Source organism: Petromyzon marinus, chromosome 55 (assembly GCF_048934315.1).
Source record: "Petromyzon marinus isolate PM22_M1 ecotype Great Lakes invasive population chromosome 55, UKy_Petmar_22M1.pri1.0, whole genome shotgun sequence".
NCBI lineage: Eukaryota > Metazoa > Chordata > Hyperoartia > Petromyzontiformes > Petromyzontidae > Petromyzon > Petromyzon marinus.
The window spans coordinates 2836956-2981134 of record NC_133721.1 but is presented as its reverse complement, the minus strand read 5'-3'; the positions used below and the strand labels follow the sequence as shown (position 1 = coordinate 2981134).

The following is a 144179-nucleotide window of genomic DNA, read 5'->3' as shown; positions in this document are numbered from 1 at the left end:
CCATGCTCGGAACGGAGGAGGGGGGAGAAACAGCCACGATGTGCTGCTCTGTCCTGTGTTGCATTACAACCATGCCATAAACTAGACTACTATACATTGTAATGTTATACCTTCCAATCTAAACTACATTGTATAATACCGTATACACAGCCCAATGTAAGCTCTAACATTATGCATTATATTGATATGTCTCCAAATAAACTTTTTCCTACATTCCACAACTATACACCGTAATATACACTACCATAGACAAACCCACCCTTGAATTACACAATGCGTTACTTTAGACTACCCTATACTTTAGACTGTAAAATATTAGACTTGTAATATTACACTATGTATTATTCTACCAACCCTACTGTATACCACACAGCTGTATATTCACTATAAAATTACAATACTATATATTGCCTTATGAATTATGTTAAACATTACAATGTTATACTATTTATTATTATATAACATGCTATAAACCAGGGGTGTCCAAACTACGGCCCGCGGGCCAACTGCGGCCCGCCATCCATTTTTAATGGGCCCGTATCAAAGTTTAAAAATATAATGGACTATGGCCCACTGTATTGCATTTCTTAATTTAAACACTAGATGGCGCTATTGTCTTGAACAAGGCAGCGTCTCCACAAAGCAAGCAATCGAAGAAAACATTTGCTCAGGGTCACCAGAAATGCCGGAACCGAAGAGACGCAAGATTGCAAGCGAGTGCAGAAAATTTCAGACTCGGTGGAAAAATGAATGTTTTTTCATAGAAACCAAGGGGAAGTGTGTTTGTTTGATTTGTAATGAGAGTGTTGCCGTGATGAAAGAGTACAATGTACGACGGCATTATGAAACGAAACATCAGACCTTCACGTCCTACACTGGCGCCGAGCGGAGAGAGAAGGTAAAGCAAATGGCAAGCTAGCCTGCTAACGCAGCAGCAGGGTTTTTTTTTCCGTGCTAACAAAGCTCAAGAAAATGCAACAATAGCCAGCAATGAAGTAGCTCAACTCATTGCCCTACACGGGAAACCTTTCTCAGACGGTGACTTCATCAAACAGTGCCTCACTAAAGTCGTGGGAATGTGCCTGGAGAAAATGCAGGATTTTAACGATGTTAGTATGTCCAGAAATAAGGTTGTGCGGCAAATTGAAGACTTGTCGGCTAACTTAAAACAGCAAGTGTCAGATAAAGCTTGTGCTTTCGATTTTTACTCGATTGCATGTGATGAGAGCACAGATGCCACGGACACTGCACGGCTGTTAATTTTTTTGCGGGGAGTTGATGAGAATTTTTGCATTACGGAGGAACTGCTTGATCTTCGGAGTCTAAAGGGGACAACAACTGGGAAGGATATGTTTTGAAGCTGTGTCAGATTCAATTAACCAGGCTGGACTTAAATGGGACAAGCTGTGTGGAATTACAATGGATGGGGCTCCAGCAATGACAGGCGAGCGCAAAGGAATGGCTTCTATGGTGAGTGCCAAGGTGCAGGAGAGCGGAGGTGAGACTGTTAAAATGCACTGTATCATCTACCAAGAAGCCCTCTGTGCCAAGATAATCCAGCTTGGCGATGTGATGAACACAGTTGTGAAAAATGTCAAAAAATTATGGCCCGAGGGCTTTACCACAGAGAATTGCAAGCGTTCCTCTCTGATGTCGATGCTGAATACGGGGACCTACTCTACCATTCCCAAGTGCGCTGGCTCAGTCGCGGCTCCGTGCTGCAGTGGTTTTATTCCCTGAGATCAAATATCGACAAGTTTTTGAAAGAAAAGGGCAGACCTCTCCATGAGATCAGTGACCCTTTATGGTTGGCAGGCCTGGCTTTTTTAGTTGATCTCACGAGACTACAAGGCAAAGAGCAGCTGGTACCACAGCTGTATGTGCACATGAAAGCATTCCGTGCGAAGCTCCGTCTCTTCGAGTCACAACTGCGCAACTTCAATGTAGCGCACTTCCCCACGCTGACCGAAATCAATGCGCATTTCCAAATGCCAAGCTCTCTGCAAAAATGGGAGAATATGTGTCTGTGATCACATTTCTCATGACAGAATTCAGTCAGCGCTTCCAAGATTTTTCTGTCATTGAGAAGGAAATCACACTGTTTGCGGCTCCATTTTCAATGGATGCAAAAGAAGTGGAGGAGAGTCTGCAATTAGAACTGATCGAAATTCAGTGTGATGATTCTCTGAAGAATCAGCATCAGCTTCTCTCCCTACCTGACTTCTACCGGAGTTTGGAAAAGGCCAAGTTTCCTCCGACGAGGCGCCATGCAAAACGAATGATGAGTCTGTTCGGCTCAACATACATAAGTGAGCAGACATTCTCTCTGTTAACGCTGAACAAAAGCAGGCTGAGAACCAGAACGACCGACAGCCATCTCCGTGACGTCCTTCGCATCTCAACCACCAAACTTACTCCTGACCTGCCAGCTATCTTTCAGACCAAAGTGCAGCATCACTGCTCCCACTGAGCATAACATTATTCCCATTACAGGTGAGTTAAAAATATACACACCGTTTTCATTTGTTAATAAGCCCAATTACTTCATAAATTCAGTCAATTAAAGTTGATGACAATTGTTTTAACAAACGTTAGTTGATGTGTTAACAAGCCCAATAATTTATTTGTGTAATAAGGTTGAAATATCCACATCCCCTATTTGTCTTCTTGTCTCTCCCTTCATATGGACAATGAAGGGGGATCAGCACCCTAAGAACCAATCTGAGGCTGTCACTGAGAGAATTACCTGCCAACCTTTTTGTAAAAAATAAAATTAATATCTACTAATGAAGAGCTATGATGGAGGCTTTTTTTCTTCAAACATGTTCAATAATCAAACGTAATTTACCTGCATTTGATTGATTTTGACAATATTAGTGCATGAGAAGTGAGGCAGTATACCTCACGTCTAGTGAGTGGCCCAATCCTTCGTATATTTTTCTGTATGTGGCCCTCGGGAAAAAAAGTTTGGACACCCCTGCTATAAACCATACCATTGACCGTCGTGTGAAAGGTATTAAGAGGCAGTGGCAGCGAATGGACTGCGATCTGAAAGTCACCATAAAATACAATCAATTAAGTACCAAAATGGTTTATAACGTCTTTCCAATGGTTACTAAGCCAGAATCCATCTTCTCGGTTGAAATTGTTTCTGTGTTTGTATATGTGGATGGCCTCATGAACGAATCTCTCATGGTAGCCGGATGGCTTGCAGAGAACGTCCGTCTTGGAGAAGTCAATGTCATGTGAGCCCACTGAATTATAAGTGATCTGCCACGGCTGAGGTGCTCGTCCTACCGTGTTTCAAGTCTGCTTTATGTTCACGGATGCGGTCCCAGATATGTCGTTTGGTTTCTCCAATGTAACTGCTACCACAGAGGCAACTTAGTTTGTAGACGCCCGGGTACTGTATGTCTGGAACCACATCTTTTACAGACGGAACCAGATCACGGATTTTATGTACTGTGTTGAATCGGACCTGGATCTTGTGTTTATTCAGGATTTTGGAGATATTTTTTGTGACCCCCGCAATGTAGGGTAAGGTGATGGTTTTGAATGGCTCCTCAAGAGGATCCTTCTTCATGGCTGGAGTGATGCCTTTGCGGATTGTGTAGTCGGAGTAACCATTAGCCTTGAGAGCTTGGTGTACGTGCTTAAGTTCACTGGCAATGTGTTCCTGGTCGGAAATGCATTGGGCTCTATGGTATAGAGTCTTGATGAGGGAGTTCTTCTGGCATGAATGGTGGTGGGAATCCGGTTTTAAGTAAGCATTCGTATGCGTAGCTTTCCTGTCAACAGAGTGGCTCATTGAACCATCAGGTCTCCTTTTAATTAGGACATCCAAAAAGGGTAGCTTGCCATCTTTTTCGACCTCCATGGTGAATCTGATGGCTGGGTGTATGGAATTGATGTGGTCGAGGAATTGGTTTGTGTTATGGTCGAAACGTCGTGAGAATTTTTATTGTTTTATATATTTTATTATTTTGTTGTTTCCCTTCAACGTGACTTTACCGAAAGAACTAAGCATATGAATTACTGCAGTCACGAAAGCTTTGAATCAAAATTTCATTGGAAAGACGTTATAAACAATTTCAGTTTTTAATTGATTGTATTTTATGGTGACATTCAGACTGCAGTCCATTCGCTGGCACTGCCTCTTCACACGACGGTCAATGGTATGGTTTATAGCATGTTATATAATAAATAGTATAACATTGTAATGTTTAACATAATTCATAAGGCAATATATAGTATCGTAATTGTATTGTGAATATACAGCAGTGTGGTATACAGTAGGGTTGGTAGAATAATACATAGTGTAATATTACAAGTCTAACATTTTACAGTCTAAAGTATAGGGTAGTGTAAAGTAACGCATTGTGTAATTCAAGGGTGGGTTTGTCTATGGTAGTGTATATTACGGTGTATAGTAATGTAATGTAGGAAAAAGTTAGGTGAAGACATATCAATATAATGCATAATGTTAGAGCTTAAATTGGGCTGCGTATACGATATTATACAATGTAGTTTATATTGGAAGGTATAACGGTACAATGTATAGTAGTCTAGTTTATGGCATGGTTGTAACGCAACACAGGACAGAGCAGCACATCGTGGCTGTTTCTCCCCCCTCCTCCGTTCCGAGCATGGATGGACTCGTCCGTCTGAACGAGGCTCGTCGCTCTCCGTGGTGCTAACGTTGGAAAGGAAAAAACCGCCACCCATTTTTTCGCCATAGGGCATTGTAATGTATAATGACTTATTGTTAGTAGCTCAGCTGATTGGAGAGTATATAGAGTTTATTGATAACATTGATGTAGTTTATATTTTAGTTTTATTAATTCGTTTACTATATGGTATTCATTATATAGTGTAGTGTATACTCAGTTACTTTATGTTTATAGCTCAACGTATTGAAGAACATATTGAGTACATTTATTATATTGATGTTGTTTATACTTAGTTTTTTTCACATCGGTTAATTGTATAATAGTTGGGTAGTTGCAGTCCTTTAGCGTCCATATACTAAATGCCTCTGTTGAGATGGAAACTTTGACTTAACATAGCTATTTCCGTGACCAGTCGCATGCTAATCGCTCACATTAACATCATGCTAATCTCCCAGTTACATGCTAATTTCTGACTTTAACACCCTGCTGATCCAACACTTTAACACAGCTATTTCAATGCTAAATTATCCTGTTTGATATGTAAACTCCTTTGTCAAGGCGCTTTACCTCTCCCACCTAGCTTAAAAGACGCTGTGAATCTTAGCAGCAGTTATTGAAGCGCTGTCATCCTAGAGTTCTGTTCCTTCACCTGAAGAAGGCTACTTGTGTTGTGGCCGAAACGTCGTGAGAATTTAATTTTTTATTATGTTTTATTTTTATTATTTTATTTCCATTCTACGTGACTTTACCAAAAGAACCAAGAAGTTGCATAGAGTTGTTGCATGCTTGGGCTCCAGATGCCGAAATTACCTTTTACAAAACGGCTACCAGTCTCATCAGATCTCAGAAGCTAAGCTTGCAGCGCCCAGCCCTGATGGTAACCCGGGGATACAAATTAATGTGGAGAAACAAATGTTCGCTTGTGAGGACCAAGACTACGCCTGTCCTCCCAAGGACAGGCCTCACTGATTCCGAAGACTTTTATTTTCAGGAGGGTCCTGCCGAGTATTTTTGCAGTAGGGAGGCGATGTTGTGCTGTGCAGTGCCGGAGAGTAAGCTCATGCAGCCGGTCCACCCTGTCCTCTCTCCTCCCGTCGGGACAGGACGGTCGCAATAGCGATCAGAAACACCTTGTACGTCACAACACCACCAGTCAATTTCTCAATCCGGAGGTCAGCTCAAATCTGTATTGTGGGCGTTCCCTTGTACTCTACTGTGTACGTGGGGCTCTGGATCCAATCCCCTGATCACCATTGCATTCACTTAAATAATAATAAATTCTCCTGGCCACCCATAGAAAATAAGAGTGCACAATTATACGTGTGATTCATCACAGGCGAGCTCACACCGGCTACACTTACAGCTTAGGGCCTCGCATTAAGAGAGGGGGGGGTCTCTAAATACGAAACAAGAAATGGACACGATGTTTCGAGTTTTAACATAATTGTTTAAAAAAATTAAGATCGGTGAGAAAAAAAGACTCTCCAAAGCAGTTATTTTCATTCTGCTGACAAAAATATACAGGCATTCATAGAAGGGGCCTCTTAAGCTTAACAATGGCATAGGGCCCCAGCAATGCCATCATCCGGCTCTGCTGCCGAGTGTCATCCCAATGAAGTAATTTCCAGGTAACTTTAGCATTGGGATGCTTGGCCAATACCCAGTTACATTGTGATTGTGTGTTTTCTAGCTATGTGAGCAAACTGGATAACCCATAGAGAACAAAGGGGAGAACATAGAAAACTCCGCAAAGTGCCAGTCGGATAATTAACCAAGGCCCTTCTTGTTGCCAGGGTCAAAGATCACCGCTGCACCACCCTGCCACCTGAAACGATAATAGTTCGCTTAGAATTTTTTCGTTATTTTAGTGTGCACATTTACACGCGATAATCACATCTCAAGCATTTGAAAAGGGCACCCTCAGTGGCAACTGTTCTCTGTGTGACACACGGTTATTCAGCACCTAACCTGTAAGCAGGTCAAGTGCTGTTTGCTGCGAGCAATCCCAATTGAGTGAGTCGCAGTGAAGTTTATTTTTACATGCCAATTTTCGCCTGTGATGCTGACACACGATGGCCATACTTTATTTTAAATGTCTTGGGATCGTTTTTATTTTTTTACGTTGAATTTTAGTGAGTAAATCACGAGCCCGTTACAGTGCGCCACGGGACTGCACGTCATTCGAGTGGTGCATTCACAATGCAACCGGACCATTTATTAGTAGGGGCTGACGCGAAGGGGGGAGTGAGGCCCGCGCCCCCCCATAAACTGGGGGGGGGGGAGAGGGGGGCATTGTGACAGGCGTAGAAGAGTTGTAGTTGTAATCTGCTCCACGTTTGTCTTGATAAAGGAGCCCTGTGCAACCTGCTCGGTGTGTGACGTGCGTGCTCCTTGGTGTGACGTGTGTGCCGCTCGGTGTGTGATGTGTGTGGGTGTAGGAGAGGCCCCTTACCCTGGCGCATGGCAGTCGATGACAAGTTCTACCGCTTGATCTGCGATGGCTACTGCATGCAGCCACCCCCCTGCTGTCCACCGCAAGTGTAAGCCGCCCCCCCCATACCTTCCACACCAGGTTTTATCCACTGCTGGACTGATGCGTTTCTATTGTGGATGCAGGTGGCTGACGGAGGAGAGTGCGAAGTGTTTGTTCTGGGATATTCTTTGATTTTAATTGTAGTGATTCAATTAATTGATTGAACAATTGCTTAAGGGTGAATTACGTGATGTGTTATTGGCAGTGAGTTGTGCTGGCTGGTTCAGTCTCGTTGACAAGGCCATTATGAACCCTCTTAGTCTGGAATGTCCTACTTCCAGCCGTACGTGCTGTTGCGACCCACAGACTCCTCACATACAATGAGGGAAAAAAGTATTGGATCCCCTGCTGATTTTGTACGTTTGCCCACTGACAAAGAAATGATCAGTCTATAATTTTAATGGTAGGTTTTTTGAACAGTGAGAGACAGAATAACAACAAAAAAATCCAGAAAAACGCATGTCAAAAATGTTATTAAATTGATTTGCATTTTAATGAGGGAAATAAGTATTTGACCCCCTCTCAATCAGAAAGATTTCTGGCTCCCAGATGTCTTTGATACAGGTAACGAGCTGAGATTAGGAGCACACTCTTAAAGGGAGTGCTCCTAATCTCAATTGTTTTCTTGGTGACTATGGTCCCAGCTGCCTTGAGATCATTGACAAGATCCTCCCGTGTAGTTCTGGGCTGATTCCTCACCGTTCTCATGATCATTGCAACTCCACGAGGTGAGATCTTGCATGGAGCCCCAGGCCAAGGGAGATTGACAGTTCTTTTGTGTTTCTTCCATTTGCGAATAATCGCACCAACTGTTGTCACCTTCTCACCAAGCTGCTTGGCAATGGTCTTGTAGCCCATTCCAGCCTTGTGTAGGTCTACAATCTTGTCCGACATCCTTGGAGAGCTCTTTGGTCTTGGCCATGGTGGAGAGTTTGGAATCTGATTGATTGATTGCTTCTGTGGACAGGTGTCTTTTATACAGGTAACAAGCTGAGATTAGGAGCACTCCCTTCAAGAGTGTGCTCCTAACCTCGGCTCGTTACCTGTATAAAAGACACCTGGGAGCCAGAAATCTTTCTGATTGAGAGGGGGTCAAATACTTATTTCCCTCATTAAAATGCTAATCAATTTATAACATTTTTGACATGCATTTTTTTGGATTTTTTGTTGTTGTTATTCTGTCTGTCACTGTTCAAATAAACCTACCATTAAAAATATAAACTCATAATTTCTTTGTCAGTGGGCAAACGTACAAAATCAGCAGGGGATCAAATACTTTTTCCCTGCCAATGAACATCTGCATGATTCAGAGGACAATTGGGTGAAAGTGTTGTGGTCAGATGAGACCAAAATGGAGCTCTATGGCATCAACTCAACTCGCTGTGTTTGGAGGAGGAGGAATGCTGCCTATGACCCCAAGAACACAATTCCCACCGTCAAGCATGGAGGTGGAAACATTATGCTTTGGGGGTGTTTTTCTGCTAAGGGGACAGGACAACTTCACCGCATCAAAGGGACGATGGACGGGGCCATGTACCATCAAATCTTGGGTGACAACCTCCTTCCCTCAGCCAGGGCATTGAAAATGGGTCGTGGATGGGTATTCCAGCATGACAATAACCAAAAACACACGGCCAAGGCAACAAAGGAGTGGCTCAAGAAGAAACACATTAAGGTCCTGGAGTGGCCTAGCCAGTCTCCAGACCTTAATCCCATAGAAAATCTGTGGAGGGAGCTGAAGGTTCGCGTTGCCAAACGTCAGCCTCGAAACCTTAATGACTTGGAGAAGATCTGCAAAGAGGAGTGGGACAAAATCCCTCCTGAGATGTGTGCAAACCTGGTGGCCAACTACAAGAAACGTCTGACCTCTGTGATTGCCAACAAGGGTTTTGCCACCAAGTACTAAGTCATGTTTTGCAGAGGGGTCAAATACTTATTTCCCTGATTAAAATGCAACTCAATTTATAACATTTTTGACATGCGTTTTTCTGGATTTTGTTGTTATTCTGTCTCTCACTGTTCAAATAAACCTACCATTAAAATGATAGACTGATCATTTCTTTGTCAGTGGGCAAACGTACAAAATCAGCAGGGGATCAAATACTTTTTCCCTCATTGTAGAGACCCACAGACTGCTTCTCTCTCTACAAGATAAACATGACCAGTGTTTCTGCACTACGTATGGAGATGCAGTGGCATTTAGACGCCGCTGTGTGAATCTATACTGTAGATATTTTATGCCTTCACGACCCTCTCCCTACTCACCCCCCCCTCACCCCCCTCGCCACCTGACCCCCTTCATCCCCCTCTGTGACGTCATTAACATCATCGGCACTCATTCAACCATTCTGAGAACGAACGCGCACTGGAAGAGGTGAAAGCACAGTCCGAGCTTGTGCGCGATTCGCCTTCCTCGCACCCTCACCGCACCCTCCCCTCGCCCCACAGCCGCAAGGTGATGCACCACTGCTGGAGCCACCCGCCGTTAGAGCGCCCCACGTTTGAGGCGATCCTCGCAGAGCTGAGACCGGCCTCCAACGATGACAAGATCGACAAAGGCGAAGAGGTCGGCTGGGAGCCGTCGTCCGTTCCGTCCGAGTACAGCTCACTCGCTTGCTAGAATCACCCTCGCTACCTTGTCCACTCTAGGGGTGAATAGTTTATTTTATTATTTCAAAGATTACCGTGCTACATTTGTTTATTCAGGGAAGTCTCACTCTTTTGCAGGAGGGTCCTGTCCAGCTTTCACAGAAGGGGGCGATGTTGCCACGGTGTGTAATCCCTGTTTAAGTAATTTGCAAGTAAAATCTCACTGTTAGAATTGGTTGTTCTTTTTTGAAAGCTAGGAACCCTGAGAAAACGCGTGCACAACAGGGGAAGAACATGCAAAGTCCACAAACTCTCACATACACGCCAAGACTAAGATCCCCCCATGTAACAGACTGTTGGGTAAGTGCCGTTATGATCACTTATGCAGGCCAGCACAGCATATGGGGTTTGTCTCTGCCAGTGCTGATGTTTTCACAATGCACCAAGTACTCATTTGGGGCCGAGGGTAGGTCCAGGAATGGTTCAGATAATTGCCACTGGTGTTGGCCATGAGCAGGAATTATACCAGGATTTATGGCTTCATAGTACACCTCGCTAACCCGCTGCACTAACGCTCCCCGTAAACATCGGTAACATAAACAAACAACAGCTCGTACAAATACAAGAACAAATACAAGAACCCCCCCCCCCCATAAGGTACATCGTGTTGTTTTGATTTCACGACTCGGCGCAACTCGCGAATACTCAAAGTGAGATGCTCGTGGTTAGTAAACAGGTGTCCAGTAGTCAATCCGTGTTTACTAAAATCTCGTGGTTGGTAAATTCGTGGTTGGCAATGGATTCCTGTACATGTATGCCTCTATTTACGAAAGGAATGCGTTCTTCTGAAAACACACGCAAAACAAAATATCGTAAATCGGAATGGCCTTTCCCATTAATTGAATACGAAAAACTTGCGATGTGTTTCAGACAGTCATTTCTGCTATGCTCCTAAACCCAAAATATACACCAATATTTCACAATACAAAAAATAATTAAGAACAAATATTATAACGGTTGAATAACAATCAATTTAAGACAAAAATAATTAACATCTTCAAGGAACTCACCAAAAGATCTGCATGTTGGAGTGACTGGAGAGGTGACGAGGCGTTACTTTTGCACTATGGGGATACCGTGACACTGTCGTGGATGGATGACAGCTTCTTGCTTGATGATCTCATGGCGCGTGCCATGTGATATATTGTTTCCGCTGAAATTCTATTTCGTAAGTCGAAAAGTATCCTTAATTTGTCAATTTCGTTTTCACTAAATTTCGTGAATGGAACATTCGCAAATCAAAACACAAAGATTTGCTGTACAACCAATATAGAATGTTGGGCCAAGTGCTGTCGTCAAGCACCTAATACAGAAAATAAAAAACACGTGCATTCATGCACAACCACGTACAAATACATGTGACCATTATAAGCACATGCTTTCAACAGAAATTACAAATGTTATATATTGTGCTTTAATGATTACATTTTATATTAGTGTGTCTTAATATTACACAGTAAATATCTTCAAGGACCACTCTTACAGTCCCATCATCACCACCATCATCACCAAATGTATCATTATCATCATCCCAACCATCTGTATAATCAATCACCATCTGTATCATCACCACCAAAGCAAAGACCCCCTTATAGCCCGAATAGACTGTTGGGGCAAGTGCTGTTAGCGAGTACCTGTGAAGGCCAGCATGGCACAAGAGGGGTGGGTGGCCAACACCACGCCCGGCCGCCTTTGTCTCCCCAGTAGTGATGTTTACACCACACCAGGTACTCATTTGAGGCTGAGTCGACCTAGGGGAGGCCCATGACCGGTTCAGAGAGTCGTTACCTGCGTTGGGCATGAGCGAGAATTTAACTCGGGTCGCCGGGTTCATAGCGCAGCGTGCTAAACGCTACACTACCGCTACCCACCACCTGTATCACCATCATCTTCCAGAGTTAATACATTTCATGTCAATAGCTGGAAATGCTTGTATTTGTAATAAAAAAAATGCATAAGTAGTTGTCACTCACTCACCCACACTCAAACGGTCAGAAAGGACTGAAAGATGAAATATCTTCAGAACCCTACATCCTGAAACTAAATTAATTATTTCAATTTTACCAAGTAAGGCCCACTAAGCTATATCGCACACTCAGGAGTCCTGATTCCACTTCTGGGAGTCTCAAGTCCAACGCCATGGAATTGTATATGTTTAAACATGTGCGTGCATGTGTGTTTGTGTACACGTATGTGTGCATGCATGCCTTCATATGCGCATGCGTGTATGCACGTGCGTGTGTATGCACGTGCGTATGTAAAAGAACTTTAGCCATGACATTTGGGATATATTAGTTTTAGGGTTAAGAGCTTTGCGCACGCAAACAGGTGGGTGTGTTAACTCACCAGTGTGTAGCTCACCTCACTGGTGAGCTGGTGTGTAAGCTATCTAATCTGTAAGCTTACGACTGTGTGTGTGCACACTAGTGTGTAAGCTCACTGATGTGTAAACCTGCTGGTGTGTGCTCTTTGGTGTGTGGCCTCACTAATGTGCAGAACATTTTGTGGAAGCTCACTAGTGTGCTTGCACACGAGTGTGCCGGTGAGTATGAGTGTGTGCGGTGTGTGTAAGTGAGTGTGTGTGAGTGTGCGGTGAGTGTGTGTAAATGTGTGTGAGTGTGTGTGAGTGAGTGTGTGTGAGTGAATGAGTGCGGTGTGTGTGTGTAGTCCGGCAAAACAACCCCCTACCTCCTCGCGGTGCCGGACGGGCAACTCTGTCGTGGACAGCGCTGTGGGGGGAGATCCAATTTTGATTGGCTCCTCTCCTCATGGCATATGTAACCACCACAGGGGCTAAACGGGGGCTCTGGACGGGTGCGAGGGGCTGGTAACCCCTCCACCTTCAATTAATTACCACGAAACTACGAATTAAACTTAAATATGTAACAACTAAGCTTGTGCCGGAGGCCCCGGGGGGCCAGGCGTCTATGACGTCTCCTGGCCAAACCCCAATTGGCGGAGCCAGGAGATTGAATACCTACCCTCGGGGCTACTCCAGAAACAACGAAAAGCCACTACGGTTGGCCACGTGGAATGTTCGAACGCTCACTGCAGAGGAGAGGCTGCCACTCCTCTGTCGGGAGCTGGACCGGTACCGCCTGGATCTATGCGGCATTCAGGAGGTCCGGTGGACCGGCTCTGGCTCCTGCCACCATGAGGGGTGGACAGTCCTCTACTCGGGGCAGCAGACTGCCAAACAACAGGGTGTGGGTCTTCTTTTGAACAAAAGAATGAAGGGGGCGTGGGAGCGTGGCGGTGAGGTGTGGGAAGCTGTAAGCCCCAGGCTACTTTGGGCTCGCCTTCCCATCAACCGGAGGCGAGGAATGGTGGTCGTGGTTACTTATGCCCCCACCGAAGATGAACATCCGTGGAGGGATGCAGGCAAAGCCGATGAGTCAGATGCCTTCTATGACCTCCTGTCACAGGTGCTGGCTAAAGTGGCCCCTCGGGATAGAGTCATCATGTTGGGTGACTTCAATGCCCGAGTTGGTCATGATACTGGCACCTGGCCTGGAGTGATTGGAGGGCATGGGCCAGATCAGCTCAATAACAACGGTAGGAGGCTGCTAGATTTTTGTGCAGCCCATGGGCTTGTAATTACCAACACGCTGTTCCGGCATCGGCGCATCCACACAACATCATGGATGCATGCCGGGTCCAAGCAAGAACATCTGCTGGACTACATAGTGACGGACCAGCGAATGCGAGCCCATGTCCTTGACACCAGGACCTACCGTGGAGCTGATCTGCCCTCTGACCATCGACTAGTCATCTGTAAGATGCGCCTGCCATTCTTCCACTCCGGTGGTGGGTGTACACCCAGGACCCCATTCCAACCTAAAGTGGCCTGGTCTCAGTTATCTGATGAAAGTTGCAAACGAGAATTTCATCATCGCTTGCGGCTGGGATTGGCATCGTCCCCGACTCCTCCTGATGTCGAGGGTAAATGGGCGAGGTTTAGGACTGTGACTCATGCAGCTGCAATGGCTGCTTTGGGTACGCGGTCCAGACCTCCCCAGACACCCTGGATGACAGAGGAGTTGTTCACGATGGTTGAGAAAAAGCGACAGGCCCACTGTCATCGGCTACAGAGTCCCACGTCAGAGAATGAGGAGGCTTACCGCAGCCTTCGCTCGGAGGTTCGGAGAGCCGTGAGGCGCTGCAAGGATGGGTGGTGGTCGCGGGTTGCTGAGGAGATGGAGTCTGCCTCAGTGGCCCGTGATCACAAATCTCTATTTAACTCCATCAAAAAAGTAACCTGCAGCGCCACACCTATTACCATCATTAGGGGAAAAAACGGCGATCAAATTTCCGACCCCCAGGAACAGGTTCGCAGATTTGCTGAGCATTTCTGTGAGGTCCTGGGGGAGGGAAAATCCCTCAGCCAGGAAAACATCGTGGCACAAAGTGAGGATGACCCTGCTGAGGCTGCGGTGCCTCAAATATTGGATGAAGTCACCCCCTGTGAGCGGCTGGCTGAGGTGCCATCTGCGGAGGAAGTATTGAAGGCGATCCGGAGTCTGAGACCAGGAAAGGCAGCGGGCAGAGATGATCTTCCAAGCGAAATGCTGAGGGAGGGTGGCGTTTGTGCACAGACTGCCCAATATGACATCATAACAACAGTCTGGACCACTGGACGGGTTCCGCAGGATTGGAAGGATGCCCTGGTGGTCCCCCTTTTTAAGAAGGGGGACCGCACAGACTGTAACAACTACAGGGGCATCTCACTCCTCAGTGTGCCGGGAAAGGTCCTGGCAAGGATTATTCAGCATCGCCTTGCCAGGCACGCTGAGGAGAGGCTTGCGGAGCCCCAATGCGGTTTCAGGAAAGGGCGGTCCTGCACAGATGCCATATTTTCTGTCCGTCTGCTACAGCAGAGGTGTAGGGAATTCCAACAAGACCTACATCTCTGCTTTATTGACCTGGTCAAGGCCTATGATACCATCAGTAGGCCTGGGCTCTGGGTCGTTCTTCGTGCTTTTGGAGTACCTGACCCTCTGCTCACGATCATTAAGGACCTTCATGATGGTGAGCGGGCCCGGGTAAAACTACGTGGCCGGGAGTCAGAGCCATTCCCTGTACACCTTGGGGTGCGACAGGGATGTCCTCTGGCTCCCACATTATTTAACATCTATTTTGACCACGTAGTTCGTGAAGCCTTCAATAGCTGTACCGGGGGAATCTCCATATGGTACAGATATAATGGGAGGCTAATCGATGCCCGGGTGCGGTCAAGGGATGGCTCCCTATTGCTCAACCACGTTATGTATGCTGATGACTTGGTAATAGCTGCTCAGTCAGAGGAGGAGTTGGAGACGCTGCTGCTGAGACTGGAGCGTGCCACTAAGAGGTGGGGCCTTACCATCAGCCCCACCAAAACCAAGCACCTGCCTGGGTATTTTGTACCATCGGACACTCCACCCCCACAACTCCCAATCGGTGATGGGGCAGTTGTGGAGAGAGTGGAGAGTTTCCCATACCTGGGCAGTGCGCTTATGACTGGCACCAGTTTAACAGCAGAGGTCTCACTCCGAATCAGTCGAGCGGCAATATCTTTTCATCGGTTGCGTAACGCTGTGTGGAAGCTACCTGGTCTGTCGCTCCGCACTAAGCTTCAGGTCTTCTCGGCCACGGTCATTCCCTCCCTTCTCTACGCTTGCGAAACGTGGACCCCCCTAATGGAACATCTTCGCCGGTTAGAAACATTTAGGCTGGCCAGCCTACGATCCATCCTGGGTTTAACCAGACTGGATTGTGTGAGGAGCTCACAAATCCTTGAAAGATCTGGGGAGGGTCCCATCGGTGAGCTCCTCCGGCAGGCAAGGCTGCGATGGCTGGGTCATGTTGCCCGCATGCCCAGCCACCGCATGCCGAAACAGCTTTTGTTTGGCCGGATTGAGGGGGCTAAGCGGGCGCGGCACGGGCTAGAGAAGAGATGGAGTGATGTGGTACAGGAGGACGTGGAGCTGAGTGGACTTGCCGATGACTGGTACCAGCGGTGTCAAGATCGGCCTCTGTGGAGGAGGCTCGTGAAGGATGCTACTGGGCAGTTGGAGGCAGTCGCCCTCCAACAACAACGGAGGGCGGAGGAGCGACGCTCACAACAGCGAGCGGAGCGCCGGGTGGCTAAAGCACAGCAGGTTGGCACAGTAGGGGGCACAGGTGGTGCATCAGCCAGTCATCTCAGTCAGTCGACCCGTGGCACCTGGGTCTGCCCCGTGACCTCCTGCCAGCGGGCGTTCGACACTTCACGTGGCCTCAGGGTGCACATAGCCTGGCACAAGCGTCGTGGTGACGTCACCGCCACTTAGTGGCGAATGGCGGTTGTTGTTGTTGTTGTGTGTGTGAGTGTGTGTGAATGCGGTGTGAGTGCGGTGTGTGTGAAAGTGCAGTCAGTGTGCCGGTAAGTGAGTGCGTGGTGAGTGTGCAGTGAGGGTGTGTGAATGTGCAGTCAGAGTGCCGGTAAGTGAGTGCGTGGTGAGCGTGCGGTGAGTGTGTGGTGAGTGTGGGTGAATGTGCAGTCAGAGTGCCGGTAAGTGAGTGCGTGGTGAGTGTTCGGTGTGTGTGAAAGTGAGTCAGTGTGCCGGTAAGTGAGTGCGTGGTGAGTGTGCGGTGAATGTGCGGTGAGTGTGTGTCAATGTGCAGTCAGTGTGCCGGTAAGTGAGTGCGTGGTGAGAGCGGTGTGTGAGTGTGCAGCCAGTGTGCCAGTAAGTGAGTGCGTGGTGAGTGTGCGGTGTGTGAGTGTGCAGTGAGTGCCAGTGTGCGAGTGTGCCGGTAAGTGAGTGTGCGGTGAATGTGGTGTGTGTGAGTGTGCCGGTGAGTGTGTGGTGAGTGTGTGGCTTGACGTGTCTCCGTATCAGTCTTACTCAGCCACCCCCTTACTTGCCCACGCGTAGATCCGTCCTGCCCACCAGACAGCTACATGCGATTCAAATGTCCACGTACACATGACATCACATTGCGATGTGCATGTGTGACATACATGTGCCACGTGTTGCACACACTACGCACGTCCCATGTACAAAGGGCATGCCTTACAAGTGATGACCACGCGATGCAGGTGCTTGCCTTGTAGATGTCACGTACCCGTGACGCACGTGGCCCGTGCGCGTGACGCGCGTGCTCCGCGCTGCCGTGTGCTTTGACCAGGGCCGTCCATAGGGGGTGCGTGGGCCCCCCCCCCCCCCCCGATGCCTTCAAACTAAACCGGAAGCATTACATGTGACACTGATGTCTACACGTGGGGCCTCCCCCGAAGCACGGGGCCCGGGATAGTCGGTCCAATTTGCCGGACACTCGGGGACGACTCTTGATTTGGCATACGCGACGCGCACGTTGTGTGTGCTGTGTGTGGGGTGACTGGCCCGATGTGCGTGCCAGGCAGGGCAAGGGGGACTGCCATTGATTGTGTCGAGACCTTTTGTATGGGTGACGAGATGAACGCCCAAATTCAATGCAGGCCGCCACACAAGGGCTGCACATTTCAATGTTGAGCAGGTCCCTGTGTGTCCGTGCATGTGGGTCCCTGTGTGTTGTTTCTGTGTGCGTTATGTGAGGGTAGCAGTGGCGCAGTGGATAGTACGCTACGCTCCGAACCCCGCAAACATCCGAGTTGGAGTCCCGCTCATGGCCAACACCAATAGCGATTATTTATCTGAACTGGTCCTGGGTCGACTCAACCTCAAATGAATACCTGGAGCGGTGTGTGTATACGTCACCACTTGGGAGACAAAGGCGGCCGGGTGTGGTGTTGGCCACCTACCCCCTGGTATACCATGCCGACCTTCATTGGTGCTTGCGAACAGCACTTGCCACAACAGTCTGTTAAGGCTATATGGGGGATCTTCGTCTCTGTAGTGGGAAACTCGTAGGTGTGTGCATGTGTGGAGGGAAACCTGTACTGCTGTCGTACGTTGTGACCGGGCGAGGCCAATTTCCGTCCTCATGGTCGGCCACGGCGTCCTGGTCTTCGTACTGCTGCTTGTTTTTGGCTGTAATAACACCCAACAAGGACAACCCCATCACCTGCGTTCAAACAAGCGTTACACAGTACGTACACACGCGCAATAAAGCAACCACAAAGCACATACACTTTTAAATATAAAAGCACTGGGGGTCTAGTACTGTAGTCACCAATCCGTGTGCATTATTTATTTATTTGTTGGACATTCTGATGGCAGCACAAACAGAAGCTGCATCCATAACTTCTCAATCCGCACAGTCCCAGGCCAAGGTCCATTCATGGAATTAATACAAATATTTACTTATTAGAGGGTGTTTTTGTTTGTTTGGGTTAGATCGCGTAAATCTTAGTCAAGTTTGTCATGTAAACAATACATGCCAATTAGTGACTATTTCAGCACATCGGTGTGTTGGAGAGTAAACCCAAAACATTTACAAATCAAGTACCGTGACGTTTCGCCTGTAACTACAACAACAACCCGCCTCGTCAGGTGACAGCCAGAGTTGTGGTGAAATCCTTCCCCTGTTTCGGTCTTTAATAGACGTAGACGGGGGATAAATGTGACGTCGTCGCTTGTAAGCAGATCCGATACGAAGACGGGGGGGGGGGGTAATGTATTGATGTAAATTACAATGGATATCTGTTATTGATTGGGTTATTCGCAGTTAATCAACATACATAATTGTTACTCCTGCTATTATGGATTGACTCAAGCAGCTAGCGAAGGATGCTAGGTTTAGTAATATATGTTATATATGTCGCTATTGTTAACTTTCAATCACATTTCTTATGATCACTGTTGCATTGTTTTTATAGCATTATTTTAGTAATTTCTAGAAAGGTTTAGTTTAGCCCGATTTTTTGATGTAGTATAGAGTTAGACTTAAAATGTTAATCTAAATTGTATTATGATTGTTATTGTTATCTAACATAAAAATGGGATTTTTTTGCACAGTTTAGTACGCAGCATAAACAAATGGCGCTTTTTCTAGAAGATGTCATTGTTTTTGTAGGGGATGTCTCGATTTGTGTACAGTAAATTATCAATGCATCTTGTAATTGTATTGTTTGTCGCGGTTGCACCCGAATCAAGAGCCGAATGGCTCACAGGGTTATTCCAAATAAATGAAACTGAAACTGAGCAGTCCATGCGGTCCGCACCACGCCCGGCCACCTTCGTCTTGCCAGTGTTGACGTTTACACACTCGACTCGGTTAAGGCTGAGTCGACCTTGAGGGAGGCCCGGGACAGGTTCGGATATTCGCCGCGACTGCTTTTGGCCGTGAGCGTGAATGAACTTTGCTGGCTGAGCACAACGTAGCAAGTTGCCACGAGGTTCTACAGCAAAGTGGCAGAGCCCCCCCCCTCCCTCTACACCGCTCCCATCCCCCACGCGGCCCTCACGGCCCCTCCACCTCACCGCGTGCCGAACCCGCGCACGTGCAACTCACACACACACACACACAGGGTCAGTTTCAAATTTTCTACAAACAAACTGAGGGCACCCCAATGGGCTCCCCCCTATCTCCGGTTGTAGCCAACGTATTCATGGAAAAATTTGAAACTGACGCCATCCAGACTGCCACTCTACGCCCGACCTTATGGAACAGGTACGTGGATGACACCTTTCTCATCTGGCCACATGGCCAGCCTGCTCTAGACCAATTCCACGACCACATCAATTCCATACACCCAGCCATCAGATTTACCATGGAGGTCGAAAAAGATGGCAAACTACCCTTTTTGGATGTCTTAATTAAAAGGAGACATGATGGTTCAATGAGCCACTCTGTCTACAGGAAAGCTACCCATACAGATGCTTTCTTGAAACCGGATTCCCACCACCATCCATCCCAGAAGAACTCCCTCATCAAGACTCTATACCATACAGCCCAATGCATTTCCGACCAGGAACACATTACCAGTGAACTCAAGTACGTACACCAGGCTCTCAGGGCTAATGGTTACTCCGACTACACAATCCGCAAAGCCATCACTCCAGTCATGAAGAAGGATCCTCTTGTGGAGCCACTCAAAACCATCACCTTACCCTACATTGCAGGGGTCACTAAAAAGATCTCCAAAATCCTGAATAAACACAAGATCCAGGTCCGATTCAACACAGTACATAAAATGCGTGATATAGTTCCATCTGTAAAAGATGCTGTTCCAGACATACAGTACCCGGGCGTTTACAAACTAAAGTGCCTCTGTGGTAGTAGCTACATTGGAGAAACCAAACGACATATCTCGGACCGCATCGGCGAACATAAAGCAGACTTGAAACACGGTAGGACGAACTCCTCTGCCGTGGCAGATCACTGTTATAATTCAGTGGGCTCACATGACATTGACTTCTCCAAGACGGAGGTTCTTTGCAAACCAACCGGCTACCATGAGAGATTCGTTCATGAGGCCATTCACATATACAAGCACAGAGACAATTTCAATCGAGAAGATGGATTCTGGCTTAGTAACCATTGGAAAGATGTTTTAAACCATTTCCGTTCTTAATTAATTGTATTTTACGATGACCTTCAGACCGCAGCTCTTTCGCTGGCATTGACTCTTAATACCTCTCACACCACGGTTAATGGTATGGTTTACAACATGGTGTATAACAGCGCCTCGCAGCTGTCTCTCTCCCCCTCCTCTGTTCCGACCATGGATGAACTCGTCCGTCTGAACGGGACCCGTAGCTATCCGTGTTGCTAAAGTTGAGGGTAAGAATCCACCCATTTTTCGCCATATAGCATTGTGATATATAACGACTTATTGTTGGTAGCTTAGCTGATTGGAGAATATAGAGTTTATTGATAACATTGAGGTAATTTATATTTTAGTATTTTTTATTGGTTCACTATATAGTATTCATTATATATTGTATTGTATACCCAGTTAATGTGAATAGCTCAGATGTGTAGGCCTTAACTTCAACAAAGCCATTTCTGTGACCAGTCACAAGCTAATCACTCAGTTATTTCAATGCTAAATTCGCCTAGTTATTTCAATGCTAAATTCTCCTGTTTGATTTGTACTAGTTGCCTCGGTGAATGTATATGCTCTGACTTTAACATAGCTATTTCTGTGACCAGTTACAAGCTAATCACTCAGCTATTTCAATGCTAAATTCTATGCTATTTCCTTTGTCAAGGAGTGCCTCTGCGGATGTGTATACTTTAACTTAGCTATTTCAATGCTAAATTCTATGCTAATTCCTTTGTCAAGGGGTGCCTTTGCGGATGTGTATGCTTTAACTTTAACATAGCCTTTTCAGTGACCAGTCACAAGCTAATCACTCAGCCATTTCAATGCTAAATTATATGCTAATTCCTTTGTCAAGGCGCTTTGTTTCTTCTCACACAGCTTAAAGGTCGTGATCTCAGCGTGGCTTTCTCACTCCAGCGCTGTCCTCCAGACAGTCTCGTCCCCTTCACCTGATGAAGGCCGCTTGTGTTGTGGCCGAAACGTCATGAGATTATTATTGTTATTTTATTTTTCAATTTATTATTTTATTCTCATTCTACGTGACTTTACCGAAAGAACCAAAGAAGATGGATATAATATATTGCACGGCAAGTGAGCAGTGACTTCACATTAGTCACATTAGTGACGTCACTGTTCACGTCACCCGCATCCAGTAGCGTCACACAGTGTGCCTACTGACGTCACGCATCCCCCGCCCCCAACCCTCCTTGTATGCCGTGTATCCCGCACAAATGCGCGGCTGGGGCGGCGGGAAATAATGGATATAATATACTAGGCTACAAACTTTAAATTTGGCATGTGGCTAGCTTCCATACTGTACACAATGTAAAAAGTATAAAAATATACTTTTTTAATTTGGGGGGGGGGGAATAATGGATATAATATATTGCACAAATGACGTCACATCTGTGATGTCACCGGCATGCGGCAGCGTTGCGCGGTGTGCCTGCTGACGTCACGCATCCCCCCCCCCCACCCTCCGCGTAGGCCATGTATTAATCCAAGACAAGAATCCAAGTCCCAGGCGAAGCCGGGTAGTAAAGCTAATCTCTGATCAATTATGTTAATCCTCAGGGAAGCCAATCAGCATCAATGGGAGGGCTAACAGACAAGGAATTTCACCAGTGTGCTTTTTTGATCCACAAATCGTGTGACAGGAATCACTGCCGATTGAAATAAAATGCCTCTGCTTGATCACTGCTTGGTCACGTAAACACAAGTATTAAGAATCATAGTTCGATCACTGCTCGATCAATGCTCGATCACATAGACACATGTAATGTGGTGCCATGGTGGCGAGATGTTAACGACCTCGTCTGGTGTACAGAAGGTTGTGGGTTTGAGCCCTGGCTGAGATAAATGTCCACGTGATAAGCCACTTCAATGAGCTATCATTTGTGGCCAGGACACGTCTGAAAAAGAGCTATGTCGTTCAGTGGGCCTAACCTGGTAAATTAAGAATTAATCGTTTTTTATTATCTAATTTGTCAACGCTCGACCAATGCTCGATCACATAGAAACAAATATTCAAAATGTAATTGCTCGATCACTGCTCGATCATATAGACGCATGTATTAAAAATGTCACACCGTGATCACTGCTCAATCAATGCTCGATCACATAGACACGTATTCAAAATGTCTTAGGTCGATCACTGCTCGATCACATAGACAGATGTATTCAAAATGTCATAGCTCGATCACTGCTTTAACACATAGACAGATGTATTCAAAATGTCATAGCTCGTTCTCGACTGACCCATACATGGTGGACACTAAGTATACGGTAGGTGCCACAAGTTGTCAGTCATGGAGTTAGTTGGCAACATTTGACCCGAGATCACTCAGCTTCATTATCTGTGGCGTCTAGGTGCTGTGGGTACGTGATCTCCACAAGCGGCTCGACAAGTAGTGACTTGAGTTCTCCGTGGGGGTCCGACGTGCTCGCTGTGCACTTCAGCATCGCATACGGGACCCACTTTGTCAACATCGCTAAGAAACATCGTTGACACAGTTAACTGACTTGGTAAACTTCGCTGACTAACATTAACGAGGTTTACCACGTCCGTAACATCGTTAACAAAGTCGTTGACAAGGTGAAGATCCACGACATCTCTTGTACCGTCACGGCGACATCTTCAGTGAGTACATTCTCCCCTCGCATTCATGCACACAGGCGCTGTAACATAATTAAATTAATCTACGACAAAATTAATGATACATTATGTTCATGCTTAGGGAAGCCAATCAGGTACAATGGGAGGGCTGACAGCCAAAAAATCCACCATTGGGCTTTTTTGATCTACAAATCGTCTTTTTTACGATACGTAAATCGTCTTACAGAAATCACTTTACCGATCAAAAAAATCACCTTTGCTTAATCACTGATTGATCACGTATACACAAGTATTAAATATCATAGCTCGATCAATGCTTCATCACACAGACACAAGAAATGGGGTGCCACAGAGGCGAGATGTTCACGACTTCGGCTGGTATACAGGAGGTTGTGGTTTTGATCCTAACCCTGACCCCTGCATATTCAGACTTTGCATGTTCTCACCCTGGTCGTGTGGGTTTTTCTCAGGTCCTCCATTATTTTTTCAAATTTTGAAACATGCATTTTGATTAATTGTCTGCTCTACAGTTCCACACGATAAAACAATTAGTTGCGCTATCATTTATGGCCAGGCTATCATTTTTGGATCAGGTTGCTTCCCAAGAAGCACAATATAGCTCAGTTGGCCTTACCTGGTAAAATAAAAAAAAATATTTATAGTTTTTAGTTCATTGTCAAAATATCAGCTCAATTACTGCTCGAAAACATAAACATACTTATTCAAAATGTCAAAGCTCGATCACTACTCGATCAGATAGACACATGTTAAAAATGTCATGGCTTGATCACTGCTCGAACAAATAGACACATGCTCGATCACTGCTCAATCAATGCTCAATCATAGACACGTGTATTCGAAATGTCATAGCTCGAACACATAGACACCTGTATTAAAAATGTCATATCTGGATCACTGCTGAATCAATGATCAATAATTTCGACATACTTATTAAAATGTCATAGCTTGATCACTATATTCTTGGTTCTTTCGGTACTGACCCGTACATGGTGGACACTGTACGTATACGTATAGGTGCCTTAAGATGTGAGTCGTGGAGTTAGTTGGCAACATTGGACCCGAGCTCACTCTGCTTCATTATCTGTGGCGTCTAGGTGCTGTGGGTACGCGGTCTTGACAAGTAGTGACTTCAGTTCACCTTGAGGATCCGACGTACTCGCTGTGCACTTCAACATCGCATACGGGACCACACTTTGACAACATTGCCAAGAAACATTGTTGACACAGTTAACTGACTTGGTAAATTTCGTTGACTAACATTAACGAGGTTGAACACGTCCGTAACATCGTTAACAAAGTCGTTGACAAGGTGAAGATCCACGACATCTCTTGTACCGTCAAGACCATGTCTCCCGTGAGTACATTTGCCCCTCGCATTCGTCGACACACATGCACATATGTTACACACACCCCTGTGTCGCCTTCACACAAACAAACACACAGATGAATGTCACCCTAGATTCATATGGACCGCTGGGGAAAGCATCGTTAGTGTGCTTCTATTTAGACTGAGGCAGCTAACGAGTGATCCTTTTGGTCCGCACCATGCTGCCTTTCCCTCCCCAGTGTTGATGTTTATACACCGCACTGGGTCATCAGTGAAAGCTTAGTCGACCTTTCTCTATTCCTCACCCCCGCGTGGCCCCCTACAGCCCCCCCCCCCCCCTGCCCGGGCGGGATAGCGGTGGGGGCACGGGAGGGGATGTGGGATCCACGGGGGGGGCCAGAGGGCAAGTGGGGGGGCGTCCCGTTGTGCTATTTTCCGTAGACTTGCAATACTTTGCAGTAATTGATCGAAGCGGTATCCACACACGTGAAGTTAGGTATGGGGAGTGACACACGTGGGAAGGGGCACGGGGAGTGAGAAATAAGATGATGGTTACCATGGTGATCGTTATGGTGGTTATGATGAGGACGGTAATGATGATGGTGGTGGTGGTTGTAAGCTGTGATGTGATTAGAGTCTCACGTGCGCTGCTGTGATTTTGTTGCAGGGTGGAGAGATGAGCAAGCCGACGGGAAGTGAGTACTGTAATTCCACACACAGACATACACACAGACACATGCACCTGTATACAAAGACAGATCCCCGTATAGCCTTAACAGACTATTGAGTCAAGTGCTGTTAGCGAGTTAGCACCTATGATGGGGTGGGTGGTCAGCACCACATCCGGATGCCTTTGTCTCCCCAGTGTTGATATTTATACGTTGCACGAGGTACTATTTTAAGTTTGAGTAGATGTAGGGGAGGCACACGACCGGTTTTATTTATTAGTCACTGATGGTTGTGAATGGGAATCGAACTCAGGTCGATCCCCACAGACACAACTGCTCCCAACCACTCATACAGACACTGCACATAGACACAAACAAAGACAGAAATCTTGTGTATAGCCTTGAAACACTGTAGGAGCAAGTGTTGTTAGTGAGCACCTATGACGGCCGGCACCGCACACGAGGGGTGGTTTGCCAGCACCACACTTGTCCGTCTTTGTCTCCCAAGTTGCGATGTTTACACACCGCATCCGATACTTTTTTGAGGCTGAGTGGACCTAGGGGAGGCTCCTAACCGACTCAGATAATAACAACAGCCCTCATTCGCCACTAAGTGACGGAGACGTCACCATGGCGCTTGTGCCAGGCCTGGTGCACTCCGAGGCCACTTGAAGTGTCGAAGGCTTGCCGACAGGAGATCAGGGGACAGACCCCAGTGCGATGGGTTGACTGACTGAGATGACTGGCAGACGCACCACCTTTGCATCCTACTGTGCCAACTTGCTGCGTTTTAGTCATCCAGTGCACCGTCTGTTGTTGTGAGCGTCGCTCCTCTCACCCTCCTTTTTTGCTTGAGGGCAACTGCCACCAACTTCCCATAAGCATCCTTCACGAGCTTCCTCCATAGAGGCAGATCTTGACACCAGTGGTACCAGTCTTTGGCAAGTCCACTTAGTTCCGTATCCTCCTGTACTGCATCAGTCCATCTCTTCTCCAGGCCGTGCCACGCCCATTTAGCCCCCTCTATCTGGAAAAACAGAGGCTGCTTGGGCATGCGGTGGCTGAGCAAGCAGGCTACATGACCCAGGCAATGCAGCCCTGCCCACCAGTGGAGCTCACTGAGAGCTCTTCACACATTCCAGCCTAGTTAAACCCAGGGTGGATCGTAGGCAGGCCAGTCTGAAAGTTTAAAGCTGGTTCAGATTTTTAATTTATTCCATCATTGGCCAAGAAGACCCAGCGCTTTGTGTCGAGTGACAGACCAGGTAGATACCCCAAACTGTTACGAAGCTGATGAAAATATGCCGATTCGGAGTGACACCTCTGCTGCCAAACTGTAATTTTTGCATAAGCACACTATCCAGGTACGTAAACTTCTTCTCTCTACAACTACCCCATCACTGAAGAGTAGTTGAGGGGGCGGAGTATTAAATTACACAACATACTCAGCCGGGTGCTTAGTTTTGGTGGTGCTGATGGTAAGGCCCCACCTTTTTGTCGCACGCTCCAGGCTTAGCAGCAGAACCTCCAACTATTTTTCAGTGTGAGCATCAACTTCCAAATTATCAGTATACATAACATGGTTGACCAGTAGGGAGCAATCCCTTGACCTCACCCAGGCATCAATCAGCCTCCCATTGTATCTGTAGCAAATAGAAAAAAATGCACCGGTACAGCCATAAAAAGCTTCTACAACTATGTGGTCGAAGATGATGCTAAATAATGTGTCAGCCAGAGTAGATCCCTGTCGCACCCCACTGTAAACAGGAAATTGCTCTGACTCCCAGGCATGCAACTTTATCCGGGCCTGCCCACCATCGTGAAGGTCCTTAATGATTGTGAGCAGAGGGTTAGGGACTCCGAAAATACGAATAACAATCCAGAGCCCTGGCCTACTGATTGTATCATAGGCCTTCACCAGGTCGGCGCTGCAACACTACACATGTAACGCATGGAATTGTTACACTTTTCAACCACACACACACACATTTTAATTAAAACATGTCCCTGATTTGTAAAAAAAAAGAATCAGAGTACTAGTCATCAAATAGGCAATTGACACTTGTTCCAAAGAATATGTGATACTGTAATAGAAATACATGAATAGCTAAATTCAGAATTTTGGTTAATAAGGCATAACCCAGTGCACAATATGACATTCATGAAAAGGCAAACAGTGCAACAAAGGAAATCAGCTTTCAGTCTGTATCAGACAGTCTCTGACGCTAGTGTTGAGAAGGTGACATGGCAAGCGTTTAGAAACCCGCTGTGCCGGTTGATGTAAAGTCGTTACACACAGTGTCTTTCGAACAATACAACAGTCAGGTGCTTGATGCAGCTGGTGGCTTTCCAGATGTGGTGGGGTATTGAGGATGTGCAGAACGATGAAATTGTACTTCTTTCTCGAATGTCAGTTGTCGGGCTTTGACGATGTGTAGCACGATGGATTTCCTTCAGTATCCAACATACAGAGGTGTCTTTACCATGATAATTATTCACAGGCTTGTTGGTTTACAGTCACGTTTTTCTAAACTCATCCGATTCATGGCACGTGACCTTGCAGCAGTTTTGAGCAATGCCTTTCCTTCTCCAAGAGGCACACATGTATCGTCTCTTTCCTCCAAGATTTCTTCTGCAAAACTCACTTTAACTCTTCTTAATTTCACTTGCCATATGTATCGGCTCAATATAAATTGACAACTGCAAATCTTAAACTTTGCTTTTAAAATTTCCACTCTTTTACCACTATACCATCTCCACTACTTAACCACTATACCTCTGAGTGGTTTCTCAGCATTTCAGCCATTCTCGTGCAAGGAATGACTTCTGTTGAGAGCAACCTCACATGCACGGGAGCACATGCTATCCAACCAACATAAACATCAGGGTTGCCCCTGGCTCTCTGGCCCCTCTGGGCACTCTCTGTGCTCCGGGCACCCCGGCCCTCCTCTTCTCCTCTCCTCCCTTTATCTTCACTAACGTAGCCCACTAATATACTTATTGTATGAATGGACCAGTGTATAAGAATTAAAAGTGGATTTCTTCTCCGATTCATGCTCTCTCTTGTGAAACAATGGACATCTTATAAATTTAGCCAGACCTCCACAGCTTGGTCATCAATCCATATTACTTTTTCGGAGATAACGGAAGTTTATCTATGTTTGGCCTGGAGTTTCCAGACCTCGCAAACTTAATATGGCCTCCCCAGCCAGCCCATTAATCTAATAAAGTTCTTTGGAGGAGGAGGTGTCTCCGGCATATGAGTAAACCTCCAGACCTCCCTACAGTGTTATCATTGTTACATCGGTATCAAGTTAAGTTAGATTCCTGTCAATGGTGCCAAGTTTCTTTACCAAAATAGCATACAGGAAATACGCCTTTTGGCGTCCTCTGGTCTAACACCGTTTGAGACGAGGCTCAAAAGAAAGCTGTCCCTGGTGTGGAACAATCAGTTTCAAGGACAATGCATATATTATCAGAGTATGTTTTTTATTTGCATTCTGACCACAAGCATCGTGGTTAATGCAGACATGATTCCTTGTAAAAGGTTTCAGTTTGGTGTTTTAACATCTTAATACCTGTTTTGTTGCCAGAAAAAATGGGAAAAACCTATTATCATACTGGAAAAACTCAAACACCCATTAACGAATCAATTGTGGTGCTGCTCTCTCCTCCCCATGTGACTCCCCAGACCGTCGCTCGAAGAGGCAGCACAAGAGGATGCTCTGTGCTACAAAACTAGAAGCTGAGCGCCAGATTCGGGAGCTTGAGATGATCCTGATGGATCATTGTGCACAGCAGCAGGCCAAGTATCAGCGGGAGCTGCTGGAATTCCAGAACAGCAGCGAGCTGAAGAACTTCATCATCCACCACCAGCAGCAGCAGCAGCAACAAAAGGCAGAAGAGCAGCAGGAGGCAAACGTCAACACTAATAATGAGGATGTGCAGCAGACATGTCAGAATAGCAACAAGGTTGAGAACGAGATGGAAGAGATGGAGAAAGTGGGGGAGAGAAATGGTATGAAGAGAAAACGTGGGAGTAGGAAGAAACATAAGAACAAGAAGAAAGTTCTGGAGGAGACAGTGAAAGAAGAGGTGGCTGAGAGAGAGGGGAGTGAGGGAGAGCCCATGCAGGAAGTGGTGGAGGTTGGGACGATTGAGGTAGAGATGATTGAGGCAGTGGCTTTGGAGGATGTGATGAATGAGGTAGAGTTGAATAAGGTAGAGGTGTTAGAAGGAGATGGCAAGCGGGAATTAGCAAATGAGGCAGAGGTAGCGGTGATTAAGGTAGAAGCAGTGGCCAAGCAGGAAGTGGTGAAAGATATAGCGGCCAATGTCATAGAGGGGATTGAGAGAGATGCAAAACAGGTATTAGCAGAAGAGATAGAGCCAAATGAGGTCGATTGGAATGAGGGAATGGCCAAACAGGAAGTGGCGGAGAAAGTTGAGAATGTTGTGGAGACAAAGAAAGAGGGAGAGGATTGTGTTCAGAGGAAACATAGGAATAGGAAGCTACGAAGGATTGAGATGAAAGTTTGGGAAGTAGAAGAGATGAAGGTAAATGAGATTGAGAGAGAGGGGAATCATGGAGAGCCCAAGAAGGAAGTGGCGAGTGAGGTAGAGGCGAATGAGGTAGAGGTAGCGGTGATTGAGGTAGATGCAGTAGCCACACAGGAATTTGTGAAAGAGGTAGTGGCCAATGTCGTAGAAGGGATTGAGAGAGATGCCAAGGAGGACTTATGGAAAGAGGTAGAGGCAAGTGAGGTAGATGGGAATGAGGGAATAGCCAAACAGGAAGTGGCTAAGAAAGTTGATAATGTTGTGGAGACAAAGAAAGAGGGAGAGGATAGTGTTCAGAGGAAACGTAGGAATAGGAAGCTACGAAGGACTGAGATGAAAGTTCGGGAAGTAGAAGAGATGAAGGAAAACGAGATTGAGGGAGAGGGGAATGATGGAGAGCCCAAGAAGGAAGTGGCGAGTGAGGTAGAGGTAGCGGTGATTGAGGTAGATGCAGTGGCCACACAGGAATTTGTGAAAGAGGTAGTGGTCAATGTCGTAGAAGGGATTGAGAGAGATGCCAAGGAGAACTTAGGGAAAGAGGTAGAGGCAAGTGAGGTAGATGGGAATGAGGGAATAGCCAAACAGGAAGTGTCTAAGAAAGTTGATAATGTTGTGGAGACAAAGAAAGAGGGAGAGGATGGTGTTCAGAGGAAACGTAGGAATAGGAAGCTACGAAGGACTGAGATGAAAGTTCGGGAAGTAGAAGAGATGAAGGAAAACGAGATTGAGGGAGAGAGGAATGATGGAGAGCCCAAGAAGGAAGTGGCGAGTGAGGTAGAGGTAGTGGTGATTGAGGTTGATGCAGTGGCCAAGCAGGAAGTGGTGAAAGAGGTAGTGGCCAATGTCGTTGAAGGGATTGAGAGATATACAAAGCAGGAATTGGTGAAACAGGTCGAGGCAATTCTAGTCGACACGATCGAAGAAAAGGCCATGCAGGTCTTGATCAATGAGGTAGACACGAATGAGCTAAAGGCCAAACAGGAAATGGCAACAAAAGTTGAGAACGTGGTGGAGGAGATAAAGCAGGAAGGGGCAAATGAGGTTGAGGCATATGAAGTAGATGCCATCCAGGAAGTGGCAAAAGAGGTAGAGGAGATTGAGGGAGAGGCCAAGCAGGAAGTGGTTATGGAGGTAGAGCCGAATGAGTTAGAGGCTAATGATGTAGAGGTGATTGAGGTAGAAGTGGAGGTAGGGGCTATTGAGGTGGAGGAGAGTGAGGGGATTTTGGTAGAGGAGAATGATGTAGAGGCAAAAGAAGTAGGAGCTATTGAGTTAAAGGCAAATGAGGTAGAGCTGAAGGAGGTCGACACGATTGAAGTCGATACAAAGCAGCAAGTGGTGAATGCGGAAGGAAGATGTGAGCAACCTTGGAGGGCAGAGAGTGTTCAGGAAGAGAAGAAAGAGATTAAGCACATCCCATCTTCTAAGGGAGAGAGAAAGAACAGTTTCTGGCGTTGGGCAATTTGGAGCTTCATGGGCTGCACACGGCAGCTGGAGAAAGATGAGGAAGAGGAGAATGAACGAGGAGGAGACAGAGGGAAGGAGCACCAAGACCAGGAGCCGGGAAACAAGAAGAAAGAAAAGTGGTGGAGACTCCGCAGAGGGAGAAACTAGCGTGTTCTCCCAGACATAGACATTGAGACGTGGTTGGATGGACATGGATATTTATACATATATTTGAATTGTAATAAAAACGTACTTATGTTTCTTGAACTCGACTTCTGGTACAAAATGTGTATTACTGAAGCTATCAACAGAAGGTTTGTACAGGATTAACTGCACTTGTGGCAAATGTTATGTTGGGCAAACAGGACGAATTATCAGCATGAGACTAAAAGAACATCAGAGAAATATTAAATACACACGTGTCAACAAGAATACTCAATTGATTTTGATAATGTTGTAGTTATTTGCAAAACTAGCTATGACTGCCCAAGACTAATTAGAGAATCTATCGAAATTGAAATAAATAAAAATAATTTTAACCGTTTCGATAGCTACGAACTTAGTGCTGAGTGGAAGCAAATCATCAAATAATACATTGTTTTTAATGCATGCCTATACAGAGTACCATACTACAAGAGGGATTACTGTTGGTACGGCTATTTTAACACACACAATGGACAGGAAGGACAAGATCAAAGGGCTCGCAGAAGTGTGGTCACCACATCTATGCCTCTATATAAGGAACGAAACACGTGGACTTCTCCACAAATCTGGCCGTCGCCTGATGAAGCTGGTTGTAATTACTGGCGAAACGTCGTACTCAGATTGTAAATCTTGTGGCTTGGCTCTCCAACACACCGGTGTGTACTAGTGACGAATTGGCATGTTCTGTTTACGTGACAACCCTTACTAGTTGGCTGTGTCAAGTGGTGCCGGGTTTTAATGACATTTACGCGATCTAACCCTATTCAGTTGCATGCAACCAAGTTACACTTATCGCTCAGGTATGGGGTCGCCTCAAGAAATGCTTGTAATCGATGTATTGATGATGATGCACCATGGTCCCCAGTCTCATATTGAACCCGAGACTCATGCAGTCTGTGCACTCCCAGCAGATAGTGACAGCGCAAAAGGGAGCGCGTCACCAGCATTAATTGAGTAACTCACTGGTTCATTCATTTCGTCTTTCATCTGTTCATTCTTCAATTCATAGGTTCATTAAATGAGGTATTTGTCAATTAATTAATTAATTAGGCACTTAATCCATTTACTCATTCAGAAAATCATTGATCGCTTCTCTCAATCTCCTTCCATGCATCAAGTCGTACGTGAAGTCACAGCTCAGTTCCCATTCGTGTTCAGCTATACAGGTGACGTCATGGCAGCTCTACACACAAAACAATGTCGTCCACGGTGGTGGAATATTGATTTGGTGCACTGCACTATAAACCAGTCAGCCATCCATAGGGAGTGTGGGGCCTGGTGCAAATCTCACCGTGTGGGATTCCTGAAGCCTTCAAACTAAACTGGACGTCACGTAGATAGGTTCATACATAGCAAGGGTCACCAAAAAGATTTCCAATATCATGAACAAATAAAAGATCCAGGTTCGATTTAACACAGTACGTAAAATTCGTGATCTGATCCAATCTGTGAAGGATGTGATCCCTGACATGCAATACCCCCGGCGTCTACAAACTAATCTGTGTCTGTGGCAGTAGTTACATTGGGGAAACTAAGCGACATGTCTCGAACCGTGTTCGTGAACATGAGGCAGATCTGAAACACGGAAGGACCAATACCTCGGTCATGGCTGATCATTGTTTTAATGCGGTGGGCTCACAAAATTGATTTCTCTAAGATGAAGGTACTTGCAAACCCACTGGCTATCAACAAATATTCGTTCATGAAGCCATCCATATATACAGACGGACACAATTTCAACCGAAAAGATGGGTACAAACTTAGCAATCATTGGAAGGATGTTATCAACCAGTTTAAGGCATAACTGGCTGTGATGCTTCATGCCACATTTCGATGTAAATTAAAACATTTTCCCGTGGCTTCGGCTCTCCAATTTCACATTAACAGGTTGAATTTCTCGCGCCAACATGGCCAACTACGGATGCCGACCTCTACGTCGAGCTGGCTCTGCGATCTTACATTAACACGCTAATCTCTCACATTAACGTCGCCACACATGCACTCCACGTGGACGCCGTTCTCCGATCTTACATTAACATGCTAATTTCTCACATTAACATCACTAGCCCCGCCCACTTCGTTTATGACCCTAGGACGACACCCTATAAAACAGTCTGCATTCAGCAGCTTTCCTCTTTCCTGCTGATGACGATCGCTTGTGTTGTGATCGAAATGTCACAGTTTTTTTGTTATTTTCTTTGAACCTATCTACGTGACTTTACCGAAAGACCCAAATAATATGAATTTCTGCAGTCACAAAAGCTTTAAGTCAAGATTTAAACCAGAAGTATTACATCTGATACCGCAACGTCAAAGCACAGGGTCCACCCACAGCCTGAGGCCTAGGGAAGTTGCCCCGATTTGCCATTACCAGGGATGGCTGTTCCAAGCAATGGCTAACATCAGTAGAGAGTGATATCGTGTCCTCCCTTCCCTCCACTAATCTGCACTGAGCAGCGTGGTGATACATGGTCATAAAACACCTTTGGATGACATGATGTGGAGAGGCCTTCGTCCAGCTGTGGATTGAAAATTGCTCAAATAGGCTTTTTAGAACATTTTAATGCATTTGGGGAGTAAGAGAGGTGTTTCGTGACACACGAGTACACGCATTTTTTTTCTCTCGTATGTAAAAAAGTGTACTTGACTAAACAGACACTTTAAACACCTTCATTTGGAAGTGCACGCTGAAGTTTACTATTTGAAAAACATAAACCAGGATCAATCCACTGCTGGATGAAGCCCTCTCCATGCTGTTATTCCTCGCATCCCTGTGATGTGGCAATCCATTCAGCTCCTGTAAGCGACCTATTACTGGTAGGAACGAAGTTGTAAACTGAGTGTACCAGCCTGCAATAGATTAATGTGTCCGTCCGTCCGTCCCCTTTCAAAAGCCCCATACTACCGTATACCGGGAAACAATTCCTCATTTAAAAATGCAATTGTTGTCATTTTTCAGTCAATACGGATTTCACCATTCCATTCCTCTACAGAGGTTAATTTGTCCGAAGAACCCTCAACGATTTTGAGGGCAAAAAGGTGGGAAGACGCTCTCAATTTGCACAATTTTACGTAACAATGTCGTAAAATTGCGCAAAATTCCAATGTTCCTACCAGCCCACCCTGCAGGGACCTGTTTTTATTTCCAGAAGCAGCCTGGCCATATATGATTGCTCAACGAGGTGGATTATGTGAAAAATTTTAGCAGTCATTATCTCAACGCATGTTTTTAGATGTGGAGAAAAAAACCAGAAGACCTGGAGAAAAGGATACGTGACCATGGGGAGAACATGCACACTCCAAATACGGGAGACCCTTGAATATCACGAGTTCATAGTTCGTGGTTTAGACCTATCGCCGGCAAGCTCTATGTATATCAATTTACCTATCATGGGGATTAGATTTGGTCTTTAGTGGGTATACTGTACAAGGAAGTACTATATCATTGTGTGATATTATGGTGGGGAGCTGGCGAGGGGATTATTTGTTTACTAGCCTTTTGCCCGTCCAAGGATGGGTGTATTGCAGTAAATCTATTGCAGTAAATCAGACCGCGAAGTGATATTCATTGCATCCATTTGTGTGCAATTTGTAAGGCCGCGGTGACAGACCTATTTCATTTAAAGGTTATAATCCCTTGTTCATCATGGCGTCCTTTTTACTTAGATGTCTCAATAGCGTTAGGGAGATCGCGTGACGTGAGGGTTCTGCCTTTGTAGTGAGTTTATAAGTTGACGCTTAGGAGGGGGGAGGAGGCACCTCGCCCCCCCCATGTGGAGTGATGTCACCCGCTAATTATTATCAATGGAGGGGGGTGTCCATTTGAAGGACGTCACCTGCTCATGATTAATAATGAGGGGGGGGGGGGTCCATGTAGAGGACGTAACCTGTTCATGATTATATTCTATAGGTCTTTTGGTGAAGCTACGTAGATAAAAAAATAACAAAAATATCACGACGTTTCGATCGCAGCACAAGCAATCGTCTTCAGGTGAGAGAGAAAGTTGCTGAGACAAGGTCTTATATAGGCCTGAGATAGGTGCATCAAGGTAGGTGGGTGGAGCTAGAGATGGTCCAACCACAGAGGCTGGGACAGTGGCCTTTGTATTGTGAGTTTAGCAAACTCCTCCGCCATCTCAGTTGAGTACTCTCTATTAACTTATTTAATATTTAAACTTGTTATATACAATAGAACCCCTCTTAACGACCACCCCATGTTAACGAGTAATTCCTTTACGACAGGCCTCCATAGAGCCCAATGTGTACTGTAGAGTAGTGGTGTATAATAGTGGAGTGCCTCTGTAGAGCCCAATGTGTTCCCTTACCGATCATTCCCATTGTTAACGAAGGTCTGCTGGTTTATTCTCCTTGACACGAGATCAGCAAGGTATTATGGTTCATGTGTGGCAGTTTCACCACCTGTACGCGATCACGGCAGTCGACGCGGCCCACCGGGCCCCACGTTTGTGGTGAGGCACCACGGGGGCCAGGGGGCCTCCCCGATGGCCAGGGCCTCCGCACGGTCGAAGTGGGCAGAGGCCAGCCTTCAACTGGTGGTTTGAAGAGAACACGGACAAACATTCGAGCTCGCGCTTTGCTTTGGAAACAATTTGCTTTAATTGCTCCTCTGAGTGGCTCAACAAGCCTTTAAGCCGGCGGATTCAATCACCTCCGAGATCTAAACGTGGCAAATCGAATGTTAATCAGGAGCAAGTTGGCCCAGGGATTGAGAATCGATTTTGCATGTGAAACGGCGGTACATAACTCTCTATTCGAGAGCGAGCGAATACCATGCGGTGGCGCGTTACAAGTGGATATTATTATCATCCAACAATGACCAGCATGGTGAAGTATGGTCAAACTAAACCTGACGTCCAACAACACAACGTGGCGAGATGTTCATCCAGCAGTGGTGCACGTAACGACTTACAGTAACCAAGACAACAGAGCATGCATGGAAAATAAATCGGTTTAATTTTGTATATAAATGCGTAGAACTAATTACGTGTTTATGCTTGTATATATACGATTCAGCTAAAAAAGTTGAAAGACATTTACAAAGTGTTGAAGACGTCAACTCGCTCAAATTTTTACCACTGTTGAGAATTATTCCCCAAGTATATACTGAGCAAAGTTACGACCATTTACGAAACAATTTGCAAACGTGTCAATGTTTTTGTCATAAATTATCTTTGCACGTCTTAAGGAAAACAGTAGCTCTAACGAAATTGAACTGCGCATTTGAAAACAAACCTTTCAATTTTCTGACAACCCGACATTTTTCTTAACAAAAACACTCCTTGTGTGTTCACACAGAGGCCGATGGGGGTCTGCTGCGTAAAACACCTCGTGTCTCCTTTAAACCCACCACGGTTTAAACAGCAACAGCTCGGGGAATTTCATATTCACTTTGCTCTATGCAGCTGATCCCTACCCCTTCATAACGTAAACGGCTCCTCACAAGAATAAGTAAACCTAACATGCCTTGCAGGAAATTATCTCGCGATGTAAACATTCAATTGGCTATCCATCACGTGACCCGTGCAGGTATCACCATGTACAATTACACTTTGTGACTGTGAGAGTGGAGACACAGCCTACGAAGCTGTTGCTTGTATTCCCCACAGAGTTTTGCCCTCTGAGTGGCCGCCCTAAAGGCCCATTCCTGCAGGCCAAGTCTGGCACAATTGCAGGTTTTGAACTTTAGATAAGTGGTGGCCGATATGTTGATCGCAATTCAGAGGTGGATGATCGCAAAAAATGGTGGTTGTGGATCTCAGGACAAATAAGAACAAACACCTCTAATATAAAGTAATAATCCTCATAGTCTATGGCAAATAAGAATCCCTGACTAAGAATTCATGGATTAAAAACATAACTTTTCTACCAATAGATCGCACTAGCACTTGGCATGTCTGTCGTGTTGTATTACTCGGTTAAATCCATCCGGATAACTGTTGTTCATAGCTTTCTGGTGGATCACGGAACATCTTGAGATATACCAGAATGGATCACAGTGTTTTGTGGTTAGTCAATAAACACCACCGATTCAGTAACCAATATTTTTGTGAAATCACCTTCGTCACAAGGGGGTCAGTGTTTTGGCTGGTTAAGAAGTGGGCATAAGATGTCCTAAACTATTCATACATAGTGACGCTTATACACCTCACCTGACTGTTTGTACTGGTTGGAAAGGTAAAAATTGTAAATTTAAGAAAATTGCGATACTGTTTCAAACGCTGCGATGGGAAAACGGACCAGTAACTTCTGGATTGCAAGTTCAGAGTGCAAACCGCCCGTTACTTCAGGGTAGCGTTTCTCATAACCGCCACTGATTTTTTTATTGTTCACCTCTGCTTGCGAGCACAATGTACACTTAACTAACTCTGCAGATGTAAAACCCAGAGTGTGTGCCCACTCATGCACCTCTTACCTCTTGATGACACCGTATGCATGATGCACGAGTACTGTCTGGGTTTTTTGGGCCGGGGAGAAGGGGAGCCCCATGGGGTGGACTCCGGAGGGTTGTAGCCTGGAATCTGTGACAGCGGACACACAAGATGGCACAAGTGTACAACAAAGATGAAGATCACCCAAATAAGCCTTAACAGACTGTGCTGCTGTTAGGCGGCATGGCCCACGAGGAGGTGGGTGGCCAGCACCACGCGCATGCAGCCACCCCTGTCTCCCCAGTGCTCATGCCTACACACTGCACCAGGTACTCATTTAAGACAGAGTTTACCTAGGATAGGCACAACACCGGTTCAGATAAGGCAGACTGTCTGCCTCAGCAGCTGTCCCCCTCTCGTTTTTTCTTCCTGATGACGAAGGCTTCTGTTGCGATCGAAACGTCGTAGTTTTTTGTTATTTTTGGTTATTTTATTTGAACCTATCTACGTGACGTTACCGAAAGACCCAAGGAATATGTCTTCCTGCAGTCACAAAAGCTTTAAGTCAAGATTTATTATTACATTTGTTTACTGTGCAAAAACTCAAGACTTCTTCATGAGGGTCCTGCGAAGTTTTTGCCGTCACTGTGTAGTCCCAATTGAGTAATTTGCAGGTGATTTTTCAGTATTGGGATGTTTTGCCCAATGCCAGACTCGTTGTATTGGGTATTTTTTTTTACTATGGGAGGAAACTTGAGAACACGGAGGAGACCCAGAAGAGGGGGAGAACATACAATCTTCACACACTCACACATTCACGCTAACTCACTCACTCACACACTCAAACACTTCACTGCACTTACACACTCACGAACAGGGGGAGAGAAGATGACAACTTCACGCCGAAACGCGCCCGAGTCAGGAATCAAGCCCAGCTTTCTTGCTGCAAGGCGCAAGGGTTACTTACCAATGTGCCACCATGCCGCCCATGGCGATTCGTAAACTACATCAGTACCAGTTTCCATGGACTGGGGGCAGCTGCCCCTGTGCAGCCACAGCCTTGCAAGCGGGCTTTACCCTGCCAAGTGGGTTTGTGATGTTATTAGGCAGCTTCCCCGATGGAGTAATTTGCGAGTAAATTCCTCAAATTTGGATAATTACACCACACAACACTTGGCCGACTCTCTTTTTCGAATCATGTACGTGTTCGCTCTAACTGTGTCTACTGCGAAGTAGACCGCGGTATTAACCAGAGCGGCCACCGACTTCATTTCAGTGTTAAATATTATAGACGGTACATTATACACTAAATACAACTTAAAAAATGACAATGCTGCACGTATATACATCACTCCATTCAGAGTCTTTGAGATTGGATTGGTAAGTACGGTACAGTAAATAGGTTACATTTTACAGTAGGATATTTATTTTTGTGTATTTGTATGTTCATTCATACCAATTTCATATAGTAAACTAATTCAAAAGACAACAAAACATTCACAACATTTAAAAACAATGCTATGCAAGAATGTGCAAAAAATTTGCTTTTTCAAATTATTATGTAGTGAATATCCGGCGTTGTTAAAAAATTTGGCGTCCCCTTCCCCCCCGTAGCCGCCGAATAATCGATGATCTACTATAGATACTCTATAGTTAGGGCATTTCTGAATCGTCCGGGCTTCCTTGTGCGCCCCAGGCTGGGACGCGTCGTCGTCGGAGAGAGAAGCGATCGTGAGCGACTCTACTCCATCCGGGGTGGACAACCTCCCGAGCTTCTCGGAGCAGGTCGCGAGCGGTATGGCCTTCCTCGCTCACAAGAACGTGAGTCGCGAGAGGAGTGAATCAGCAGTGAGCCTCTCTCCTCGGTTAAAAGAGTGGTGGAACATAATGATGAAAATACGTGATGATTTTAACCTGTCTCTGTGTCTCTCGGTATGTGTCTCCGTGCCTGTCTGTCTCTATCCCTACAGGGCCATGACCATCTTTAAGAACCTCCGGAAATTCACCTCTGTGTTTCAATTTGACCATGTGTGACTGCGCGTGTTTAACTGTCTTGATTTGAAGCCCTCGTCGAGGAGGCCGCTCTCCGATCTTACATTTACATGCTAATTTCTCACATTAACATCACTAGCCCCGCCCACTTCTTTATGACCCTTGGGCTACACCTATTTCAAACTTTTTAAAACAGTCTGCCTCAGCAGCAGATCATGCTTTCCCACCTGATGAGGGATGCTTGTGTTGCGCCCAAAACGTCGTGATTTGTTTTATTTTATACCTATGTTACTTTACCGAAAGAACCAAAGAGTATGTTTAACTGTATCTCTGTGACTGTGCGTGTTTAACTGTGTCTTTGTATGTGACTGTGTCTGTGGTGCACGTCTTTGTTGCCCTTAATATGTCTGTCTGGGTGGCGAGTGGTCGCTCAGTGGTTAGTTCACTGCGCTACGGACCCAATGGCCAGAGTTCGATTCCCGCTCACGGCCAACACCAGTGACAATTATCTGAACCGGTCTTGGGCCTCCCCAGATGGACTCAGTCTCAAATGAGTACCTGGTGCGGTGTGTAAACATCTACACTGGGGAGACAAAGGCGGCCGGGCGTGGTGCTGGGCACCCACCCCGTCGTGTACTGTGGCCGACCTTCACAGAAGTTGCCCCAAGTTTGTTGAAGGCCACACAGGGAATTTTTTTCTTTTTTTTAGTGCATCCACCGCGACCTGACTGCGAGGAATTTGCTGGTAACGCATGGACACATCGCCAAGGTTTGCGACTTTGGGCTGGCACGGAACGTCCAGACTGACCCCAACTACGTGGTGAAGGACAAAGTGAGTCCTTCACCTTACTTAGCATCATCAGCATCATTATCAGTATCGCGAATGTCATCACCATCATCGGAATGGAAGGCCCATCACTTTAATTGTACTCAATGTTTTTTATTTTGCACAGCCCCTAAGAAAAAAAGAGTGGGGGGTGCTGCCACACACGGTGGTGCAATGGCTCTCCCAACCTGGACTTGCAATCCAGAGGTCGGCAATTGGATTCAATCTCCCTGCTCTGCCGACAGTTCAAAATATGGAGCAATTTCACAAATCCCCTTCCTCCTCCCCCCCCCCCCCCCATGTGGTACACGGGGTAACTGGCCCAGAATAACAACCTGTGGTGGTGACCACCAGGCTAACTACACTAATTACAACATGACTAGCTACGACAGAACGGGACCACAGCTCGGGTCCCAGTCCATGTGTTGGAGACTCGGTAGAACGTAGACGTAGACAAAGGTTCTTCAGGATGAACAACAACGCCGGTCCCTCTGGGGGACCCAGCTTATATTCTCTGTGGCGTGGCTGGCTCCGCCCTTGGCCACGACCACCTTCTAGAATCATCGAGCAGCAGGATCTGGACCCCGACCACGTGACCACCCCTAGCCCCCACTTGGGGCCCCTTTGTAGACTTAACCGGTCACGTGTCCTCTCGGGTCAACCAGAGTGCCATGGCATTTAGTAACCCGTTTCCTACGGCCGGCACTCCCACACCCTATCCTGTTGGGTTGGCACTGCACGCCAAGCGTGATGCCATCCAGCGGGATCAATCAGCGCTGACCGAGCCCCTCTAGGGCCGGTACTACACCCACACCAGAGTGGTATCCGCGATGTCAATAGGGCCGGCACTACACAGTGACATCCCGTGATGTCACTACACATTTAACCCTTCAGGGTAGTGGAGGGCTAGATGACGCTAATTTGGCCAGATGAATATGTGGCCTCACGCAAAAAACGTATGACGAATCGCGATGCATCGGCCTGAACTGAATTTACTGAACGTATTGTTGTTGTGCTTGTGGCCATGCGGTCATGTCCATTAGGTGCCTCTGCCTGTAAAGTGGATGTCTTCAGAAAGCATGTTCCATGGGCTCTACAAGGTGCAGAGCGACGTGTGGTCATACGGTATGCTACTGTGAGAAATCTTATATTTTGCTGAGACAAACTTTCACTTGCTACAAACATTCGGGGCCCTGAGTACAGAAGATCCTCACAGCAGACAACGATTGTAGTCTTATCTACCACACTATGATTTTTAATTGCGTAAAGTTCAGATTTAAAGCTTTCGTGACTGCAGGGATTCATCTTCTTGGTTCTTTCGGTAAAGTAACGTAGAATGGAAAAAATAAAAAAATAAAACGTAATAAAAAATAAAATTTTCACGACGTTTCGGCCACAACACAAGTAGCCTTCTTCAGGTGAAGGAACAGAACTGTCGGGACGACAGCACTTCAATGACTGCTGCTAAGATTCGCAGTGTCGTTTAAACTAGGTGGGAGAGGTAAAGCGCCTTGACAAAGGAGTTTACATATCAAACAGGATAATTTAGCATTTAAATAGCTGCGTTAAAGTGTTGGATCAGCAGGGTGTTAAAGTCAGAAATTAGCATGTAACTGGGAGATTAGCATGATGTTAATGTGAGGGATTAGCATGTGACTGGTCACGGAAATAGCTATGTTAAAGTCAAAGTTTACATATCAGCAGAGGCATTTAGTATATGGACGCTAAAGGACTGCAACTACCCAACTATCATACAATAAACCGATGTGAAAAAAAACTAAGTAGAAACTTCATCAATATAATAAATGTACTCAATATATTCTTCAATAAATTGAGCTATAAACATAAAGTAACTGGGAATACACTACACTATCTAATGAATACCATATAGTAAACTACTAAAAACTAAAATACAAACTACATCAATGTTATCAATAAACTCTATATACTCTCCATCAGCTGAGCTATTAACAATAAGTCATTATACATTACAATGCCATATGGCGAAAAAAATGGGTGGCGGTTTTTTCCTTCTTTCCAACGTTAGCACCACGGAGAGCGACGAGCCTCGTTCAGACGGACGAGTCCATCCATGCTCGGAACGGAGGAGGGGGGAGAAACAGCCACGATGTGCTGCTCTGTCCTGTGTTGCATTACAACCATGCCATACACTAGACTACTATACATTGTAATGTTATACCTTCCAATCTAAACTACATTGTATAATACCGTATACACAGCCCAATGTAAGCTCTAACATTATGCATTATATTGATATGTCTCCAAATAAACTTTTTCCTACATTACACAACTATACACCGTAATATACACTACCATAGACAAACCCACCCTTGAATTACACAATGCGTTACTTTAGACTACCCTATACTTTAGACTGTAAAATATTAGACTTGTAATATTACACTATGTATTATTCTACCAACCCTACTGTATACCACACAGCTGTATATTCACTATAAAATTACAATACTATATATTGCCTTATGAATTATGTTAAACATTACAATGTTATACTATTTATTATTATATAACATGCTATAAACCAGGGGTGTCCAAACTACGGCCCGCGGGCCAACTGCGGCCCGCCATCCATTTTTAATGGGCCCGTATCAAAGTTTAAAAATATAATGGACTATGGCCCACTGTATTGCATTTCTTAATTTAAACACTAGATGGCGCTATTGTCTTGAACAAGGCAGCGTCTCCACAAAGCAAGCAATCGAAGAAAACATTTGCTCAGGGTCACCAAAAATGCCGGAACCGAAGAGACGCAAGATTGCAAGCGAGTGCAGAAAATTTCAGACTCGGTGGAAAAATGAATGTTTTTTCATAGAAACCAAGGGGAAGTGTGTTTGTTTGATTTGTAATGAGAGTGTTGCCGTGATGAAAGAGTACAATGTACGACGGCATTATGAAACGAAACATCAGACCTTCACGTCCTACACTGGCGCCGAGCGGAGAGAGAAGGTAAAGCAAATGGCAAGCTAGCCTGCTAACGCAGCAGCAGGGTTTTTTTTTCCGTGCTAACAAAGCTCAAGAAAATGCAACAATAGCCAGCAATGAAGTAGCTCAACTCATTGCCCTACACGGGAAACCTTTCTCAGACGGTGACTTCATCAAACAGTGCCTCACTAAAGTCGTGGGAATGTGCCTGGAGAAAATGCAGGATTTTAACGATGTTAGTATGTCCAGAAATAAGGTTGTGCGGCGAATTGAAGACTTGTCGGCTAACTTAAAACAGCAAGTGTCAGATAAAGCTTGTGCTTTCGATTTTTACTCGATTGCATGTGATGAGAGCACAGATGCCACGGACACTGCACGGCTGTTAATTTTTTTGCGGGGAGTTGATGAGAATTTTTGCATTACGGAGGAACTGCTTGATCTTCGGAGTCTAAAGGGGACAACAACTGGGAAGGATATGTTTTGAAGCTGTGTCAGATTCAATTAACCAGGCTGGACTTAAATGGGACAAGCTGTGTGGAATTACAATGGATGGGGCTCCAGCAATGACAGGCGAGCGCAAAGGAATGGCTTCTATGGTGAGTGCCAAGGTGCAGGAGAGCGGAGGTGAGACTGTTAAAATGCACTGTATCATCTACCAAGAAGCCCTCTGTGCCAAGATAATCCAGCTTGGCGATGTGATGAACACAGTTGTGAAAAATGTCAAAAAATTATGGCCCGAGGGCTTTACCACAGAGAATTGCAAGCGTTCCTCTCTGATGTCGATGCTGAATACGGGGACCTACTCTACCATTCCCAAGTGCGCTGGCTCAGTCGCGGCTCCGTGCTGCAGTGGTTTTATTCCCTGAGATCAAATATCGACAAGTTTTTGAAAGAAAAGGGCAGACCTCTCCATGAGATCAGTGACCCTTTATGGTTGGCAGGCCTGGCTTTTTTAGTTGATCTCACGAGACTACAAGGCAAAGAGCAGCTGGTACCACAGCTGTATGTGCACATGAAAGCATTCCGTGCGAAGCTCCGTCTCTTCGAGTCACAACTGCGCAACTTCAATGTAGCGCACTTCCCCACGCTGACCGAAATCAATGCGCATTTCCAAATGCCAAGCTCTCTGCAAAAATGGGAGAATATGTGTCTGTGATCACATCTCTCATGACAGAATTCAGTCAGCGCTTCCAAGATTTTTCTGTCATTGAGAAGGAAATCACACTGTTTGCGGCTCCGTTTTCAATGGATGCAAAAGAAGTGGAGGAGAGTCTGCAATTAGAACTGATCGAAATTCAGTGTGATGATTCTCTGAAGAATCAGCATCAGCTTCTCTCCCTACCTGACTTCTACCGGAGTTTGGAAAAGGCCAAGTTTCCTCCGACGAGACGCCATGCAAAACGAATGATGAGTCTGTTCGGCTCAACATACATAAGTGAGCAGACATTCTCTCTGTTAACGCTGAACAAAAGCAGGCTGAGAACCAGAACGACCGACAGCCATCTCCGTGACGTCCTTCGCATCTCAACCACCAAACTTACTCCTGACCTGCCAGCTATCCTTCAGACTAAAGTGCAGCATCACTGTTCCCACTGAGCGTAACATTATTCCCATTACAGGTGAGTTAAAAATATACACACCGTTTTCATTTGTTAATAAGCCCAATTACTTCATAAATTCAGTCAATTAAAGTTGATGACAATTGTTTTAACAAACGTTAGTTGATGTGTTAACAAGCCCAATAATTTATTTGTGTAATAAGGTTGAAATATCCACATCCCCTATTTGTCTTCTTGTCTCTCCCTTCATATGGACAATGAAGGGGGATCAGCACCCTAAGAACCAATCTGAGGCTGTCACTGAGAGAATTACCTGCCAACCTTTTTGTAAAAAATAAAATTAATATCTACTAATGAAGAGCTATGATGGAGGCTTTTTTTCTTCAAACATGTTCAATAATCAAATGTAATTTACCTGCATTTGATTGATTTTTACAATATTAGTGCATGAGAAGTGAGGCAGTATACCTCACGTCTAGTGAGTGGCCCAATCCTTCGTATATTTTTCTGTATGTGGCCCTCGGGAAAAAAAGTTTGGACACCCCTGCTATAAACCATACCATTGACCGTCGTGTGAAAGGTATTAAGAGGCAGTGGCAGCGAATGGACTGCGATCTGAAAGTCACCATAAAATACAATCAATTAAGTACCAAAATGGTTTATAACGTCTTTCCAATGGTTACTAAGCCAGAATCCATCTTCTCGGTTGAAATTGTTTCTGTGTTTGTATATGTGGATGGCCTCATGAACGAATCTCTCATGGTAGCCGGATGGCTTGCAGAGAACGTCCGTCTTGGAGAAGTCAATGTCATGTGAGCCCACTGAATTATAAGTGATCTGCCACGGCTGAGGTGCTCGTCCTACCGTGTTTCAAGTCTGCTTTATGTTCACGGATGCGGTCCCAGATATGTCGTTTGGTTTCTCCAATGTAACTGCTACCACAGAGGCAACTTAGTTTGTAGACGCCCGGGTACTGTATGTCTGGAACCACATCTTTTACAGACGGAACCAGATCACGGATTTTATGTACTGTGTTGAATCGGACCTGGATCTTGTGTTTATTCAGGATTTTGGAGATCTTTTTTGTGACCCCCGCAATGTAGGGTAAGGTGATGGTTTTGAATGGCTCCTCAAGAGGATCCTTCTTCATGGCTGGAGTGATGGCTTTGCGGATTGTGTAGTCGGAGTAACCATTAGCCTTGAGAGCTTGGTGTACGTGCTTAAGTTCACTGGCAATGTGTTCCTGGTCGGAAATGCATTGGGCTCTATGCTATAGAGTCTTGATGAGGGAGTTCTTCTGGCATGAATGGTGGTGGGAATCCGGTTTTAAGTAAGCATTCGTATGCGTAGCTTTCCTGTCAACAGAGTGGCTCATTGAACCATCAGGTCTCCTTTTAATTAGGACATCCAAAAAGGGTAGCTTGCCATCTTTTTCGACCTCCATGGTGAATCTGATGGCTGGGTGTATGGAATTGATGTGGTCGAGGAATTGGTTTGTGTTATGGTCGAAACGTTGTTAGAATTTTTATTGTTTTATATATTTTATTATTTTGTTGTTTCCCTTCAACGTGACTTTACCGAAAGAACTAAGCATATGAATTACTGCAGTCACGAAAGCTTTAAATCAAAATTTCATTGGAAAGACGTTATAAACAATTTCAGTTTTTAATTGATTGTATTTTATGGTGACATTCAGACTGCAGTCCATTCGCTGGCACTGCCTCTTCACACGATGGTCAATGGTATGGTTTATAGCATGTTATATAATAAATAGTATAACATTGTAATGTTTAACATAATTCATAAGGCAATATATAGTATCGTAATTGTATTGTGAATATACAGCAGTGTGGTATACAGTAGGGTTGGTAGAATAATACATAGTGTAATATTACAAGTCTAACATTTTACAGTCTAAAGTATAGGGTAGTGTAAAGTAACGCATTGTGTAATTCAAGGGTGGGTTTGTCTATGGTAGTGTATATTACGGTGTATAGTAGTGTAATGTAGGAAAAAGTTTAGTTGAAGACATATCAATATAATGCATAATGTTAGAGCTTACATTGGGCTGCGTATACGATATTATACAATGTAGTTTATATTGGAAGGTATAACGTTACAATGTATAGTAGTCAAGTTTATGGCATGGTTCTAACGCAACACAGGACAGAGCAGCACATCATGGCTGTTTCTCCCCCCTCCTCCGTTCCGAGCATGGATGGACTCGTCCGTCTGAACGAGGCTCGTCGCTCTCCGTGGTGCTAACGTTGGAAAGAAGGAAAAAACCGCCACCCATTTTTTCGCCATAGGGCATTGTAATGTATAATGACTTATTGTTAGTAGCTCAGCTGATTGGAGAGTATATAGAGTTTATTGATAACATTGATGTAGTTGATATTTTAGTTTTATTAATTAGTTTACTATATGGTATTCATTATATAGTGTAGTGTATACTCAGTTACTTTATGTTTATAGCTCAACGTATTGAAGAACATATTGAGTACATTTATTATATTGATGTTGTTTATACTTAGTTTTTTTCACATCGGTTAATTGTATAATAGTTGGGTAGTTGCAGTCCTTTAGCGTCCATATACTAAATGCCTCTGTTGAGATGGAAACTTTGACTTAACATAGCTATTTCCGTGACCAGTCGCATGCTAATCGCTCACATTAACATCATGCTAATCTCCCAGTTACATGCTAATTTCTGACTTTAACACCCTGCTGATCCAACACTTTAACACAGCTATTTCAATGCTAAATTATCCTGTTTGATATGTAAACTCCTTTGTCAAGGCGCTTTACCTCTCCCACCTAGCTTAAAAGACGCTGCGAATCTTAGCAGCAGTTATTGAAGCGCTGTCATCCTAGAGTTCTGTTCCTTCACCTGAAGAAGGCTACTTGTGTTGTGGCCGAAACGTCGTGAGAATTTAATTTTTTATTGTTTTATTTTTATTATTTTATTTCCATTCTACGTGACTTTACCAAAAGAACCAAGAAGTTGCATAGAGTTGTTGCATGCTTGGGCTCCAGATGCCGAAATTACCTTTTACAAAACGGCTACCAGTCTCATCAGATCTCAGAAGCTAAGCTTGCAGCGCCCAGCCCTGATGGTAACCCGGGGATACAAATTAATGTGGAGAAATAAATGTTCGCTTGTGACGACCAAGACTACGCCTGTCCTCCCAAGGACAGGCCTCACTGATTCCGAAGACTTTTTATTTTCAGGAGGGTCCTGCCGAGTATTTTTGCAGTAGGGAGGCGATGTTGTGCTGTGCAGTGCCGGAGAGTAAGCTCATGCAGCCGGTCCACCCTGTCCTCTCTCCTCCCGTCGGGACAGGACGGTCGCAATAGCGATCAGAAACACCCTGTACGTCACAACACCGCCAGTCAATTTCTCAATCCGGAGGTCAGCTCAAATCTGTATTGTGGGCGTTCCCTTGTACTCTACTGTGTACGTGGGGCTCTGGATCCAATCCCCTGATCACCATTGCATTCACTTAAATAATAATAAATTCTCCTGGCCACCCATAGAAAATAAGAGTGCACAATTATACGTGTGATTCATCACAGGCGAGCTCACACCGGCTACACTTACAGCTTAGGGCCTCGCATTAAGAGAGGGGGGGGTCTCTAAATACGAAACAAGAAATGGACACGATGTTTCGAGTTTTAACATAATTGTTTAAAAAAATTAAGATCGGTGAGAAAAAAAGACTCTCCAAAGCAGTTATTTTCATTCTGCTGACAAAAATATACAGGCATTCATAGAAGGGGCCTCTTAAGCTTAACAATGGCATAGGGCTCCAGCAATGCCATCATCCGGCTCTGCTGCCGAGTGTCATCCCAATGAAGTAATTTCCAGGTAACTTTAGCATTGGGATGCTTGGCCAATACCCAGTTACATTGTGATTGTGTGTTTTCTAGCTATGTGAGCAAACTGGATAACCCATAGAGAACAAAGGGGAGAACATAGAAAAGTCCGCAAAGTGCCAGTCGGATAATTAACCAAGGCCCTTCTTGTTGCAAGGGTCAAAGATCACCGCTGCACCACCCTGCCACCTGAAACGATAATAGTTCGCTTAGAATTTTTTCGTTATTTTAGTGTGCACATTTACACGCGATAATCACATCTCAAGCATTTGAAAAGGGCACCCTCAGTGGCAACTGTTCTCTGTGTGACACACGGTTATTCAGCACCTAACCTGTAAGCAGGTCAAGTGCTGTTTGCTGCGAGCAATCCCAATTGAGTGAGTCGCAGTGAAGTTTATTTTTACATGCCAATTTTCGCCTGTGATGCTGACACACGATGGCCATACTTTATTTTAAATGTCTTGGGATCGTTTTTATTTTTTTACGTTGAATTTTAGTGAGTAAATCACGAGCCCGTTACAGTGCGCCACGGGACTGCACGTCATTCGAGTGGTGCATTCACAATGCAACCGGACCATTTATTAGTAGGGGCTGACGCGAAGGGGGGAGTGAGGCCCGCGCCCCCCCATAAACTGGGGGGGGGGGGAGAGGGGGGCATTGTGACAGGCGTAGAGTTGTAGTTGTAATCTGCTCCACGTTTGTCTTGATAAAGGAGCCCTGTGCAACCTGCTCGGTGTGTGATGTGCGTGCTCCTTGGTGTGACGTGTGTGCCGCTCGGTGTGTGATGTGTGTGGGTGTAGGAGAGGCCCCTTACCCTGGCGCATGGCAGTCGATGACAAGTTCTACCGCTTGATCTGCGATGGCTACTGCATGCAGCCACCCCCCTGCTGTCCACCGCAAGTGTAAGCCGCCCCCCCCATACCTCCCACACCAGGTTTTATCCACTGCTGGACTGATGCGTTTCTATTGTGGATGCAGGTGGCTGACGGAGGAGAGTGCGAAGTGTTTGTTCTGGGATATTCTTTGATTTTAATTGTAGTGATTCAATTAATTGATTGAACAATTGCTTAAGGGTGAATTACGTGATGTGTTATTGGCAGTGAGTTGTGCTGGCTGGTTCAGTCTCGTTGACAAGGCCATTATGAACCCTCTTAGTCTGGAATGTCCTACTTCCAGCCGTACGTGCTGTTGCGACCCACAGACTCCTCACATACAATGAGGGAAAAAAGTATTCGATCCCCTGCTGATTTTGTACGTTTGCCCACTGACAAAGAAATGATCAGTCTATAATTTTAATGGTAGGTTTATTTGAACAGTGAGAGACAGAATAACAACAAACAAATCCAGAAAAACGCATGTCAAAAATGTTATTAAATTGATTTGCATTTTAATGAGGGAAATAAGTATTTGACCCCCTCTCAATCAGAAAGATTTCTGGCTCCCAGATGTCTTTGATACAGGTAACGAGCTGAGATTAGGAGCACACTCTTAAAGGGAGTGCTCCTAATCTCAATTGTTTTCTTGGTGACTATGGTCCCAGCTGCCTTGAGATCATTGACAAGATCCTCCCGTGTAGTTCTGGGCTGATTCCTCACCGTTCTCATGATCATTGCAACTCCACGAGGTGAGATCTTGCATGGAGCCCCAGGCCAAGGGAGATTGACAGTTCTTTTGTGTTTCTTCCATTTGCGAATAATCGCACCAACTGTTGTCACCTTCTCACCAAGCTGCTTGGCAATGGTCTTGTAGCCCATTCCAGCCTTGTGTAGGTCTACAATCTTGTCCGACATCCTTGGAGAGCTCTTTGGTCTTGGCCATGGTGGAGAGTTTGGAATCTGATTGATTGATTGCTTCTGTGGACAGGTGTCTTTTATACAGGTAACAAGCTGAGATTAGGAGCACTCCCTTCAAGAGTGTGCTCCTAACCTCGGCTCGTTACCTGTATAAAAGACACCTGGGAGCCAGAAATCTTTCTGATTGAGAGGGGGTCAAATACTTATTTCCCTCATTAAAATGCTAATCAATTTATAACATTTTTGACATGCATTTTTTTGGATTTTTTGTTGTTGTTATTCTGTCTGTCACTGTTCAAATAAACCTACCATTAAAAATATAAACTCATAATTTCTTTGTCAGTGGGCAAACGTACAAAATCAGCAGGGGATCAAATACTTTTTTCCCTGCCAATGAACATCTGCATGATTCAGAGGACAATTGGGTGAAAGTGTTGTGGTCAGATGAGACCAAAATGGAGCTCTATGGCATCAACTCAACTCGCTGTGTTTGGAGGAGGAGGAATGCTGCCTATGACCCCAAGAACACAATTCCCACCGTCAAGCATGGAGGTGGAAACATTATGCTTTGGGGGTGTTTTTCTGCTAAGGGGACAGGACAACTTCACCGCATCAAAGGGACGATGGACGGGGCCATGTACCATCAAATCTTGGGTGACAACCTCCTTCCCTCAGCCAGGGCATTGAAAATGGGTCGTGGATGGGTATTCCAGCATGACAATAACCAAAAACACACGGCCAAGGCAACAAAGGAGTGGCTCAAGAAGAAACACATTAAGGTCCTGGAGTGGCCTAGCCAGTCTCCAGACCTTAATCCCATAGAAAATCTGTGGAGGGAGCTGAAGGTTCGCGTTGCCAAACGTCAGCCTCGAAACCTTAATGACTTGGAGAAGATCTGCAAAGAGGAGTGGGACAAAATCCCTCCTGAGATGTGTGCAAACCTGGTGGCCAACTACAAGAAACGTCTGACCTCTGTGATTGCCAACAAGGGTTTTGCCACCAAGTACTAAGTCATGTTTTGCAGAGGGGTCAAATACTTATTTCCCTGATTAAAATGCAACTCAATTTATAACATTTTTGACATGCGTTTTTCTGGATTTTGTTGTTATTCTGTCTCTCACTGTTCAAATAAACCTACCATTAAAATGATAGACTGATCATTTCTTTGTCAGTGGGCAAACGTACAAAATCAGCAGGGGATCAAATACTTTTTCCCTCATTGTAGAGACCCACAGACTGCTTCTCTCACTACAAGATAAACATGACCAGTGTTTCTGCACTACGTATGGAGATGCAGTGGCATTTAGACGCCGCTGTGTGAATCCATACTGTAGATATTTTATGTCTTCATGACCCTCTCCCTACTCACCCCCCCCCTCACCCCCCTCGCCACCTGATCCCCTTCATCCCCCTCTGTGACGTCATTAACATCATCGGCACTCATTCAACCATTCTGAGAACGAACGCGCACTGGAAGAGGTGAAAGCGCAGTCCGAGCATGTGCGCGATTCGCCTTCCTCGCACCCTCACCGCACCCTCCCCTCGCCCCACAGCCGCAAGGTGATGCACCACTGCTGGAGCTACGCGCCGTTAGAGTGCCCCACGTTTGAGGCGATCCTCGCAGAGCTGAGACCGGCCTCCAACGATGACAAGATCTACAAAGGCGAAGAGGTCGGCTGGGAGCCGTCGTCCGTTCCGTCCGAGCACAGCTCCCTCACTTGCTAGGATCACCCTCGTTACCCTGTCCACTCTAGGGGTGAATAGTTTATTTTATTATTTCAAAGATTACCGTGCTACATTTGTTTACTCAGGGAAGTCTCACTGTTTTGCAGGAGGGTCCTGTCCAGCTTTCACAGAAGGGGCGATGTTGCCACGGTGTGTAATCCCTGTTTAAGTAATTTGCAAGTAAAATCTCACTGTTAGAATTGGTTGTTCTTTTTTGAAAGCTGAGAACCCTGAGAAAACGCGTGCACAACAGGGGAAGAACATGCAAAGTCCACAAACTCTCACTTACACGCCAAGACTAAGATCCCCCCATGTAATAGACTGTTGGAGTAAGTGCCGTTATGAGCACTTATGCAGGCCAGAACAGCATATGGGGTTTGTCTCTGCCAGTGCTGATGTTTTCACAATACACCAAGTACTCATTTGAGGCCGAGGGTAGGTCCAGGAATGGTTCAGATAATTGCCACTGGTGTTGGCCGTGAGCAGGAATAATGCCAGGATTTATGGCTTCATAGTACAGCTCGCTAACCCGCTCCACTAACGCTCCCCGTAAACATCAATAACATAAACAAACAACAGCTCGTACAAATACAAGAACAAATACAAGAACCCCCCCCCCATAAGGTACATCGTGTTGTTTTGATTTCACGACTCGGCGCGACTCGCGAATACTCAAAGCGAGATGCTCGTGGTTAGTAAACAGGTGTCCAGTAGTCAATCCGTGTTTACTAAAATCTCGTGGTTGGTAAATTCGCGGTTGGCAATGGATTCCTGTACATGTATGCCTCTATTTACGAAAGGAATGCGTTCTTCTAAAAACGCACGCAAAACAAAATATCGTAAATCGGATTGGCCTTTCCCATTAATTGAATACGAAAAACTTGCGATGTGTTTCAGTCATTTCTGCTATACTCCTAAACCCAAAACATACACCAATATTTCACAATACAAAAAATAATAAAGAACAAATATTATAACGGTTGAATAATAATCAATTTAAGACAAAAATAATTAACATCTTCAAGGAACTCACCAAAAGATCTGCATGTTGGATGGACTGGAGAGGTGACGAGGCGTTACTTTTGCACTATGGGGATACCGTGACACTGTCGTGGATGGGTGACAGCTTCTTGCTTGATGATCTCATGGCGCGTGACATGTGATATATTGTTTCCGCTGAAATTCTATTTCGCAAGTCGAAAAGTATCCTTAATTTGTCAATTTCGTTTTCACTAAATTTCGTGAATGCAACATTCGTAAATCAAAACACAAAAGATTTCCTGTACAACCAATATAGACTGTTGGGCCAAGTGCTGTCATCAAGCACCTAATACAGAAAATAAAAAACACGTGCATTCATGCACAACCACGTACAAATACACGTGACCATTATAAGCACATGCTTTCAACAGAAATTACAAATGTTATATATTGTGCTTTAATGATTAAATTTTTTATTAGTGTGTCTTAATATTACCATCATCACCACCATCATCACCAAATGTATCATTATCATCATCCTAACCATCTGTATAATCAATCACCATCTGTATCATCACCACCAAAGCAAAGACTCCCCGTATAGCCCGAATAGACTGTTGGGGCAAGTGCTGTTAGCGAGTACCTGTGAAGGCCAGCATGGCACACGAGGGGTGGGTGGCCAACACCACGCCCGGCCGACTTTGTCTCCCCAGTAGTGATGTTTACACCACACCAGGTACTCATTTGAGGCTGAGTCGACCTAGGGGAGGCCCATGACCAGTTCAGAGAGTCGTTACCTGCGTTGGGCATGAGCGAGAATTTAACTCGGGTCGCCGGGTTCGTAGCGCAGCGTGCCAAACGCTACACTACCGCTACCCACCACCTGTATCACCATCATCTTCCAGAGTTAATACATTTCATGTCAATAGCTGGAAATGCTTGTATTTGTAATAACAAAAAATGCATAAGTAGTTGTCACTCACTCACCCACACTCAAACGGTCAGAAAGGACTGAAAGATGAAATATCTTCAGAACCCTACATCCTGAAACTAAATTAATAATTTCAATTTTACCAAGTAAGGCCCACTGAGCTTTATCGCACACTCAGGAGTCCTGATTCCACTTCTGGGAGTCTCAAGTCCAACGCCATGGAATTGTATATGTTTAAACATGTGCGTGCACGTGTGTTTGTGTGCACGTATGTGTGCATGCGTGCCTTCATATGCGCATGCGTGTATGCACGTGCATGTGGATGCACGTGCGTGTGTAAAATAACTTTAGCCATGACATTTGGGATATGTTAGGTTTAGGGTTAAGAGCTTTGCGCACGTAAACAGGTGGGTGTGTTAACTCACCAGTGTGTAGCTCACCTCACCGGTGAGCTGGTGTGTACGCTATCTAATCTGTAAGCTTACGACTGTGTGTGTGCACACTAGTGTGTAAGCTCACTGATGTGTAAACCTGCTGGTGTGTGGCCTCACTAATGTGCAGCACATTTTGTGGAAGCTCACTAGTGTGCTTGCACACGAGTGTGCTGGTGAGTGTGAGTGTGTGTGAGTGTGCGGTGAGTGTGTGTAAATTTGTGTGAGTGTGTGTGAGTGAGTGTGTGTGAGTGAATGAGTGCGGTGTGAGTGTGTGTGAGTGTGTGTGAATGTGGTGTGAGTGCGGTGTGTGTGAGTGTGCAGTCAGAGTGTTGGTAAGTGAGTGTGCGGTGAGTGTGTGTGAATGTGCAGTCAGTGTGCCGGTGAGTGCGTGGTGAGTGTGCAGTGAGGGTCCAGTGAGTGTGTGAATGTGCAGTCAGTGTGCCGGTAAGTGTGTGCGTGGTGAGAGTGGTGAGTGTGTGTGAATGTGCAGTCAGTGTGCCGGTAAGTGAGTGCGTGGTGAGAGCGGTGTGTGAGTGTGCAGTGAGTGCCAGTGTGCGAGTGTGCCAGTAAGTGAGTGTGCGGTGAATGTGGTGTGTGTGGGTGTGCCGGTGAGTGCGTGGTGAGTGTGTGGCTTGACGTGTCTCCGTATCAGTCTTACTCAGCCACCCCCTTACTTGCCCACGCGTAGATCCGTCCTGCCCACCAGACAGCTACATGCGAATCAAATGTCCACGTACACATGACATCACATTGCGATGCGCATGTGTGACATACATGTGCAACGTGTTGCACACACTACGCACGTCCCATGCACAAAGGGCATGCCTTACAAGTAATGACCACGCGATGCAGGTGCTTGCCTTGTAGATGTCACGTACCCGTGACGCACGTGGCCCGTGCGCGTGACGCGCGTGCTCCGCGCTGCCGTGTGCTTTGACCAGGGCCGTCCATAGGGGGTGCGTGGGCCCCCCCCCGATGCCTTCAAACTAAACCGGAAGCATTACATGTGACACTGATGTCTACACGTGGGGCCTCCCCCGAAGCGCGGGGCCCGAGATAGTCGGTCCAATTTGCCGGACACTCGGGGACGACTCTTGATTTGGCATACGCGACGCGCACGTTGTGTGCGCTGTGCGTGGGGTGACTGGCCCGATGTGCGTGCCAGGCAGGGCAAGGGGGACTGCCATTGATTGTGTCGAGACCTTTTGTATGGGTGACGAGATGAACGCCCAAATTCAACGCAGGCCGCCACACAAGGGCTGCACATTTCAATGTTGAGCAGGCCCCTGTGTGTCCGTGCATGTGGGTCCCTGTGTGTTGTTTCTGTGTGCGTTATGTGAGGGTAGCAGTGGCGCAGTGGATAGTACGCTACGCTCCGAACCCCACAAACATCCGAGTTGGAGTCCCGCTCATGGCCAACACCAATAACGATTATTTATCTGAACTGGTCCTGGGTCGACTCAACCTCAAATGAATAACTGGAGCGGTGTGTGTATACGTCACCACTTGGGAGACAAAGGCGGCCGGGTGTGGTGTTGGCCACCTACCCCCTGGTATACCATGCCGACCTTCATTGGTGCTTGCGAACAGCACTTGCCACAACAGTCTGTTAAGGCTATATGGAGGATCTTCGTCTCTGCAGTGGGAAACTCGTAGGTGTGTGCATGTGTGGAGGGAAACCTGTACTGCTGTCGTACGTTGTGACCGGGCGAGGCCAATTCCCGTCCTCATGGTCGGCCACGGCGTCCTGGTCTTCGTACTGCTGCTTGTTTTTGGCTGTAATGACACCCAACATGGACAACCCCATCACCTGCGTTCAAACAAGTGTTACACAGTACGTACACACGCGCAATAAAGCAACCACAAAGCACATACACTTTTAAATATAAAAGCACTGGGGGTCTAGTACTGTAGTCACCAATCCGTGTGTATTATTTATTTATTTGTTGGTCATTCTGATGGCAGCACAAACAGAAGCTGCATCCATAACTTCTCAATCCGCACAGTCCCAGGCCAAGGTCCATTCGTGGAATTAATACAAATATTTACTTATTAGGGGGTGTTTTTGTTTGTTTGGGTTAGATCGCGTAAATCTTAGTCAAGTTTGTCACGTAAACAAAACATGCCAATTAGTGACTAATTCAGCACATCGGTGTGTTGGAGAGTAAACCCACAACATTTACAATTCAAGTACCGTGACGTTTCGCCTGTAACTACAACAACAACCCGCCTCGTCAGGTGATAGCCAGAGTTGTGGTGAAATCCTTCCCCTGTTTCGGTCTTTAATAGACGTAGACGGGGGATAAATGTGACGTCGTCGCTTGTAAGCAGATCCGATACGAAGACGGGGGGGAGGGGGGGTAATGTATTGATGTAAATTACAATGGATATCTGTTATTGATTGGGTTATTCGCAGTTAATCAACATACATAATTGTTACTCCTACTATTATGGATTGACTCAAGCAGCTAGCGAAGGATGCTAGGTTTAGTAATATATGTTATATATGTCGCTATTGTTAACTTTCAATCACATTTCTTATGATCACTGTTGCATTGTTTTTATAGCATTATTTTAGTAACTTCTAGAAAGGTTTAGTTTAGCCTGATTTTTACATAGTGGACACTGTGTGTGTGTGTGCTGCGAGCTGAGTGGTGGAGGTACCTGGCAACAGTTGAACCGAGCCCGCTCGGCCTCTTCATCCGTGGCGACCAGGGTACAATCGTTACTATATTCTTGGTTCTTTCAGGTAAAGTCACGTAGATAGAAAATAACAACAATAAAATAAAAATAAATTAAAATAAAAGCAAAAAATCCACGACGTTTCGATCGCAACACGTGATGAAGACCGCTTGTGTTGCCATCGAAACGTCGTGGGTTTTTTGCCTTCACTTTAAATGTTATTTTCTATCTACGTGACTTTACCGAAAGAACCAAAAATATGAATTCCTGCAAGTTACGAAAGTTTAAAGTAAAAATTTGACAGTCGTGTAACTAATCAGGCCTGGAGGATACAGTGGACCACGTGGTTTCCGGGGTTCGTTACCTTAACAAGTGACGTCACTTCCTTAGCAACGGTCGATCATTACAGACGGAGGTGGACGCGCGCTCTGTGTGCTTAAAGATCGCATTCGGGAGCACACTTCGACAACGTCGTCAGTGAACATCGATAACGCGGTTAAATTACTTGGTAAACCTCATTGACAAACATCCGTGAGGTTGAACACTTCATTAACACAGTTAACGAAATCTATTGACAATACGTGACCATCCGTGACTTCTCGTTCTGCCTTCAAGGCGATGTCTTCCGTGAGTACATCCACACGCGCGCTGTATCAGGATAACATTAATCTGAGAGAACATCTATATGTGAATGTGTGTCTGTTCGAAATGTTTAATGATGAGGACGGTAATGATGATGGTGGTGGTGGTGGTTGTAAGCTGTGATATGATTAGAGTCTCACGTGCGCTGCTGTGATTTTGTTGCAGGGTGGAGAGATGAGCAAGCCGACGGGAAGTGAGTACTGTAATTCCACACACAGACATACACACAGACACATGCACCTGTATACAAAGACAGATCCCCGTATAGCCTTAACAGACTATTGAGTCAAGTGCTGTTAGCGAGTTAGCACCTATGATGGGGTGGGTGGTCAGCACCGCATCCGGATGCCTTTGTCTCCCCAGTGTTGATGTTTATACGTTGCACGAGGTACTATTTTAAGTTTGAGTAGATGTAGGGGACGCACACGACCGGTTTTATTTATTAGTCACTGATGGTTGTGAATGGGAATCGAACTCAGGTCGATCCCCACAGACACAACTGCTCCCAACCACTCATACAGACACTGCACATAGACACAAACAAAGACAGAAATCTTGTGTATAGTCTTGAAACACTGTAGGAGCAAGTGCTGTTAGTGAGCACCTATGACGGCCGGCACCGCACACGAGGGGTGGGTTGCCAGCACCACACTTGTCCGTCTTTGTCTCCCAAGTGGCGATGTTTACACACCGTATCAGATACTTATTTGAGGCTGAGTGGACCTAGGGGAGGCCCCTAACCGACTCAGATAACAACAACAGCCCTCATTCGCCACTAAGTGACGGAGACGTCACCATGGCGCTTGTGCCAGGCCTGGTGCACTCCGAGGCCACTTGAAGTGTCGAAGGCTTGCCGACAGGAGATCAAGGGACAGACCCCAGTGCGATGGGTTGACTGACTGAGATGACTGGCAGACGCACCACCTTTGCATCCTACTGTGCCAACTTGCTGCGTTTTAGTCATCCAGTGCACCGTCTGTTGTTGTGAGCGTCGCTCCTCTCACCCTCCTTTTTTGCTTGAGGGCAACTGCCACCAACTTCCCATAAGCATCCTTCACGAGCTTCCTCCATAGAGGCAGATCTTGACACCAGTGGTACCAGTCTTTGGCAAGTCCACTTAGTTCCATATCCTCGTGTACTGCATCAGTCCATCTCTTCTCCAGGCCGTGCCACGCCCATTTAGCCCCCTCTATCTGGAAAAACAGAGGCTGCTTGGGGATGCGGTGGCTGAGCAAGCAGGCTACATGACCCAGGCAATGCAGCCCTGCCCACCAGTGGAGCTCACTGTGAGCTGTTCACACATTCCAGCCTAGTTAAACCCAGGGTGGATCGTAGGCAGGCAAGTCTGAAAGTGTAAAGCTGGTTCAGATTTTTCATTTATTCTATCATTGGCCAAGAAGACCCAGCGTTTTGTGTCGAGTGACAGACCAGGTAGATACCCCAAAGTGTTACGAAGCTGATGAAAATATGCCACTTGACCGATTCGGAGTGAGACCTCTGCTGCCAAACCAGAATTTTTGCATAAGCACACTATCCAGGTACGTAAACTTCTCTCTACAATTACCCCATCACTCAAGAGTAGTTGAGGGGGCGGAGTATTAAATTACACAAAATACTCAGGCGGGTGCTTAGTTTTGGTGGGGCTGATGGTAAGGCACCACCTCTTTGTCACACGCTCCAGGCTTAGCAGCAGAACCTCCAACTATTTTTCAGTGTGAGCATCAACTTCCAAATGATCAGTGTACATAACATGGTTGACCAGTAGGGAGCCATCCCTTGACCTCACCCAGGCATCAATCAGCCTCCCATTGTATCTGTAGCAAATATTAAAAAATCCACCGGTACAGCCATAAAAAAAAACTTCTCGAACTATGTGGTCGAAGATGATGCTAAATAATGTGTCAGCCAGAGTAGATCCCTGTCGCACCCCACTGTAAACAGGAAATTGCTCTGACTCCTGGGCACGCAACTTTATCCGGGCCTGCCCACCATCGTGAAGGTCCTTAATGATTGTGAGCAGAGGGTTAGGGACTCCGGAAATACGAGTAACAATCCAGAGCCCTGGCCTACTGATTGTATCATAGGCCTTGACCAGGTCGGCGCTGCAACACTACACATGTAACGCATGGATTTGTTACACCGTTCAACCACACACACAGACACATTTTAATTAAAACAAGTCCCTGATTTGTAAAAAAAAGAATCAGAGTACCAGTCATCAAATAGGCAATTGACACTTGGTCCAAAGAATATGTGATACTGTAATAGAAATACATGAATAGCTAAATTCAGAATTTAGGTTAATAAGGCATAACCCAGTGCACAATATGACATTCATGAAAAGACAAACTGCAACAAAGGAAATAAGCTTTCAGTCTGTATCAGACGGTCTCAGACGCTAGTGTTGAGAAGGTGACATGGCAGGCGTTTAGAAACCCGCAGTGCCGGCAGATGTAAAGTCGTTACACACAGTGTCTTTCGAACAATACAACAGTCAGGTGCTTGATGCAGCTGGTGACTTTCCAGATGTGGTGGGGTATTGACGATGTGTAGAACGATGCAATTGTACTTCTTTCTCGAATGTCAGGTGTTGTCGGGCTTTGACGATGTGTAGCACGATGGATTTCCTTCAGTATCCAACGTATAGAGGTGTCTTCACCATGATAATTATTCACAGGCTTGTTGGTTTACAGTCACATTTTTTCTAAACTCATGTGATTTATGGCACGTGACCTTGCAGCACAGTTTTGAGCAATGCCTTTCCTTCTCCAAGAGACACACATGTATCCTCTCTTTCTGTAAAACTCACTTTAAGTCTTCTTAATTTCACTTGCCATATGTATCGGCTCAAAATAAAGTGACAAATGCAAATCTTAAACTTTGCTTTTAAAATCTCCACTGTTTTACCACTATACCGTCTCCACTGCTTAACCACTATACCTCTGAGTGGTTACTCAGCGTTTCAGCCATTCTCATGCAAGGAATGACTTCTGTTGAGAGCAACCTCACATGCACGGGAGCACATGCTATCCAGCCAACATAAACATTAGGGTTGCCCCTGGCTCTCTGGCCCCTTTGGGCACCCTCCTCTTCTCCTCCCTTTATCTTTTCTAACGTAGCCCACTAATATACTAATTGTATGAATGGACCAGTGTATAAGAATTAATAGTGTATTTCTTATCCAATTCATGTTCTCTCTTGTGAAACAATGGACATCTTTTAAATTTAGCCAGACCTCCACAGCTTGCCCATAAATCCATCTTACTTTTTCTGAGATAACGGAAGTTTTTCTATGTTTGGTCTGGAGTTTCCAGACCTCGCAAACTTAATATGGCCTCCCCAACCAGCCCATAATCCTAATGAAGTTATTTGGAGGAGGAGGTGTCTCCGGCACATGAGTCAACCTCCAGACCTCCCTACAGTGTTATCATTGTTACATCGGTCTCAAGTTAAGTTAGATTCCTGTCAATGGTGCCAAGTTTCTTTACCAAAATAACATACAGGAAATACGCCTTTTGGCGTCCTCTGGTCTAACACCGTTTGAGACGAGGCTCAAAAGAAAGCTGTTCCTGGTGTGGACCAATCAGTTTCAAGGACAATGCATATATTAAATTTCGATTTAAAGCTTTCGTGACTGCAATGATTCATCTTCTTTGGTTCTTTCGGTAAAGTCACGTAGAATGAGAATAAAATAATAAATTGATAAAATAAAATAACACAATAATATTCTCACGACGTTTCGGCCACAACACAAGCGGCCTTCATCAGGTGAAGGGAGCGAGACTGTCTGGTAGGACAGCGCTGGAGTGAGAGAGCCACGTTCAGATCACGGCTTTTAAGCTGTGTGAGAGGAACAAAGAGCCTTGACGAAGGAATTAGCATAAAATTTAGCATTGAAAAGGCTGAATGATTAGCTTGTGACTGGTCACAGAAATAGCTATGTTAAAAGTTAAAGCATACACATCCGCAGAGGCACCCATTGTTAAAAGGAATTAGCATAGAATTTAGCATTGAAATAGCTAAATTAAGGCATTCGCTTGTAACTGCTACAGAAATAGTTACGTTGAAGTCAGAGCATACACATTCACCGAGGCACTTAGTACAAATCAAAACAGGAGAATTTAGCATTGAAATAACTAGGCGAATTTAGCATTGAAATAACTGGGTGATTTGCTAGTGACTGGTCACAGAAATGACTACAAATTTTACGATGACCTTCAGACCGCAGCTCTTTCGCCAGCATTGCCTCTTAATACCTCTCACACCACGGTTAATGGTATGGTTTACAACATGGAGTATACTAGGGCTTCGCAGCTGTCTCTCTCCCCCTCCTCTGTTCCGACCATGGACGAACTCGTCCGTCTGAATGGGGCCCGTAGCTATCCGTGGTACGGAAATTTGAGGGTAAGAATCCACCCATTTTTTCGCCATATAGCATTGTGATATATAACGACTTATGGTTGGAGAATATAGAGTTTATTGATAACATGAAGGTAATTTATATTTTAGTTTTTATTGGTTCACTATATAGTACTGTGAATAGCTCAGATTTGTAGTCATTTCTGTGACCAGTCACTAGCAAATCACCCAGTTATTTCAATGCTAATTTCGCCTAGTTATTTCAATGCTAAATTCTCCTGTTTTGATTTGTACTAAGTGCCTCGGTGAATGTGTATGCTCTGACTTCAACGTAACTATTTCTGTAGCAGTTACAAGCGAATGCCTTAATTTAGCTATTTCAATGCTAAATTCTATGCTAATTCCTTTTAACAATGGGTGCCTCTGCGGATGTGTATGCTTTAACTTTTAACATAGCTATTTCTGTGACCAGTCACAAGCTAATCATTCAGCCTTTTCAATGCTAAATTTTATGCTAATTCCTTCGTCAAGGCTCTTTGTTCCTCTCACACAGCTTAAAAGCCGTGATCTGAACGTGGCTCTCTCACTCCAGCGCTGTCCTACCAGACAGTCTCGCTCCCTTCACCTGATGAAGGCCGCTTGTGTTGTGGCCGAAACGTCGTGAGAATATTATTGTGTTATTTTATTTTATCAATTTATTATTTTATTCTCATTCTACGTGACTTTACCGAAAGAACCAAAGAAAATGCATATATTATCAGAGTATGTTTTTTGTTTGCATTCTGACCACAAGCATCATGGTTAATGCAGACATGATTCCTTGTAAAAGGTTTCAGTTTGGTGTTTTAACATCTTAACACCTGTTTTGTTGCCAGTAAAAACGGGAAAACCTATTATCATACAGGAAATACTCAAATATCCATTAACGAATCAATTGTGGTGCTGCTCTCTCCTCCCCATGTGACTCCCCAGACCATCGCTCGAAGGGGCAGCGAAAGAGGTTCCTCGTTGACACAAGACTAGAAGCTAAGCGCCAGATTCTGGAGCTTGAGATGATCCTGCTGGATCATTGTGCACAGCAGCAGGCCAAATATCAGCGGGAGCTGCTGCAATTCCAGAACAGCACCGAGCTGAAGAGCTTCATCATCCACCACCAGCAGCAGCAGCAGCAAAAGGCAGAAGAGCAGCAGCAGGCAGAAGTCAGCACCAATAATGAGGATGTGAAGCAGACAATGCAGAATAGCAACAAGGTTGAGAACGAGATCGAAGAGATGGAGAAAGTGGGGGAGAGAAATGGTATGAAGAAAAAACGTGGGAGTAGGAAGAAACATAAGAACAAGAAGAGAGTTCTGGAGGAGACAGTGAAAGAAGAGGTGGCTGAGAGAGAGGGGAGTGAGGGAGAGCCCATGCAGGAAGTGGTGGAGGTTGGGACGATTGAGGTAGAGATGATTGAGGCAGTGGCTTTGGAGGATGTGATGAATGAGGTAGAGTTGAATAAGGTAGAGGTGTTAGAAGGAGATGGCAAGCGGGAATTAGCGAAGGAGGCAGAGGTAGCGGTGATTGAGGTAGAAGCAGTGGCCAAGCAGGAAGTGGTGAAATATATAGCGGCCAATGTCATAGAGGGGATTGAGAGAGATGCAAAACAGGTATTAGCAGAAGAGGTAGAGCCAAATGCGGTCGATCGGAATGAGGGAATGGCCAAACAGGAAGTGGCTAAGAAAGTTGTTAATGTTGTGGAGACAAAGAAAGAGGGAGAGGATGGTCTTCAGAGTAAACGTAGGAATAGGAAGCTACGAAGGACTGATATGAAAGTGCGGGAAGTAGAAGAGATGAAGGAAAACGAGATTGAGGGAGAGGGGAATGATGGAGAGCCCAAGAAGGAAGTGGCGAGTGAGGTAGAGGTAGTGGTGATTGAGGTAGATGCAGTGGCCACACGGGAATTTGTGAAAGAGGTAGTGGCCAATGTCGTAGAAAGGATTGAGAGAGATGCCAAGGAGAACTTAGGGAAAGAGGTAGAGGAAAGTGAGGTAAATGGGAATGAGGGAATAGCCAAACAGGAAGTGGCTAAGAAAGTTGATAATGTTGTGGAGACAAAGAAAGAGGGAGAGGATGATGTTCAGAGGAAACGTAGGAATAGGAAGAAACACAAGAACAAGAAGAAAGTTCTGGAGACAGTGAAAGAAGAGGTGGCTGAGAGAGAGGGGAGTGAGGGAGAGCCCATGCAGGAAGTGGTGGAGGTTGGGACGATTGAGGTAGAGATGATTGAGGCAGTGGCTTTGGAGGATGTGATGAATGAGGTAGAGTTGAATAAGGTAGAGGTGTTAGAAGGAGATGGCAAGCGGGAATTAGCTAATGAGGCAGAGGTAGCGGTGAATGAGGTAGAAGCAGTGGCCAAGCAGGAAGTGGTGAAAGATATAGCGGCCAATGTCATAGAGGGGATTGAGAGAGATGCAAAACAGGTATTAGCAGAAGAGGTAGAGCCAAATGAGGTCGATGGGAATGAGGGAATGGCCAAACAGGAAGTGGCGGAGAAAGTTGAGAATGTTTTGGAAACAAAGAAAGAGGGAGAGGATTGTGTTCAGAGGAAACATAGGAATAGGAAGCTACGAAGGATTGAGATGAAAGTTCGGGAAGTAGGAGAGATGAAGGTAAACGAGATTGAGAGAGAGCGGAATGATGTAGAGGTCAAGAAGGAAGTGGCGAGTGAGGTAGAGGCGAATGAGGTAGAGGTAGCGGTGATTGAGGTAGATGCAGTAGCTACACAGGAATTTGTGAAAGAGGTAGTGGCCAATGTCAATGAAGGGATTGAGAGAGATGCCAAGGAGGACTTAGGGAAAGAGGTAGAAGCAAATGAGGTAGATGGGAATGAGGGATTAGCCAAACAGGAAGTGGCTAAGAAAGTTGATAATGTTGTGGAGACAAAGAAAGAGGGAGAGGATGGTGTTCAGAGGAAACGTAGGAATAGGAAGCTACGAAGGACTGAGACGAAAGTGCGGGAAGTAGAAGAGATGAAGGAAAACGAGATTGACGGAGAGGGGAATGATGGAGAGCCCAAGAAGGAAGTGGCGAGTGAGGTAGAGGTAGCGGTGATTGAGGTAGATGCAGTGGCTACACAGGAATTTGTGAAAGAGGTAGTGGCCAATGTCGTAGAAGTGATTGAGAGAGATGCCAAGGAGAACTTAGGGAAAGAGGTAGAGTCAAGTGAGGTAAATGGGAATAAGGGAATAGCCAAACAGGAAGTGGCTAAGAAAGTTGATAATGTTGTGGAGACAAAGAAAGAGGGAGAGGATGGTGTTCAGAGGAAACGTAGGAATAGGAATAAACACAAGAACAAGAAGAAAGTTCTGGAGACAGTGAAAGAAGAGGTGGCTGAGAGAGAGGGGAGTGAGGGAGAGCCCATGCAGGAAGTGGTGGAGGTTGGGACGATTGAGGTAGAGATGATTGAGGCAGTGGCTTTGGAGGATGTGATGAATGAGGTAGAGTTGAATAAGGTAGAGGTGTTAGAAGGAGATGGCAAGCGGGAATTAGCGAATGAGGCAGAGGTAGCGGTGATTGAGGTAGAAGCAGTGGCCAAGCAGGAAGTGGTGAAAGATATATCAGCCAATGTCTTAGAGGGGATTGAGAGAGATGCAAAACAGGTATTAGCAGAAGAGGTAGAGCCAAATGAGGTCGATGGGAATGAGGGAATGGCCAAACAGGAAGTGGCGGAGAAAGTTGAGAATGTTTTGGAAACAAAGAAAGAGGGAGAGGATTGTGTTCAGAGGAAACATAGGAATAGGAAGCTACGAAGGATTGAGATGAAAGTTCGGGAAGTAGGAGAGATGAAGGTAAACGAGATTGAGACAGAGCGGAATGATGTAGAGCTCAAGAAGGAAGTGGCGAGTGAGGTAGAGGCAAATGAGGTAGAGGTAGCGGTGATTGAGGTAGATGCAGTAGCCACACAGGAATTTGTGAAAGAGGTAGTGGCCAATGTCATAGAAGGGATTGAGAGAGATGCCAAGGAGGACTTAGGGAAAGAGGTAGAGGCAAGTGAGGTAGATGGGAATGAGGGAATAGCCAAACAGGAAGTGGCTAAGAAAGTTGATAATGTTGTGGAGACAAAGAAAGAGGGAGAGGATGGTGTTCAGAGGAAACGTAGGAATAGGAAGCTACGAAGGACTGAGATGAAAGTGCGGGAAGTAGAAGAGATGAAGGAAAACGAGATTGAGGGAGAGGGGAATGATGGAGAGCCCAAGAAGGAAGTGGCGAGTGAGGTAGAGGTAGCGGTGATTGAGGTAGATGCAGTGGCTACACAGGAATTTGTGAAAGAGGTAGTGGCCAATGTCGTAGAAGTGATTGAGAGAGATGCCAAGGAGAACTTAGGGAAAGAGGTAGAGTCAAGTGAGGTAAATGGGAATAAGGGAATAGCCAAACAGGAAGTGGCTAAGAAAGTTGATAATGTTGTGGAGACAAAGAAAGAGGGAGAGGATGGTGTTCAGAGGAAACGTATGAATAGGAATAAACACAAGCACAAGAAGAAAGTTCTGGAGACAGTGAAAGAAGAGGTGGCTGAGAGAGAGGGGAGTGAGGGAGAGCCCATGCAGGAAGTGGTGGAGGTTGGGACGATTGAGGTAGAGATGATTGAGGCAGTGGCTTTGGAGGATGTGATGAATGAGGTAGAGTTGAATAAGGTAGAGGTATTAGAAGGAGATGACAAGCAGGAATTAGCGAATGAGGCAGAGGTAGCGGTGATTGAGGTAGAAGCAGTGGCCAAGCAGGAAGTGGTGAAAGATATAGCAGCCAATGTCATAGAGGGGATTGAGAGAGATGCAAAACAGGTATTAGCAGAAGAGGTAGAGCCAAATGAGGTCGATCGGAATGAGGGAATGGCCAAACAGGAAGTGGCGGAGAAAGTTGAGAATATTGTTGAGACAAAGAAAGAGGGAGAGGATTGTGTTCAGAGGAAACGTAGGAATAGGAAGCTACGAAGGATTGAGATGAAAGTTCGGGAAGTAGAAGAGATGAAGGAAAACGAGATTGAGAGAGAGGGGAATGATGGAGAACCCAAGAAGGAAGTGGCGAGTGAGGTAGAGGCAAATGAGGTAGAGGTAGCGGTGATTGAGGTAGATGCAGTGGCCACACAGGAATTTGTGAAAGAGGTAGTGGCCAATGTCGTAGAAAGGATTGAGAGAGATGCCAAGGAGAACTTAGGGAAAGAGGTAGAGGCAAGTGAGGTAAATGGGAATGAGGGAATAGCCAAACAGGAAGTGGCTAAGAAAGTTGATAATGTTGTGGAGACAAAGATAGAGGGAGAGGATGGTGTTCAGAGGAAACGTAGGAATAGGAATAAACACAAGAACAAGAAGAAAGTTCTGGAGACATTGAAAGAAGAGGTGGCTGAGAGAGAGGGGAGTGAGGGAGAGCCCATGCAGGAAGTGGTGGAGGTTGGGACGATTGAGGTAGAGATGATTGAGGCAGTGGCTTTGGAGGATGTGATGAATGAGGTAGAGTTGAATAAGGTAGAGGTGTTAGAAGGAGATGGCAAGCGGGAATTAGCGAATGAGGCAGAGGTAGCGGTGATTGAGGTAGAAGCAGTGGCCAAGCAGGAAGTGGTGAAAGATATAGCGGCCAATGTCATAGAGGGGATTGAGAGAGATGCAAAACAGGTATTAGCAGAAGAGGTAGAGCCAAATGAGGTCGATGGGAATGAGGGAATGGCCAAACAGGAAGTGGCGGAGAAAGTTGAGAATGTTTTGGAAACAAAGAAAGAGGGAGAGGATTGTGTTCAGAGGAAACATAGGAATAGGAAGCTACGAAGGATTGAGATGAAAGTTCGGCAAGTAGGAGAGATGAAGGTAAACGAGATTGAGAGAGAGCGGAATGATGTAGACCTCAAGAAGGAAGTGGCGAGTGAGGTAGAGGCAAATGAGGTAGAGGTAGCGGTGATTCAGGTAGATGCAGTAGCCACACAGGAATTTGTGAAAGAGGTAGTAGCCAATGTCATAGAAGGGATTGAGAGAGATGCCAAGGAGGACTTAGGGAAAGAGGTAGAGGCAAGTGAGGTAGATGGGAATGAGGGAATAGCCAAACAGGAAGTGGCTAAGAAAGTTGATAATGTTGTGGAGACAAAGAAAGAGGGAGAGGATGGTGTTCAGAGGAAACGTAGGAATAGGAAGCTACGAAGGACTGAGATGAAAGTGCGGGAAGTAGAAGAGATGAAGGAAAACGAGATTGAGGGAGAGGGGAATGATGGAGAGCCCAAGAAGGAAGTGGCGAGTGAGGTAGAGGTAGCGGTGAGTGAGGTAGATGCAGTGGTTACACAGGAATTTGTGAAAGAGGTAGTGGCCAATGTCGTAGAAGTGATTGAGAGAGATGCCAAGGAGAACTTAGGGAAAGAGGTAGAGTCAAGTGAGGTAAATGGGAATAAGGGAATAGCCAAACAGGAAGTGGCTAAGAAAGTTGATAATGTTGTGGAGACAAAGAAAGAGGGAGAGGATGGTGTTCAGAGGAAACGTAGGAATAGGAATAAACACAAGAACAAGAAGAAAGTTCTGGAGACAGTGAAAGAAGAGGTGGCTGAGAGAGAGGGGAGTGAGGGAGAGCCCATGCAGGAAGTGGTGGAGGTTGGGACGATTGAGGTAGAGATGATTGAGGCAGTGGCTTTGGAGGATGTGATGAATGAGGTAGAGTTGAATAAGGTAGAGGTATTAGAAGGAGATGACAAGCAGGAATTAGCGAATGAGGCAGAGGTAGCGGTGATTGAGGTAGAAGCAGTGGCCAAGCAGGAAGTGGTGAAAGATATAGCAGCCGATGTCATAGAGGGGATTGAGAGAGATGCAAAACAGGTATTAGCAGAAGAGGTAGAGCCAAATGAGGTCGATCGGAATGAGGGAATGGCCAAACAGGAAGTGGCGGAGAAAGTTGAGAATATTGTGGAGACAAAGAAAGAGGGAGAGGATTGTGTTCAGAGGAAACGTAGGAATAGGAAGCTACGAAGGATTGAGATGAAAGTTCGGGAAGTAGAAGAGATGAAGGAAAACGAGATTGAGAGAGAGGGGAATGATGGAGAACCCAAGAAGGAAGTGGCGAGTGAGGTAGAGGCAAATGAGGTAGAGGTAGCGGTGATTGAGGTAGATGCAGTGGCCACACAGGAATTTGTGAAAGAGGTAGTGGCCAATGTCGTAGAAGGGATTGAGAGAGATGCCAAGGAGGACTTAGGGAAAGAGGTAGAGGCAAGTGAGGTAGATGGGAATGAGGGAATAGCCAAACAGGAAGTGGCTAAGAAAGTTGATGATGTTGTGGAGACAAAGAAAGAAGGAGAGGATGGTGTTCAGAGGAAACGTAGGAATAGGAAGCTACGAAGGACTGAGATGAAATTTCGCGAAGTAGAAGAGATGAAGGAAAACGAGATTGAGGGAGAGGGGAATGATGTAGAGCCCAAGAAGGAAGTGGCGAGTGAGGTAGAGGTAGCGGTGATTGATGTAGATGCAGTGGCCAAGCAGGAAGTGGTGAAAGAGGTTGTGGCCAATGTCGTAGAAGGGATTGCGAGACATACAAATCAGGAATTGGTGAAACAGGTCGAGGCAATTCAGGTCGACACGATCGAAGAAAAGGCCATGCAGGTCTTGATCAATGAGGTAGACAAGAATGAGCTAAAGGCCAAACAGGAAATGGCAACAAAAGTTGAGAACGTGGTGGAGGAAATAAAGCAGGAAGGGGCAAATGAGGTTGAGGCATATGAAGTAGATGCCATCCAGGAAGTGGCAAAAGAGGTAGAGGAGATTGAGGGAGAGGCCAAGCAGGAGGTGGTTATGGAGGTAGAGCCGAATGAGTTAGAGGCGAATGACGTAGAGGTGATTGAGGTAGAAGTGAAGGTAGGGGATATTGAGGTGGAGGAGAGTGAGGCGAATGATGTAGAGGCAATAGAGGTAGACGCAAAAGAAGTAGGAGCTATTGAGTTAGAGGCAAATGAGGTAGAGCTGAAGGAGGTCGACACGATTGAAGACGGTACAAAGCAGGAAGTGGTGAATGTGGAAGGAAGATGTGAGCAACCTTGGAGGGCAGAGAGTGTTCAGGAAGAGAAGAAAGAGATTAAGCACATCCCATCTTCTAAGGGAGAGAGAAAGAACAGTTTCTGGCGTTGGGCAATTTGGAGCTTCATGTGCTGCACACGGCAGCTGGAGAAAGATGAAGAGGAGAATGAACGAGGAGGAGACAGAGGGAAGGAGCACCAAGACGAGGAGCTGGGAAACAAGAAGAAAGAAAAGTGGTGGAGACTCCACAGAAGGAGAAACTAGCGTGTTCTCCCAGACATAGACATTGAGACGTGGTTGTATGGACATGTATATTTATATATGTATATATACATTTCAGTTGAAATAAAAACGTACTTATGTTTCTTGAACTCGACTTCTGGTATAAAATATGTATTACCTAAGCTATCAACAGAAGGTTTGTACAGGATTAACTGCACTTGTGGCAAATGTTATGTTGGGCAAACAGGACAAATGATCAGCACGAGACTAAAAGAACATCAGAGAAATATTAAATACACACGTTTCAACAAGAACACTCAATCCACTGCTGGATAAAGCCCTCTCCATGCTGCGATTCCTCACATCCCTGTGATGTGGCAATCCATTCAACTCCTGTAAGCAACCTATTTTTATTTGACCAGGTAAGGCCCACTGAGATACATAGCTCTTTTCCAGAAGCAGCCTGGCCACATATGATTGCTCAACGAGGTGGCTTATGTGAAAATTCATAGCAGTCATTATCCCAACGTGACCATGGGGAGAACATGCAAACTCCAAATACGGGAGACCCTTGAATATCACGAGTTCATAGTTCGTGGTTTAGACCTATCGCCGGCAAGCTCTATGTATATCAATTTACCTATGATGGGGATTAGATTTGGTCTTTATTGGGTATACTGTACAAGGAAGTACTATATCATCGTGTGATATCGTGGTGGGGAGCAGGCGAGGGGATTATTTGTTTACTAGCCTTTTGCCCGTCCAAGCATGGGTGTATTGCAGTAAATCTGAAACTTGCAAGCGCAAAGCAGACCGCGAAGTGATATTCATTGCATCCATTTGTGTGCAATTTGTAAGCCCGCGGTGACAGACCTATTTCATTTAAAGGTTATAATCCCTTGTTCATCATGACGTTGTTTTTACTTAGATGTCTCAATAGCGTTATGGAGATCGCGTTACTTGAGGGTTCTGCCTTTGTAGTGACTTTATAAGTTGACGCTTAGGAGGGGAGAGGAGGCACCTCGCCCCCCCCCCCCCATGTGGAGTGATGTCACCCGCTAATTATTATCAATGGAGGGGGGTGTCCATTTGGAGGACGTCACCTGTTCATGATTAATAATGAGGGGGGGGGGTCCATGTAGAGGATGTAACCTGTTTATGATTATATTCTATGGGTCCTTTGGTAAAGCCACGTAGATAAAAAATAATAAAAATATCACGACGTTTCGATCGCAACACAAGCAATCGTCTTCAGGTCAGGTGAGAGAGAAAGTTGCTGAGACAAGGTCTTACATAGGCCTGAGATAGGTGCATTAAGGTAGGTTGGTGGAGCTAGAGATGGTCCAACCACAGAGGCTGGGACAGTGGTCTTTGTATTGTGAGTTTAGCAAACTCCTCCGCCATCTCAGTTGAGTACTCTCTATTAACTTATTAAATATTTAAACTTGTTATATACAATAGAACCCCTCTTAACGACCACCCCATGTTAACGAGTAATCCCTTAACGACAGGCCTCCATAGAGCCCAATGTTTACTGTATAGTAGTGGTGTATAATAGTGGAGTGCCTCTGTAGAGCCCAATGTGTTCCCTTACCGATCATTCCCATTGCTAGCGACGGGCTGCTGGTTTATTCTCCTTGACACGAGATCAGCAAGGTATCATGGTTCATGTGTGGCAGTTTCACCACCTGTACGCGATCACGACAGTCGACGCGGCTGACCGGGCCCCACGTTTGTGGTGAGGCACCACGGGGGCCAACGTTTTCATGGAGAAATTTGAAACTGATGCCATCCAGACTGCCACTCTACGCCCGACGTTATGGAAGAGGTACGTGGATGACACTTTTATCATCTGGCCACATGGCCGGCCTGCTCTAGACCAATTCCTCGACCACATCAATTCCATACACCCAGCCATCAGATTTACCATGGAAGTCGAAAAAGATGGCAAGCTACCCTTTGTGTATGTCCTTATTAAAAGGAGACCTGATGGTTCAATGAGCCACTCTGTCTACAGGAAAGCTACCCATACGGATGCTTACTTAAAACCGGATTCCCACCACCATCCATCCCAGAAGAACTCCCTCATCAAGACTCTATACCATAGTGCCCAATGCATTTCCGACCAGGAACACATTGCCAGTGAACTCAAGCACGTACACCAAGCTCTCAAGGCTAATGGTTACTCCGACTACACAATCCGCAAAGCCATCACTCCAGCAATGAAGAAGACTCCTCTTGAGGAGCCATTCAAAACCATCACCTTACCCTACATTGCGGGGGTCACAAAAAAGATCTCCAAAATCCTGAATAAACACTAGATCCAGGTCCGATTCAACACAGTACATAAAATCCGTGATCTGGTTCCGTCTGTAAAAGATGTGGTTCCAGACATACAGTACCCGGGCGTCTACAAACTAAGTTGCCTCTGTGGTAGCTGTTACATTGGAGAAAACAAACGACATATCTCGGACTGCATCCGTGAACATAAAGCAGACTTGAAACATGGTAGGACGAACACCTCAGCCATGGCAGATCACTGTTATAATTCAGTGGGCTCACATGACATTGACTTCTCCAAGACGGACGTTCTCTGCAAGCCATCCGGCTACCATGAGAGATTCGTCCATGAGGCCATCCACATATACAAACACAGAGACAATTTCAACCGAGAAGATGGATTCTGGCTTAGTAACCATTGGAAAGATGTTATAAACCATTTCGGTTCTTAATTGATTGTATTTTATGGTGACTTTCAGACCGCAGTCCATTCGCTGGCACTGCCTCTTAATAGCTTTCACACGACGGTCAATGGTATGGTTTATAGCATGTTATATAATAATAAATAGTATAACATTGTAATGTTTAACATAATTCATAAGGCAATATATAGTATCGTAATTGTATAGTGAATATACAGCAGTGTGGTATACAGTAGGGTTGGTAGAATAATACATAGTGTAATATTACAAGTCTAACATTTTACAGTCTAAAGTATAGGGTAGTGTAAAGTAACGCATTGTATAATTCAAGGGTGGGTTTGTCTATGGTAGTGTATATTATGGTGAATAGTCGTGTAATGTTGGAAAATTTTAGTTGGAGACATATCAATATCATGCATAATGTTCGAGCTTACATTGGGCTGTGTATACGATATTATACAATGTAGTTTAGATTGGAAGGTATAACATTACAATGTATAGTAGTCTAGTTTATGGCATGGTTGTAACGCAACACAGGACAAAGCAGCGCATCGTGGCTGTTTCTCCCCCCTCCTCCGTTCCGAGCATGGATGGACTCGTCCGTCTGAACGAGGCTCGTCGCTCTCCATGGTGCTAACGTTTGAAAGAAGGAAAAAACCGCCACCCATTTTTTCGCCATAGGGCATTGTAATGTATAATGACTTATTGTTAGTAGCTCAGCTGATGGGAGAGTATATAGAGTTTATTGATAACATTGATGTAGTTATATTTTAGTTATATTAATTCGTCTACTATATGGTATTCATTATATAGTGTAGTGTATACCTAGTTACTTTATGTTTATAGCTCAACTTTTTGAAAAATATATTGATGTAGTTTATACTTAGTTTTTTTTTCACATCGGTTTATTGTATGATAGTTGGGTAGTTGCAGTCCTTTAGCGTCCATATACTAAATGCCTCGCTTGATATGTAAACTTTGACTTTAATATAGCTATTTCCGTGACCAGTCGCATGCTAATCTCTCACATTAACATCGTGCTAATCTCCCAGTTACATGCTAATTTCTGACTTTAACACCCTGCTGATCCAACACTTTAACACAGCTATTTCAATGCTAAATTATCCTGTTTGATATGTAAACTCCTTTGTCAAGGCGCTTTACCTCTCACACCTAGCCTAAAAGGCGCTGCGAATCTTAGCACCGTTCAATGAAGCGCTCTGCTGATTGGAGAGTATATAGAGTTTATTGATGACATTGATGTAGTTTATACTTAGTTTTTTTTCCACATCGGTTTATTGTATGATAGTTGGGTAGTTGCAGTCCTTTAGCGTCCATATACAAAATGCCTCTGTTGAGATGTAAACTTTGACTTTAACATAGCTATTTCCGTGACCAGTCACATGCTAAACCCTCACATTAACATCATGCTAATCTCCCAGTTACATGCTAATTTCTGAATTTAACACCCTGCTGATCCAACACTTTAACACAGCTATTTCAATGCTAAATTCTCCTGTTTGATATGTAAACTCCTTTGTCAAGGCGCTTTACCTCTCACACCTAGCCTAAAAGACGCTGCGAATCTTAGCAGCAGTTATTGAAGCGCTGTCGTCCCGACAGTTCTGTTCCTTCACCTGAAGAAGGCTACTTGTGTTGTGGCCGAAACGTCGTGAGAATTTTTTTATGTTTTATTTTTTATTATTTTATTTCCATTCTACGTGACTTTACCGAAAGAACCAAGAAGTTGCATAAAGTTGTTGCATGCTTGGGCTCCACGTGCCGAAATTACCTTTTAAAAAACGGCTACCAGTCTCATCAGATCTCAGAAGCTAAGCTTGCAGCGCCCAGCCCTGATGGTAACCCGGAGATACAAATTAATATGGAGAAACAAATGTTCGCTTGTGACGACCAAGACTACGCCTGTCCTCCCAAGGACAGGCCTCACTGATTCCGAAGACTTTTATTTTCAGGAGGGTCCTGCCGAGTTTTTTTGCAGTAGGGTGGCGATGTTGTGCTGTGCAGTGCCGGAGAGTAAGCTCATGCAGCCGGTCCACCCTGTCCTCTCTCCTCCCGTCGGGACGGGTCGGTCACAATAGCGTTCAGAAACACCCTCCACGTCACAACACAGTTCAATTTCTCAATCCGGAGGTCAGCTCAAATCTGTACTGTGGGCGTTCCCTTGTATTCTACTGTGTACGTGGGGCTCTGGGTCCAATCCCCTGATCACCATTGCATTCACTTAAATAATAATACATTCTCCTGGCCACCCATAGAAAATAAGAGTGCGCAATTATACGTGTTATTCATCACAGGCGAGCTCACACCGGCTACACTTACAGCTTAGAGCCTCGCATTAAGAGAGGGGGGGGGGCTCTAAATACGAAACAAGAAATGGACACGAGGTTTCGAGTTTTAACATAATTGTTTAAAAAACATTAAGATCGGTGAGATAAAAAGACTCTCCAAAGCAGTTATTTTCATTCTGCTGACAAAAATATACAGGCATTCATAGAAGGGGCCTCTTAAGCTTGACAATGGCATAGGGCCCCAGCAATGTTATCATCCGGCTCTGCTGCCGAGTGTCATCCCAGTGAAGTAATTTGCAGGTAACTTTAGCATTGGGATGCTTGGCCAATACCCAGTTACATTGTGATTGTGTGTTTTCTAGCTACGTGAGCAAAGTGGATAACCCATACATCCGCAAAGTGCCAGTCAGATGATTAACCAAGGCCCTTCTTGTTGCGAGGGTCAAAGATCACCGCTGCAACACCCTGCCACCTGAAACGATAATAGTTCGCTTATAATTATGATTTTTTTTTATTTTAGTGTGCACATTTACACGCGATAATCACATCTCATCTCAAGCATTTTAAAAGGGCACCCTCAGTGGCAACTGTTCTCTGTGTGACACACGGTTATTCAGCACCTAACCTGCAAGCAGGTCAAGTGCTCTTTGCTGCGAGCAATCCCAATTGAGTGATTTGGAGTGAAGTTTTTTTTTACATGCCAATTTTCGCCTGTGATGCTGACACACGATGGCCATACTTTATTTTAAATAATGTCTTGGGATCGTTTTTATTTTTTTACATTGAATTTTAGTGAGTAAATCACGAGCCCGTTACAGTGCGCCACGGGACTGCACGTCATTCGAGTGGTGCATTCACAATGCAACCGGACCATTTATTAGGGGGGGCTGACGCGAAGGGGTGGAGTGAGGCCCTCGGCCCCCCATAAACTGGGGGGGGGGAGAGGGGGGCATTGTGACAGGCGTAGAAGAGTTGTAGTTGTAATCTGCTCCACGTTTGTCTTGATAAAGGAGACCTGTGAAACCTGCTCGGTGTGTGATGTGCGTGCTCCTCGGTGTGTGACGTGCGTGCTCCTCGGTGTGACGTGTGTGCCGCTCGGTGTGTGATGTGTGTGGGTGTAGGAGAGGCCCATTACCCTGGCGCATGGCAGTCGATGACAAGTTCTACCGCTTGATCTGCGATGGCTACTGCATCCAGCCACCCCCCTGCTGTCCACCGCAAGTGTAAGCCGCCGCCCCCCCCATACCTCCGACGCCAGGTTTTATCCACTGCTGGACTGATGCGTTTATATTGTCGATGCAGGTGGCTGACGGAGGAGAGTGCGAAGTGTTTGTTCTGGGAGATTCTTTGGTTTTAATTGTAGTGATTCAATTAATTGATTGAACAATTGCTTAAGGGTGAATTATGTGATATGTGTTATTGGCAGTGAGTTGTGCTGGCTGGTTCAGTATCGTTGACATTGCCATCATTAACCCTCTTAGTCTGGAATGTCCTACTTCCAGCCGTACGTGATGTTGCGACCCACAGACTCTTCACATACATTGAGAGGAAAAAGTATTTGATCCCCTGCTGATTTAGTACGTTTGACCACTGACGAAGAAATGATCAGTCTATAATTTTAATGGTAGGTTTATTTGAACAGTGAGAGACAGAATAACAACAAAATCCAGAAAAACGCATGTAAAAAATGTTATAAATTGATTTGCATTTTAATCAGGGAAATAAGCATTTGACCCGTGTGCAAAACATGACTTAGTACTTGGTGGCAAAAGCCTTGTTGGCAATCACAGAGGTTCGACGTTTCTTGTAGTTGGACCACCAGGTTTGTACACATCTCAGGAGGGATTTTGTCCCACTGCTCTTTGCAGATCATCTCCAAGTCATTAAGGTTTCGAGGCTGACGTTTGGCAACTCGAAACTTCAGCTCCCTCCACAGATTTTCTATGGGATTAAGGTCTGGAGACTGGCTAGGGCACTCCAGGACCTTAATGTGCTTCTTCTTGAGCCACCACTTTGTTGCCTTGGCCGTGTGTTTTGGGTCATTGTCATGCTGGAATACCCATCCATGACCCATTTTCAATGCCCTGGCTGAGGGAAGGAGGTTATCACCCAAGATTTAACTATACATGGCCCCGTCCATCGTCCCTTTGATGCGGTGAAGTTGTCCTGTCCCCTTGGCATAAAAACACCCCCAAAGCATAATGTTTCCACCTCCAAGTTTGACGGTGGCGATGGTGTTCTTAGGGTCATAGGCAGCATTCCTCCTCCTCCAAACACGGTGAGTTGAGTTGATGCCAAAGAGCTCCATTTTGGTCTCATCTGACCACAACACTTTCACCCAGTTGTCCTCTGAATCATTCAGATGTTCATTGGCAAACTTCAGACGGGCATGTATATGAGTTTTCTTGAGCAGGGGGGCCTTGCGGGCGCTGCAGGATTTCAGTGCTTCACGGCGTAGTGTGTTGCCAATTGTTTTCTTGGTGACTATGGTCCCAGCTGCCTTGAGATCATTGACAAGGTCCTCCCGTGTAGTTCTGGGCTGATTCCTCACCGTTCTCATGATCATTGCAACTCCACGAGGTGAGATCTTGCATGGAGCCCCAGGCCGAGGGAGATTTACAGTTCTTTTGTGTTTCTTCCATTTGCGAATAATCACACCAACTGTTGTCACCTTCGCACCAAGCTGCTTGGCAATGGTCTTGTAGCCCATTCCAGCCTTGTGTAGGTCTACAATCTTGTCCCTGACATCCTTGGAGCGCTCTTTGGTCTTGGCCATGGTGGAGAGTTTGGAATCTGATTGATTGATTGCTTCTGTGGACAGGTGTTTTTTATACAGGTAACAAGCTGAGATTAGGAGCACTCCCTTAAAGAGTGTGCTCCTAATCTCAGCTCATTACCTGTATAAAATACATCTGATAGCCAGAAATATTTCTGATTGAGAGGGGGTCGAATACTCACTTCCCTCATTAAAATGCAAATCAATTTATAACATCTTTGACATGCGTTTTACTGGATTTTGTTGTTGTTATTCTGTCTCTCACTGTTCAAATAAACCTAATATTAAAATTATAGACTGATGATGTATTTGTCAGTGGGCAAACGTACAAATCAGCAGGGGATCAAATACTTTTTCCCTCACTGTAGATCCCTGTCACACCCCACTGTAAACAGGCAATTGATCTGACTCCCGGGCACGCAACTTTATCCGGGCCTGCCCACCATCGTGAAGGTCCTTACTCATTGTGAGCAGATGGTAAGAGACTCTGAAAACACGAATAACAATCCAGAGCCATGGCCTACTGATTGTATCATAGGCCTTGCCCAGGTCGGCGCTGCAACACTACACATGTAACGCATGGATTTGTTACACTGTTCAACCACACACACATACACATTTTAAATAAAACAAGTTCCTTATTTGTAAAAAATAATCAGAGTACCAGTCATCAAATAGGCAATTGACACTTGGTCCAAAGAATATGTGATACTGTAATAGAAATACATGAATAGCTAAATTCAGAATTTAGGTTAATAAGGCATAACCCAGTGCACAATATGACATTCATGAAAAGACAAACAGTGCAACAAAGGAAATCAGCTTTCAGTCTGTATCAGACGGTCTCTGACGCTAGTGTTGAGAAGGTGACATGGCAGGCGTTTAGAAATCCGCTGTGCCGGTGGATGTAAAGTCGTTACACACAGTGTCTTTCGAACAATACAACAGTCAGATGCTTGATGCAGCTGGTGACTTTCCAGGTGTTGTAGGGTATTGACGATGTGTAGAACGATGAAATTGTACTTCTCAAATGTCAGGTGTTGTTGTGGTTTGACGATGCGTAGCACGATGGTTTTCCTTCAGTATCCAACGTATAGAGGTGTCTTAACCATGATAATTATTCACAAGCTTGTTGGTTTACAGTCACGTTTTTTCTAAACTCATGTGATTCATGGCACGTGACCTTGCAGCACAGTTTTGAGCAATGCCTTTCCTTCTCCAAGAGGCACACATGTATCCTCTCTTTCCTCCAAGATTTTTTTAGCAACACACTTTAAGTCTTCTATATTTCAGAAATCTCCACTGTTTTTCCACTATATCGTCTCCACTGCTTAACCACTATACCTCTGAGTGGTTACTCAGCGTTTCAGCCATTCTCGTGCAAGGAACGACTTCTGTTGAGAGCAACCTCACATGCACGGGAGCACATGCTATCCAGCCAACATAAACATGAGGGTTGCCCCTGGCTCTCTGGCCCCTCTGGGCACTCTCTGGGCTCCGGGCACCCCGGCCCTCCTCTTCTCCTCTACTCCCTTGATCTTCTCCTTCTCTAACGTAGTCCACTAATATACTAATTGTATGCATGGACCAGTGTATAAGAATTAATAGTGTATTTCTTATCCGAGTCATGCTATCTCTTGTGAAACAATGGACATCTCATGAATTTAGGCAGACCTCCACAGCTTGGTCATCAATCCATCTTACTTTTTCGGAGATAACGGAAGTTTATGTTTGGCCTGGAGTTTCAGACCTCGCAAACTTAATATAGCCTCCCCAACCAGCCAATAAATCTAATGAAGTTCCGAAATGGTTTAAAACATCTTTACAATGGTTCTTAATTAATTGTATTTTACGGTTACCGTCAGACCACAGCTCTTTCGCTGATATTGCCTCTTAATACCTCTCACACCACGGTTAATGGTATGGTTTATAACATGGAGTATAACAACGCATTATGGCTGTCTCTCTCCCTCTTCCGTTCCCGAGCATGGATTGAGTCGTCCGTCTGAACGAAGCTCGTTCGTTGTCCGTGGTGCTGGTCGTTGATGGGAAGAAAACCCGCCATTTTTTGCAATATGGCATTGTGATATATAACGACTTATTGTTGGTGGCTCAGCTGATTGGAGAGTATATAGAGTTTATTGATAACATTGAGGTATTCTTAGTTTTTTCGGTAAAGTCACGTTGAAGGGAAACAACAAAATAATAAAATATATATAACACTAAAAAATTCTCACGACGTTTCGACCATAACTCAAACGGTCGTCTTCAGGTGTGTTGGTTTGCATAAATTTATTTTTAAACGGCTCATTTATTTATTTATAAATGCATATCCGACCAGGAACACATAAGCAGTGAACTCAAGCACGTACACCAAGCTCTTAGGGCTAATGGTTACTCCGACTATACAATCCGCAAAGCTATCACTCAAACCATGAAGAAGAACCCTCTTGAGGAGCCTTTCAAAACCATCACTTTACCCTACATTGCGGGGATCACAAAAAAATCTCCAAAATCTTGAATAAACACAAGATCCAGGTCCGTTTCAACACATTACATAAAATCCGTGATCTGGTTCCATCTGTAAAAGATGTGATTCCGGACATACAATACCCTGGTGTCTACAAACTAAGTTGCCTCTGTGGTAGTAGTTACATTGGAGAAACCAAACGCCATGTCTCGGACCGCATTCGTGAACACAAAGCAGACCTTAAACACGGTAGGACCAACACCTCGGCCGTGGCAGATCATTGTTCTAATTCAGTAGGCTCACATGCCATTGACTTTTCCAAGACAGAGGTTCTTTGTAAGCCATCTGGCTTTCATGAGAGATTCGTTCATGAGGCTATCCACATATACAAGCACAGAGACAATTTCAACCGAGAAGATGGATTCTATCTTAGCAATCATTGGAAAGATTTGATAAACCATTTCAGGTCTTAATTGATTGTTCACGCTTACAGTGGCTTTCAGACAGCATACATTATAAAAAATTTCGTCTCCCCCCTCCTCTTTTCAGAATATAGATGGACTAGTCCTAAATAAACTGCCAAATCGTTGCGCGTGGCGCTAACGTTTTTATAAATAAATAAATGCGCCGTTTAAAAATAAATTTATGCAAACCAACACACCTGAAGACGACCGTTTGAGTTATGGTCGAAACGTCGTGAGAATTTTTTGTTTTATATATATATTATTATTTTGTTGTTTTCCTTCAACGTGACTTTACCGAAAAAACTAAGAATATGAATTACTGCAGTCACGAAAGCTTTAAATCAAAACATTGAGGTAGTTTATATTTTGGTTTTCATTGGTTTTACTATATGGTATTAATACTGGAAGGAACGAAGTTGTAAACTGAGTGTACCAACCTGCAATAGACAACATTCCAATGTTCCTACCAGCCCACCCTGCAGGGACCTGTTTATATAGTGTAGTGTATACCCAGTTGCTTTGTGATTAATAGCTCAGCTTATTGAAGAATATATCAAGTACAATTATTATACTGATGTAATATAGACTTAGTTTTTTTCCCACATTGGTTTACTGTATGATAGTTGGGTAGTTGGAGGCCCTTTAGCGTCCATATACTAAATGCCTCTGTTGATATGTAAACTTTGACTTTAACACAGCTATTTTTTGTCACAAGCTAATCCCTAGCTATTTCAATGCTAAATTCTCCTGCTTTCGAGGTCATTAACACCTATCACCGAGCTTAAAAGACGCCACGAATCTCAGCAGCACTCATTGAAGCACTGTCGTCCCGACAGTTCTGTTCTTTCACCTGAAGAAGGCCGCTTGTGTTGCGGCCGAAACGTCGTGAGAATTTTATTGTCTTATTTTTATTTTATTATTTTATTCTCATTCTACGTGACTTTACTGAAAGAACCAAAGAAGATAAACAGATACTTTAAACACCTTCATTTGGAAGTGCACGCTTACGTTTACTATTTGCAAAACATAAACCAGGATCAATCCACTGCTGGATGAAGCCCTCTCCATGCTGCGATTCCTTGCGTCCCTGTGATGTGGCAATCCATTCAGCTCCTGTAAGCGACCTATTTTTATTTGACCAGGTAAGGCCCACCGAGATATATAGCTCTTTTCCAGAAGCAGCCTGGCCACATATGATTGCTCAACGTAGTGGCTTATGTGAATATTTATAGCAGTAATTATCTTAACGCATGTTTTTAGATGTGGAGAAAAAAACCGGAGGACCTGGAGAAAAGGATACGTGACCATGGGGAGAACATGCACACTCCAAATACGGGAGACCCTTGAATATCACGAGTTCATAGTTCGTGGTTTAGACCTATCGCCGGCAAGCTCTATGTATATCAATTTACCTATCATGGGGATTAGTTTTGGTCTTTAGCGGGTATACTGTACAAGGAAGTACTATATCATTGTGTGATATTGTGGTGGGGAGCAGGCGAGGGGATTATTTGTTTACTAGCCTTTTGCCCGTCCAAGGATGGGTGTATTGCAGTAAATCTATTGCAGTAAATCAGACCGCAAAATGATATTCATTGCATCCATTTGTGTGCAATTTGTAAGGCCGCGGTGACAGACCTATTTCATTTAAAGGTTATAATCCCTTGTTCATCATGACGTCCTTTTTACTTTGATGTCTCAATAGCGTTAGGGAGATCGCGTGACGTGAGGGTTCTGCCTTTGTAGTGAGTTTCTAAGTTGACGCTGAGGAGGGGGGAGGAGGCACCTCGCCCCCCCCCATGTGGAGTGACGTCACCCAAAAGTTGCTGAGACAAGGTCTTATATAGGCCTGAGATGAGTGCATCAAGGTAGGTGGGTGGAGCTAGAGATGGTCCAACCACAGAGGCTGGGGCAGTGGCCTTTGTATTGTAAGATTAGCATGTCAATGGCTGTGGCAGTGGCCTTTGTATTGTGAGAGATTAGTCTATTCATGAGTATTAATGAGGGGGCCTGCTCGACGTGGAGTGACGTCACGTGCGGGACACAGACATTATTGGCTCATTATAGTAGTAAATTTGGCATTCAGTACAGCACATTTCCATTGTGATGTGTCTATTTTTGGTTGCGTGTATGTAAGCTCATTATTTAGGTCAAGCTTAAGTATTGAATATCACGCTTTTGGCTTTTGCTACACTTTCCAAAAATGTAACCACCTCGATATCCAAGGTACTCCTTATAAAGGCATCAGGGTCGGGATCAAACCCTCGGCCTCCTCCATACCAGGTGAGGTAGTTAACATCTCCTAGCCACCGAGCTGATTCAGTCTCTGTGGCAATGATTGTCCATGCTTTGCACAAGCAAATACTGTAGAAGCATAACTCGCTTTTTGTGTCTCCACATAAATCAGAATACGATGTTTAAATACATCAGCCTAATGGCTTTTCCCACCAACATTCCCCAGCAGCATTTGTTTTAAGCAATATAATTATACCGGCTCCCATTTGGGTTTCATCAGTTAGGCTTGTTAAACTAATGGTGGTTACTGAAAGAACCAAAGAAGATAAACAGATACTTTAAACACCTTCATTGTGGCCGAAACGTCGTGAGAATATTATTGTGTTATTTTATTTTATCAATTTATTATTTTATTCTCATTCTACGTGACTTTACCGAAAGAACCAAAGAAGATGAATCATTGCAGTCACGAAAGCTTTAAATCGAAATTTAATGGTGGTTGTTATTCAAAAAAGAGTCGGCCATTTGCGTCAGTGCCACAGTCCAAATTTACCAGACTTTAAATAATACTTTCCAATTATCCAATTGGTTAAAACCACAGAGCAGCATTGCCCTTAATGTGAAACCATGGCACACTCTACCCGTCTGTAAAACATATCACCTTCGTGAGAGCCTTGCATTGTAGGAATGGTGCAAATACATCCGGTAATGATTTCATCTAATTAGATCTGAGGAAGAGTTATTACTATAAATCTTGACTTAAAGCTTTCGTGACTGCAGGAATTCATATTATTTGGGTCTTTCGGTAAAGTCACGTAGATAGGTTCAAATTAATAAAAATAAAATAAACAAAAAAGCTCTGACGTTTTAATCACAACACAAGTGATCGTCATCAGGAAGAAGAAAGAGGGGGAAAGCTGCTGAGGCAGACTGTTTTAAAGGTTGAAAATGGGTGTAGCCCAAGGGTCATAAACGACGTGGCTAGTGATGTTAATGTGAGAAATTAGCACATTAATATAAGATCGGAGAGCGGCCTTCATGATGAGGGCGCGGAGGTGGTTAGGTTAATGTGAGAGATTGGCATGTTAATGTAAGATCGCAGAGCTGCCGCCACGTCTAGGTCAGCATGCGGAAGGGGCTATGTTGGTGTGAAATTTGTTTCACCTGTTAATGTAAGATCGGAGAGCCGAACCTACGGGGAAAATAAAAACTAACATCGGAAGGTGGCAGGATGAGAACAACACCAGTTATGACTTAAACTGGTTGATGACGTTCTTCCAATGATTGCTGAGTTTGTACCCATCGTCTCGGTCGAAAATGTGACTGTGTCTGTATATGTGGATGGCTTCATGAACGAATTTTTTTGATAGCCAGTGGGCTTACAAAGTACCTTCGTCTTAGAGAAATCAATTGGCGTGTGAGCCAACCGCATTAAAACAATGATCAGCCAAGGCTACCGTGTTGGTCCTACCGTGTTTCAAATCTTCCTTATGCTCATGAACACAGTCCGAGACATGTCGGTTAGTTTCCCCAATGTAACTACTGCCACAGACACGGCTTAGTTTGTAGACGCCAGGGTATTGTATATCAGGGACCCAGCGTATCCGCAGGTGGTGGATAGTGGAACGACCTTCTGTGAACTTTAGCTGCAAAATAAGCAGCGGCAACCCTGGCGGATAAGCAGTTGTGGACCAAGCAGTGACAGCACCATCAGGGTGTGGTTAGGACTGAAAATGCCAATGGTTTTCCTCTTGAAAAGCGACATATACCCTTTAACGATGCTTCCACATGGCGAGTATAGGCCGCCATTATAATAAGCATGTCTGCCACCAGCCATGGGTTAACAAGTCCTCAACAGCAGAGCAGGAGGAAGAAGATGTTAACATCTCAACAGCTGTGAAGGCGGACCAAGACTGCAGCAGAACGATATCTCCAATCGTACTGGTCTCCTTGCCATTGGATTCATGGTCCCATTCTCTCAAGAACTGTGTGGAAGCTACTGTACAACAGCTTTTTGGCGTCATCTGGTCCAACACCATGTGAGACTAGGCTCTAAGGAACGCTGTCTCGGGTGTGGACCAATCAATTTCAAGGACAGTGCATACATTATCAGAGTTATGTTTTTTGTTTGCATTCCGACCGCGGGTATTGTGGTCAATGCAAACATGACTCCTTGTAAAAAACAGGTGTCAGTTTTGTTGCCAGATAACAGGGTAAAAAAACAATTATTAGCTTCTCCACAATAAAATAAATCATGCACAGGCGTGTTTCATTAAAGGAACAACATCTTCTGGCCCATTCAATACAGTGTTTTTGGTGACCAGCTAGTGACGACGGGAGCTTGATTGTGAAGTCTGGAAGCTTCTAGTGGCAGCTACAAGAAGGTCGTCTAACACTCAGCAGAAACAAGAGTGTGTTTCTGCAGCTGTACCTGCGACTAAGAAGTCCTTTCAAATGATCCACTCTGCTCACCCCACGTGGGGAAGGAGCTAGGAAAGTGGCCCTAAACATAGTCTGTCTCACTTCTTCCAGACTGGATAACCACGTTCAGAAGGATCCCCATTACTGTGGTGGAAACAAAACTAAAAGTCAGATAATTACCTTTGGGAACTGGAATGTCAGGACCCTTATGGACAAGACTAAAAGTGAACGCCCAGAATGCTGCACCTTAATCGTGGCCCGGAAACTCAGACGACACAACACTGACGTAGCTGCCCTCAATGATACTCGACGAGAAGAGAAGGGGCAGCTCAAGGAACAAGGAGCTGGCTGTACCCTCTTCTGGAAAGGCAGACAGGAAGAACAGCGGCGGCTGCACAGAGTTGGTTTCTCCATCAAGAATTTACTTGATGAGTGAGCGCCTCATGACTCTATGTCTCAAACTGGTGGGGAGCCAATATTCTACTGTCATCAGCGTATATGCCCTGATTCTTCACTCCGATTATGAATGTTACGTCAACCTTGATCAGGTCCTTTCTACTGTTCCTGTGGGAGACAAACTTATTCTGCTCGGTGATATGCATGCCAGAGTTGGAAGAAACATAAACCTCTGTAATGGAACCATCGGGAAAGAAGGAGTGGGTAAAGTCAATTCCAACGGCATCCTTCCCTTGACTAAATGCACGGAAAATGGAGTCATCATCATCAACACCCTGTTACGCCAGAAAAAACAAATACAAAACATCATAGCATCATCCGTGATCTAAGCACCGCCACTTGATCGATTACGTCATTGTCCATGAACAGGATCCCAAAGATGTCTGCATCATCCAGGCTGTTCTAGTAGCTGCTGGTGGCTGGACTGATCATTGACTCATCTGCTCAACCATGCTCATAAAACTGGCTCGCAAGTGACGGCTTCATCAGAAGAGATGTCTACAGAAGATTAACATTGAAGCTTTATAGGACTCCATTAAGCAAGACCTCTTCCACCAATGCCTCAATGAAAAACTGTCAAACTTGATTAACCAAAAGTGGGAGAATGTAGTTCGTCAGAGAAAGTGCTTCAAGGATGTCCTCAAGTCCAACATGAAGAAGTGCTCCATCGACACTAACTCAAGGGAGTATCTTTCCCAGGATCACCTCAGATGGAGACAGTCTATTTCAAGAAGCCAAACATTTTAAAACTTAATAGCAGAAACAGAAAAAGTGGGAATGGCAGAAACAACAGCCTGCAGCCCGACTAATGCAGTTCCACCCACCACTATTTCTGGACACATGTGCCAGAGTTGCGGCAGAATCTGTCGATCCCAGATTGGTCTCTTCAGCCATCTTTGGACCCACAGAAAATCCAAATTTTCTCTGGAAGGCAATCCTCGATTGCGAGGGAAAGCCTATGATGACACTTGGGTCCCTGGTTCCATTGAAAAGGATGCAGTTGGGTTCATATTTTCACTAACACCACACCGTTCCGGGCCCTATCCACTGCTATTTGTGACTCAGTCTATGGGCCTCTGAGTCTATGAGTTTGTATGTACAACGTTAGTTCATGGGCTTCTCTGGACAGGCAAGATATTGGTAATACGAAGCCGTAATTTTCACAGCCCCGATGTGTTTATGTAATTTTTGTTGTGACTGAAATGATGTACATTATATAAGCGATATAGTTTGAAGAGTTGCGATGATTAGAAGGCTCGTGTAGGGGCTAATGTTGATCAAACTGTCGAATGTTTCCCTGCACTCAAGTATACAAACGGGAGAATGTGGAGCGCCATCTGCAGTTGGAAATGATGCGTCGATAGCTCAAGGAGCTGGAGAAAGCCACGGCCACGGTCTCCACCAACACCACCACTGCCTCCAACGCCATCCTGGCAGCCACATGCAGTTCCGCCGCCACCACCAGGGATGCTGTTGGGAGATGCATCGACACCCCCACCCCGACTGCTTCTGGCATATTATTCACCCCCACCGCCATGGCGCTTGATGTTGGCAGATTCAGCGCTGCCACCCCGGCTGCTGCTGGCATCTCCAACACCGCCACCACCGCCCCGGCTGCTGCCGGGAGATCCAACGTTGTCATCCCAACCCAGCTCATGCTGGCAGATGCACCACTGCCTCCCCAGCTTTTGCTGGGAGATCCACCACCGCCTGTGCCAAAGCCACCAGGTTCGGCAAATTGCGTAAATTTATTCGAGAACTTCACTGGTCGGCTACTGCTGGAAGATCCACCGCCGCTACCCCTACATCTGCAGGCCGATCTACCGCCGCCACCCCAGCGTCTGCAGGCCAATCCACCACCACCCCAAGGTCTGCAGGCCAATCCACCACCACCCCAACGTCTGCAGGCCAATCCACCGCTGCCACCTGTGGGTCTGCAGGTTGATGCACCTTCACCACTCCTGGGACTTCATATTCAATACCCGTTGAGAAATACAACTGAGATTTTTGCATTACGTGTAGTCATTACACTTTCGGTGTTTTGCTTTCACTGGTGTTTGTCACGCCAAAACAAAGGTCAAATGTTGCTTTCGGGAGGTTATAGCTGGGAGGGAGAGGACAAGTGTGGCAGAAAAGAACCAGAGCTTTGTATGAAGTGATAGGCCATGTAACTTTTATACAGCACTAAGCAGCTGAAAAAAAGGATATGCCACTGAACTAATTCAGAGTAAGACCTCCGCTCTGAAATCGGAGCGGGTCATAAACAACTGCCCAGATATGGGAATACCTCCACTCTTTCCACAACTACCTATCATGCGGAGTTGAGGGGGTGGAGTCCTTGAAGACATACAAAATATCAAGGCAGGTACTGCTTTGATTTGTTTGGTAGGGCGAATGGTAAGGCCCTACCTCTTATTGGCACGATCCAGGTTCACCATCAGACTCTCCCACTCCTTGAAGTGAACAGCCATTACGAGATCATCACCAACATCATCAGCACACAGATCATCCGTTGTTCCCTCCTTCCAGATTAAGAAAAACCATGGGGCATGTTACACTTTAACATTATTGATACATTACGATTCGTAGATCAAAGTAGATTTTAATACAATCAGTCCTCGCTTAGAATGCTCCCGTAGAACACTGATTCGTTACAGTGATAGGTGTGGGGCCAAATGTTCTGGACTGACTTCTACCACCAAGCCAGCTTCACAACATCTGCGCGTTTCTCCGGTTTCCTCCTACGTGCCGAACCCTGATGCTTGAAATTGTCCAAACATCTTAATGCAGCACGGAGCTAATAATGAGTCTCGAGACTCAATGTGGCTCTCCTGGGTACATACAGGATATTTCTAGATTTGATTATATTTATTCATATGATTCAGCCTAGCAGCTGCACTGCGATGTGCCAGCCTTGCCACTGTGTCATGGTGGTAGTGGTGGTAAAACCGATTCGGAATAATATGTTCAGTGCGCGTTGTGATTTTTTCTTTTAAAAGTGTTAATCAAACGAGTTGCAATGACGTCATGGTCGAGTAAGCAGCAATGACCGCTCCAACCCCTACATTAGAATATTACCTTTTTCGACCCAACATAACCACTCGCTTTCCTGTTTGATAGTTTTCTTATTTTTCTACCTGGCCTCAGGCACTTTATAGGGGGCCTTGGAAAGCTGTTTTTTTTTTACTTTGGAGCTTCCTAGGGCGATCCACAGCCTCCTTAGGTGTAGGGTCCTCAGTAAGCAACTCGAGCCTGACCTCATGGCTAGGCCAAGGGGACCTTCCGCCTGTATCTTTGTGCTCCATGGAAGACAGATCCCCTGGGAAAAAAGCCATAGCTTTGTCTCCCCCCCCCCACCCCGTTCAAGTTGACACCAGAGATCCCGGTGGGAGGAACGAGAGCTCTTACAAGCCCTTTTGTAAAAAAAAAAAACAAAGAGAATACTGCCCTTCTTCGGGTCCTCAACGAGATGTCGAGTAAGGTTTGCAGGAGGGTGAAGATTCAGGAGGCAGCCACATATGACCCTTCAGACTATGCTAGACGAGCAGAGCGGTGCAATGAAGACCTACGAAGCCAGGCTGCTGGAACCTGAGGAGGCTTACATCAGACTGGACTCTAAGGGACGGGAGTGCCAAGTAAACCATACGGCCTCCCGGAGGGGGTCGAGTGCAACGCTCCTCAAGATGCTCTATCCTACATTCGGCTACATCTGCTCGAAGCTCCGGCATTCCTCTCTACAACTGGGCCATCACCACCTACACTAGTTGGCGCTGCGCTGTGACCACGGCGTGCCTCCACGCGTGCCTGTCGACGGTCGTCCTCAAGACTGCCCGCATCGAACGCGAGCTCATCTCATTCGTATGGCAATGCTTGCTTCCCGCAGAGCAGACTCTTGTCCACAACCTCTCTCGCATAGATGTAGCGTAATAAATGCACATCCTATACCGTCGGTATACTTACCTGCAGTTGCGGGCACAAGCCCATAGGGGGTGCCACCCTGAGCTGGGGAAGGACAGAGAGAGCCAGGCCCCAGGTGAGGGGTTGGGGGGTTCTTCCAGAGCCCCCTGGAAGGTTCTAGAGAGGGGGCGGCACCGGGGGCGGAGAGCCCCCGAGAGGTGTATTAAAGGGGCACCTCTGGGACAGCTCGGGGCAGTGCTCCGAAGACGAAGAACAGAAGACCATCCTAGCTAGGACCCTGGGACCCGACATCCTTATAAGGGTCGGGGCCGAGCACGGACCAGTGGTCAGGACCCGCACCTTGGCTGGGTCGGGTCAGAGTAGCCTCCCTAGCTAGGACCCTGGGACCTCGAGCCCAACGTCCTTGTAAGGGCCGCGCCGAGCTCGGACCAGTGGTCAGGACCCGTACCTTGGCTGGGTCGGGTTAGTTAGCCTCCCCTAGGGCACAGATAGCCAGAGGGCTGAGAGCCAGGTTTGATCAGTGCGAGGGCACGCTAGACCGGAGGCTGTACCTCCCTAGATAGTGGGAGTTAAGGGGAGTTCTGTTCATAGTTACAAATAAACCGTGTTGCCTCTAACGACGTCTCCAGTCTCCGTGGAACCCACTACATGTGTATTTTTTTATTTTTACCACTGTGATATACACGTTGCCTGCGTGCGGCGACGCTGGATGCTTTTCCCTCTTCCTTTTCCTCATCCCTTCACCACAGAATGAACACGGTAACGCGGTCATGCACCTCGGGGGGGGGGGGGGGGGTCAGGGGTCAGACATTTGTGACGATGTGTGACGTGGGGGAGGGGGGGGTTTGAGAAATGTGACGTCACATCAAAATGCGCAACTTTAAGTATAGAATTGTTATAACACTAATTGTTATAACACTCCTACAACATCAGTGCAGCGCCACGCACTACAATGGCAATAGTTGAAGCATGTTTTATTTTCAAAATGGAAATATGGTTTTGGGGGGGGGGCAGAGCTTTGTGACGCCATATTTGAGGGGGGGGGGTCTGACTTTTTGTGACGCCGAGTGACGAGAGGTCAAAAATTGCGTGACGTCATTTATGGACGGCCCCTCAAGTGAATGGCAAAATTGGTTTCGATTTACGTTGTTTCACTTACTGTCGTGTTTTTCAATGTACTAAATCGAGAACTTCAGTGCTTGGGGGATTTTGGAGCTGGCTCACCGCCTGGGCTGCTGCTGCCTTCCCACTCGGCTGTGGTTGCTCGAACCTCCGAGTCGTTCATAGCTCGTGGCTTCTAATATCGGAAGGAAGCGGTGATCGTCTTTGTTCGATGGCCAAGAGCTGCTGCTGCGAGGATGACCGGAGTTTGCGTGATGACCGTTTATGCTCCTGGACACGAGATCAGCAAGGTGTGATGTTTCATTTGTGGGAGTTGCACCGCCTGTACGCGATCAACCGTCGACGCGCCCACCCGGGCCCCACATTTGCCGTGAGGCACCATGAGGGCCTCCCCGACGGCCAGGGCCTCCGCACGGTCGGAGTGGGCAGAGGCCGGCGTTCGACTGGTGGTTTGAAAAGAACACGGACAAACATTCGAGCTCACGCTTTTGCTTTGGCAACAATTTTCGTTAATTGGGCTCCGAGCGGCTCAACAAGCCTGGAAGCCGGCGCATTTAATCACCTCCGAGATCGAAATGTGGCAAATCGCATGCTAATCAGGAGCAAGTTGGCCCAGGGATTGTGAATCAAATTTGCATGTGAAACGGCGGTGCAGGACTCGATTCGAAGGTGAGTGAATACTGCGCGGTGGTGCATTGCAAGTGGACATTATTATCATCCAACAGTGACCAGCATGGTGAAGTATGGTCAAACTAAAGCTGGCATCCAACATCACGTGGCGAGATGTTCATCCAGCAGTGGAAAACGTAACTTAAAGTAACCAAAATAACAAGATGCATGGAAAATAAATCGGTTTAATTTTGTATATAAACGCGTATAACTCATGTGTACATGCTTGTAAATATACGATTCAGCTAAAAAATGTTAAACACATTTACACAAAGTCGCAAAGACATCAACTCGCTTAAATCTTTACCAGTACTCCAGGAGCTCAGAATTATTGCCCAAGTACTGTATATACGTGAGCAAAGTTATGACCATTTACGAAACAATTTGAAAACGTGTCAATATTTTGTCAGAAATTATCTTTGCACGTCTAAAGGACAAGAGAAGCTGTAACGAAATGCGCATTTGTAAACGATTAAACCTTAAAATTTTCTGACACCGACATTTTTTCCAAAAAACATTCCTTGTGTGATTGCACAGAGTCCGATGAGGGGTGGGGCAGCTGTGTAAAAAAACCTGAGGTGAAATTCTCCGTTAAACCGACGATTTAAACAGCAACAGCTCGGGGAATTTTATACTATGTTCTATGCAGCTGACCGCTGCCCCTTCATACAGTAAATGGCATCCTCACAAGAATAAGTAACCTAACATCCCTTGCAGGGAATCCTCTCGCGATAAAAAATCTTCAATTTGCCATCCATCACGAGACCCCTGCGGGTATCACCGTGCACAATCATACTTCGAAGCTCTTGCTCGGATTCCCCAGAGCTTTGCCCTCCGAGTGGCCACCCTAATGGCCCACTCCGACAGGCCAAACCTGGCACAATTGTAGGTTTTCAACTATAATACACATTTTATGGGTTAGATCGTTTAAATATATAAATGTGTTGTTAAACCCACCACCACCCGACAGCCAATTAGTAAGGTTTGTCACGTAAACAGAACATGTCAATTCGTTACTAGTACAGTCCACCAGTGTGTTGGAGAGCAAAGCCACACCATTTACAATCTAAGTACAACATTTCGCCAGCACTAACTAGCTTCATCAGGCGACAGCCATCACTTGTGAGCACTTCTTTCGCGAATTGGGAGGGGAATCAATGAATGCATTGACTATGGGTATCCATTGCCGATTGGGTTATTTATATGTTAATCAACACACATTATGCATGCGCATTAAAAGACGAGGATTCTCCACGAATCTGGCTGTCGCCTGATGAAGCTGGTTGTAAATACTGGTGAAACATTGTACTCAGATTGTAAATGTTGTGGCTTTGCTCTCCAAGACACCGGTGTGATGTTACTAGTACCGAATTGGCACGTTCTGTTAATGTGACAAACCTTTCGAATTGGCTGTGTCGGGTGGTGGCGGGTTTACCGACACATTTAAATATTTATTACGCGATCTAACCCAAAAAACCCGTGTTATGGATATTGGTCGCGAAAGCCTACGTGTTAAACTGGTTTTCAACTGTTAGATCAGTGGTAGCCGATATGTGAATCGCGATCCATGGGTGGATGATCGCAAAAGATTTTGATTGTGGATCTCGGGACAAATAGGAATAAACACCTCTAATATAAAGCATTTCTTGCTATAGCAGATGGCAAAACAAAATCCCCGACTAAGAATTAATGGATTAATAATATATATTTTAAACCAATAGATTGCACTAGCACTTGGCATGTCTACAGTGTTCTATTAGTCGGTTAAATCCATCCGGGTAACTGCTGGTCATATATTGCTGGTAGATCACGGAACATGTTGAGATATACCAGAATGGATCACAGTGCTTTGTGGGTTGGACGCTGCTGCGTTAGTCAATAAACACCACCGATTCAGTAACCAATATTTTTGTGAAATCACCTTCATCACAAGGGGGTCAGTGTCTTGGCTGGCAAAGAAGTTGGGCATAAGATATCCTAAACCTTTGATTTAAAGCTTTCGTGACTGCAGTAATTCATATTCTTAGTTCTTTCGGTAAAGTCACGTTGAAGGGAAACAATAAAATAATAATAAAATATATAATTTATTATGTTATTGTTTCCCTTCAACGTAATAATAATAAAATATATATTATTTTATTGTTTCCCTTCAACGCGACTTTACCGAAAGAACTAAGAATATATCCTAAACCTTTCATACATCTTGATGCGTATACACCTTAATTGGCTGATTGTACTGGTTGGCAAGGTAAAAATTCTAAATAAAAAAATTGCGCTACCGTTTGAACCGCTGCGACAGGAGAACAAAGAACCGGTGACCTCTGGATTGCAAGTTCAGAGTGCAAACCGTCTGTTACTTCAGGGTAGCAATTCTCATAACCGCCACTGCTTTTTTCAATTGTTCACCTCTGCTTGCGAGCACAATGTACACTTAATTAACTCTGCAGATGTAAAACCCAGAGTGTGTGCCCACTCATGCACCTGCTCCGACATCTTGTTGACACCGCATCCACGATACACTAGTGCTGTCTGGGTTTCTTAGGCCGGGGAGAAGGCGAGCCCCATGGGGTAGACTCCGCAGGGTTGTAGCCTGGAATCTGTGACAGCGGACACACAAATGGCACAAACGTACAACGAAGATAGTCACCCAAATAAGCCTTTAACAGACTGTGCTGCTGTTAGACGGCATGGCCCACGAGGGGGTAAGTGGCCAACACCTCTCCCCAGTGCTGATGTTTACACACTGCACCAGGTACTCATTTAAGAAAGAGTTGACCTTGGGTAGGCAAAACAGCAGTTCAGATAATCCTCACTGGTGTTGGCGGTGAGTGGGAATTGGGTTGCCGGGTTCATAGCGCAGCGTGCTAACCACTACACCAATGCTCTCACACACACACATGCAGGTATTTCCAACACAAGTGATACGTTATTATTACACTTATTAACACTGAAAAACTTAACAACTCCACACAGTAACACTCTAGTTGGGAATCAAACCGAGTTTTCTTGCTGCAAGACGCAAGGGTTTACCAATGTGCCACCCTGCCGCCCATGGCGATACGTAAACTACCTTAATACCAGTTTCAACGCATGCTTATTTTTAGATATGGGAGGAAACCAGAGAACCCGGAGGAAACCCATGCAGAACAGACTCATGGAGTTTTGTTAAGAAATCTGATATCTACCAAGGCTCCCACACCCTGACTTAGCTTGGTATCTTGAGAACTCGCATTCATCAACAACAGCCCCAAACGATCATTTAAATAGGTCACGTTTCAGATAATGGCCCTTCTTGTGCAATGAACTAGGGCCATAATAAAAATCTATTTTATACAGTACCTTGCATATCGAAACATCTCAAAAAAGCACTGGACATTAAAAAACTACTCAAGTATAGATACAAGCCAATACAAATAAAGTAAAAGCCGATAATAACAATGATAGTGATACTGACACTTTACACAGCATGCAAAATAGGGATAGTATCCCATAGTCTTTGGATATACAGTCTGTTCTATAATACGGTAGTTGCGTACCTCAAGAACACCACGTTTTGAAAAAATCGTGTTATAATAAATAATATATATTATATGGGGTAAAGCGCAGTCCGCAATAACGCGTGAGATGCGTAACACAGGCTGAACAAAGACTAAAGAACGTGGGTAGCATCTAGAAGCATCCAGCAGCATCCCGCCTTGTGTGATGCTACGCCGAGACAGCCGATACGACCGCTTATTCCTACTCGCGCGACGTAGTTCCATTCATTCAACCGAGTTAAATCCAGTTCGGATCCGCGTTATACAAAAAATGCGTTCCTTCATACATTCATCATCGCGTTATATCCAATTTGCCAGTTACAGGAGGTATAGGACAACAGACTGCAGCTCAAAATGCTAGCTAAACATATATTTTTTCCATCCAAGACCGGAGTTTATATTTTATTCCTGTGTTATAAGGGTATTACGTTCAGGGGTTAAATGCCAATGTATGGGTCTGATAGCCACGGGAGAGCCTCAGGAGAGAGTTTGTGTCATCTTGCCACCCCCTCCATTGAAGGAGCGCAGACTACAGTGGTGTAAAATGTGGTCCATAGTTTGGGTTGCATGGCCACAATCGTACAGTAGCTTGTTTTTAATGCACTGCTATGTATCTGTATGAGTCTCTATGAATCTCTAGGAATCATAATGGGTCTCTCTGTATCTCCTATGTATCTCTGTGTCTCTATGGGTTTACTATACGGTCCCACAGTTTGGGTTGCATGGCAACAAGCGCTATGCTGTGGCTTGTGTCATTAATTTTCGGCCCGCTGACGTTCCGATGCGGCGAGCGTTTGTTTTTTGTGCACTACTGCTGGCGCAGCAAGCAGCAACAGCAGCATGGTCACAATACAAATCGGTGGTATTCCGAGGTTGCGCGTCGCGCCGCACGGTGAGTACCTCCGGGCGGACGAGGTGCATGCGGATCCGCTGGTGCTGCAGGTTGGACGAATCCAGCGACACGCGCACGCACACGCGGTCGAACATGTTCAGCGCGATGCCCTCCACGCACAGCGTGGGGCCCTACACAAAACACAAAGACATATCTCCAATGTAGCCTTAACAGACTGTTGGGGCAAGTGCTGTTGGCGAGGAGCACAGATGAAGGCCGGCATGGCACACAAGGGGGTGGGTTGCCAGCGCCATGCCCGGCCGCCTTTGTCTCCCCAGTGGCGATGTTTACACACCGCAGCAGGCATTCAATTGAGTTCCGAGTCAACCTAGGCGAGGCCCAGGACCGGTTCAGATAATCATCACTGGTGTTGACCGTGCGAAGGAATCGAACCCAAGTCGCCGGGATCGTAGCGCAGAGCGCTAACCGCTACACTACCGCTGACTGCTCTCTGCCAAGTGCCCTGCACACAAGCACGGATTGACGTAAACCCAACGTTATTATTTATACTATTACATGGGTCACTCAGAAAAGGCTCACTGATTCTCAAAACGTTTGCATTCAAGGTCACTGCTACGTCTTTGTAAAAGGAGGCGAACGATTGATATGTGCTCCCCAAATAAGTAATTTGCATGTAATTTGCCAACCTTGGACCATGATGCTGGCACATGAATAACGTTACAGGATCTTTTAACGTCCACTGTTAAAGCGGATAGCCTGTAAATATTTTACGCTTAATACACACCACAGTTTCGATTTAAAGATTTCGTGACTGCAAGGATTCATCTTCTTTGGTTCTTTCGGTAAAGTCACGTAGAATGAGAATAAAATAATAAATTGATAAAATAAAATAACACAATAATATTCTCACGACGTTTCGGCCACAACACAGTCTCGTCCCTTCACCTGATGAAGGCCGCTTGTGTTGTGGCCGAAACGTCGTGAGAATATTATTGTGCTATTTTATTTTATCAATTTATTATTTTATTCTCATTCTACGTGACTTTACCGAAAGAACCAAAGAAGACACACCACAGTATTAACCGGAGTGGCCACCGAGTTTGAAACACAAATCTCCACAACACACAGCGAATGCAATACCGCTTGGGCCACCTCACCGCGAGCTGAAAATCAGGCATGAGAAGCCGATGGCTGCAATGACCAAACCAACCGAGGGATCGTGATGTGCGGGCCAGCCAAGGAATTTTAAAGCCTTATTTGGCCATCATTAAGGAGTAGATGCAACCCCCCTTAGGTTATATGGAGTGCACAATTGCAGTTAAGAACATACCTAAAATATGGCTGCAAATGTTGACCCTTTTGAGCTTCTGGTCCAAATTAGGCTGTGTGCATTATCCACGCAGAGTGACAATGTAATGCGGCATGCAAGGCATGCTGGAAAGGACCGGATCCACTGATGACAAATGTGCTTTTTGCCATCTAGAGATCACTTTTTGCATCAACTACTATTTCCCTCATTTGTTTTTATTCTACAAGTACTTTTCTGCCCTTCGAGTTTCTCATTGTTTACAGAAAGCATTAGATTTTCTCTATAATTCTTCCGGATCTGAAGGATTTTACTGTATTTTTAATGTGATGTCCTCTCCGTGACAATACGGGCTCCGTCATGGCAGTTATTTCCAAAGCAAATTTAATTGTGACAGTTTTATATTTGAAACGCATTTACATCATTTAATTCAGTTTCAGTTTATTTTGGTATAGCCCTGTGAGCCATCCGGCTCTAATGTATCCACCGGTGTAACTTCCTCTGTAATAGTCCGCACTGCCAAATGGCAAAAAAAACGGAGCTTCGTATCTCACTGCGTTCTTCCACCTTAAACCAAGTGTCTGTGTGTCTGATAGAAACCTAATCGTAGAGAGATGGTCAGGGGGCTTGGGTCCCAGTGCATTAAGCCAGTCCTGGGTTTAAATGCAGAATTCAGCTGTTCAGGAAATGCCAATGTCTCCCGGTTAAGTGAACACATGCCCTACCTCCTCGTCGAAGGTAACGTTGAGCTTGAGATCTTTGGAGTCAAAGAAAACCGTCCCCTCCAAGCCGTACTTGGGAATGAGCACCACCACGGCGTTTTTGCACGCAAACAGCACGAAGCCCTCTTCGCTCACCACTCTCTTAGTCTTGAAGAACAACTGAGACCACAACAACAACAGCCGTTAATCACCGCTACGTGGCAAAGAGCAGACACACGCGCATCACTTACCAAGCCCATAATTATTTAACTAAATTTAAGGTAATTTTCCTGCATCCCCCCACTAATTTATTCCAGTTGTGCTATTGGCATCATGTCATGGGGATTATTTTGAGTTCAATCGTGAAGGTACAATGTCAATTGTATTGACTATAATCCTCCATCACCTGACAGAGCCAATCAAATAAAGTTGTCACATCATGGGCAAATGTGCCAAGTGACTAGGTTTTTCAGCAAACACAGAAGAATGCTGAAAAGCAATGTCAAGTGTAGCCAACCAGTACAGCCACGGCACCACCACACGTAAGCGTGCGAATAGAAAACAATTGATTCTTACTACACGCACAATACGATGCCTGCTTTCGTGACCTTAAAAATGGTTTTCAAGAGACGAATGGACGCATTATCAGGTGCCTAAGCACACGCCGTGCAAGCTCCACGTGGCCCACACTTCCGCCTCCCACCTGCATGTGGAAAGCTACAGACGAGCGTTGGGCGTACTGCGCCATCTTGTGGCGGTAGTTGAGGTTGTTGCAGAGCTGCTGCTGCTTCTGCTTGTCGGTGAGCGCCGGGTACGTGGGGTCGGCGCCCACGCACACGGCCAGCAGCCGGTGCACAATCACATCCGAGTATCTGTAACGGTACAGGGAGACAACAACAACAACAATATTCACATTTGTTGTAGCCTCTATTTAATATGAAGATTAAATTTACAGTAGATACAGGCTGCGGTATGGCCACGAGATGCCAACGGAGCAGCGGTATTAATCCACCAAGCACCGCGATTCATTCTGGTGGATCTCAGCGGGTTTCACGATCCACCAGAAAGCTACTCAAACAATGACTCAGATGGATTTAACGCTGTGATAGAATACTGTACTCTGGACATACCACGTTCTAGCACCATCTGCTTGTGGAAATTAGCTTTATTAATGTATGAATTTAATTCTTTGTTGAGGATTTTTTTTATTTGTCATCAGATGTAACGCAAATTGCTGCCTGCTCATATCTGTGTTCTTATTTAAGATCCACAACAAAATCGTTAGCGATCCATGGCAGAATTGCAATTCACTTTTGGCCGCCGCTGCAACACGGCAATGGATTCTTGATTCTGCACGTGGAACACTGTCACCCTCCTTGTAGGCGTTGGTGTTCTTTGGATCCTCTAGTTTTTCTCCAACACAAGCCAAACAACCATTTAAGGAATTGGCCAAACTTCCCGTTTATAGGACCTTTTAGAAAAATAAGTCAAAATCTGAATCTTTATCCTGGAGAAATCCGATTCGCGATAAAAGCTCTTTTTGACAGATGTCCAGTAGGTAGATGATAGGAGTGCTAAGAATAGGAAAGGTAAACAAATCACTAAAAGTAAATAATAGAAAAAAGATATACAAGTACGTAGCCAATCGTGCTAATCGGAGGTGTGCCATAATGACAAATTAACATTGCATAAGTACATCAATTAATGAATAAATTCCTAAACTTGGGAAAGGCAGCACAGTCCCAGACCACACCAAGACAACAACATAGTCCCCTCAATAATCGCGAAGGTCGATTTCACGCGTGTGCCTGACGCCAGAGCACGTCACCGTCGAATGGGCAACGTGAAGTGGGTGTAGATGGCGGTGGCGAGCCCGTAGTGGTGGGAGTCGGGATCCATGCTGGAGCAGAAGTAGATGGCCTGCATCATGCAGCGCGTGGCCAGGATGCGCAGCAGAGTGTTGAGGTATGGTGGCGCTCCCGGCACCGCCGCCCGGTCCAGGGACTCGGCCAACGCCTTAGCCGAGTCCACCTGGATCTCGATGTTCTGCGCAAAAAAATCGGGCACACCGGCGTTTGTGAGGTGACTATCCCGCACGTGGCTTGTAGTTCAGTGCTGGGGAAGCAGCAAGGGTTGTGGTGTATTGGAAAGAAAACGTTATTCAGCGCACTTCCTGTAGGCATTCAGGTTTCCATAACCTGGCTTGCCAGGAGAAGGCAGTACGGCAAGTGGATTAATCTACATCTGGCACAGTGCCTGGCTGCCTTCCAGCGTTGTCTGTGGTTCGTCACACCTTTTGAGTTGTTCTGCCTCTAAGGGCGAGTGGAAACTATACGGCTACATCTCAAGATAAAGGTAAAAGGTGCAGCCCTGCAATTGCTCGCTCAGGCCAATACTGACATCGTTTCAAGACACCTTGGCTTCACAGTAGGGGGTAGCACATTCCCACCCATTTTGAGCATAATGTTCATCACAATAAGTCGACCTGATATTTCAACATTTCAGTGCTGGAATTTATCTAAAATTAAATACAGTACTACATTTATCGTGATGGTTTTTTGTTGCTTCTTTCTGTGGAGTAGCTGGGAAACGAGCCGAGTCCTTCAACTCCCTACACTTGATAACACAGTATGTTCAATGCGGCTGCTGGATTTTGAAGCCAGGGTCCCAGCTGTAATCTCTGGGTCATAGGGTGACCCAGGTGACCCTTGCAAATGAGACTATTATGGTCTCTTGAGTTCCCACCCGGTTAAACCAAAAGACCTCAAAAAAAATTTGAGCCACCCGGCGACCTCTGAATTCCTTGCGAGGAGGATGATATTGAAGGAAGGTTAACAGCAATCTAGAGACAGTAGAAACTCTCTTAAAGACGGTAATTGGTTCCACGAACCCGAGCATTAAAGGATTTGGTCATTAAGCGAGTATAGGAAATACGTGTTAAAAGCTTAATTCGTTCCGATAGCATCAAAAGTTTCCCTTGTTCACCCAAAAAACGTACTTTATCATATTTAAACAATGGATATGAATACATAAAGATACTAACATTATAAACACATCATATTAAAATAAACACTGTTAATAAATGCATTAATTCATTTTGATTTAAAGCTTTCGTGACTGCAGGGATTCATATTCTTGGTTCTTTCGGTAAATTCACGTAGAAGGGAAACAATAAAATAATAAACATTTAAAACAATAAAATTCTCACGACGTTTCGACTGCAACACAAGTAATCATCATCAGGTATGAAAACCACAACAATAAAATTAGAAAAAAGTGGCGGTTATTTTAACGTTAGCACCACGGAGAGAGATTTCATAAACCATTTCGGGTCTTAATTGATTGATCACGCTTAAGGTGGCTTTCAGACCGCATCCATTATTTTTCGTCTCCCCCCTCCTCTTTTCCGAACATAGATGGACTCGTCCATCTGAACAAACTGTCAAATCTCTCTCCGTGGTGCTAACGTTAAAAATAACTGCCACTTTTTTCAAATTTTCTTGTTGTGGTTTTCACACCTGATGATTATTGCTTGTGTTGCAGTCGAAACGTCGTGATAATTTTATTGTTTTATATTTTTATTATTTTATTGTTTCCCTTCTACGTGGCATTAATTCATATTTACTGTACCTACAACAGCCCGTCGTTAACAGGGAAATGGTCGGTTAAGCCTACACATTGAGCTCTATGGAGGCCCGTTGTTAAGCGATTAGTTAACAAGGGTGGTCGTTAAAAGGGGTTTTAACTCTACCTTTGATTTGGCCGCATTCACCAAGATGTCGTAGTTGGAAGGCGGAGGTGCCGGGTGGCGTCAGAGCAGCGCACACTCGGGGAATTCGCCTACGATGCGCTCCGCCACGGAGATGTTGGCGAGCAACATGAACTCCTCCACCATCGAGTTGGTCTCCCTGTGTACACGCACCAGTTTCCGCCAACACAACACATCAATCACAAGTGTCAAGAATCTTTATCTTAGATTATTTTGCTGATAATAAATTTCCCACGTGATAAGCCACTTTGTTCAGCTATCACTTGTGGTCAGGGTTTTACTTGGTAAGATAAAAATAGTTTAGTTGTATTTGTATATTTGTTTAAGTTATTTGTTTACCTTTCCAATACTTTGCAATCCTAACGTGTGCTTGTATTGTTTGTTGTTGTAACGTTGTGACCTGCCCCAACTGGACATCTGTGAAAAAAGAGCTTTATAGCTCATCGGATTCTTCCAGTAGAAATATATATTTTGATTCTGATAGAGAGATCTGCACAACAGTCGGATTGCAGTCATGGGAGGTGTCTTGTTGACGAGACTCACTTGAGTTCCTTGGTCTGCAGGTCGATCGGGTCGTGGGTTTCGCTGTCCATGTGGAATCGGACCTCAAGGGGATGCCAGAGTCAATGGCCTACGGGTGGAGAAGGGACATGAGCGATTATCATGTCCAGCCAAAACAACACAGAATCTTAATATAAGACACTTCACAAACTCAGATATTTGAGTTGAACATGCACAGCTCGTTAAGTCAATCCACTGCTGGATGAGGGCCGCCCCATGTCATGCGGGTCGTGGGGTGGTTTTACCGTACTTAACCGTGGTGGTCAGGACGCGTTGGCAAAGGTGGGGGAGCACAGACATGGGAGCATTAAGTAGAGTAAAACAATTTATGTCACTGCATTGTCCTCTATTGCCCACAATGTATCCCCGCAGCAGCCTGTAACACTCCAATCTAGAAGGATGTTATTAACCAGGTAAAACCTTAACTTCTTTATTGTTGCCTTCATTTCTGCATCTCCAGCTTCTTCAGCCTCCCACTCCCAGCCCCGCTCACTTTCCCCCCCCCCCGGCATTTTGCCGTGCTCGCCCCTTTAATCCCTCTAGCAGCACCCCACTTCCCCTACCCCACACCTCCCCTCTCTATCTCTCCCCCCTTGCTCCCCCCCACTTTCTTACCTATATAGCCTCTTGTTACAACAGCCCTTTTTTGCCCACTTCAGCAATTGTTTCTGGCTGTGGTTGTCCCACCTGAAGAAGGACGCTTGTGTTGCGCCCGAAACGTCGTTATTTAATTTAGTTGTTATTTTATTTTATAGTTTTACATACGTGACTTTACTGAAAAAAACAAAGAGTATGAATCCTGTAACACTTCTTTGTGCATGGTATTCACCCAAGCCTCATGCATCATGGGGTCAAAAAAAGCTACAGGTGCAGCCTTGCAATTGCTTGCTCAAGCCACTGCTGGAAGAAGGGGGCTCCCATAAGAGGGGGCCCCTCTAGAGATACACCCTTTTACAGTCCCTCTCAATGTATTTTAGCCTACTCTTCCACGCTGGCCGGATGTCTTAGAAGACACGGGAGTAACCACACTTTACCGCGCCACAGGCGACCTGCCGATCGACTAAATGTGGTGCACCCATTAATACTGCTCAGCGCTCCAGAGGCGGTGGAGGGGATGAGGATCTTGACAATGAGTTACCCGTTTTGAATGCGCCTCTGCTTGAGGATCTTGGCCAGGGAGTGGAGGCCACGCAAGCTGCTGGTGACCGGGTCCTTCCGCCCGGCGTCGTCCATCATTAGCTGAGCCTCTGCGTATGTCAGAGACGCCTGCGGGGTTACGATGAACACACCACGGGTGAACCATGGGGTCCTCGCAATTACACAATGCCCATGCCTGATCCAAGCCCAAGCCAGAACTCAACAGATGTCTACGTGGCTCCCGATGACCACTGAGGGTTACGCTCACCCAAAGACAGCAAAATTGATATTTTTTGAATTCTCAAAGCTGGAATTTAACCAAATTTAGTGCAATGTAATTTGGTGGTCTTTTGTGCAGTGAGTTTAACACGTAGGCTTTCGTGACCAATATCATCCATAATACAGGTTTTTTTGGGTTAGATTGTGTAAATACATAAATATGTCGTTAAACCCGCCACCACCCCACAGTAAACTAGTAAGGGTTGTCACATAAACAGAACGTGGCCAATTCGTCACTGGTACAACACACCGGTGTGCTGTACTCGTGACGAATTGGTATGTTCTGTGTTTTGTGCAGTGATTGTTGACTGGACAGAGACCATCAACTCACTACTTTCATGTCCTACCTCGCACCTCCGATTAGCACAGTTGGCTACGTACGGTGCAAAAGAAGTTCAACATACATACTACCACTTGTGAACCCGGTTCATCTCGCTACACTTGTGAACCCAGAGGTGCAAGCTCAACGCTCTGACCTCTCAGCCATCCGGAAACCTCAACTGCACTAACATAGCAAGGCACCGATACAATACACGTGAAAGCAAACGAGAGTTTTACAAAAACTGAACGTCTGTGGGGGGGAAATCACCTTGGAATTGATGATGCTCTTGGTAAAACGTGTGCTCACGATCTCAGCCTTTGGAGTCATCTCCCATATGCACGAGAACGCCAGCCTGCACGCTCACAGCACATGCACCGTCGCCATTCACCGTCGAGTGGCGGAGTCGTCGTCATTGGAGTGGTGCAGGGTGTTCACTCAGGAAAGCCTCGCAAAGTCTCGAGACTCTTTTTCAGGAGGGTCTTGCCAAGTTTTGGTAGTCGAGTCATTCTTTCAGGATGTTTGACCAAATACCGGTTTGGGTTGTTACAAATTACTCAACTGAAATATATATGTAGCAACCATTGTTCGACTACAAAAGCTTTGCAGTACCCTACCGAAGTTATGAGATTCAGTGAGGCTTTTCTTGGTTAAGGATCATAGTAGTAATAACACGTTTATGTTAGCGATGAGAGGAAACCTGATAACCTGGAGTCAACCCATGCTAAATAGGGGGAGAACATACAAAAGCTACATGGAAAGGCAACCAAGTCGGGCATCAATCCTAGGCCATTCTTGCTGTGAGACACGTGTTACCATTGTGCCATCCTGGTTTGGCTGCTTATGTATGTACACATGCTTGTGTGGATCTGTACAATGACACTTTAACAGTGCCACGCATCATGGGATTACATGTGCACCTGGCAACAACGCACGTTAGCTGCTGAGTATGGGTTGCAATGTGCGCACTCGCGAGTTAACAGTTGTTGGTGCATCTCACCGGTCGACGTAGGATCTCAAGGAACACAGGTTTGAGCTCAATAACTCTGGCACCATATCAATCCTCTGCAGGCGCACAAACACAAACGCAACAACTTCTCTGTCAATAAACACAATCTGGCAAATACATATGCACCAACTCAACGAGTGTTTTGCAAGCAAACCCACACATGATTAAGTCACCTGCAGGTAACTGTTCAGCAAGGAGATGTTTTCGCGAATGCCAGTAAAGATTGTATGGGTTTTATTTAGAGGAAATCTGATGAATCCAGAGGAAACCCATTCACTAACAGGGGGGAGGACAAACAAAACTGCAAGCAAAAAGGCACAAGAGTTAAGTAATCAAACCCAGCGTCTCCTTGCTGCAAGGCACGAGTGTTACCACTGCGCCGATAGCCTGCCGCTCATGATGTCACGGTACATCATATGATAAGAAATCCGCAAAAATCACCTCGTTTAAAACATCATGAGAGATATTCAGCATTGTTGTTGCACATTTTTTAATTCTAATTCATTTTTAAGTTATCGTTATTCACACGGGAAGTACTGAAAAGCACGCAAAAAAATGTGGTGAAAATGTCAAATACAATTACAGTTGTGGGGAAACTGGTACCGCGATGATCGTTACATCATAATATTTTACATCATGTCGTAAAGTTAAGAATGAAAGGATGAAATCGGCGGGTCGTAAAACACTTGATATTGTGGCAAGAAGAAATCCACATCTTACCTTCTCACACAGGTAAACTGTGGTACCACGCAGAGATGCCTCCTCATCCAAGGCATTCCCCGGCCGGATAAAGTAGCTCACATCGGCGATGTGTACCCCAACCTAGAACACACATTAATACACCGTCACCACCCTCACATGCATGGATGTGTAATGACAGGGTGATACCTGCGGCCTGTAAGGGTAATTAAGGTTATAGCTGCATTACATAATGCCTTATTATGAAGGGGCGTATCTGGGGTAAAGGTCAACGGCGGAGTCAGTCGAGAAGCTCCGGGAACCATCCCGAAGGGCCTAGAAGGTTCTAGAAAGGGGGCGTGGCCAGAGGTGGAGCTTGGCCACTCCAGGCAGATATAAAGAGCACCGAATCAGAACTTCGGGGCTGTTAGCGTGGGGTCTGGGTCCTGGTTGCGTCGCTACGGTCGTCATCTCTTCGTCTCCGACCACGTGGCTGGTTCTTCTGCAAGAGCAGCTCTGTCTCCGCCGCTACGCTCGTCAACCAGCCAGCGTAGCTACGCAGGACGCAAATGGGCTGCGTGTTTGTACAGCCTAGGTGTAGCCGCGTTACGAAGTGTATCGCCCTGTGTGCTTTTAATAAATAAGACGCCTTCTACTAGACGTCTGGCGGAAGTCGCTCACTCCACATGCATGCATAACCTCCACCATAGCCACTCCAACCAAAGCACAATAATGTGAAATGAAATGCACACCCATTACTACCTGGTGCATTCATTGTGAACCAGGCATTCGGCCAGTGACGTGGACACTTAGGCCAGTGGGGTCTTAGCCATGGCTTGGCTCAGGCTTGGCTCTCGCGCAACATGCATTGAGATTATTTCTATTATTTTGGCTGCTATAAATGTCCAAATGATGGGCCACTTTGTTGAGCTATTCAGTTGTGGCCAGGTCACTAATCAAAAATAAATCAATACCTCAGTGGGCTTTTCCTGGTAAGATGGGGATGGTTTAGTTGTATTTGTTTGTGTTTGGGTTATTTGTTGATCTTTCTTGTACTTTGCACTACTATTATGTTTTTGTACTGTTTGCTGTTGTAACGTTCTTACCCGCCTCTACTGGACATGTGAAAAATAGCTTTATAGCTCATTGGATTCCTCCAGTATAAATATTCTGATTCTAATTCTCAATAAGCCACATCAAAGCAACGCTTAAAACCCAAGCTGCCTCTAAGCATGGTTACAGCCCTGAGCCTCCGTGTCCCTTGTGCCTCCACGTATATCTCTGCATGCTCCCAGCCACGCTCAGAATTTCCGTGAGCTGAGCCTGAGCCAAGGCACAGCTGAGCCACTCATACTTCTTTGGAGGCAACGGAGCAGATCAAGCCAGAACCAAGCCATGTTGAAATCAGTCCCGACCGGTGTTAGCCATGACTGGAACTAAACCAGCTTGACAGGATGAATGTGCAGTGCACTTATCATTGTGCCACTTAAACTCCCCTTGTAACCTCCGCTAGCATTGACAAAACCATGAAAGGAATAGGCACGAATTACCGCGACCGTGACCACGATTACCACCACCAAATGAATACCTCGGTGTTCCCATTGTCGAGCGGTTTGCAGTGTAGGGCATCGTCGATGTCTGTGCAGCCTGGAGGATCCACACTGCAGATGGACAACGCACGAAGGTCCTCCCTGCCAGCCTGGTCCTTGTACGGGACACACACAGCACCAGGTTCAACAAAACGCTGCCTTACAACAAACAAAACACAGGGTGAGCCATACATGGGTAAACCAACTTCATTCTAATGGCGTTCTATCTTCTCAATAGGCGACTGAATATTCTGAAAGTACAGTCCGTTCTCCTATAACTCTGCGTGTTTTCATATCGTGAATTAGATATAATGCGATGAATGCATTAGGGAACACATTTTTTCATAACATGGATGCGAATTGGATAAAAGGCGATCGAGTGAACAGAACTGCGTTGTGCGAGGCAGAATAAGCGGTTGTACGGTTGCCTCGGTGTAGCATCACACAAGGCGGGATGTTTCTGGATGCTTCTAGATGCTACTCACGTACCCGAAGTCTTTGTTAAGCCTGCGTACGCATCTCACGTGTTATCGCGGACTGTGCTTTACCCTATATTATTTATTATGCGATTTTTCCACAATTCGGTGTTCTTCAGGAACGCAAGTACAGCGTTATAGGAAAAAAGTCTGTAGTCCCCTTGCTCCATTCATTTATGTACTGGACCATCTCCACGGCTACTGCAAAGTCCTCCATATCCTGGCTCACCACTTTGATCCGCATCTCTCGAGGCCTGCCTCTCGGGTCTCCGCCCTGGTGCTTCCATAAGTCCATCGCCTTCATTCCTCCGATGTGAATTTCCTCTCTTCTTACGATGATGTGTCCGAGCCATCGACTTTCTTTCAGGTCGACGGCTTTTCTATATACGGTCTGCGGTAAAGGCGTAGAGCCCCGTGGCTTCTCGTTCATGACAGTGCAGCGGAAGGACCTCGACTGGAGGGAGAGCTCCAGAGAGGTCCTCTAGAAGGTATTCTACGCAGGCCAAACATCTTGAAACTATTGCGGTTTGACAGCACGATGATGATGATGGGGGGTGTTTTCGCATTTGTCTATTGTCGGGGGCCTATACGTCGGGGGCCACACGTCATGGGCCACACCAAAGGCCACCCAGGGGCCACCAGTGGCCCGTGGGCCTTGTAATAAAGAACATTGAAGTAAAGGATTCTCACATGCACGACCGAACACACCAACACACCGCAGGCGTAAGAATTGAACTCAATCGATGAATTGACATATCGTCACACGTCTCATGCGTACCTCTGCTGTGATGCTGAACGTGGGAGGGGGCAGGCATGCAAGTACGGCCTGGCTGAAGGGCTGGTGTGGCACGTCGTGCTCCAGCAGCAGCACCTCCGTCTCCGTCTCCTTATCCCCACATTCGCCCAGAGAGCGCACAAAATGGCCCTGCACAAGCACACCGACGATTAGCACGGTTGTCTACGTATGGTACGGAAGAAGTTCAACATGCATATGCACATACGTGGCCAATCGTCACCGGTATCCCTTTTCCACTGGTACATTGGAACCCAGACAGTGCAGATCTCTCGAAGTGTCTGTGGTCACCCACTGGCTTTTGCCGTGTCGAACCAGAACCAAACCGTAGTATGCTGGCCCCACAAGGCATCCAAATATATCCGGGGGCCGAGCAGGGCCAGGGGCGGGGCTAGCGACACGTTAATTGTGTGACGGCAGTCAGTACACCGCGGGGACGTGGCACCACAGCGTCATCTGCACGTGCCTAGCCTTGTTCAAAGCATTGACCGTCCATGGCATGGATCCGCTTTTGCAGTGGATAAACAACCTGCAGCCTACTAAACCGTGCCAGCCATGGTGTCGCTCGGTTGTGCAGTGGCAAATAGGTATGAAAAGCACAACCACAATGCCAACCTTGTACCTAACGTACATTATGCAGAATATTAACCGACATCTGTTTAAACAAAGATACAACCCAAAGAATACATCTTAACAATATATTTAACTTTTCACCAATTTTGTTTCTCATTGTGTTAATGGTATTGCACAATACAAGCAATCTATACAAACCCTTCGTGGTCAAGGACGACCCACAGGAGCAGACATAACAGAGCTACTTCTAAGATCCATTGAAGTGAAATGCAGTCCAAATTGTAGGGGGGCAGTGCTTTTCCAACCACTCTGCCAATCAAAGTAATGTTCATCACATGGCAGTCAAACGCAGTAGTTTTCTCAGAGATGGAAATCAAACAATCGAAGTGCACGACCAAATTTAATATCGTTTTTGGTGCAGTTATTGGTGACTGGGCTGAGACTATCAACTTACAACACCTTAATAACCTAGGTTGAATCACAGGTGAGTTTGCCATGCTTTCAAACAAAAAAATATCACAGTGGTGCCACTTCATCCACCCTGACTTCCAATTCACCGTGTCACCGTTCGTGTTTTGGGTTCGACGGCTGTATTGCATACAGAGCCGCGTGGCCGCGCGTCAAGTGACAGAAGGATGAGCCCGACGATGCCGACCACGGGACAGACGGGTGAGGTGTCACGGCGTCCGGGGCGTCACGGTGCAGTCGTACGTTCGGGTAGCGGGAGTGTCGCAGCCAGCCACCGATGGCCACCACGATGCGGTGGGCCTGCAGGGACGCTGCTTGTCTTGTCTCCACCCGCACTCGTGGCATGCGGCGGTCCGCGGGCGTGAACAGGTGGCGGGTGGCCTGCAACACGCCCAATGAGCCCCCAGTAAGGCATTCAACAAACTGTTTGGGCAAGTGCCGTCAGCACACACCTATTCAAGCTGGTACGGCAAACGACGGGGTGGGTACGGCCAGCACCATGCCCGACCGCCTTTGTCTCCACAGCGCTGATGTTTACATGCCACATCAGAGACTCATTTATGGCCGAGTCGACCTAGGGAAGGGCCCAAGACAGGTTCAGACATTTGGCGCTGTTTATTGGTTATGAGCGATAAATATAATCCAACTCGGGTCCCAGGATTCGTAGCGCAGCGCGCTAACCGCTACATTACCGCTCCCCACACGTACACACACACATGCAGATCAGCCCACCTCCTTGATTGGGCTGGGCATGAGCATGCCGCACAGCGGCCTCGAGTTCCGCTTGATGATGCCGACCACTTTGCCAGTGGGCCGACGCATCTTCCCACTTTCGGCTTTCAGCTGGAGACCAAAACAAAGGACAAACATCGTGTTGCGTAATCTAAGCAAGAGCGACGACAGCAGCAGCAGCTGGGATAGCACCGGGAGATGACAACGCAAACTCAAATGAGCACTCACCACAGTAGCGTCTCTCTCACACACTGAAATAATGAAATAACTATTTTTTTAACCAACTCACTGCATAACACAATACAATTTGGCTTGAAGGGGAAGGAGCAATCCAAAACAATAGCGCTTAACCTGCGGATGTGGTTTCATGCTGTGTCTCATCAATGTCAATAATGAGACTGACGCTTTGTTAAAATGACAAAAGATCACAGTGAGGAGTCCTCCGTAAATATTTATAAGTTAAAACAGTTCTGGCGATTGATAGAATCAACCGGAACACGCCCATCAGATACCACACGTTTAAAAAAAAACGCGTAAGCTTTTGCGACCAATATTATCTACAACAAAGGTTACCCTCCCATCTAATTCACAATTTGATGCTTAATCTCTCGATTCTTTATGATTTCACTGATTGACATTTTCTCTTACCTGCTTAGCACATCAGTCACCCTATATGTGTTTAATGTTTACGTAACGTTTTAATAAGTATAACTGTGCAATGATCAGCCTATAAATAATCTGCCCAAGCCAACTTGCACTACATGCGATTTAATATCTAACACTTGTTTATGTTTGTGCAATATTGTCGACTTTTCATAAACCACAGTTGTTTTCGTGCCAATTTCAATTAACTTCATTGCTGTACTTTATTATGTTTTGCATTTTGTCACTGTGGTATGTATGCATGTAGAACTTATTTCGCACCGTACACAGCCAACCATGCTAATCGGAGGTGCGCGGAAAGGACAACAATCTAAATACAAAAAGCAGTTCTAAAGAAATTAGTTTTCAATATAGAGGCCACCCTGTGACCCAGGTCACTCTCGCAAATGATACGTGTCCTGATCTCTTGAGTTCTAATTAAGTTAATTAAAATAAACATTAAAAAGGAGCTCAGACCGTGGAAGCGCCACCGTGTTGAGCCTGGATATGCATAACAGGTGGTATAGGCTCTGCGCCAAAATGGCAGGCAGCAGAGCGCAGTACAGCAAAATGAACTGTTGTCCTGTCCTTCTATGCTCCTGATCTATGCCCCCCCCCCGTTCACCAACCCGCATCGAAGTATGGTCAAATAACCCCTACGTACATACAAAAATAGTATGAAATGATTAGCACTCCTGACTTGATTTTGAAGTAATGTAATGTAAAGTCATTTAATAAACGCAAAATCAAGCTAACAGCATCTCTAATGTGGATTGTTGTCTGGTCACACGGTGTTCATTATGTTTAAGGTCTCTCTTGAAGTGGTTGAGTTTTTGTTGTTATTCTTTGTTTAAACTATATTAAAACTATAATCTTAGTTTTTTTTTTCGGTAAAGTCACGTTGAAGGGAAACAACAAAATTATAAAATATATATAAAACAATAAAAAATTCTCACGACGTTTCGAACATAACTCAAACGGTCGTCTTCAGGTGTGTTGGTTTTCATAAATTTATTTTTAAACGGTGCATTTATATTCTTAGTTTTTTCGGTAAAGTCACGTTGAAGAGAAACAACAAAATAACAAAATATATATAAAACAATAAAAAATTCTCACGACGTTTCGACCATAACTATAGTTAGACATTAACAAAGTCGTAATTAATCGCAGTAACAGTTCTATTTCCGATAGTCTGAAATCCGTTTTAGCTAAAGGTCTAAACTTTGCAGTCACACCTAAACACATACCAGTTAATTATATAATTGCCTAAGTAGAAGTTGCTCTCAGGGGCCTGGGTCACATCGCTGCAGACGTAGCAAGATCTGAAATCGCTGCAACCCTCAAAAACGCTAAGATGCCAGCTAGCAACCTCAGCAAAGATGAGCGTTTTGAATTATATAAATTAAAAAAGAGGAATGATATTGTAGTCCTCTCAGCTGACAAAGGCAATGCTACTGTCATCATGGATAAAATAGAATACAACAACAAAATTAAAGAATTACTCGACGATGGTAGTTATACAAAAATTAAAAGAGATCCCACCAACAGCCTCGTCAAACAAACCAACAAAATAATTTCTGATTCAACCGCATCAATTGATCAATCTAAACAGTTTTCGTTGAAACCTTCTGCTGCCAGGCCACCAAGATTATACGGCTTACCAAAAATACATAAAGTAGATACACCCCTTCGTCCCATAGTCTCTACTATCGGCTCCCCCACCTACAAAACTAGCTCGTTTTTTGTCTGAAATCCTGCGTCCTTTCACTGGAAAGACCACCTCTGTGGTACAAAATTCGACTCACCTGGTATCGACAATCAAGGGTATTTCCCTGTCCCCAGACGACCTGCTTATCAGTTTTGATGTAGTTTCCTTATTCACCAAGGTTCCTGTACCTGACACCATTGCAATCATTGAAGACTTGGTTCATCAAGGACTAAACACTGAGGTACCCCCCCTGGTGAGACACTGTTTAACCAATACATACTTCACTTGGAATGGAACTTTCTACAAACAAACTGAGGGCACCCCAATGGGCTCCCCCCTTTCTCCAGTTATAGCTAACATTTTCATGGAGAAATTTGAGACTGACGCCATCCAGACTGCCACTCTGCGCCCAACCTTATGGAAGAGGTACGTGGATGACACTTTTGTCATCTGGCCACATGGCCGGCTTGCTCTAGACCAATTCTTCGACCACATCAATTCCATACACCCAGCCATCAGATTTACCATGGAAGTCGAAATAGATGGCAAGATACCTTTTTTGGATGTCCTAATTAAAAAGAGACCTGATGGTTCAATGAGCCACTCTGTCTACAGGAAAGCTACCCATACGGATGCTTATCTGAAACCGGATTCCCACCACCATCCATCACAGAAGAATTATCTCATCAAGACTCTGTATCATAGAGCCCAATGCATATCCGACCAGGAACACATAAGCAGTGAACTCAAGCACGTACACCAAGCTCTTAGGGCTAATGGTTACTCCGACTATACAATCCGCAAAGCTATCACTCAAACCATGAAGAAGAACCCTCTTGAGGAGCCTTTCAAAACCATCACTTTACCCTACATTGCGGGGGTCACAAAAAAGATCTCCAAAATCCTGAATAAACACAAGATCCAGGTCCGTTTCAACACATTACATAAAATCCGTGATCTGGTTCCGTCTGTAAAAGATGTGATTCCGGACATACAATACCCTGGTGTCTACAAACTAAGTTGCCTCTGTGGTAGTAGTTACATTGGAGAAACCAAACGCCATGTCTCGGACCGCATTCGTGAACACAAAGCAGACCTTAAACACGGTAGGACCAACACCTCGGCCGTGGCAGATCATTGTTCTAATTCAGTAGGCTCACATGCCATTGACTTTTCCAAGACAGAGGTTCTTTGTAAGCCATCTGGCTTCCATGAGAGATTCGTTCATGAGGCTATCCACATATACAAGCACAGAGACAATTTCAACGGAGAAGATGGATTCTATCTTAGCAATCATTGGAAAGATTTGATAAACCATTTCAGGTCTTAATTGATTGTTCACGCTTACAGTGGCTTTCAGACAGCATACATTATAAAAAAATTCGTCTCCCCCCTCCTCTTTTCAGAATATAGATGGGCTAGTCCTAAATAAACTGCCAAATCGTTGCGCGTGGCGCTAACGTTTTTATAAATAAATAAATGCGCCGTTTAAAAATAAATTTATGCAAACCAACACACCTGAAGACGACCGTTTGAGTTATGGTCGAAACGTCGTGAGAATGTTTTTATTGTTTTATATATTTTATTATTTTGTTGTTTCCCTTCAACGTGACTTTACCGAAAAAAAACTAAGAATATGAATTACTGCAGTCACGAAAGCTTTAAATCAAAATTTATATTAAAACTATTTAAAAACTATAAACTAAATAACTTTACCAGGTAAGGACCCTGAGAGCTCTATAGCTCTTTTTAAGTGACCTGGCCACAAATGATCGTTCAGTGAAGTATCTTATCACATTTGAAATTGATAGCAGCCACATACTCTAAGTGCATGTCAGATTGTAACTGTGGAGGGAAAAGCCGGAGGACCTGGAGAAAAATCCATGCGACCACGGGGAGAGAGACACGCACACTGCAGGTGTCTGGGTTTGATTTTGGTTCAGCAGTGTTGACGCTCCACTCACCACATCCTCTTCATTCTCTTCTGCAACGTCCCCTGCGACGCCCTCATCGTGCAGGACCAGCGAGGAGGGGGCAACCCAGCGCTCCTCGGGGAACATCTCCACGCACACGATGTCGTCGTGCATCGCGCGGTTTAAATGCTGCAGCCCCTGGATCAACACCTGCACGCAGACAAAAAAGATCCCCCGTATAGTCTTAACAGACCGCTGGGCCAAGTGCTGTTAGAGAGCAGCATATACAGTAAAACCTTGGATTGCGAGTAACTTGGTCTGCGAGTGTTTTACAAGACAAGCAAAATTTTTAATAAATATTAATTTGATAAACGAGCGAGGGTCTTGCAATACGAGCAGCTTTGTACTGCCGAGCGTCACGTGATCACAACTGATATACGAGTGCTTTGATATACGAGTGCTTTGGATTACAAATACGTTTCCGGAACGAATTATGCTCGCAATCCAAGGTTTTACTGTACAAGAGTTTTAATACCACGAATAAACAATTTAAAATGTAGGACTATGAGCCCATGAATCTTCTGAAACCAATGTTTTTCAGTAACATATGTTCAAGTAGGGCAATTTCTAGACTGGGTTTTTTTTTTCCAACAAAGGGCCAATGTACCTAATTGTTATTTAACGTTACATTTTGGAGGTGGAAATAGACCATTCATTTTGTTAACAAAGTAGTCACAACCATCATTAGACCTCCTTTGCCAGTACCAAAATATAATAGGGTTTTTCCCCTTTTTTCTGGCAACAAAACTGAAACCTCTTACAAGGAATCAGGTGTGCATTAACCACAATACTTGTGGTCAAAATGCAAACAAAAACACACTGATAATATTTGCAATATATGCGTACGCCTTTTGGCGTCCTCTGGTCTCGCACCAATTGGGTCGAGGCTCAAAAGAAAGCCGTCCCTGGTGTGAACCAATCAGTCTCAAGGACAATGCATATATTATCATAGTGTGTTTTTTGTTTGCATTTTGACCACAAGTATTGTGGTGCGCACACCTTGCTGCAGCTGGGACAGCGGGAGATGTTCGGGGAAGATTACCCGGGACTCCACCACATCCTGCACACGTACACAGCACACGCACGGCACATGCACGCGTCAACAACAATTTTGCAACCGCCATCACGTAACGAGACGAAGGATCCAGTCTGATTTATCTCAGTACGGCCATCCGTGTTAGAGAACGTTCCACAAAAGCGGATATCATAGAGCTACCTCTAGAGTTTCACCCTTCCGTCTCTGCTTTTTGGTAAATATACCACGTTATAAATCTAGGATTTATTTGATTGATTGACCATTGATGGTGAGGATGAGACGTTCTAAACGGGAGCTGTTTAACACGTGTTCTTTTGCGACCAATATTATCCATAATAAAGGTTTTTTGGGTAAGAGCGCGTAAATGTGCGTAGTTAACCCGGCACAGACAATTAGTAAGGTTTGTTACGTAAAACAAAACGTGTCAATTAGTTACTACTGCAGCACGCCAGTGTATTGGAGAGTAAACCCACAACACTTACAAATCGAGTATATCGTTTCCCTGGCGATTACAACCAGCGAAACGTCGTACTCAGCGCAAGGCAAGTGTCCCTTTCTTCAGTGAGGCAGCTGGATGCAACGCGGAAGTGAGGGGTCGGACAAGGGTACAGGCCCACACCATAAATATGAGGGGGGGGCAGAGCTGATGCACGCATACGGAGTCTCACCTGCTCCGAGGCCAGTGCCAGACGGTCAATCAACTCAGGGTTGTCCAGCAAGCTGCGCACGTATTCCTCCACTGGGGGTACACAGACACGCGCAGATAAACGCAGAAATTATAATTGGCGACACGATTTACCGGACGATTTAGAGTGCCACCCAAAATGTAAATGTGTTACTTTTCAAGTCATGCCTGCTGGATTTATTAATTTTCCTGTTTAACTGAAGCACTGTTTAACAAGAGGCACTACAGACTTGATTCAAAGCTTTCGTGACTGCAGGAATTACTCTTTGTTTTTTTTCGGTAAAGTCACGTATAAATAAGAAATAATAAAATAACATAATAGCGTACGACGTTTCGGTTGCAACACAAGCAGCCATCATCAGGTACAGAAGAGCTAAATTTACGAGAGAGAGGAAACACATAACCCCATATGTATATACAGACACACAAGTAGGGAGAAACTAACACAGATACAACAGGGGACACAGAGAGAGAAGCATACCAAACAAACAGTATTTAGCAAAATTTGGAAACCATATAAAGCAACACAGACGGTCGGTCAAAACACAATTAACGCATAGTCTGGTTGATTACGCTATTACAAAGATTGATGAACTGCAAGTTAAGTATGAAATTTTGTGGTGGGTCCACACACTAATCATAATAATAGGTAACAGTAGAAATGAGTAACACTGGTCAGGTATAGTGGCTGCTGTTATAGATGTGACCTTGGTAAATAAATAAAAAATACATTTTGATTTAAAGCTTTCGTGACTGCAGGCATTCATATTCTTGGTTCTTTCGGTAAAGTCACGTAGAAGGAATGATGATTGCTTGTGTTGCAGTCGAAACGTCGTGAGAATTGTATTGTTTTATATTTTTATTATTTATCTTCTACGAGACTTTACCGAAAGAACCAAAAAAATAAAAAATAGTTTAGTATTTTTTTTATCATTGGTGTGGTCCCCTTATGCACCACGGGTCACACCTGATTGGGCTCTCACCTAGTTCAGGAGCAATGATTTTCCTACCTTACCAGTTGAGGTGAGGAAGGTGAAGTGAGAAGTAAAATTGCCTGACCTCACCTGGTAGAGGAGGACAAATCTGTCTCTCACCTGAGTCAGGAACCCCTCATCCATATGATGAAGTGGTGCTGGACACCTGTGAAAAAGAGCTTTATAGCTCATCGGATTGATCCAGGAAAAATATTCAGATTATGATGCTGCCATAATGTGACGGTTATCACACTGGGCTTGGCAACCCAAATGCCGCCGGTTCATCCTCCAAGCACGGCAGGTGATTGAACCGTTTCTTAAATCCCCCCTCACTGGCCCTGCCGTTGTCCACTCAGCACTGTCAATGGGTAGTCCATCGGCAGTTCGTGTGTGGTGGGGTAAAATGTGGGTTACTCCCACCTCTTCCAAACGTCTGGCTCAACAACATATCCTCCAGAAGGGAGCTTGCAGTGGCACGAGCCAATATATTTTCAGGGCTGCCTGCACCTTAACCTTCAACCTTTTAGAGTGAGATGGTGGTTTGAGTGAGATGGTGGTTTGAGTGAGATGGTGGTTTGAGTGAGTTGGTGGTTTGAGTGAGATGGTGGTGGTTTGAGTGAGTTGGTGGTTTGAGTGAGTTGGTGGTTTGAGTGAGATGGTGGTGGTTTGAGTGAGTTGGTGGTTTGAGTGAGTTGGTGGTTTCAGTGAGATGGTGGTTTGAGTGAGATGGTGGTTTGAGTGAGATGGTGGTTTGAGTGAGTTGGTGGTTTGAGATGGTGGTTTGAGATAGTGGTTTGAGTGAGTTGGTGGTTTGAGTGAGATGGTGGTGGTTTGAGTGAGTTGGTGGTTTGAGTGAGATGGTGGGTTGAGTGAGTTGATGGTTGAGTGAGTTGGTGGTTTGAGTGAGATGGTGGGTTGAGTGAGTTGATGGTTGAGTGAGTTGGTGGTTTGAGTGAGAGTGAGTTGGTGATTTGAGTGAGATTGAGTTGGTGGTTGAGTGCGTGAACGGGTGAGTTTGTGAGCATAAGATGTCCTAAACTATTCATATATAGTGACGCTTATACACCTCACCTGGCTGTTTGTACTGGTTGGCAAGGTAAAAATTGTAAATTTAAGAAAATTGCGCCACTGTTTCAAACGCTGCGATGGGAAAACGAACCAGTAACTTCTGGATTGCAAGTTCAGAGTGCAAACCGCCCGTTACTTCAGGGTAGCGTTTCTCATAACCGCCACTGATTTTTTTTTATTGTTCACCTCTGCTTGCGAGCACACTGTACACTTAACTAACTCTGCAGATGTAAAACCCAGAGTGTGTGCCCACTCATGCACCTCTTACCTCTTGCTGACACCGCATGCATGATGCACGAGTACTGTCTGGGTTTTTTGGGCCGGGGAGAAGGGGAGCCCCATGGGGTGGACTCCGGAGGGTTGTAGCCTGGAATCTGTGACAGCGGACACACAAGATGGCACAAGCGTACAACAAAGATGAAGATCACCCAAATAAGCCTTAACAGACTGTGCTGCTGTTAGGCGGCGTGGCCCACGAGGAGGTGGGTGGCCAGCACTACGCGCATGCAGCCACCTCTGTCTCCCCAGTGCTCATGTCTACACACTGCACCAGGTACTCATTTAAGACAGAGTTTACCTAGGATAGGGACAACACCGGTTGAGATAAGGCAGACTGTCTGCCTCAGCAGCTGTCCCCCTCTCTTTTTTTCTTCCTGATGACAAAAGCTTGTGTTGTGATCGAAACGTCGTAGTTTTTTGTTATTTTTGGTTATTTCATTTGAACCTATTTACGTGACGTTGCCGAAAGAGCCAAAGAATGTCTTCCTGCAGTTACAAAAGCTTTAAGTCAAGATTTATTATTACATTTGTTTACTGTGCAAAAACTCAAGACTTCTTCATGAGGGTCCTGCGAAGTTTTTGCTGTCACTGTGTAGTCCCAATTGAGTAATTTGCAGGTGATTTTTCAGTATTGGGATGTTTTGCCCAATGCCAGACTCGTTGTATTGGGTATTTTTTTTACTATGGGAGGAAACTCGAGAACACGGAGGAGACCCAGAAGAGGGGGAGAACATACAATCTTCACACACTCACACATTCACGCTAACTCACTCGCTCACACACTCACTCAAACACTTCATTGCACTTACACACTCTGACGAACAGGGGGAAAGAAGATGACAACTCCACGCCAAAACGCGCCCGAGTCGGGAATCAAACCCAGCTTTCTTGCTGCAAGGCGCAAGGGTTACTTACCAATGTGCCACCATGCCGCCCATGGCGATTCGTAAACTACATCAGTACCAGTTTCCATGGACTGGGGGCAGCTGCCCCTGTGCAGCCACAGCCTTGCAAGCGGGCTTTACCCTGCCAAGTGGGTTTGTGATGTTATTAGGCAGCTTCCCCGATGGTATAATTTGCGAGTAAATTTCTCAAATTTGGGTAATTACACCACACAACACTTGGCCGACTCTCTTTTTCTAATCATGTACGTGTTCGCTCTAACTGTGTCTACTGCGAAGTAGACCGCGGTATTAACCAGAGCGGCCACCGACTTCATTTCAGTGTTAAATATTACGGACGGTACATTATACACTAAATACAACTTTAAAAAATGACAATACTGCACGTATATACATCACTCCATTCAGAGTCTTCGAGATTGGATTGGTAAGTACGGTACAGTAAATAGGTTACATTTTACAGTAGGATATTTATTTCTGTGTATTTGTATGTTTATTCACACCAATTTCATATAGTAAACTAATTTAAAAGACAACAAAACATTCACAACATTTAAAAACAATGCTATGCAAGAATGTGCAAAAAATTAGCTTTTTAAAATTATTATGTAGTGAATATCCGGCGTTGTTAAAAAATTTGGCGTCCCCTTCCCCCCCGTAGCCGCCGAATAATCGATGATCTACTATAGATACTCTATAGTTAGGGCATTTCTGAATCGTCCGGGCTTCCTTGTGCGCCGCAGGCTGGGACGCGTCGTCGTCGGAGAGAGAAGCGATCGTGAGCGACTCTACTCCATCCGGGGTGGACAACCTCCCGAGCTTCTCGGAGCAGCTCGCGAGCGGTATGGCCTTCCTCGCTCACAAGAACGTGAGTCGCGAGAGGAGTGAATCAGCAGTGAGCCTCTCTCCTCGGTTAAAAGAGTGGTGGAACATAATGATGAAAATACGTGATGATTTTAACCTGTCTCTGTGTCTCTCTGTATGTATCTCCGTGCCTGTCTGTCTCTATCCCTACAGGGCCATGACCATCTGTGTGACTGCGCGTGTTTAACTGTCTTGATTTGAAGCCCTCGTCGAGGAGGCTGCTCTCCGATCTTACATTTACATGCTAATTTCTCACATTAACATCACTAGCCCCGCCCACTTCTTTATGACCCTTGGGCTACACCTATTTCAAACCTTTTAAAACAGTCTGCCTCAGCAGCAGATCATGCTTTCCCACCTGATGAGGGACACTTGTGTTGCGCCCGAAACGTCGTGATTTGTTTTATTTTATACCTATGTTACTTTACCGAAAGAACCAAAGAGTATGTTTAACTGTATCTCTGTGACTGTGCGTGTTTAACTGTGTCTTTGTATGTGACTGTGTCTGTGGTGCACGTCTTTGTTGCCCTTAATATGTCTGTCTGGGTGGCGAGTGGTCGCTCAGTGGTTAGTTCACTGCACTACGAACCCAATGGCCAGAGTTCGATTCACGCTCACGGCCAACACCAGTGACAATTATCTGAACCGGTCTTGGGCCTCCCCAGATGGACTCAGTCTCAAATGAGTACCTGGTGCGGTGTGTAAACATCTACACTGGGGAGACAAAGGCGGCCGGGCGTGGTGCTGGGCACCCACCCCGTCGTGTACCGTGGCCGACCTTCACAGAAGTTGCCCCAAGTTTGTTGAAGGCCACACAGGGATTTTTTTTCTTTTTTTTAGTGCATCCACCGCGACCTGGCTGCGAGGAATTTGCTGGTAACGCATGGACACATCGCCAAGATTTGCGACTTTGGGCTGGCACGGAACGTCCAGACTGACCCCAACTACATGGTGAAGGGCAAAGTGAGTCCTTCACCTTACTTAGCATCATCAGCATCATTATCAGTATCGCCAATGTCATCACCATCATCGGAATGGAAGGCCCATCACTTTAATTGTACTCAATGTTTTTATTTTATTTTGCACAGCCCCTAAGAAAAAGCGAGTGGGGGGTGCTGCCACACACGGTGGTGCAATGGCTCTCCCACCCTGGACTTGCAATCCAGAGGTTGGCAATTGGATTCAATCTCCCTGCTCTGCCGACAGTTCAAAATATGGGGCAATTTCACAAATCCCCTTCCTCCTCCCCCCCCCCATGTGGTACACGGGGTAACTGGCCCAGAATAACAACCTGTGGTGGTGACCACCAGGCTAACTACACTAATTACAACATGACTAGCTACGACAGAACGGGACCACAGCTCGGGTCCCAGTCCATGTGTTGGAGACTCGGTAGAACGTAGACGTAGACAAAGGTTCTTCAGGATGAACAACAACGCCGGTCCCTCTGGGGGACCCAGCTTATATTCTCTGTGGCGTGGCTGGCTCCGCCCTTGGCCACGACCACCTTCTAGAATCATCGAGCAGCAGGATCTGGACCCTGACCACGTGACCACCCCTAGCCCCCACTTGGGGCCCCTTTGTAGACTTAACCGGTCACGTGTCCTCTCGGGTCAACCAGAGTGCCATGGCATTTAGTAACCCGTTTCCTACGGCCGGCACTCCCACACCCTATCCTGTCGGGCTGGCACTGCACGCCAAGCGTGATGCCATCCAGCGGGATCAATCAGCGCTGACCGAGCCCCTCTAGGGCCGGTACTACACCCACACCAGAGTGGTATCCGCGATGTCAATACACCGCACGCCGTGCCTCTCTAGGCCCGGCACTACACAGTGCCATCCCGTGATGTCACTACACATTTAACCCTTCAGGGTAGTGGAGGGCTAGATGACGCTAATTTGGCCAGATGAATATGGCCTGACGCAAAAAACGTATGACGAATCGCGATGCATCGGCCTGAACTGAATTTACTGAACGTATTGTTGTTGTGCTTGTGGCCATGCGGTCATGTCCATTAGGTGCCTCTGCCTGTAAAGTGGATGTCTTCAGAAAGCATGTTCCATGGGCTCTACAAGGTGCAGAGCGACGTGTGGTCATACGGTATGCTACTGTGAGAAATCTTATATTTTGCTGAGACAAACTTTCACTTGCCACAAACATTCGGGGCCCTGAGTACAGAAGATCCTCACAGCAGACAACGATTGTAGTCTTATCTTACACTATGATTTTTAATTGCGTAAAGTTCAGATTTAAAGCTTTCGTGACTGCAGGGATTCATCTTCTTGGTTCTTTCGGTAAAGTAACGTAGAATGGAAAAAAAAAACGTAATAAAAAATAAAATTTTCACGACGTTTCGGCCACAACATAAGTAGCCTTCTTCAGGTGAAGGAACAGAACTGTCGGGACGACAGCACTTCAATGACTGCTGCTAAGATTCGCAGTGTCGTTTAAACTAGGTGGGAGAGGTAAAGTGCCTTGACAAAGGAGTTTACATATCAAACAGGATAATTTAGCATTTAAATAGCTGCGTTAAAGTGTTGGATCAGCAGGGTGTTAAAGTCAGAAATTAGCATGTAACTGGGAGATTAGCATGATGTTAATGTGAGGGATTAGCATGTGACTGGTCACGGAAATAGCTATGTTAAAGTCAAAGTTTCCATCTCAACAGAGGCATTTAGTATATGGACGCTAAAGGACTGCAACTACCCAACTATCATACAATAAACCGATGTGAAAAAAAAACTAAGTAGAAACTTCATCAATATAATAAATGTACTCAATATATTCTTCAATAAATTGAGCTATAAACATAAAGTAACTGGGAATACACTACACTATCTAATGAATACCATATAGTAAACTACTAAAAACTAAAATACAAACTACATCAATGTTTTCAATAAACTCTATATACTCTCCATCAGCTGAGCTATTAACAATAAGTCGTTATACATTACAATGCCATATGGCGAAAAAAATGGGTGGCGGTTTTTTCCTTCTTTCCAACGTTAGCACCACGGAGAGCGACGAGCCTCGTTCAGACGGACGAGTCCATCCATGCTCGGAACGGAGGAGGGGGGAGAAACAGCCACGATGTGCTGCTCTGTCCTGTGTTGCATTACAACCATGCCATAAACTAGACTACTATACATTGTAATGTTATACCTTCCAATCTAAACTACATTGTATAATACCGTATACACAGCCCAATGTAAGCTCTAACATTATGCATTATATTGATATGTCTCCAAATAAACTTTTTCCTACATTACACAACTATACACCGTAATATACACTACCATAGACAAACCCACCCTTGAATTACACAATGCGTTACTTTAGACTACCCTATACTTTAGACTGTAAAATATTAGACTTGTAATATTACACTATGTATTATTCTACCAACCCTACTGTATACCACACAGCTGTATATTCACTATAAAATTACAATACTATATATTGCCTTATGAATTATGTTAAACATTACAATGTTATACTATTTATTATTATATAACATGCTATAAACCAGGGGTGTCCAAACTACGGCCCGCGGGCCAACTGCGGCCCGCCATCCATTTTTAATGGGCCCGTATCAAAGTTTAAAAATATAATGGACTATGGCCCACTGTATTGCATTTCTTAATTTAAACACTAGATGGCGCTATTGTCTTGAACAAGGCAGCGTCTCCACAAAGCAAGCAATCGAAGAAAACATTTGCTCAGGGTCACCAGAAATGCCGGAACCGAAGAGACGCAAGATTGCAAGCGAGTGCAGAAAATTTCAGACTCGGTGGAAAAATGAATGTTTTTTCATAGAAACCAAGGGGAAGTGTGTTTGTTTGATTTGTAATGAGAGTGTTGCCGTGATGAAAGAGTACAATGTACGACGGCATTATGAAACGAAACATCAGACCTTCACGTCCTACACTGGCGCCGAGCGGAGAGAGAAGGTAAAGCAAATGGCAAGCTAGCCTGCTAACGCAGCAGCAGGGTTTTTTTTTCCGTGCTAACAAAGCTCAAGAAAATGCAACAATAGCCAGCAATGAAGTAGCTCAACTCATTGCCCTACACGGGAAACCTTTCTCAGACGGTGACTTCATCAAACAGTGCCTCACTAAAGTCGTGGGAATGTGCCTGGAGAAAATGCAGGATTTTAACGATGTTAGTATGTCCAGAAATAAGGTTGTGCGGCGAATTGAAGACTTGTCGGCTAACTTAAAACAGCAAGTGTCAGATAAAGCTTGTGCTTTCGATTTTTACTCGATTGCATGTGATGAGAGCACAGATGCCACGGACACTGCACGGCTGTTAATTTTTTTGCGGGGAGTTGATGAGAATTTTTGCATTACGGAGGAACTGCTTGATCTTCGGAGTCTAAAGGGGACAACAACTGGGAAGGATATGTTTTGAAGCTGTGTCAGATTCAATTAACCAGGCTGGACTTAAATGGGACAAGCTGTGTGGAATTACAATGGATGGGGCTCCAGCAATGACAGGCGAGCGCAAAGGAATGGCTTCTATGGTGAGTGCCAAGGTGCAGGAGAGCGGAGGTGAGACTGTTAAAATGCACTGTATCATCTACCAAGAAGCCCTCTGTGCCAAGATAATCCAGCTTGGCGATGTGATGAACACAGTTGTGAAAAATGTCAAAAAATTATGGCCCGAGGGCTTTACCACAGAGAATTGCAAGCGTTCCTCTCTGATGTCGATGCTGAATACGGGGACCTACTCTACCATTCCCAAGTGCGCTGGCTCAGTCGCGGCTCCGTGCTGCAGTGGTTTTATTCCCTGAGATCAAATATCGACAAGTTTTTGAAAGAAAAGGGCAGACCTCTCCATGAGATCAGTGACCCTTTATGGTTGGCAGGCCTGGCTTTTTTAGTTGATCTCACGAGACTACAAGGCAAAGAGCAGCTGGTACCACAGCTGTATGTGCACATGAAAGCATTCCGTGCGAAGCTCCGTCTCTTCGAGTCACAACTGCGCAACTTCAATGTAGCGCACTTCCCCACGCTGACCGAAATCAATGCGCATTTCCAAATGCCAAGCTCTCTGCAAAAATGGGAGAATATGTGTCTGTGATCACATCTCTCATGACAGAATTCAGTCAGCGCTTCCAAGATTTTTCTGTCATTGAGAAGGAAATCACACTGTTTGCGGCTCCGTTTTCAATGGATGCAAAAGAAGTGGAGGAGAGTCTGCAATTAGAACTGATCGAAATTCAGTGTGATGATTCTCTGAAGAATCAGCATCAGCTTCTCTCCCTACCTGACTTCTACCGGAGTTTGGAAAAGGCCAAGTTTCCTCCGACGAGACGCCATGCAAAACGAATGATGAGTCTGTTCGGCTCAACATACATAAGTGAGCAGACATTCTCTCTGTTAACGCTGAACAAAAGCAGGCTGAGAACCAGAACGACCGACAGCCATCTCCGTGACGTCCTTCGCATCTCAACCACCAAACTTACTCCTGACCTGCCAGCTATCTTTCAGACCAAAGTGCAGCATCACTGCTCCCACTGAGCGTAACATTATTCCCATTACAGGTGAGTTAAAAATATACACACCGTTTTCATTTGTTAATAAGCCCAATTACTTCATAAATTCAGTCAATTAAAGTTGATGACAATTGTTTTAACAAACGTTAGTTGATGTGTTAACAAGCCCAATAATTTATTTGTGTAATAAGGTTGAAATATCCACATCCCCTATTTGTCTTCTTGTCTCTCCCTTCATATGGACAATGAAGGGGGATCAGCACCCTAAGAACCAATCTGAGGCTGTCACTGAGATAATTACCTGCCAACCTTTTTGTAAAAAATAAAATTAATATCTACTAATGAAGAGCTATGATGGAGGCTTTTTTTCTTCAAACATGTTCAATAATCAAACGTAATTTACCTGCATTTGATTGATTTTGACAATATTAGTGCATGAGAAGTGAGGCAGTATACCTCACGTCTAGTGAGTGGCCCAATCCTTCGTATATTTTTCTGTATGTGGCCCTCGGGAAAAAAAGTTTGGACACCCCTGCTATAAACCATACCATTGACCGTCGTGTGAAAGGTATTAAGAGGCAGTGGCAGCGAATGGACTGCGATCTGAAAGTCACCATAAAATACAATCAATTAAGTACCAAAATGGTTTATAACGTCTTTCCAATGGTTACTAAGCCAGAATCCATCTTCTCGGTTGAAATTGTTTCTGTGTTTGTATATGTGGATGGCCTCATGAACGAATCTCTCATGGTAGCCGGATGGCTTGCAGAGAACGTCCGTCTTGGAGAAGTCAATGTCATGTGAGCCCACTGAATTATAAGTGATCTGCCACGGCTGAGGTGCTCGTCCTACCGTGTTTCAAGTCTGCTTTATGTTCACGGATGCGGTCCCAGATATGTCGTTTGGTTTCTCCAATGTAACTGCTACCACAGAGGCAACTTAGTTTGTAGACGCCCGGGTACTGTATGTCTGGAACCACATCTTTTACAGACGGAACCAGATCACGGATTTTATGTACTGTGTTGAATCGGACCTGGATCTTGTGTTTATTCAGGATTTTGGAGATCTTTTTTGTGACCCCCGCAATGTAGGGTAAGGTGATGGTTTTGAATGGCTCCTCAAGAGGATCCTTCTTCATGGCTGGAGTGATGCCTTTGCGGATTGTGTAGTCGGAGTAACCATTAGCCTTGAGAGCTTGGTGTACGTGCTTAAGTTCACTGGCAATGTGTTCCTGGTCGGAAATGCATTGGGCTCTATGGTATAGAGTCTTGATGAGGGAGTTCTTCTGGCATGGTGGTGGGAATCCGGTTTTAAGTAAGCATTCGTATGCGTAGCTTTCCTGTCAACAGAGTGGCTCATTGAACCATCAGGTCTCCTTTTAATTAGGACATCCAAAAAGGGTAGCTTGCCATCTTTTTCGACCTCCATGGTGAATCTGATGGCTGGGTGTATGGAATTGATGTGGTCGAGGAATTGGTTTGTGTTATGGTCGAAACGTCGTGAGAATTTTTATTGTTTTATATATTTTATTATTTTGTTGTTTCCCTTCAACGTGACTTTACCGAAAGAACTAAGCATATGAATTACTGCAGTCACGAAAGCTTTAAATCAAAATTTCATTGGAAAGACGTTATAAACAATTTCAGTTTTTAATTGATTGTATTTTATGGTGGCATTCAGACTGCAGTCCATTCGCTGGCACTGCCTCTTCACACGACGGTCAATGGTATGGTTTATAGCATGTTATATAATAAATAGTATAACATTGTAATGTTTAACATAATTCATAAGGCAATATATAGTATCGTAATTGTATTGTGAATATACAGCAGTGTGGTATACAGTAGGGTTGGTAGAATAATACATAGTGTAATATTACAAGTCTAACATTTTACAGTCTAAAGTATAGGGTAGTGTAAAGTAACGCATTGTGTAATTCAAGGGTGGGTTTGTCTATGGTAGTGTATATTACGGTGTATAGTAATGTAATGTAGGAAAAAGTTTAGTTGAAGACATATCAATATAATGCATAATGTTAGAGCTTACATTGGGCTGCGTATACGATATTATACAATGTAGTTTATATTGGAAGGTATAACGGTACAATGTATAGTAGTCTAGTTTATGGCATGGTTGTAACGCAACACAGGACAGAGCAGCACATCGTGGCTGTTTCTCCCCCCTCCTCCGTTCCGAGCATGGATGGACTCGTCCGTCTGAACGAGGCTCGTCGCTCTCCGTGGTGCTAACGTTGGAAAGGAAAAAACCGCCACCCATTTTTTCGCCATAGGGCATTGTAATGTATAATGACTTATTGTTAGTAGCTCAGCTGATTGGAGAGTATATAGAGTTTATTGATAACATTGATGTAGTTTATATTTTAGTTTTATTAATTCGTTTACTATATGGTATTCATTATATAGTGTAGTGTATACTCAGTTACTTTATGTTTATAGCTCAACGTATTGAAGAACATATTGAGTACATTTATTATATTGATGTTGTTTATACTTAGTTTTTTTCACATCGGTTAATTGTATAATAGTTGGGTAGTTGCAGTCCTTTAGCGTCCATATACTAAATGCCTCTGTTGAGATGGAAACTTTGACTTAAAATAGCTATTTCCGTGACCAGTCGCATGCTAATCGCTCACATTAACATCATGCTAATCTCCCAGTTACATGCTAATTTCTGACTTTAACACCCTGCTGATCCAACACTTTAACACAGCTATTTCAATGCTAAATTATCCTGTTTGATATGTAAACTCCTTTGTCAAGGCGCTTTACCTCTCCCACCTAGCTTAAAAGACGCTGCGAATCTTAGCAGCAGTTATTGAAGCGCTGTCATCCTAGAGTTCTGTTCCTTCACCTGAAGAAGGCTACTTGTGTTGTGGCCGAAACGTCGTGAGAATTTAATTTTTTATTATGTTTTATTTTTATTATTTTATTTCCATTCTACGTGACTTTACCAAAAGAACCAAGAAGTTGCATAGAGTTGTTGCATGCTTGGGCTCCAGATGCCGAAATTACCTTTTACAAAACGGCTACCAGTCTCATCAGATCTCAGAAGCTAAGCTTGCAGCGCCCAGCCCTGATGGTAACCCGGGGATACAAATTAATGTGGAGAAACAAATGTTCGCTTGTGACGACCAAGACTACGCCTGTCCTCCCAAGGACAGGCCTCACTGATTCCGAAGACTTTTATTTTCAGGAGGGTCCTGCCGAGTATTTTTGCAGTAGGGAGGCGATGTTGTGCTGTGCAGTGCCGGAGAGTAAGCTCATGCAGCCGGTCCACCCTGTCCTCTCTCCTCCCGTCGGGACAGGACGGTCGCAATAGCGATCAGAAACACCTTGTACGTCACAACACCGCCAGTCAATTTCTCAATCCGGAGGTCAGCTCAAATCTGTATTGTGGGCGTTCCCTTGTACTCTACTGTGTACGTGGGGCTCTGGATCCAATCCCCTGATCACCATTGCATTCACTTAAATAATAATAAATTCTCCTGGCCACCCATAGAAAATAAGAGTGCACAATTATACGTGTGATTCATCACAGGCGAGCTCACACCGGCTACACTTACAGCTTAGGGCCTCGCATTAAGAGAGGGGGGGGTCTCTAAATACGAAACAAGAAATGGACACGATGTTTCGAGTTTTAACATAATTGTTTAAAAAAATTAAGATCGGTGAGAAAAAAAGACTCTCCAAAGCAGTTATTTTCATTCTGCTGACAAAAATATACAGGCATTCATAGAAGGGGCCTCTTAAGCTTAACAATGGCATAGGGCCCCAGCAATGCCATCATCCGGCTCTGCTGCCGAGTGTCATCCCAATGAAGTAATTTCCAGGTAACTTTAGCATTGGGATGCTTGGCCAATACCCAGTTACATTGTGATTGTGTGTTTTCTAGCTATGTGAGCAAACTGGATAACCCATAGAGAACAAAGGGGAGAACATAGAAAACTCCGCAAAGTGCCAGTCGGATAATTAACCAAGGCCCTTCTTGTTGCCAGGGTCAAAGATCACCGCTGCACCACCCTGCCACCTGAAACGATAATAGTTCGCTTAGAATTTTTTCGTTATTTTAGTGTGCACATTTACACGCGATAATCACATCTCAAGCATTTGAAAAGGGCACCCTCAGTGGCAACTGTTCTCTGTGTGACACACGGTTATTCAGCACCTAACCTGTAAGCAGGTCAAGTGCTGTTTGCTGCGAGCAATCCCAATTGAGTGAGTCGCAGTGAAGTTTATTTTTACATGCCAATTTTCGCCTGTGATGCTGACACACGATGGCCATACTTTATTTTAAATGTCTTGGGATCGTTTTTATTTTTTTACGTTGAATTTTATTGAATAAATCACGAGCCCGTTACAGTGCGCCACGGGACTGCACGTCATTCGAGTGGTGCATTCACAATGCAACCGGACCATTTATTAGTAGGGGCTGACGCGAAGGGGGGAGTGAGGCCCGCGCCCCCCCATAAACTGGGGGGGGGGGGGAGAGGGGGGCATTGTGACAGGCGTAGAAGAGTTGTAGTTGTAATCTGCTCCACGTTTGTCTTGATAAAGGAGCCCTGTGCAACCTGCTCGGTGTGTGACGTGCGTGCTCCTTGGTGTGACGTGTGTGCCGCTCGGTGTGTGATGTGTGTGGGTGTAGGAGAGGCCCCTTACCCTGGCGCATGGCAGTCGATGACAAGTTCTACCGCTTGATCTGCGATGGCTACTGCATGCAGCCACCCCCCTGCTGTCCACCGCAAGTGTAAGCCGCCCCCCCCATACCTCCCACACCAGGTTTTATCCACTGCTGGACTGATGCGTTTCTATTGTGGATGCAGGTGGCTGACGGAGGAGAGTGCGAAGTGTTTGTTCTGGGATATTCTTTGATTTTAATTGTAGTGATTCAATTAATTGATTGAACAATTGCTTAAGGGTGAATTACGTGATGTGTTATTGGCAGTGAGTTGTGCTGGCTGGTTCAGTCTCGTTGACAAGGCCATTATGAACCCTCTTAGTCTGGAATGTCCTACTTCCAGCCGTACGTGCTGTTGCGACCCACAGACTCCTCACATACAATGAGGGAAAAAAGAATTCGATCCCCTGCTGATTTTGTACGTTTGCCCACTGACAAAGAAATGATCAGTCTATAATTTTAATGGTAGGTTTATTTGAACAGTGAGAGACAGAATAACAACAAAAAAATCCAGAAAAACGCATGTCAAAAATGTTATTAAATTGATTTGCATTTTAATGAGGGAAATAAGTATTTGACCCCCTCTCAATCAGAAAGATTTCTGGCTCCCAGATGTCTTTGATACAGGTAACGAGCTGAGATTACAACAGGGGAAGAACATGCAAAGTCCACAAACTCTCACATACACGCCAAGACTAAGATCCCCCCATGTAACAGACTGTTGGGTAAGTGCCGTTATGAGCACTTATGCAGGCCAGCACAGCATATGGGGTTTGTCTCTGCCAGTGCTGATGTTTTCACAATGCACCAAGTACTCATTTGAGGCCGAGGATAGGTCCAGGAATGGTTCAGATAATTGCCACTGGTGTTGGCCATGAGCAGGAATTATGCCAGGATTTATGGCTTCATAGTACACCTCGCTAACCCGCTGCACTAACGCTCCCCGTAAACATCGGTAACATAAACAAACAACAGCTCGTACAAATACAAGAACAAATACAAGAACCCCCCCCCCCCATAAGGTACATCGTGTTGTTTTGATTTCACGACTCGGCGCAACTCGCGAATACTCAAAGCGAGATGCTCGTGTTTAGTAAACAGGTGTCCAGTAGTCAATCCGTGTTTACTAAAATCTCGTGGTTGGTAAATTCGCGGTTGGAAATGGATTCCTGTACATGTATGCCTCTATTTACGAAAGGGATGCGTTCTTCTGAAAACGCACGCAAAACAAAATATCGTAAATCGGAATGGCCTTTCCCATTAATTGAATACGAAAAACTTGCGATGTGTTTCAGACAGTCATTTCTGCTATGCTCCTACACCCAAAATATACACCAATATTTCACAATACAAAAAATAATTAAGAACAAATATTATAACGGTTGAATAACAATCAATTTAAGACAAAAATAATTAACATCTTCAAGGAACTCACCAAAAGATCTGCATGTTGGAGTGACTGGAGAGGTGACGAGGCATTACTTTTGCACTATGGGGATACCGTGACACTGTCGTGGATGGATGACAGCTTCTTGCTTGATGATCTCATGACACGTGCCATGTGATATATTGTTTCCGCTGAAATTCTATTTCGTAAGTCGAAAAGTATCCTTAATTTGTCAATTTCGTTTTCACTAAATTTCGTGAATGGAACATTCGCAAATCAAAACACAAAGATTTGCTGTACAACCAATATAGAATGTTGGGCCAAGTGCTGTCGTCAAGCACCTAATACAGAAAATAAAAAACACGTGCATTCATGCACAACCACGTACAAATACATGTGACCATTATAAGCACATGCTTTCAACAGAAATTACAAATGTTATATATTGTGCTTTAATGATTACATTTTAGATTAGTGTGTCTTAATATTACACAGTAAATATCTTCAAGGACCACTCTTACAGTCCCATCATCACCACCATCATCACCAAATGTATCATTATCATCATCCCAACCATCTGTATAATCAATCACCATCTGTATCATCACCACCAAAGCAAAGACCCCCTTATAGCCCGAATAGACTGTTGGGGCAAGTGCTGTTAGCGAGTACCTGTGAAGGCCAGCATGGCACAAGAGGGGTGGGTGGCCAACGCCACGCCCGGCCGCCTTTGTCTCCCCAGTAGTGATGTTTACACCACACCAGGTACTCATTTGAGGCTGAGTCGACCTAGGGGAGGCCCATGACCGGTTCAGAGAGTCGTTACCTGCATTGGGCATGAGCGAGAATTTAACTCGGGTCGCCGGGTTCATAGCGCAGCGTGCTAAACGCTACACTACCGCTACCCACCACCTGTATCACCATCATCTTCCAGAGTTAATACATTTCATGTCAATAGCTGGAAATGCTTGTATTTGTAATAAAAAAAAATGCATAAGTAGTTGTCACTCACTCACCCACACTCAAACGGTCAGAAAGGACTGAAAGATGAAATATCTTCAGAACCCTACATCCTGAAACTAAATTAATTATTTCAATTTTACCAAGTAAGGCCCACTAAGCTATATCGCACACTCAGGAGTCCTGATTCCACTTCTGGGAGTCTCAAGTCCAACGCCATGGAATTGTATATGTTTAAACATGTGCGTGCATGTGTGTTTGTGTGCACGTATGTGTGCATGCATGCCTTCATATGCGCATGCGTGTATGCACGTGCGTGTGTATGCACGTGCGTATGTAAAATAACTTTAGCCATGACATTTGGGATATATTAGTTTTAGGGTTAAGAGCTTTGCGCACGCAAACAGGTGGGTGTGTTAACTCACCAGTGTGTAGCTCACCTCACTGGTGAGCTGGTGTGTAAGCTATCTAATCTGTAAGCTTACGACTGTGTGTGTGCACACTAGTGTGTAAGCTCACTGATGTGTAAACCTGCTGGTGTGTGCTCTTTGGTGTGTGGCCTCACTAATGTGCAGAACATTTTGTGGAAGCTCACTAGTGTGCTTGCACACGAGTGTGCCGGTGAGTGTGACGGTGTGCGGTGTGTGTAAGTGAGTGTGTGTGAGTGTGCGGTGAGTGTGTGTAAATGTGTGTGAGTGTGTGTGAGTGAGTGTGTGTGAGTGAATGAGTGCGGTGTGTGTGTGAGTGTGTGTGAATGCGGTGTGAGTGCGGTGTGTGTGAAAGTGCAGTCAGTGTGCCGGTAAGTGAGTGCGTGGTGAGTGTGCAGTGAGGGTGTGTGAATGTGCAGTCAGAGTGCCGGTAAGTGAGTGCGTGGTGAGTGTGCGGTGAGTGTGCGGTGAGTGTGGGTGAATGTGCAGTCAGAGTGCCGGTAAGTGAGTGCGTGGTGAGTGTTCGGTGTGTGTGAAAGTGCAGTCAGTGTGCCGGTAAGTGAGTGCGTGGTGAGTGTGCGGTGAATGTGCGGTGAGTGTGTGTGAATGTGCAGTCAGTGTGCCGGTAAGTGAGTGCGTGGTGAGAGCGGTGTGTGAGTGTGCAGCCAGTGTGCCAGTGTGCGAGTGTGCCGGTAAGTGAGTGTGCGGTGAATGTGGTGTGTGTGAGTGTGCCGGTGAGTGTGTGGTGAGTGTGTGGCTTGACGTGTCTCCGTATCAGTCTTACTCAGCCACCCCCTTACTTGCCCACGCGTAGATCCGTCCTGCCCACCAGACAGCTACATGCGATTCAAATGTCCACGTACACATGACATCACATTGCGATGTGCATGTGTGACATACATGTGCCACGTGTTGCACACACTACGCACGTCCCATGCACAAAGGGCATGCCTTACAAGTGATGACCACGCGATGCAGGTGCTTGCCTTGTAGATGTCACGTACCCGTGACGCACGTGGCCCATGCGCGTGACGCGCGTGCTCCGCGCTGCCGTGTGCTTTGACCAGGGCCGTCCATAGGGGGTGCGTGGGCCCCCCCCCGATGCCTTCAAACTAAACCGGAAGCATTACATGTGACACTGATGTCTACACGTGGGGCCTCCCCCGAAGCGCGGGACCCGGGATAGTCGGTCCAATTTGTCGGACACTCGGGGACAACTCTTGATTTGGCATACGCGACGCGCACGTTGTGTGCGCTGTGCGTGGGGTGACTGGCCCGATGTGCGTGCCAGGCAGGGCAAGGGGGACTGCCATTGATTGTGTCGAGACCTTTTGTATGGGTGACGAGATGAACGCCCAATTCAATGCAGGCCGCCACACAAGGGCTGCACATTTCAATGTTGAGCAGGCCCCTGTGTGTCCGTGCGTGTGGGTCCCTGTGTGTTGTTTCTGTGTGCGTTATGTGAGGGTAGCAGTGACGCAGTGATAGTACGCTACGCTCCAAACCCCGCAAACATGCGAGTTGGAGTCCCGCTCATGGCCAACACCAATAACGATTATTTATCTGAACTGGTCCTGGTTCGATTCAATCTCAAATGAATACCTGGAGCGGTGTGTGTATACGTCACCACTTGGGAGACAAAGGCGGCCGGGTGTGGTGTTGGCCACCTACCCCCTGGTATACCATGCCGACCTTCATTGGTGCTTGCGAACAGCACTTGCCACAACACTCTGTTAAGGCTATATGGGGGATCTTCGTCTCTGTAGTGGGAAACTCGTAGGTGTGTGCATGTGTGGAGGGAAACCTGTACTGCTGTCGTACGTTGTGACCGGGCGAGGCCAATTTCCGTCCTCATGGTCGGCCACGGCATCCTGGTCTTCGTACTGCTGCTTGTTTTTGCCTGTAATGACACCCAACATGGACAACCCCATCACCTGCGTTCAAACAAGTGTTACACACTATGAACAACATGCGCAATAAAGCAACCACAAAGCACATACACTTTTAAATATAAAAGCACTGGGGGTCTAGTACTGTAGTCACCAATCCGTGTGTATTATTTATTTATTTGTTGGTCATTCTGATGGCAGGACAAACAGAAGCTGCATCCATAACTTCTCAATCCGCACAGTCCCAGGCCAAGGTCCATTCGTGGAATTAATACAAATATTTACTTATTGGAGGGTGTTTTTGTTTGTTTGGGTTAGATCGCGTAAATCTTAGTCAAGTTTGTCACGTAAACAAAACATGCCAATTAGTGACTAATTCAGCACATCGGTGTGTTGGAGAGTAAACCCACAACATTTACAATTCAAGTACCGTGACGTTTCGCCTGTAACTACAACAACAACCCGCCTCGTCAGGTGACAGCCAGAGTTGTGGTGAAATCCTTCCCCTGTTTCGGTCTTTAATAGACGTAGACGGGGGATAAATGTGACGTTGTCGCTTGTAAGCAGATCCGATACGAAGACGGGGGGGGGGTAATGTATTGATGTAAATTACAATGGATATCTGTTATTGATTGGGTTATTCGCAGTTAATCAACATACATAATTGTTACTCCTGCTATTATGGATTGACTCAAGCAGCTAGCGAAGGATGCTAGGTTTAGTAATATATGTTATATATGTCGCTATTAACTTTCAATCACATGTCTTATGATCACTGTTGCATTGTTTTTATAGCATTATTTTAGTAACTTCTAGAAAGGTTTAGTTTAGCCTGATTTTTACATAGTGGACACTGTGTGTGTGTGTGCTGCGAGCTGAGTGGTGGAGGTACCTGGCAACAGTTGAACCGAGCCCGCTCGGCCTCTTCATCCGTGGCGACCAGGGTACAATCCTTACTATATTCTTGGTTCTTTCAGGTAAAGTCACGTAGATAGAAAATAATAACAATAAAATAAAAATAAATTAAAATAAAAGCAAAAAACCCACGACGTTTTGATCGCAACACGTGATGAAGACCGCTTGTGTTGCCACCGAAACCTCGTGGGTTTTTTGCCTTCACTTAAAATGTTATTTTCTATCTACGTGACTTTACCGAAAGAACCAAAAATTTGAATTCCTGCAAGTTACGAAAGTTTAAAGTAAAAATTTGACAGTCGTGTAACTAATCAGGCCTGGAGGATACAGTGGACCACGTGGTTTCCGGGGTTCGTTACCTTAACAAGTGACGTCACTTCCTTAGCAACGGTCGATCGTTACAGACGGAGGTGGACGCGCGCTCTGTGTGCTTAAAGATCGCATTCGGGAGCACACTTCGACAACGTCGTCAGTGAACATCGATAACGCGGTTAAATTACTTGGTAAACCTCATTGACAAACATCCGTGAGGTTGAACACTTCATTAACACAGTTAACGAAATCTATTGACAAAACGTGACCATCCGTGACTTCTCGTTCTGCCTTCAAGGCGATGTCTTCCGTGAGTACATCCACACGCGCGCTGTATCAGGATAACATTAATCTGAGAGAACATCTATATGTGAATGTGTGTCTGTTCGAAATGTTTAATGATGAGGACGGTAATGATGATGGTGGTGGTGGTTGTAAGCTGTGATATGATTAGAGTCTCACGTGCGCTGCTGTGATTTTGTTGCAGGGTGGAGAGATGAGCAAGCCGACGGGAAGTGAGTACTGTAATTCCACACACAGACATACACACAGACACATGCACCTGTATATAAAGACAGATCCCCGTATAGCCTTAACAGACTATTGAGTCAAGTGCTGTTAGCGAGTTAGCACCTATGATGGGGTGGGTGGTCAGCACCGCATCCGGATGCCTTTGTCTCCCCACATTTGATGTTTATACGTTGCACGAGGTACTATTTTAAGTTTGAGTAGATGTAGGGGACGCACACGACCGGTTTTATTTATTAGTCACTGATGGTTGTGAATGGGAATCGAACTCAGGTCGATCCCCACAGACACATCTGCTCCCAACCACTCATACAGACACTGCACATAGACACAAACAAAGACAGAAATCTTGTGTATAGCCTTGAAACACTGTAGGAGCAAGTGCTGTTAGTGAGCACCTATGACGGCCGGCACCGCACACGAGGGGTGGGTTGCCAGCACCACACTTGTCCGTCTTTGTCTCCCAAGTGGCGATGTTTACACACCGTATCAGATACTTATTTGAGGCTGAGTGGACCTAGGGGAGGCCCCTAACCGACTCAGATAACAACAACAGCCCTCATTCGCCACTAAGTGACGGAGACGTCACCATGGCGCTTGTGCCAGGCCTGGTGCACTCCGAGGCCACTTGAAGTGTCGAAGGCTTGCCGACAGGAGATCAGGGGACAGACCCCCGTGCGATGGGTTGACTGACTGAGATGACTGGCAGACGCACCACCTTTGCATCCTACTGTGCCAACGTGCTGCGTTTTAGTCATCCAGTGCACCGTCTGTTGTTGTGAGCGTCGCTCCTCTCACCCTCCTTTTTTGCTTGAGGGCAACTGCCACCAACTTCCCATAAGCATCCTTCACGAGCTTCCTCCATAGAGGCAGATCTTGACACCAGTGGTACCAGTCTTTGGCAAGTCCACTTAGTTCCGTATCCTCCTGTACTGCATCAGTCCATCTCTTCTCCAGGCCGTGCCACGCCCATTTAGCCCCCTCTATCTGGAAAAACAGAGGCTGCTTGGGGATGCGGTGGCTGAGCAAGCAGGCTACATGACCCAGGCAATGCAGCCCTGCCCACCAGTGGAGCTCACTGTGAGCTGTTCACACATTCCAGCCTAGTTAAACCCAGGGTGGATCGTAGGCAGGCCAGTCTGAAAGTGTAAAGCTGGTTCAGATTTTTCATTTATTCTATCATTGGCCAAGAAGACCCAGCGTTTTGTGTCGAGTGACAGACCAGGTAGATACCCCAAAGTGTTACGAAGCTGATGAAAATATGCCACTTGACCGATTCGGAGTGAGACCTCTGCTGCCAAACCAGAATTTTTGCATAAGCACACTATCCAGGTACGTAAACTTCTCTCTACAATTACCCCATCACTCAAGAGTAGTTGAGGGGGCGGAGTATTAAATTAGACAAAATACTCAGGCGGGTGCTTAGTTTTGGTGGGGCTGATGGTAAGGCACCACCTCTTTGTCACACGCTCCAGGCTTAGCAGCAGAACCTCCAACTATTTTTCAGTGTGAGCATCAACTTCCAAATGATCAGTGTACATAACATGGTTGACCAGTAGGGAGCCATCCCTTGACCTCACCCAGGCATCAATCAGCCTCCCATTGTATCTGTAGCAAATATTAAAAAATCTACCGGTACAGCCATAAAAAAAAACTTCTCGAACTATGTGGTCGAAGATGATGCTAAATAATGTGTCAGCCAGAGTAGATCCCTGTCGCACCCCACTGTAAACAGGAAATTGCTCTGACTCCTGGGCACGCAACTTTATCCGGGCCTGCCCACCATCGTGAAGGTCCTTAATGATTGTGAGCAGAGGGTTAGGGACTCCGGAAATACGAGTAACAATCCAGAGCCCTGGCCTACTGATTGTATCATAGGCCTTGACCAGGTCGGCGCTGCAACACTACACATGTAACGCATGGATTTGTTACACCGTTCAACCACACACACAGACACATTTTAATTAAAACAAGTCCCTGATTTGTAAAAAAAAGAATCAGAGTACCAGTCATCAAATAGGCAATTGACACTTGGTCCAAAGAATATGTGATACTGTAATAGAAATACATGAATAGCTAAATTCAGAATTTAGGTTAATAAGGCATAACCCAGTGCACAATATGACATTCATGAAAAGACAAACAGTGCAACAAAGGAAATAAGCTTTCAGTCTGTATCAGACGGTCTCAGACGCTAGTGTTGAGAAGGTGACATGGCAGGGGTTTAGAAACCCGCAGTGCCGGCAGATGTAAAGTCGTTACACACGGTGTCTTTCGAACAATACAACAGTCAGGTGCTTGATGCAGCTGGTGACTTTCCAGATGTGGTGGGGTATTGACGATGTGTAGAACGATGCAATTGTACTTCTTTCTCGAATGTCAGGTGTTGTCGGGCTTTGACGATATGTAGCACGATGGATTTACTTCAGTATCCAACGTATAGAGGTGTCTTCACCATGATAATTATTCACAGGCTTGTTGGTTTACAGTCACGTTTTTTCTAACCTTGCAGCACAGTTTTGAGCAATGCCTTTCCTTCTCCAAGAGACACACATGTATCCTCTCTTTCTGTAAAACTCACTTTAAGTCTTCTTAATTTCACTTGCCATATGTATCGGCTCAATATAAAGTGACAAATGCAAATCTTAAACTTTGCTTTTAAAATCTCCACTGTTTTACCACTATACCGTCTCCACTGCTTAACCACTATACCTCTGAGTGGTTACTCAGCGTTTCAGCCATTCTCGTGCAAGGAATGACTTCTGTTGAGAGCAACCTCACATGCACGGGAGCACATGCTATCCAGCCAACATAAACATTAGGGTTGCCCCTGGCTCTCTGGCCCCTTTGGGCACCCTCCTCTTCTCCTCCCTTTATCTTTTCTAACGTAGCCCACTAATATACTAATTGTATGAATGGACCAGTGTATAAGAATGAATAGTGTATTTCTTATCCAATTCATGTTCTCTCTTGTGAAACAATGGACATCTTTTAAATTTAGCCAGACCTCCACAGCTTGCCCATAAATCCATCTTACTTTTTCTGAGATAACGGAAGTTTTTCTATGTTTAGCCTGGAGTTTCCAGACCTCGCAAACTTAATATGACCTCCCCAACTAGCCCATAATCCTAATGAAGTTATTTGGAGGAGGAGGTGTCTCCGGCACATGAGTCAACCTCCAGACCTCCCTACAGTGTTATCATTGTTACATCGGTCTCAAGTTAAGTTAGATTCCTGTCAATGGTGCCAAGTTTCTTTACCAAAATAACATACAGGAAATACGCCTTTTGGCATCCTCTGGTCTAACACCGTTTGAGACGAGGCTCAAAAGAAAGATGTCCCTGGTGTGGACCAATCAGTTTCAAGGACAATGCATATATTATCAGAGTATGTTTTTTGTTTGCATTCTGACCACAAGCATCATGGTTAATGCAGACATGATTCCTTGTAAAAGGTTTAAGTTTGGTGTTTTAACATCTTAACACCTGTTTTGTTGCCAGTAAAAACGGGAAAAACCTATTATCATACAGGAAATACTCAAATACCCATTAACGAATCAATTGTGGTGCTGTTCTCTCCTCCCCATGTGACTCCCCAGACCGTCGCTCGAAGGGGCAGCGAAAGAGGTTCCTCGTTGACACAAGACTAGAAGCTAAGCGCCAGATTCTGGAGCTTGAGATGATCCTGCTAGATCATTGTGCACAGCAGCAGGCCAAATATCAGCGGGAGCTGCTGCAATTCCAGAACAGCACCGAGCTGAAGAGCTTCATCATCCACCACCAGCAGCAGCAGCAGCAAAAGGCAGAAGAGCAGCAGCAGGCAGAAGTCAGCACCAATAATGAGGATGTGAAGCAGACAATGCAGAATAGCAACAAGGTTGAGAACGAGATCGAAGAGATGGAGAAAGTGGGAGAGAGAAATGGTATGAAGAAAAAACGTGGGAGTAGGAAGAAACATAAGAACAAGAAGAAGGTTCTGGAGGAGACAGTGAAAGAAGAGGTGGCTGAGAGAGAGGGGAGTGAGGGAGAGCCCATGCAGGAAGTGGTGGAGGTTGGGACGATTGAGGTAGAGATGACTGAGGCAGTGGCTTTGGAGGATGTGATGAATGAGGTAGAGTTGAATAAGGTAGAGGTGTTAGAAGGAGATGGCAAGCGGGAATTAGCGAATGAGGCAGAAGTAGCGGTGATTGAGGTAGAAGCAGTGGCCAAGCAGGAAGTGGTGAAAGATATAGTGGCCAATGTCATAGAGGGGATTGAGAGAGATGCAAAACAGGTATTAGCAGAAGAGGTAGAGCCAAATGAGGTCGATCGGAATGAGGGAATGGCCAAACAGGAAGTGGCTAAGAAAGTTGATAATGTTGTGGAGACAAAGAAAGAGGGAGAGGATGGTCTTCAGAGGAAACGTAGGAATAGGAAGCTACGAAGGACTGATATGAAAGTGCGGGAAGTAGAAGAGATGAAGGAAAACGAGATTGAGGGAGAGGGGAATGATGGAGAGCCCAAGAAGGAAGTGGCGAGTGAGGTAGAGGTAGTGGTGATTGAGGTAGATGCAGTGGCCACACAGGAATTTGTGAAAGAGGTAGTGGCCAATGTCGTAGAAAGGATTGAGAGAGATGCCAAGGAGAACTTAGGGAAAGAGGTAGAGGAAAGTGAGGTAAATGGGAATGAGGGAATAGCCAAACAGGAAGTGGCTAAGAAAGTTGATAATGTTGTGGAGACAAAGAAAGAGGGAGAGGATGGTGTTCAGAGGAAACGTAGGAATAGGAAGAAACACAAGAACAAGAAGAAAGTTCTGGAGACAGTGAAAGAAGAGGTGGCTGAGAGAGAGGGGAGTGAGGGAGAGCCCATGCAGGAAGTGGTGGAGGTTGGGACGATTGAGGTAGAGATGATTGAGGCAGTGGCTTTGGAGGATGTGATGAATGAGGTAGAGTTGAATAAGGTAGAGGTGTTAGAAGGAGATGGCAAGCGGGAATTAGCGAATGAGGCAGAGGTAGCGGTGAATGAGGTAGAAGCAGTGGCCAAGCAGGAAGTGGTGAAAGATATAGCGGCCAATGTCATAGAGGGGATTGAGAGAGATGCAAAACAGGTATTAGCAGAAGAGGTAGAGCCAAATGAGGTCGATGGGAATGAGGGAATGGCCAAACAGGAAGTGGCGGAGAAAGTTGAGAATGTTTTGGAAACAAAGAAAGAGGGAGAGGATTGTGTTCAGAGGAAACATAGGAATAGGAAGCTACGAAGGATTGAGATGAAAGTTCGGGAAGTAGGAGAGATGAAGGTAAACGAGATTGAGAGAGAGCGGAATGATGTAGAGCTCAAGAAGGAAGTGGCGAGTGAGGTAGAGGCGAATGAGGTAGAGGTAGCGGTGATTGAGGTAGATGCAGTAGCCACACAGGAATTTGTGAAAGAGGTAGTGGCCAATGTCATAGAAGGGATTGAGAGAGATGCCAAGGAGGACTTAGGGAAAGAGGTAGAAGCAAATGAGGTAGATGGGAATGAGGGAATAGCCAAACAGGAAGTGGCTAAGAAAGTTGATAATGTTGTGGAGACAAAGAAAGAGGGAGAGGATGGTGTTCAGAGGAAACGTAGGAATAGGAAGCTACGAAGGACTGAGACGAAAGTGCGGGAAGTAGAAGAGATGAAGGAAAACGAGATTGACGGAGAGGGGAATGATGGAGAGCCCAAGAAGGAAGTGGCGAGTGAGGTAGAGGTAGCGGTGATTGAGGTAGATGCAGTGGCTACACAGGAATTTGTGAAAGAGGTAGTGGCCAATGTCGTAGAAGTGATTGAGAGAGATGCCAAGGAGAACTTAGGGAAAGAGGTAGAGTCAAGTGAGGTAAATGGGAATAAGGGAATAGCCAAACAGGAAGTGGCTAAGAAAGTTGATAATGTTGTGGAGACAAAGAAAGAGGGAGAGGATGGTGTTCAGAGGAAACGTAGGAATAGGAATAAACACAAGAACAAGAAGAAAGTTCTGGAGACAGTGAAAGAAGAGGTGGCTGAGAGAGAGGGGAGTGAGGGAGAGCCCATGCAGGAAGTGGTGGAGGTTGGGACGATTGAGGTAGAGATGATTGAGGCAGTGGCTTTGGAGGATGTGATGAATGAGGTAGAGTTGAATAAGGTAGAGGTGTTAGAAGGAGATGGCAAGCGGGAATTAGCGAATGAGGCAGAGGTAGCGGTGATTGAGGTAGAAGCAGTGGCCAAGCAGGAAGTGGTGAAAGATATATCAGCCAATGTCATAGAGGGGATTGAGAGAGATGCAAAACAGGTATTAGCAGAAGAGGTAGAGCCAAATGAGGTCGATCGGAATGAGGGAATGGCCAAACAGGAAGTGGCTAAGAAAGTTGATAATGTTGTGGAGACAAAGAAAGAGGGAGAGGATGGTCTTCAGAGGAAACGTAGGAATAGGAAGCTACGAAGGACTGATATGAAAGTGCGGGAAGTAGAAGAGATGAAGGAAAACGAGATTGAGGGAGAGGGGAATGATGGAGAGCCCAAGAAGGAAGTGGCGAGTGAGGTAGAGGCAAATGAGGTAGAGGTAGCGGTGATTGAGGTAGATGCAGTGGCCACACAGGAATTTGTGA

At 45.3% G+C, this 144179-nt stretch overlaps 1 protein-coding gene across 1 annotated transcript; it reads right to left on the bottom strand.

Annotated features, from left to right (window-relative positions):
• Positions 1-35557: 35557 nt before the first annotated feature.
• LOC142905598 (exosome complex exonuclease RRP44-like) lies at positions 35558-126495 on the bottom strand. Its single transcript, XM_076052223.1, has 7 exons — positions 126463-126495; positions 109066-109212; positions 107811-107927; positions 106265-106366; positions 105536-105600; positions 104806-104890; positions 35558-35695 (listed from the first exon to the last, which is right to left on the bottom strand). Exons 1-7 carry the CDS (start codon positions 126493-126495, stop codon positions 35558-35560), a joined length of 687 nt encoding a protein of 228 aa, XP_075908338.1.
• Between the last annotated feature and the right edge of the window lie 17684 nt (positions 126496-144179).

Bases quoted from the DNA above. Each gene is read 5' to 3' on its own strand.
- LOC142905598 (XM_076052223.1), bottom strand. From the start codon at position 126,495: ATGCTGCACTTTGGTCTGAAAGATAGCTGGCAG. The intron at 109,213-126,462 runs GTCAGGAGTAAG...GTGCTTGTGCAG, and splicing joins GTCTGAAAGATAGCTGGCAG to GGCCATTTTGTGCGCTCTCT. The intron at 104,891-105,535 runs GTGAGATGCACC...GTGAGCGTGCAG, and splicing joins TTGAGATCCTACGTCGACCG to GCTGGCGTTCTCGTGCATAT.